Source organism: Salvelinus alpinus, chromosome 8 (assembly GCF_045679555.1).
Source record: "Salvelinus alpinus chromosome 8, SLU_Salpinus.1, whole genome shotgun sequence".
Classification (NCBI taxonomy): domain Eukaryota; kingdom Metazoa; phylum Chordata; class Actinopteri; order Salmoniformes; family Salmonidae; genus Salvelinus; species Salvelinus alpinus.
The window spans coordinates 61993620-62098298 of NC_092093.1; the positions used below are offsets into that span (position 1 = coordinate 61993620).

Below are 104679 nucleotides of genomic sequence, written 5' to 3' on the forward strand. Positions count from 1 at the left end.
TGGGCCAGCCAACGAGAGTGTACAGGTCGCAGTGGTGGGTAGTATATGGGGCTTTGGTGACAAAACGGATGGCACTGTGATAGACTGCATCCAATTTATTGAGTAGGGTTTTGGAGGCTATTTTGTAAATTACATCACCGAAGTCGAGGATTGGTAGGATGGTCAGTTTTACAAGGGTATGTTTGGCAGCATGAGTGAAGGATGCTTTGTTCCGGAATAGGAAGCCAATTCTAGATTTAACTTTGGATTGGAGATGTTTGATGTGAGTCTGGAAGGAGAGTTTACAGTCTAACCAGACACCTAGGTATTTGTAGTTGTCCACATATTCTAAGTCAGAGCCGTCCAGAGTAGTGATGTTGGACAGGCGGGCAGGTGCAGGCAGCGATCGGTTGAAGAGCATGCATTTAGTTTTACTTGTATTTAAGAGCAATTGGAGGCCACGGAAGGAGAGTTGTATGGCATTGAAGCTCGCCTGGAGGGTTGTTAACACAGTGTCAAAAGAAGGGCCAGAAGTATACAGAATAGTGTCGTCTGCGTAGAGGTGGATCAGAGACTCACCAGCAGCAAGAGCGACATCATTGATGTATACAGAGAAGTGAGTCGGTCCAAGAATTGAACCCTGTGCCACCCCCATAGAGACTGCCAGAGGCCCGGACAAACAGCATCATATGAGTCTTCAGCTTCAGTGATTTTTGCAATTCATTCCAGTCATTGGCAGCAGAGAACTGGAAGGAAAGGCGGCCAAATTAGGAATTGGCTTTGGGGGTGACCAGTGAAATATACCTGCTGTAGTGCGTGCTACGGGTTGGTGCTGCTATGGTGACCAGTGAGCTGAGATGAGGCGGGGCTTTATCATGGTATGGGTATGCTTGACATCGGCAAATACTGGGAAGTTTTTTCAGAATAAAAATAAACGGGATGGAGCTAAGCACAGGCAAAATCCTAGAGGAATTCCTTTCTTCAGTCTGCTTTACACCAGACACTGGGAGATTAATTGACCTTTAAGCAGGACAAAAACCTACAACACAAGGCCAAATCTACACTGGAGTTGCTTACCAAGAAGACAGCGAATGTTCCTCAGTGGCCAAGTCACAGTTTTGACTTAAATCTGCTTGAATATCCATGGAAACACTTGAAAATGATCTAGCCATGATCCCCAACACCTTGACAGAGCCTGAAGAATTATGAAAATACATTGAACAAAAATATAAACACAACATGCAAAAATGTCAAAGATTTTACTGAGTTACAGTTCATATAAGGAAATCAGTCAATTGAAATAAATCCATTAGGCCCAAATCTATATATTTCACATGACTGGGAATGCAGATATGCAAAGATACCTTTAAAAAAAAAAAATGGCAAAAAGTGTGGCATGGGCCCTCAAATCCCTTTTGTTTATCCCATGTGTAACTCTGTTGTTTTTGTCGCACTGCTTTGCTTTATCTTGGCCAGGTCACAGTTGTAAATGAGAAGTTGTTCTCAACTGGCCTACCTGGTTAAATAAAGGTGAAATAAAAAATCCTCAAAGTTCTACAACTGTACCATTGAGAGCATTTTGACTGGCTACATCAGTGCCTGGTATGGCCCTCGATCACATGGTGCTACGGAGGGTGGTGAGGACAGCTCAGTACATCACTGGGGCTGAGCTCCCTGCCATCCAGGACATCTACAGTGGGGAGAACAAGTATTTGATACACTGCCGATTTAGCAGGTTTTCCTACTTACAAAGCATGTAGAGGTCTGTAATTTTTTATCATAGGTGCACTTCAACTGTGAGAGACGGAATCTAAAACAAAAATCCAGAAAATCACATTGTATGATTTTTAAGTAATTCATTTGCATTTTATTGCATAAGTATTATAGTATTATTATTATCCTTTTCCGCAGCAACCAGTGATCCGGGTCAACAGCATCAATGTAACAGTTTAACTTTACGTCCGTCCCCTCGCCCATACCCGGGCTCGAACCAGGGACCCTCTGCACACATCAACAACTGACACCCACGAAGCATCGTTACCCATCGCTCCACAAAAGCCGCGGCCCTTGCAGAGCAAAGGGAACCACTACTTTAAGGTCTCAAAGCGAGTGACGTCACCAATTGAAACGCTATTAGCGCGCACCACCGCTAACTAGCTAGCCATTTCACATCAGTTACACTGTGCCTAAAATGACGTTGGAGGCGGTTTATGGTAGATAAATTAACATTCAATTCTCTGGCAACAGCATGCCAATTGCACACTCCCTTAGAACTTGAGATATCTGTGGCATTGTGAGCGACAATTTGTAAGTCGCTCTGGATAAGAGCGTCTGCTAAATGACTTAAATGTAAATGTGTGATAAAACTGCACATTTTAAAATGGCCTTTTATTGTCCCCAGCACACAGTTTCTTGATATGCCACACCTGTCAGGTGGATGGATTATCTTGGCAAAGGTGAAATGCTCACTAACAGGGATGTAAACACATTTGTGCACAACATTTTTGAGAAATAAGATATTTGTGCATATGGAACATTTCTGGGATCTTTTAATTTAGCTCATGAAACATGGGACCAACACTTTACATGCTTCGTTTATATTTCTGTAATGGACTAATGTTGCACAACACAGTTGTATTAAGCTTTTAGGGTGGGTTGCACCGACATGGTTTAAATTAATCTATGATTAGAGCTAATGTAGGTTTTGTAAATCTAGGTTTATAATTAAGCAGAGATTTGTTGTACCACTTAATTTGTATTAATTTAAATTCCTCAGGTAGGTCCTCCTCAGTCTCCTGCCAAAGTTATACAGAACTGCTACTGCAATAATGATTGTCAGTGTAGTGTCCATCTTCGTGTGGAGCCCCTCCTGTAGGCACTGTAATATTTTTTTCCACACTCCAACAACTCTATTATGAGACATCTTGCCAGGATATGAGATGTGTTGTATTCTCTCTCTTCAGATGTCTGGCGGTTTAAAAAGGGAGTGCTAAGTTACCCACGACATATCCATTGTCACGGAATACTTCTCCATTCTCGCCACCAGGGTTGGGAATAGCAATGTGTGTACAGTCTATTGCCCCTAGTACACCTGGGAATCTAGCTGTCTTATAAAATCCGGCTGCTGTTTCCTCTGTAGGATTGAACCTTATGTACTGATTCTTCAGACTGGCAATAGCACTGGCCACTCTGACTACAATCCTCCAGACAGTTGACTTGTGGAATCCAAAAAGGTCCCCATCCACCATCTGGAAACATCCAGTTGCATAGAACTGTAGGGCCACCAAGAGCTGAAGTAGTGGGGGTACAGCTGCGTTCCTATCACTCCCATGCTTAATGGTTGGTCCAACCTTTCTTTACAGTTGCATTACAGAGTCCTTGGAGAAGCAGTATCTCCTTGAAAACTCATCATTATCATAAAATTCAACAGGATTTAACCTGTCTCTAAATATTCTCTGAGGAACTCTATCGTTTTGGTCTCCGCAGTAGATATGCTGCCATTTTAGCAGTTAAACCATATCAGGTGGCAGTTTAGAATTCATCTCCAATCTAAATGTATATTCATTTTTTTTTATTGAGCAACAGGCGTAACATTTATCTAGGTTTAAAGTGAAAACTAAACTTATATTAGAGGAAGGATTTAATTTAACTATGATTAATTTAAAACTAAGTTTAACATTTGGTGCAGCACGATTAATAGATTAACCTTGATTTAACCCAGTTTAATTGTTAATCCATGTTGGTGCAACCCACCCTTAGAGATTTACCTAAGAAGGCTCACAGCTGTAATTGCTGCCAAAGATGTTTCTGACATGTATTGACTCAGGGACCTGATTACTTATTCAACGACTATATTTTAGTTATTTAATTTCTATTAATCTTTAAAAAATATTAAATGTCTTCCACTTTAACGTTAAAGAGTAATTTATGAAAATTGTTGACAATTAAATCAATTTTAATCCCACTTTGTAACAATAAAATATGACGAAATCCAAGGGTTATGAATACATTTACAAGGCACTGTACACGCCTCTGTACACACAGTACGTTGTTTTCATTTGACAATAACTTTTGTCTTGTTATGTATGTATTGTTGATCACTTGTTGTGTTAAATGTAGTGAAACATTGGTTCAACTCATTATATATGGTAATAGAGGGAGATTGGGGGATAAGGACACTTTGGAACGCTAAAATTACCCCTTGTAAAAGATGAGCTACCTGTCCGTCAAATGCATGTTATCTTGTAATAGCGAAGACATCCTTTTTAAATAGTACGCACAGTTGGTGCTGGACAGACCAAAGGACCTGTCCAGCACATAGAAGAAGAGACAAAGAAGGCAAAAGATTGGATAATGCTCCTAGTATCAGTAAATATGCTTTTCACACGCTATTTAATGTGTTTTTATAGTGGTAACGTAACAATAATTATTGCCCAAGCAAAAGGCTAGTCAAGGTCTACAGTGGGAGGGGGCAGAGAAGAATCAAGGATTTCTGTAACTGACTGAACCAATCATGTGTAAATCCCACTGCGTTCGGACCAGCCGGGAGGAAGGTGTCATCGTATGGTATTTATACCGTTCTACAGCGTCCACGCTTTGGTTAATGGTTAGGGATTGTACATTTCGCACATCGTGTGTAGAATTGGATATTTTCACATTTTATTTTTACGCTCTTACGTAATTTATGGTTAACTGTATGTTAGGAATGCGTTTGCAAACACAAGCATACAGCCGCGTTGCACACTGGGAATTAAGTTGAATATTCATGAGCTGAAAAAATACAAGCGTTTGCATTGGCTAGTAAAGTAAATTAGCGAAAAATTGACGGCTTGACCTATACATATGGTTCTGGGTCTAGTTCGTTTTTGTGAGATTTAATGCAGGCAAATATTTGAGTATATACTTTTTTCTGAGGTTACAACTATTAAGTATTACAAGGTGTGTGATAATATACATATCCGTCTATGCAAGTTACGTGAAACCCGTTACTTCTATTTTCCAAAAGACCAAATCAAATTGTGTAGAGAGTGGATTGGGGTCACTATCAAGCACTCCTGACTGACAATTATCAATCGTATGAACCCATGGCCATCTGACCCGTCGAGAGTCCAATGCTTTGCCATGCATATTTATAAATGGACATGTGACGCATATAGTTTTTAGTCATGGTTGGTGAAATTGTAAAAACCATTATGGAAACTACATATTTGTTCCACCATTGCATTTAGTACAATTATTGCTAGCTGAAATTGATACAATATTATTTTGAAATATTTGTGATCTATTATTTGGAGAACTTGGCAGTGCATTAGAAATAGGCCCCTATCATAGACAGCCGAGACATCATAAGGCACACGTTGAATATAATAGCAGAACAGACTTCGTGAACTATCACAATGAATTCCCAACTTTTTTAATACAGTTTTATCGAGATATATAAATAAGAAGTTGCCGTATTTGAGTTGTTGAACGAAACAGATAATGTAACCGACTGACGTATACGATGTATCAGACTCAATTATTTTACCATTATCAGCCACTCTGGTGCGCACCACGGCCGTGTTATTTCTGAGAACACTGGTTTCTAGCGTCTCTGGCATTATCACTATCATGGGCTACAGTGCTGTGTCGTGAGTGATGAGTCAAATTACAAATGAACAGATGGCTTAAAATAATATAGGGATAGACTTTTGCTTTGCCTTGATTTGCAATAGGTTATAATATAACATATTTGTAGGCCCTTGCCATGCTGCATCCTCTTCCATGGCTTGGATCCTGCTGCCTGTTACAATCAATAGGCCTATCTATTCCTCAATAACCTCTATTTACCATAACACTTCATTGATTGACTTCTACTCTTATGTCACTTTAAGACCTGACAGGATTAATCTTGTCCACCAGCCTGCTCTCTCTCTCTGTCAAACCGTCTGGTTTCTCCACTTCTATTAACCATGTTGACCAATCAATCAGCTCTGGTCCCAGAGACCCACAAGGTGTTGAAGGCTTTTTTCCCGGCCCTAAAATAACTGATTTGCCGCAAAAAGGCCTGCATGTCACGTATTTCTGTAGGACCAGGGTTGGGGGAGACTGGATTATACCATCTGATGACAGACAGCAAGCCTTTACTGTACCAGTGAGTTACGGTGACCTCATCTTCTGTGATGCTTTATTGGATGCATCACTATATTATGAGCTGTGATGTGGACATAAATTGGAGTTGTGTGACATTGTATGGTTGGACTAGTGTCATAAGAAAGATCCAATGTAAATTCCATGATTGCAGATCAGTGATGAGCATTTTATTATCCCCACCAGACATTGTCCACAAAAGCATCATTCATTTGATTTTGCTGCACGAAGACGTGTCCCTGCAATGCCTCATTCCAGCGATGGAGTTTGTCATCAGAGAAGGTGGAGTTTGTTCTTCTTCTGGATCCTGCTGGAGAGCTACTGGGTAGGTAAGCTTTTGCTTCAACCCCATCATTACACACCTCGTTAACGCTAATCAAGGTGAGCAGTAGAATCAGGTGTCCTAGCTAAGGGTTGGGGAGAAAGCTTGCAGGAGGGTACCTCTTCAGAAGGAGGGATGGGTAAACCTAGACTACACATTTCATTAATCTGAGAAATTGTGGTGTAGGCCTATTAAGATTATATGAAAAAGTGTTAAAATCTTATAAATCGACACCACTTTCATGCAAGTCCTAACTAATCACTGTGATTTATTTTCTCAGTGGAAGCTAATGAATTTCATGCTTAAAGATAAGGGTGACTTCATCTGCTCGTGGGAAATGGGGAAGTGGGAAGTCCGACATGAATGTGTTCACCTGCCTTTGAAGTCCGAAAAATCAGATTGTAGCTAGATAGCTAACTTTAGTATTAGCTAACTTGCTTAAACTAGCAACATTCTCCATATTGATAAGGTTGCAATTGTCAAAATATGATTTGTTGTCATCTTTTGGTTTAAAGGGTAAAGGTCAGTGGTGAAACGTCACAACTCTGCAACTTGAGTAGGGTAACACCAGTTTCTCAGAGTTTCTCACTTGGAGGGTCGTTCAAGTGAAATTTTCCGCTGGGAACAGTCCTTGCTATCTGGGATCCTTGGGACATCCCTACCCCATTGAAGTAGAAATTGAAAATGGTTAAATAAGGGTTATGATTAAGGTTAGGTTTAGGGTTGGAGTTGGGACATCCCAGTGAACTACGAGCTTCCGACAACGCGGAATTAGACCTGGAACAAAGTTGGTATATTCTTTATAGTTTACTCTTTTATTTAATATGGTTATAAACCTCTATGCCTTAAATGTATTGTGTCTATGTATGTTGCTACTCTATTTGCTGTTTTGCTGTAGGATATATAGTTTAATAATTCCACTCAAGATGTAGCTAGCTTCATGCCCTGACTTTGTACACACAGTACATTGTTTTCATTTTACAATACATTTTCTCCAGATACAGGCTATAAAAATATATATATTCTCCTTGTAGATATCTTGTGTGATTTCTAGTGAAAAATTGGTTAAACAAGTCAATGTATATGGCAATAGAGGAGGGAGATTGAAGGATAAGGACACTTTAGACAAGCTTAAATAACACCTACCTATCTGTCTAGTGCGTTATGATAAGGGATAATCAACGAGGGGCTATTCGTTCTATGGAAAATAATGAACAACGTGGAAGGTGTGCCCCACGACTTGCTAGCGGAATGGAACTGACCTTCCACGGAGTTGCATTATTTTCCAAATAACGCACAGGGCCCGAGAAATAGACTTGCTAGTTTAGCTAACAAACCCATTATGAAAATAAAATTCAACAATGCCAATAATGTTTTCAACTGCCAAACTATACCTTTACTATTACAATAATTTTTATACATCTATATATTTTTATTTTATTTATATACATATACAGTACCTGTCAAAAGTGTGGACGCACCTACTTATTCAATGGATTTTCTTTATTTTTACTATTTTCTACATTGTATAATAATAGTGAAGACATCAAAACTATGGGAAAAAAAGCTAATCAAAATAGATTTGAGATTTGAGATTTTTCAAAGTAGCCACCCTTTGCCTTGATGACAGCTTTGCACACTCTTGGTATTCTTTCAACCAGCTTCATGAGGTAGTCACCTGGAATGCTTTGCCAACAGTCTTGAAGGAGTTCCCACATATGCTGAGCACTTGTTGGCTGCTTTTCCTTCACTCTGCGGTCCAAGTCATCCCAAACCATCTCAATTGGGTTGAGGTTGGGTGATTGTGGAGGCCAGGTCATCTCATGCAGCACTCCATCACTCTCCTTCTTGGTCAAATAGTCCTTGCACAGCCCGGAGGTATGTTTTGGGTAATTGTCCTGTTGAAAAACAAGTGATAGTCCCACTTATCGCAAATCAGATCGGATGGCGTATTGCTGCAGAATACTGTGGTAGCCATGCTGGTTAAGTGTGCCTTGAATTCTAAATAAATCACTGACAGTGTCACCAGCAAAGCACCCCCACACCATCACACCACCTCCTCCATGCTTCACGGTGGGAACCACACATGCGGAGATCATCCGTCACCTACTCTACATCTCAGAAAGACACGGCTGTCTCAAATTTGGACTCATCAGACCAAAAGACAGATTTCCACCGGTCTAATGTCCATTGCTCCTGTTTCTTGGCCCAAGCAAGTCTCTTCTTCTAATTGGTGTCCTTTTTGTAACAATTCGACCATGAAGGCCTGATTTCACACGGTCTCCTCAGACACATCGCAACATCAACTGTTCAGTTACTCTGTGAAGCATTTATTTGGGCTGCAATCTGAGTTGCAGTTAATTGGCGATGTCTGAGGCTGGTAACTCTAATGAACTTCTCCTCTGCTGCAGAGGTAACTCTGGGTCTTCCTTTCCTGTGGCGGTCCTCATGAGAGCCAGTTTCATCATAGCGCCTTTTGGTTTTGTGACTGCACTTAAAGAAACTTTCAAAGTTCATAACATTTTATGGATTGACTGACCTTCATGTCTTAAAGTAATAATGAACTGTCATTTCTCTTTGCTTATTTGAGCTGTTCTTACCATAATATGGAATTGGTCTTTTACCAAATACTGATATACACTGCTCAAAAAAATAAAGGGAACACTAAAATAACACATCCTAGATCTGAATGAATGAAATATTCTTATTAAATACTTTTTTCTTTACATAGTTGAATGTGCTGACAACAAAATCACACAAATTATCAATGGAAATCAAATTTATCAACCCATGGAGGTCTGGATTTGGAGTCACACTCAAAATTAAAGTGGGAAACCACACTACAGGCTGATCCAACTTTGATGTAATGTCCTTAAAACAAGTCAAAATGAGGCTCAGTAGTGTGTGTGGCCTCCATGTGCCTGTATGACCTCCCTACAACGCCTGGGCATGCTCCTGATGAGGTGGCGCCAACTCCTGGACAGTCTGTGGTGCAACGTGGCGTTGGTGGATGGAGCGAGACATGATGTCCCAGATGTGCTTAATTGGATTCAGGTCTGGGGAACGGGCGGGCCAGTCCATAGCATCAATGCCTTCCTCTTGCAGGAACTGCTGACACACTCCAGCCACATGAGGTCTAGCATTGTCTTGCATTTGGAGGAACCCAGGGCCAACCGCACCAGCATATGGTCTCACAAGGGGTCTGAGGATCTCATCTCGGTACCTAATGGCAGTCAGGCTACCTCTGGCGAGCACATGGAGGGCTGTGCGGCCCCCAAAGAAATGCCACCCCACACCATGACTGACCCACCGCCAAACCGGTCATGCTGGAGGATGTTGCAGGCAGCAGAACGTTCTCCACGGCGTCTCCAGACTCTGTCACGTCTGTCTCATGTGCTCAGTGTGAACCTGCTTTCATCTGTGAAGAGCACAGGGCGCCAGTGGCGAATTTGCCAATCTTGGTGTTCTCTGGCAAATGCCAAACGTCCTGCACGGTGTTGGGCTGTAAGCACAACCCCCACCTGTGGACGTCGGGCCCTCATACCACCCTCATGGAGTCTGTTTCTGACCGTTTGAGCAGACACATGCACATTTGTGGCCTGCTGGAGGTCATTTGGCAGGGCTCTGGCAGTGCTCCTCCTGCTCCTCCTTGCACAAAGGCGGAGGTAGCGGTCCTGCTGCTGGGTTGTTGCCCTCCTACGGCCTCCTCCACGTCTCCTGATGTACTGGCCTGTCTCCTGGTAGCGCCTCCATGCTCTGGACACTACGCTGACAGACACAGCAAACCTTCTTGCCACAGCTCGCATTGATGTGCCATCCTGGATGAGCTGCACTACCTGAGCCACTTGTGTGGGTTGTAGACTCCGTCTCATGCTAACACTAGAGTGAAAGCACCGCCAGCATTCAAAAGTGACCAAAACATCAGCCAGGAAGCATAGGAACTGAGAAGTGGTCTGTGGTCACCACCTGCAGAACCACTCCTTTATTGGGGGTGTCTTGCTAATTGCCTATAATTTCCACCTGTTGTCTATTCCATTTGCACAACAGCATGTGAAATGTATTGTCAATCAGTGTTGCTTCCTAAGTGGACAGTTTGATTTCACATAAGTGTGATTGACTTGGAGTTACATTGTGTTGTTTAAGTGTTCCCTTTATTTTTTTGAGCAGTGTATATAAATATATATATAAAAAGTCAGTAAAAAAAGAAACGTCCCATTTTCAGGACCCTGTCTTTCAAAGTTAATTCGTAAAAATCCAAATAACTTCACATATCTTCATTGTAAAGGGTATAAACACTGTTTCCCATGCTTGTTCAATGAACCATAAACAATTCATGAACATGCACCTGTGGAACGGTCATTAAGACACTAACAGCTTACAGACGGTAGGCAATTAAGGTCACAGTTATGAAAACTTAGGACACTAAAGAGGCCTTTCTACTGACTCTGAAAAACACCAAAAGAAAGATGCCCACGGTCCCTGCTCATCTGCGTGAACATGCCTTGGGTATGCTGCAAGGAGGCATGAGGATGTGCAGATGTGGCCAGGGCAATTAATTGCAATGTCCATACTGTGAGACGCCTAAGACAGCGCTACAGGGAGACAGGGCGAACAGCTGATCGTCCTCGCAGTGGCAGACCACGTTTAACAACACCTGCACAGGATCGGTACATCTGAACGTCACACCTGCGGGACAGGTACAGGATGGTAACAACAACTGCCCGAGTTACATCAGGAACGCACAATCCCTCTCTTAGTGCTCAGACTGTCCACAATAGGCTGAGAGAGGCTGAACTGAGGGCTTGTAGGCCTGTTGTAAGGCAGGTCCTCACCAGACATCACTGGCAAACAACGGGCACAAACCCACCGTCGCTGGACCAGACAGGACTGGCAAAAAGTGGACAGGTGTCTTATACAGGTAACAAACTGAGATTAGGAGAACTTTAAGAGTGTGCTCCTAATCTCAGTTTATTACCTGTATAAAAGACACCTGGGAGACAGAAATCTTTCTGATTGAGAGGGGGTCAAATACTTATTTCCCTCATTAAAATGCAAATCAATTTATAACATTTTTGACATGCGTTTTTCTGGATTTTTTTGTTGTCATTCTGTCTCTCACTGTTCAAATAAACCTACCATTAAAATTATAAACGGATAATTTCTTTGTCAGTGGGCAAACGTACAAAATCAGCAGGGAATCAAATACTTTTTTCCCTCACTGTATCTATTCCTCAAGAACCTCTATTTCCCATAACACTTCATTGATTGACTGCTGCTGTTATGTCACTTCAGGACACAGACCTGTGGGGTGGAAATGGTTTGCAGTCAACCATAATGAGAGAGTGAGTCATTTGGTGTGGGTATTGTACTGCAAATGCTTTTAAGATGGGAAATTATTGCAAATTCCAAATGCACATGGGGATGCACACCCACTTTTTCAGGTGGTTTGTTGTGATTGGGATTTCTAGATCTGTTGTGTATGTGGTCGTGCCTATATTTCGTGACTAACTTGCACTCATACAAACAAAAACCTCAGTATGGGATCCTTTGATCTTCTTCCCACTGAATTTGTTATGTAATGCTGCCAGTCTCTTTGTCTTCACACAAATTACCATGGGACATTTTCTGCCTGTGCTCATCTTTCAGTTGTGCTGCTGGTCCACAGATTTAGGATTGTCATGGATGATGGAAACAAAACAGGATGGTTCTACAGAGAATTATGAGTCTTTTTTAAATGAAAAGATTGCAAAGTAAAAGATTGTGAAATTAAATGACAGATTGTAAAGATAACCGTTCATGTGAAGTAAAAATTGCTTATATTTTGTTGCCTACGACAACAATTTTAGCCTACCCATCAGCTTTCAGCAGTACATTAAATTGAATAGGCTTATGTTGAATTTCATTTGCTGCCTAGTTTGGTCTCTCTCTCTCTCTCTCTCTCTCTCTCTCTCTCTCTCTCTCTCTCTCTCTCTCTCTCTCTCATTTTTATATATATATATATATATAAAGAACGCAGGAACATCATGTGGTCCTCGCTTGGCGCTGTCGCTGAATCAAACAGCTTGGATCGTGGTAGGTGCTGTGTCACACAAGCAGCCACAGTTTACGTCTGTTCAATTGTAATGCGGCATCCACTCAGGACAGGATAGTGACTGTGCGAACTCTGAGAGACGCGCTACTTTGTTTATTTCTACCGACTTGACCTCGGGATGTGAAGTAAAGCTGTTACCAGATTTCAAAGAACTATTTGCACACTAATACATTTGATTTATTGTCGTGGGGAATAAGACGCATATTTGAAAATGAACCCTCTGTGTGCGCGCTGTGGGAAAATTGTCTATCCGACGGAGAAAGTCAACTGCCTTGATAAGGTGAGATGATCACAATTTCAATGCACTCATATGATTATGTCTATATCAGAATTGACTACAGTGTATTTCAGCAGCCTGTTAGTGGGTTTAAAAAAAACTTTGATTCAAACTTCTCTTTGGCCACATAGTCTAATTTTACAGAACAGCGAGTGCACTGCTAAGCACAAAACCAGAATAGCCTACATTTGACTATACCAAAAGTTTTGTAGTGTGGTTTTGCTTAGCTTGTGTTACACTCATGATATGTGTATTATAATAGAATATCTATTGTAGTATACACTCTCAGAAAAAGGGTTCCGTCTCCTATGGGGAAAGCTGAAAAACCCTTTTAGGTTCTAGATAGCACCTTTTCCCCCCCTAAGAGTGTAGGAGGATATTGAGCATCATATTGACATGGCAAGGGGATGGGATAGCCTACAAGTTTACCCTTTATCCCCTGAAGGACATATTCTCAGATTTGCTCAATAGGGAATGACTGGCATTTTCTTGCGTGTGATCCTTTATTTATTTTTTACCTGCTCTTCCTTTTTGTGCACTTGGATCAAAATATGAATTCTGGTTTATGGTTGAATATGGCCTACAACTAGTTAATGATCGATTTAATAGCCACTTTGCATTATTTTTGTCTATGTCAGACCTAGGATCTATGCTACCACTACTACTACTATTACAGTTTAATAATAGAAAGGTCCTTTAGGAGTGAGCGTCTTATGTCGAAGTTGTCAAACCCAACCCCTTTATCTTGACCCCTTTTGTAAACCATCAACCCTTGGCTCTACTTTTTCCACAGGCCTGCCCATTACCTAAACCCCAAACCCTTGTCCTGGCCATATGGCCCTATGGAACCCATGTGGCCCACTTTCTGAGGACGTCACACACACGTTACATCATGCACATGAAATCCACGTGAACACATCATGGGCACTGAATACTGTATGGCACCCATCCAAACAAATCCATGGCGGAAACGCCAGTGGACAGTCGTAGCACCTGTATATCTGCAACCAAATGCATGGCCTATTGTAGGCCGACAGCTCAGAACCCTATACATCAGAGACATATATTCTTAGTAAAATGATTTACTGTCACGTTCCTGACCTGTTTTCCGTTGTTTTTGTGTGTGTTTAGTATGGTCAGGGCGTGAGCTGGGTGGGTAGTCTATGTTATGTGTTTCTATGTTGGGTTCAATGTGTTGCCTGATATGGTTCTCAATTAGGGGCAGGTGTTTGATGTTTCCTCTGATTGAGAACCATATTAAGGTAGGCTGTTCACACCGTTTGTGGGTGGGTGATTGTCTTCCGTGTTTGTGTTTGTTACCACACGGGACTGTATCGTTTGTGCTAGTCTGTACCTGTTCGTGCGTTCTTCGTGTTTATGTAAGTTCTTATGTTCAGGTCGGTCTACGTCGTTTGTTGTTTTGTAATTTCTCAAGTGTTTTTCGTGTTTCGTCTTGCTTTAATAAATCTTCATGTATTCATCAACCGCTGCGTTTTGGTCCGATCCCTACTCCTCCTCTTCAGACGAAGAGGAGGAGAACAGCCGTTACATTTACTCAATTTAGAATCAGTAATTTCCTCAGAATGAGTTGAAATAGATAACCTTTGTTTAATTAATAAACCTTTCTTCTTGAGGACCTTACTAATTCACAAACTGGTCGTTTTTGTTTAGAACCACTTGGTTGTGATAATAGAAATCTGGAATATCGGTCATCTCTGCGCCTCCCAACTAATTGAGGGGCGGCAGGTTGCCAAGTGGTTAGAGCGTTGGGCCGGTAACCAAAAGGTTTCTAGATCGAATCCCTAGCTGACAAAGTAAAAATCTGTCGTTCTGCACTTGAACAAGGCAGTTAACCCACTGTTCCTAGGCTGTCTTTGTAAATAAGAATTTGTTCTCAACTGACTTGCCTAGTAAAATAAAGGCCATTATTCATTCACTATGATTTGACTTGAAATATAATTTGTGTTTTCTTTTCCAGAATTGGCATAAAGGATGCTTCCACTGCGAGGTGTGTAAGATGACTCTGAACATGAAGAACTACAAAGGCTACGATAAGAAGCCCTACTGCAATGCGTGAGTGTCGTTGCTATAGCTAATTATTTGCTTTGGTTTTAGGGCTTGTCAGGGGTCTTAAAGAGTTTTGTTGATTAAGTGGTAGATGTAGAGTATGGACACATGGGAATTAATGGGCAATGCATGTATAGTGTAGGTGATTTGAGAATTTCCTAAAAAGTCAGTGTTACAGTACAGGGGAGATAGTTCATGCATGTGAGAGAAAAGGCCCTGTCCTCGTCTCCAAAGCCTGGATGATCTACCAGTAATCTCAGGCTTGTTACATCTGAAACACACACATGATGTGTCTGGTTTTCCCTGGCTCTTCTTTAGGGCAAAGCTCTCAGATGAGAAATAAAAGAGTAGGCTGGAGACTGGCCTGTTGCATAGAACAACATGGCAACTAGGGCCTTCTATCAGAGAGCACAACAAGTCTATTTCAGTCCCCCAGCATGAAAGGAGATGGAGAGCCAATGCTTCTGCCTAGTTTTCTGCTTTGTGTTTCTCTTAACCATTCAGAAAAACAGCCCTTGGCTTTAAACAGGCTCTTGTAGCACACGATTCATACACAGGGAGGGAGAGAGGGATGGATGGATGGATGGAGGGATGGAGGCTAGAAAGAGAGGGATAGATGGAGGGAGGGATAGATGGAGGGAAAGAGGGATGGATAGAGGGATGGATGGATGGATATACACACACAATTACAGTAGTGCAATTACTGTTTCTTCTTTCTATATAAAGCACAGCCCATGTGCTTGGTTAACTTTACCAAGCTCTTGATCCGAACTGCAGGGTTACCTCTACCAAGCTCTTGATCCGAACTGCAGGGTTACCTCTATCAAGCTCTTGTTCTGAACTGCAGGGTTACCTCTACCAAGCTCTTGATCCGAACTGCAGGGTTACCTCTATCAAGCTCTTGTTCTGAACTGCAGGGTTACCTCTATCAAGCTCTTGTTCTGAACTGCAGGGTTACCTCTACCAAGCTCTGGTTCCGAACTGCAGGGAAGGGGAGTATGCACGCCCACTTAGCTGAACAAGTGTGGGTGAGATTAAGGGTCAGATTCTGGTGCTAGTGTGGATGTATAGTGCAGTTTGTTCAAGAAGAACACCTCCAGCATTTCAATAATAACATTTTAAAGTGAATTGAATCTGCTGTCCTTGTATTGTTATTGATAGGGTTGTGTGTAAAGGTGGTCCATACCACTCTTGCCAATGAGCAGATTCATTGTAGCCTTCATCTGAACAATATATAAGGCATAGACAATATATATTTGCTGTATTATCAGTGCATACACAGTAGAAATGCCCAAACTGTTTTTCATCAAAGTCTTGTTTTGTGTCATTTCAACATATTTGTTTAGAGAAGTCCCGAAGAAAATACTGTGTTATAGAGCCATAGAGGTGAGTGTACCGAAACACAGCCTCTAAATCTGCAAACAGAATACACTTAGTCCTAACCTCCTCACACACCCTATAGCATTTACTTTATGGCTGCTTTGGGTGAAAATGACTCTGACTTTTAGGGCCATAAAGCTGTTTCTTCTCCCAGTGGGGGAGACTAATACTTTGTTTCACCCAAGCCCACCTATTTAATTATGATACTATACCTCTCCATAGCCTCTAGAAGCCTTTAGTGTTCTGACTATATTCCCTACGTGACGGGGCCAATAGAAAGATCATAGCAACGGATGTTGAACTGTGCCTGAAAACAAACAAATGTTGTATATGTCTGTGCATGTTTGAAAAATGGCACACACTTTGTCATGGTGATTAGTGTCAGTGAAATGAAGCTGTTCCTCAATATGTTGGAGTGGTTCACTCTTTTAAGCACCACCCCCACGGTTTCCAAACCTTGGGTCAGTACCTTTTAAAGGTTCTTATAATAGCCAAGGTTCTTGGGACTCTCTTTCTCTCTTTCTCTCTCTTTCTCTTTCTCTTTCTCTTTCTCTCTTTCTCTCTCTTTTACTCACTCTTTCACTCTCTCTCAAACTTTTGGGAAAAAGTAATGCTACTTAGCCTTTGACGTCCAGGGTAAAGCTTCTCTTCCAGAGTCTCGGGACAGAATCTACTAAGTTGCAAGAATGGATGCTTTTCCCACTGGCTTCCTCTGTGTCTCGGTATTATAAGCCCTTGGTTTCTCCAGTATCTCCCTGTATGCATGCATATGTTTGTGGCGTTTTAGGTCATGATGGGTTGTAATAAACTCCCAAATCTTACAGGTTGTGCATTGCATTTACATTTTCGGCATATTTTAGTCTTATACCGAGTGACTAACAGTCAGTCCTGGGTTGGTATGAGACCCAGGAGTCACTCACTCCAGCGTTCACCTCTGCTTAAGCGTAGGTCAAGGAATACTGCGAGGTTAATTACATGTCAGGGGATGAGAAAATATATCATCTGCCATTCCTGGCTCTTTTAAATGAAGCTGTGTGACACTGAGTTCCCAGTTCATCATTCATATTTAAGCATCCACTCCTGCATAGCATTATTGCAGTGTAGAGGAAGGCTTATGTTCAGTCATGCCAATTCGATCTTTTAAATGCAAATTTCTCTAAAATATTTATATTTAATTAACATCTCTTTTTAAGTTAGAATAATTAGATCGTGTTATGCAATCTGACTTCTCAATAGAAAGTGGTGATGCAAAGATGAATCCCATTTCCAAGTCTGTCTGGTGTACTGTGCCTTATAGTTTTAAACCAAACCAAATATTGTATTTCCATAATATAGTTTTATTTAATGTCTACAGTATACCATAATTCTACCATATGAGCCAGTGATAGTTGTGAATATCAATTGTATGAGAATGGTGATGATGACATGAGTGATTTTCAACTACTGCCATTGAGGGATATGACAAATGCCCCAAAAGTAGCATTTCAAATTTCATTGTTCACCACACATACAGGGGTTGACAATGTCATTTGTCATGCAGACAAGAGATATGAGGGAAAGTTATGTAACTCTCTGACTAATCTTTTATGAGAGAACCCAGAACTGAAAAGGCAGAGATCTGAAGCAGAGTAACTTTTCGAGAAGATACGCTCCAGAATGTTATGCATGAATAGTTGAACAAATGAAAGCAAAACCATTAGTTATGTGTTGCATCAAAGCATGTGATTTTGACCCAATTAGGTATTTGATCAAATACAGCCAAGTTGCTCTTTATTTATTGGATATTATCCCCCCAACCTCTGTCACAAAGCGGTCCTGCTGCACAAGGGGTGAAGCAAAGATGAAGGAAAGGAGACGAGGAGAGAAAGCCACTTAAGACAATTGAGAAACACCTGGGGACTAAAAGAAGTACCAGTGAAGTGGCTCACTTGATGGCTGAGCTCAATGATCAGAGCGTCTATATAATAGAGTGCTGTATCGTGTTCACTTGGATTACTGAGGCCTGAGCTCATTAAAGCGACACCTAACGCAAAACCATCCAACAGCCCAGAAAACATCAGAGACGCAGCCTCAGCGCTCTACTATCTGTGTGAAATTCGAGGAAACAGGTGACTAGCAAGCCATTGAAAAGGAAGGCATAGGGGCTTTGCCGCAAGGGTTTGAAAATGAGTTTTTTTGATCTACATGTGTAGAATCTTAATTTGACCAGTTTCTCACAGCATGAAAATAATCCTGCAGTGTCAGGAAATGTGAATTATTTTGTGGATAATAATGGACATTTTTGTAGGAGTTGATTATATTTTTTGTTTGGACAAATCAAGTTTGACATTTTAAAGTGGAAATTACAAACGGCAGGTAGCCAAGTGGTTAGAGTGTTGGACTAGTAACCGAAAGGTTGCAAGATCGAATCCCTGAGCTGACAAGGTAAAAAGATCTGTCGTTCTGCCCCTGAACAAGGCAGTTAACCCACTGTTCCTAGGCTGTCATTGAAAATAAGAATTTGTTCTTAACTGACTTGCCTAGTAAAATAAATAAATAAAAAACTTTAGAAGCCGTTTTGAACCTTGGCGGGCCGGGCACAGTGCACGCTGACACGGTGGCCAGGTGTACAGAGTTTCCTCCGTCACAAGGTGGTTGCATTTCTTGCTGTACGATACTACGATACTATGATGGGATTTAACATTGCAGCTTGTTTCTGATGGAAAAGGTTAGTTAATTTAATGTTGTGTTAATTTATTCTGTACAAGGTTGCATTTCTTGCTGTGCAGGAAATTTCCTTCAACAACAGGGTGATCAAATTAAGATACTACAACTGTATGATGGGATTTAACATTGCAGCTTGTTTCTGATGGGAAAGGTTAGTTAATTTAATGTTGTGTTAATTTATTCTGCTGACCGCAGGTCTAAATGTCTAAGCTAATGTCTTAAAAAGGGAGAAGGAACCGAATGTCAAACTTGCAGGTAAATCTTGCATTAATGGCAGTGAGAGTTGTTTTTATTTATGATATTTCTTTTTTTACCCTTTTTCTCACCAATTGGTAGTTACAGTCTTGTCTCATCGCTGCAACTCCCGTACGGACTCGGGAGAGATGAAGGTCGAGAGCTGTGCGTCCTCCAAAACACAACCCAACCAAGCCGCACTGCTTCTTGACACAATGCCCACTTAACCCGGAAGCCAGCCGCTCCAATGTGACGGAGGACACTCTGTACACCTGGCCACCGTGTCAGCGTGCACTGTGCCCGGCCCACCACAATGGGACAAGGACATCCCTGCCGGCCAAACCCTCCCCTAACCCGGGCAACGCTAGGCCAATTGTGCGCCGCCCCATGGGTCTCCCGGTCGCGGCCGGCTGCAACAGAGCCTGGACTCAAACCCAGAATCTCTAGTGGCACAGCTAGCACTGCGATGCAGTGCCTTAGACCACTGCGCCACCCGGGAGGCCCCGGCAGTAAGAGTTGTGTGTCAATGAATTGAGTAAGTGCAGATCTCACCCTCGCAAGGCTGCCGGCCCAGATGGCATCCCTAGCCGCGTCCTCAGAGCATGCCCAGACCAGCTGGCTGGTGTGTTCACGGACATATTCAATCAATCCTTATCCCAGTCTGCTGTGCATGTTTCAAGATGGCCACCATTGTTCCTGTTCCCAAGATAGCTTAGGTAACTGAACTAAATGACTATCGCCCTGTAGAACTCACTTCTGTCATCATGAAGTGCTTTGAGAGACTAGTCAAGGATCATATCTCCTCCACCCTACCTGACATGCTAGACCCACTCCAATTTTCTTACCGCCCCAATAGGTCCACAGACGACGCAATCGCCATCACACTGCACACTGCCCTATCCCATCTGGACAAGAGGAATAACTATGTAAGAATGCTGTTCATTGACTACAGCTCAGCATTTAACACCATAGTACCCTCCAAACTCGTCATTAACCTCGAGACCCTGGGTCTCGATCCCGCCCTGTGCAACTGGGTCCTGGACTTTCTGCCGGTCCGCCCCCAGGTGGTGAGGGTAGGAAACAACATCTCCACCCCGCTGATCCTCAACACTGGGGCCCCACAAGGGTGTGTTCTTACCCCTCCTGTACTCCCTGTTCACCCATGACTGCGTGGCCATGCACGCCTCCAACTCAATCATCAAGTTTGCAGACGACACTACAGTGGTAGGCTTGATTATCAACAACGACGAGAAGGCCTACAGGGAGGAGGTGAGGGCCCTCAGAGGGTGGTGTCAGGAAAATAACATCTCACTCAAAATCAACAAAACAAAGGAGGTGATCGTGGACTTCAGGAAACAGCAGAGGGAGCATCCCCCCATCCACATTGAGGAGACCGCAGTGAAGAAGGTGGAAAGTTTTAAGTTCCTCGGCATACACATCACAGACAAACTGAAATGGTCCACCCACACAGACAGCGTGGTGAAAAAGGACAACCTCAGGAGGCTGAATAAATTTGGCTTGTCACCTAAAACACTCACAAACTTTTAAAGATGCACAATTGAGCGCATCCTGTTGGGCTGTATCACCGCCTGGTACGGCAACTGCTCCGCCCACAACCTCAATTCGCTACAGAGGGTAGTGCAGTCTGCACAACGCATCACCGGGGGCAAACTACCTGCCCTCCAGCACACCTACAGCACCCGATGTCACAGGAAGGCCCAAAAAGATCATCAAGGACAACAACGACTCGAGCCACTGCCTGTTCACCCCAGAAGGCGTGGTCAGTACAGGTGCATCAAAGCTGAGATCGAGAGACTGAAAAACAACTTCTATCTCAAGGCCATCAGACTGTTAAACAGCCATCACTAACATTGAGTGGCTGCTGCTAACATACAGACTCAAATCTCTGGCCACTTAAATACCTTTTTTAAATCCATTTATTACATTTATCACTAGTCATTTTAAATAACGCCACAATAATGTCTACATATCCTACATTACTTATGTCAACAGTATATATTGTATTCTATAACATCTACTGCATCTTGCCTATGCCGCACTGGCCATCGCTCATCCATGTGTTTATATGTACATATTCTTATTCATCCCTTTACATTTGTGTGTATAAGGTGGTGTAATGAACACGATGGGAGACAGAGAGCTGGTTTCAAGCACAGGGCGCAGCAGGTTTTTATTGTAAAGGTCCACAGGAGGAGGCAGGTAGCTGGGTCCAGGGGCAGGCAGAAGGTCATACACAGGGGGTCCAAAAAGGCAACAGTACAGGCAGGGAAAAGGCTAGTAACGTCATCCGGGAGATCAGGCAATAGGTTGATAACAGGAAATCCAATAGGCTAAAGTACAGGCAGGAAATAGGCATCGTTAGTGTGGCAGGCAAAAACTATCATACACAGGAAGAATAAATTACGGGAAACCAGAGCTCCAAATAGAAGTGTGTCACAAAGCAAACAATTCCTTACAATGATGGGGTGTAAAGAACTGAACTAAATAGTGTGTGATAATGACATACAGGTGTGTGAACAGGTGATCAGAATTCAGATGATTGGGATCTGGAGAGTGAGCTGCGTTCAGGGGATCTATGTGTTTGAGAGTGTGAGCTGGAAAGTGAGCTGTGTTCAGGGGATCTATGTGTTTGAGAGCGTGAGTTGGAAGCAGACGTTACAGGTAGTCGTTCTGAATGTGTTAGATTACTTGTTAGATATTACTGCACTGTCGGAACTAGAAGCACAAGCATTTCGCTACACTCGCATTAACATCTGCTAACCATGTGTATGTGACCAATAAAATTTGATTTGATTTGAAGATTTGGCCCAGAATGTCCAAGATAATGTCATGTCACCACCCTTACTGGCTGCTCCAGTAGACCTAGTAGTGTCATTTAGAATAAGCCTCTCAGCTAGGCCTATATGAATAGCGAACGTCCTTCTCTGTGGCTTTCAAAGGGGAACACTGGCAAATATGTACAGAATCTGGAATGTTAAATCCCATCATATAGAAAGTATATATCATATTATTTTTTCGTTTAATTATATAATATTAATTTATTCAAATCAACAAAGTCTCAGTTAACAGTATTAGCTAAGGTGCCTTTAATGATGATGATGATGATGCAGTCTTAACAACGAATAGCCAACCCAGTATCACAGATTATTGTGAAATAGACACAAATTGCTTATTGGAAATTTATTTTTATATATATATATATATTTTTTTTTTTTCTTGTGCAGTACACGATTTTGTATACAGTGAATTTCAATCACAGATAAAGACCAACTCAATAAAAGACCAATTTAATTTGACCCTTTTTAAAATAGATTTCTTAAGTCATTTCCATCAGTGTAAGTGATAAGAACCCTATTTAGAACCCCCCCTTTCTTTCTCTCTCTCTCTCTCTCTCTCTCTCTCTCTCTCTCTCTCTCTCTCTCTCTCTCTCTCTCTCTCTCTCTCTCTCTCTCTCTCTCTCTCTCTCTCTCTCTCTCTCTCTCTGTCTCTCTCTCTCTCTCTGCAACTGCTGAGGTTGTGATGTGCTGTAAGGGAAAGGATGTACTCAGCCGGCACCAAGGGCAAGATGGATTATTCAGTGAAAGTCTTCATTTTAACCTCTTATCTCAGAGTAAATCAGCCCAAAACAGCTTTTAATCACCTCGACAGCCGTGTAGATAATAATACGTCTCTCTGGCTCCCCAAAGCTTTTCTGTAAAGTAATTACATTAAACAGTTTTTATCCTTTTGGGTACGTTACTGTACCTGGTTACTCGAGAAGAGAGCCTGTCTACGAAAAAACAGGACATTTTAAAACTTGACATAATGCACCACAGGTTCTCATTTTATCTGTGGGAATACATGGTTTTTGAAATGGCCATAACCCTACTCTATAGATGGAGTAGGGATATTTAATGGGAAGTTCATACCCTGATGAAGGCTCTTTAGCAAACAACTTGGTCAAATAGAAACCCACATCAAGAAGAAATTAGTGTATGCAACTTTCTTATTCATTTGTATAAGTGGAGGTCCTGAGATGTGTCTGTTTTGGGGCTCATCGCCAGGATGAGATGCTGTTGTAGAACATATGGACTAGCACAGAGTAGCTATAGCTCCAGAGTAGACCTGTCCTGTCAGGGGGAATAAAGCCCAGCTTCAACAGCTCCGTTGTGGGGGAAAGGACCCCCGGGGGTGGACACGTGTTGCCCCATTTACACAGACAGTCGGGGGGGGGGGGGGGGCATGGTCTGACACATGGGCCATGGATCCACCCTGATTTGGGGGACACACGTTTGCTGGCTATAAGCCTGATGGGATATAATACATGTTATATGTAATGTACAGTCTACAGAGTGGCTGAGGCAGAAGTAGGGCAGTAGAGGCATTGTCCTCCCTTGGTCCATTCTATCTACAATGGACCCTGTACAGTACAATCCCACCAGACAATGTAGAGTTTTTTCACAATAGTGTTTTTTGAGCATGAGCCTGCATTCCTACTTGGTGAAATACCACTCAGGCAGTATAACATTCAGGAGGATAACTGTCTGTAGTGTCCACGTTTTTGTGTTGAGGTTAGGTACACGGCTGCCAGTTTAAAACCTTTTACAGAGTGGGCTAAATCAGGGTCTTGGTAGTCATAATCAAATCTACTTTGAAGCAAAAGTATACACCTCACACACATGGTTATGGGATCAAAAAAGAAGACCTGTACCATGTCAGATATAGAGTTGAGATGTATTACATGTTGAGTTTGCACCTCAATGTTACTCTTCATATACATCACAGAAGAAAAACTGTTTGACATAGAAACACCGGATTTTCGGCGGGTTAAAAAATCAATAATATTAGAATTATAAATAATATTATTTATGACAAACATGAAAAATATGATTCATATTCCACCCATGAGGCAACTAGGTCATTTGATGGCAGGAAAGGGCTACAAGTCCTTGTCGATAGCTGATGAGAGGAAAGATGATGCTCTGGTGCTTCTATGCTTTTTGCAGCAACCTGCATAACGACACTTGGAGCTGACCCCATGTTTATTCCGCTTGGCTGAGCATCACACAACTGACGAGAGGGGTTCACTTGTAAGAGGAGTAGAAAGAGAGCATCTTGAACGGACGGATTTATCTGGAGTAGACCACACGTCCTTGGGAGGTTTTATTTCAGCCGCTAGAAGCATACAGAGGGTGACTGGTCAGGATGGATGTGAAAGTCATATTCCATACATGCGATAACAGCATTAAGATCATAATAAGCTGTTCCAGCGTGCACAGTCATTTTGCCTGTTAGTGATTCAATGAATTCAGCATTGCTTAACAAGGTATGGATGATGGTTTTGGTGTACATGCATTTATTTGTGTGTGTGTGTGTTCAAAAATGAACATTAAGAGGGATGGCTGTCTGTCGCTTCCTCTGTTATCTCCCAGCAGGCCAAGGGAACAGGAAGTTGGAACCCCCACCCCCGGACATCAAAGCAACCATTGTTTCTCTTTCACACAGGAAAAGAAAAGAAAACATCCAAGAATAAGACCAACCTAGTGCTACTGCAGACTGGGAGGGTCACCCACAGACAGCATGATAATGCCACAGTAACATTTAAACAATGCCTTCCACATCAGTCATTACAATCCGGCAGCCTCAGAGCATTGTAAATCTCTGCAGTTTCACCCGAAGGATAAAGAAACTTTCAATGTGAACAGGATGTCTCCGAGTGTGTTATTGGAAACATTGTTTGGAAGGACATGGGGGTTATATTTAGGCCTGACGCGCATGTGAGAACCAAATGTTTTAGTCACGTGTTTCTACACCTGCATTGCTTGCTGTTTGGGGGTTTTAGGCTGGGTTTCTGTATAGCACTTTGAGATATCAGCTGATGTTAGAAGGGCTATATAAATTGATTTGATGTAAACCAAGCGGTTTTGGATCGGTTTCTGTCTTACCAGGGGGGATGCAAAGACCCATTTAGCCTTTTCTCATTTACTCAGTGTTGATTTGATTTATTTACCAGGGATTATGAGCGCAAGCATTGAAGTCTAAATGTATAACATTATCCAATTGAAGCGGTGCGTTTTGTGCAATTAGCTGAAACACCCCTCCAGTGCCAATTATCTACGAGAGTAATGAACTTGTAGATTATGACGCACAGTTTTTACATGTTGGAGTATACAAAACATTAAGAACACCCGTATGTATCAAGAATGATCCACCACCCAAAGGACATCCAGCCAACTTGACACAACTGTGGGAAGCATTGGAGTCAATGTGAGCCAGCATCCCTGTGGAAACTTTTGGACACCTTGTAGAGTCCATGCCCTGATGAATTGAGGCTGTTCTAAGGGGAAGGGGGGGAGACGCAAACCCAAGGTGTTGGGTTCTGGGCAGAGGTAGACGGGTTGCCCGATTGGTTTATATCGAGTAGCAGGCTTATTCATGGCTGCAGCTTGGCACTGCTGCCCTCACACACAAAGAGTTGAGTAATGAGTCAGCCCTGATAGATGGATGACCTCGAGACCGAGGAAAAGACAGACACTAGGAGAGAGTGACTCTGGAGTGAGCAGCACCCAGTCAACAACAGCAGCCCACATTGATCCAAACTCCTCTAATTAGACTACACACACACACACACACCTGCGTCTAGGTTTCATTTTTGACAACCCTATCCAGCTTTTGTGCAGGTTAAGAATAGGAGGCACATTTGGACAGTAAAATAAAATTGACTATTTTGAATGTGAAGGGAATGGCTTTCTGATACTCTCCTGGCTGGCAGCCATGTTTCTCTGCCCTGCTGAGAGGAGCAAATATTGCATTGTGTGTGGAGAGGTACAAGAGAGACTTAGAACCCCCCACCTAATCCACTCCACCCCTAACCTGCCCAATAAACTTGCTTCTAAAATAGTCCCTTTCAGGATACACTCTAATTCTCAGGGTTGAAAGAGACGTGTGTGTGTGTGTGTGTGTGTGTGTGTGTGTGTGTGTGTGTGTGTGTGTGTGTGTGTGGGCCGTTGCTACGGGAGACCATTTTCATCCCGATCATTCTTCACTTGGAGTGATCATTTGAGAAGTATACTTTAGTTCTGAACTATCTACAACGGCAATCAACAATCTATTGTACTGTATGTCACTTGATACAAATTCACATCTGGACCATTGATTGGGTCTCTTTGAGGACATTCTTACTTCCATTGTCAGGATTATCAATCGATCATTATTTGTGACTGTTCTCCTGCAGGTCTGATGATCCATTTTCAATGTCCAGCTCTGGTTTGCAGATGTATCGCAGAGTCCAACATTGAAGCATCATACAACATGGCTTCTAACACCATAAATAAGACCCTAGGCATAATTACATTTTAATGCCTTGTTGGCTGCCACATCTGCCCTTGTGGATAAGCAATATAATGCAGGCTGCAGCACTCAGAATAATACTGTGTGTGGGTGTGTGTGTCAATTTCTGATAGAGGACATGCTAGTTAGTGCATATTTGTATGGTTATATAGTAAGCAATATGTCTGTGCTTAAGCCAGCATGAAATGTGTGTGTGTGTGTGTGTGTGTGTGTGTGTGTGTGTGTGTGTGTGTGTGTGTGCCCTTGTGCTTCAATTGAACTGACTAGCTCTGTTTCCTGGGGTGGTTAAGAAACCCTCCCACAATAAAGGGCAGCAAGCCAAGTCATCGTATCTTTTCATACTCTGTAACCATCCCATTTCTCTGAATCTGTCCTGAGCCAACACATTATGCATTACACATTATTTGACAAGGTCAGTTGATAGAGAACAGTTATTTTCTCTTTTTAAAGAACAACCTGGGCAACAGTCACAGTGGAGAGGAGAGGGGTGGAAGGAGACAATTGGAAGCTTGCGTTAGAATTGTGATTTTGTTATTGAAAGACCTCTATTAGATACTGTAGCGTTTCCCAAACTTCCCCAGTAACCCCTGTTGTTACACTTGTTTGATCTAGGACTAGGTCATCAAGCCCTGAATGATTTGAATCAGGTGTCCTACGACTGAAATATATCAAATACGTGAAATTACGGAGGAGCTTTGGTTTGGTGTTCTTTCCCCTATTGGACAAGCTTGGTAAACCTGTTGCGGTGACGACATTACATTACCGCCACACCGGCGGTCACGAGTCATGAAGGCAGTCAAATTCCATGTGACCATTTAGTCACGGTAATTAGGCTTCTCCAAGCTCTGATTCTGCTGATAGTCATTAGTAGCCTACAAAGCCTTATAATTGCCTGGTACTCAGCACTCTATTGTCCCTCTAATCACTCTGATATCAATGCAAATGTAATCAAAAATCTATTCAAACACTTCATGAGAACCCATGAGCTCATGTTGCTCAACATTTCTATAGGCTATGCAAATGTGTGAGAGAACTGACTGATGGCCTCTATTAAAAAGAAGAGGATCCCATCAGCTTTCTATAGGCTAGGCCTACTATATTTATTTCTCAACTTTCCTAATATTAAGCATATTGCTTATATTTACAATAGCCTACCTGGCTGGCATGAAAATGAACCACGGGGAAAGCATCCTCCATTCGCTATTTAAGTGCATAGATGGTATGTATTTTTTCCCCGCTGGCCCTGTTTTGATACAGGTGCATGATAATGGTCTATTCAGAATCAAAACAAATATCACACACATATACAGTGGGGAGAACAAGTATTTGATACACTGCCGATTTTGCAGGTTTTCCTACTTACAAAGCATGTAGAGGTCTGTAATTTTTATCATAGGTACACTTCAACTGTGAGAGACGGAATCCAGAAAATCACATTGTATGATTTTTAAATAATTAATTTGCATTTTATTGCATGACATAAGTATTTGATCACCTACCAACCAGTAAGAATTCCGGCTCTCACAGACCTGTTAGTTTTTCTTTAAGAAGCCCTCCTGTTCTCCACTCATTACCTGTATTAACTGCACCTGTTTGAACTCGTTACCTGTATAAAAGACACCTGTCCACACACTCAATCAAACAGATTCCAACCTCTCCACAATGGCCAAGACCAGAGAGCTGTGTAAGGACATCAGGGATGAAATTGTAGACCTGCACAAGGCTGGGATGGGCTACAGGACAATAGGCAAGCAGCTTGGTGAGAAGGAAACAACTGTTGGCGCAATTATTAGAAAATGGAAGAAGTTCAAGATGACGGTCAATCACCCTCGGTCTGGGGCTCCATGCAAGATTTCACCTCGTGGGGCATCAATGATCATGAGGAAGGTGAGGGATCAGCCCAGAACTACACGGCAGGACTTGGTCAATGACCTGAAGAGAGCTGGGACCACAGTCTCAAAGAAAACCATTAGTAACACACTACGCCGTCATGGATTAAAATCCTGCAGCGCACGCAAGGTCCCCCTGCTTAAGCCAGTGCATGTCCAGGCCTGTCTGAAGTTTGCCAATGACCATCTGGATGATCCAGAGGAGGAATGGGAGAAGGTCATGTGGTCTGATGAGACAAAAATAGAGCTTTTTGGTCTAACTCCACTCGCCGTGTTTGGAGGAAGAAGAAGTATGAGTACAACCCCAAGAACACCATCCCAACCGTGAAGCATGGAGGTGGAAACATCATTCTTTGGGGATGCTTTTCTGCAAAGGGGACAGGACGACTGCACCGTATTGAGGGGAGGATGGATGGGGCCATGTATCACGAGATCTTGGCCAACAACCTCCTTCCCTCAGTAAGAGCATTGAAGATGGGTCGTGGCTGGGTCTTCCAGCATGACAACGACACAAAGCACACAGCCATGGCAACTAAGGAGTGGCTCCGTAAGAAGCATCTCAAGGTCCTGGAGTGGCCTAGCCAGTCTCCAGACCTGAACCCAATAGAAAATCTTTGGAGGGAGCTGAAACTCCGTATTGCCCAGCGACAGCCCCGAAACCTGAAGGATCTGGAGAAGATCTGTAGGGAGGAGTGGGCCAAAATCCCTGCTGCAGTGTGTGCAAACCTAGTCAAGAACTACAGGAAACGTATGATCTCTGTAATTGCAAACAAAGGTTTCTGTACCAAATATTAAGTTCTGCTTTTCTGATGTATCAAATACTTATGTCATGCAATAAAATGCAAATTAATTACTTAAAAATCATACAATGTGATTTTCTGGATTTTTGTTTTAGATTCCGTCTCTCATAGTTGAAGTGTACCTATGATAAAAATTACAGACCTCTACATGCTTTGTAAGTAGGAAAACCTGCAAAATCGGCAGTGTATCAAATACTTGTTCTCCCCACTGTATATATATATATATATTATTTAGTATATATATTATTTAGTATATGTAAAGACAAGATTAAATCAAGAATAGTCTGATGAGTAAAAATATTAGCCTATCACTTGTGAATTATATATTATCACTTGTGAATGACGCCCAGCATAAGAAACAATGCCTTTTTTTGCGACTTGTTCTAATCATAGTCACACACCTCATTAAGAACAAAATCTTATTTTCAATGACGGCCTAGGAACAGTGGGTTAACTGCCTTGTTCAGGGGCAGAACAACCGATTTTTACAATGTCAGCTCGGGGATTCGATCTAGCAACCTTTCGGTTACTGGCCCAACGCTCAAACCATTAGGCTACCTGCCGTTATTGTTATGCTATTGTGTTACTTCTTATTATATTGTACTTTAGTTTACTTCAATATTTTCTTAACTCTTCTTGAACTGCACTGTTGGTTAAGGGCTTGTAAGTAAGCGTTTCACAGTAAGGTCTACACTTGCTGTATTCGCCGCATGTGACAAATAAAGTTTAATTTGTTGTCCTTGGGGTGCATTATGGCCACAAAGGGAATGGCGCCATGAAATTCGAGGCATTATCAAGTGCTTGTCAAATTGTGAATGAGAGACTATTGGACAGCCTGCGCAAAAAACAAAGCAGAGCTCATGCCTTTCAAATGACTTTTTTCAAATCATCATTAGAGTCGTATCATGCAGCCTTACAATGTATTAAACATCAAAACATATAGCCCAACGTTTGTAGAACAACTAAAGTTACATTAATAACTCTAAATTAAGCATTTACTGTTTCCTTGTTAACCACACTACACAGAATATTTGCATGTGCGCACTCCCTCAAATCATTTGGAGAAAATATCCTTTCTATTTTATTCAGCTTTGTTCAATTTTATTCTTCATACTATAAAATAATACAAATTAATGCCACAGAATTATAAGCAAATCTTTTCTGCTATTGAACTAGTGTAGCCCACAGCCATTTGGCATAGCCACATCAGAACCTAACATAAGGACAACTCAGAGTATCAGAGTATGCTATTCTTTTCTTCTGAAATAGATTACATTTTCTTCATATCATGCTTCTTTAGAACTGTCTAAAGTAAATAATGGATTTATTGTGAAGGTGTAGGTTATATTACATGGATTTATTAGACTTTTAAAATGGCTTGTAGGCTATGTCTGGAAGCCAGGAGTTGCTAAATGTGGTTATGTTAATTAACGGTCAATTACGGTGAGACCGACAGTTATTTGCTTGACAATCACCAGCTGATGAAATTTCGTGACCACCACAGCCCTAGTTGAAGCATCCCAAAACAAGGAGCAAATGTTTGATTCCTACTATGATATTTTGTATAGTGAGTATGCAGTTGATGTTGAAATCCACACCTTGCTCCCGAGACAGCGGCTATGCTGGGAGGTTTAACTACAAGTCTGGTTGGAACGTGTGGTTGGAACTGGGCACACACTGGTTGAATCAACGTTGTTTCCACGTCATTTAAATGAAATGGCGTGGAATAGACGTTGAATTGACGTCTGTGCCCAGTGGGTGCTGAAGTAAAAACAGTGTTACCATTATGAGTGGATGTGCTTTGTGCTTGTATGTTGCTGTCCGTATATCCAGTTTGTTCCTTAAACAGAGGTGATTTGTGCTCAGCTGCAATCCAGACTATTTTGCTGTGCCAACACGTATTTCTTTGTCTCCATTCTGCTCCAATAAAGCAATATTACCACCAGATGGGGAGAAAACAGACATTGTCAGAACCTCAAAGTAAATGAAAACGAGGGACTTCACATTTCAGGAGGCTTTTTAGTGTTTTTTAATGGTGTAGTCCAGGGATAAACAGCTTATTGTAGGCCTACCTCTCATTTTTATTCTGGCTGAGGAAGAGGTACCTTGGCTGCTGAATGAGTGTATGACATCCCACAGAGTGGGCCTTTGTTTCAGGGGATTGGGTTGCACCGCCCGAACAAAGTGTCCAGGGTTGCCAATGGAGACTGGGGCCACTGAAGTGTAACTCTAGGCCTGGAGAGGGGGGAGGTAGGGACAGAGCCCACTCACACACACACACACACTGCCCCTCTCTCCTCTCCCCAGGGCTTTTAGCTGAACTATCCCAAGAGACGGTAACCAAAGCCCCACATGAAACCTTTCTCTGAGCCTCTGCTCCTGTGACAGAGAGAGAATGCTTGTTTTGAAGGTACTCTAGCTACAAGTTCGGTTTTCCGGAATAGTTCCACTTGGGCCAAGTTGTTTACTGTGGTTTACCTGTCTTTCTTGCCGTCTTCTAGATGCCCCGTGGCAGGGCTATTCAACTCCAGGCCTGAGGGGCCAAACCTTTCTTGTCAGGGACTGATTCAGACCTGAGACACCAACTGGTGGTAGAAAAGAGAGCCAGTAGAATGTTGACCCTCTAGGCCTGAAGTTGAATAGCCAGGCCCTATGGGGTTTACATCCCAGTATCTATAGACATGCTACAGGCACCAAGGGATGGAACAATACTGAATTCTCATGTGCAAATGGGATGGGAATAGAGGATGAGTCAGAGATACACTTCCTGGTCCTCTTGTTCCTGCTCCTCCCCCCTGTATTGTTTAGCATTGTTTACAGGAAGTAATTGCTGTGGGGATAGTGAGGCTACATACCGACAGACTATTGGCGTCACCCCCCAAAAAAGTGACAAAGCCTGGGGTGTTTCATTACAACACAAGTTAGCTCTTGCTGAGTGAGTGTTCTGTGCGGTCGTTAAGGTCATATTTAGGTCATTTGATCGTGTGATCAGAGGGGTCTAGTATTTTAGACAGGTAGCCGGACAACACATCCATGTTGAGGAAGGCACTTCCATCAAATTCTATATTGTGTAAGATGGAAAAACACAAAAAAGGATTGTTACGTGGCTACTTTGAAGAATCTCAAATAATATAATAATAATATACACTTTTTTGATTCCATATGTATTATTTCATAGTTTTGATGTCTTCACTATTATTCTACAATGTAGAAAATAGTAAAAATAAAGAAAAACGCTTGAATGAGTAGGTGTGTCCAAACTTTTGACTGGTACTGTATATCGGCAGCCTCACCCTTTGAGAGAGATGGCAGGGAATGAGACTGAAAGAGAGTGGGAAGGAGCACCCCTCAAAACGCCTAGAGCTCCGGTTGAAAAGAGTGGTCAAACTGAGCAGCTGAATATCCTCCGATCTTGCTAAAAACCTTGCCATCTGTCCAACACTCCACACTGTAGCGTCCAGAGTCTGAATGAGTGAGATTCTGGATCCAGGGAGATAAAGTAGTCCGTTTTAGTCGGTCCCGTAGTCCTGCAGCCAGGGGGGAATCCTCAGGTGAACTGTTAGAAGTGTTCCACAGCAGCAAGCTCTCTTCAGCTGTCGAACTGAATAACAAACTGTAGTCTTTTTTATGATGAATAATGTCAAAGGTATATTGTTTCCCTGGTGCTTCAAAATGATATGTATCGGTATGTAAGGTTCTGACTAGAACAGCCAGTAGAATGCTGAGCTTTATGACCGACCCATTCTAGATACTGTATCTGTCGGCTGCTGTCTCTGCTTCTGTTTAAGTCGGCACACAATCAAGCCAGTGATCTTATATCAGTGGTTTCTGTTAAATACTGAAAAAATATATAAACGCAACATGTAAAGTGTTGGTCCCATATTTCATGAGCTGAGATCCCAGAAATGTTCCTTATGCACAAAAAGCTTATTTCTCAAAAATGTTGTGCACAAATGTATTTACATCCCTGTTAGTGGGTATTTCTCATTTGCCAAGATAATCCATCCACCTGACAGGTGTGGCATATCAAGAAGCTGATTAAACAGCATGATCATTACACAAGTTCACCTTGTGCTGGGGATAATAAAAGGCCACTCTAAAATGTGCAATTTTGTCACACAACACAATGCCACTGTCACGCCCTGATCTGTTTCACCTGTCTTTGTGCTTGTCTCCACCCCCCTCCAGGTGTCGCATATCTTCCCCATTATCCCTTATGTATTTATTCCTGGGTTCTCTGTTTGTATGTTGCCAGTTCGTCTTGTTTGTCAAGCTTACCAGCGTTCATCCTGTCAGCTCCTGTCTTTTCCCAGCCTCTCTCTGTCTTGTCCTCCTGGTTTTTGACCCTTGTCTCTCCTGACCTTGTACCCACCCGTCTGACCAATCTGCCAGTCCCTGACCCTGAGCCTGCTGTCTTGTACCTTTGCTCCCCCTCTGGGTTACTGAACACTCCCTGACCCTGAGTCTGCCTGCCGCCGGTACCTTTGCTCCCCCTCTGGGTTACTGAACTCTGCCTGTCCCTGAGCCTGCCTGCCGTCCTCTACCTTTGTTTCCCCTCTGGGTTATTGAACTCTGCCTGTCCTTGTCCCTGACCCTGAGTCTGCCTGCCGTCCGGTACCTTTGCTCCCCCTCTGGGTTACTGAACTCTCCCTGACTCTGAGTCTGCCTGCCGTCTGGTAACTTTGCTCCCCCTCTGGGTTACTGAACTCTCGCTGATCCTGAGCCTGCCTGCCTGCCTTCCTTGACCTGTCATTTGCCTGCCCCTGGTGTTACATTAAACATTGTTACTTCGCACGGTCTGCACTTGGGTCTTACCTTGATTCCTGATAGCCACAGGTGTCTCAAGTTTTGAGGGAGTGTGCAATTGGCATGCTGACTGCAGGAATGTCCAACAGAGCTGTTGCCAGATAATGTCTCTACCATAAGCCGCCTCCAACATTGTTTTAGAGAACTTGGCAGTACGTCCAACCGGCCTCACCGGCTTCTTCACCTGCGCATTGTTTGTGACCAGCCACCCGGACAGATGATGAAACTGAGGAGTATATTATTCTGTAATAAAGCCCTTTTGTTGGGAAAAACTAATTCTGATTGGCTGGGCCTGGCTCCCCAGTGGGTGGGCCTGGCTCCCTTCCAGGCCCACCCATAGCTGCTCCCCTGCCCATTCATGTGAAATCCTAATGAATTTATTTAAATGTACTAATTTCCTAATATGAACTGCAACTCAGTAAAATCATTGAAATTGTTGCATGTTGTGTTTATATTTTTGTCCAGTATATTTGACTCTGTTGTCACAAGACTTTTAGTTGATCATATCTATTTATCTCTTGAGTTTCTGAGATCAGGGCGTGTCAGAGTAGAGTTTGTAGTCATGGTAAATGCCAGAAATGAAAACATGCTGATGATCATGATGCAGGTGGGTTTTGTTTTTTAACTTTGTGGTCTGAAGATTCTGCATCTTTTTCATTTCCCTCCTGAGATAATCTTGCCTTGCCTACGTACAATATGCACACACAACAGTGTTGCTTGGTATGTCCTTGAATCAGAGTTCATCTGTGTTTCTCTGAAACTTCACAAAGAAACATTTGGCATTTGGCAGGGTAGGGAGGCCTGTGACAAACATTTGCACCGGGTTCCATGTTATTAGCTCCGCCCCTGTGTTCTATACACATTTTATCATTTCCTGCATCCCTCTCTCTCGCTCACTCTCTCTCTCTCTCTCTGTCGCTCTGTCTCTCTCTTTTTCTCTCTCGGTTGCTCTGTCTCTCCCTCTCTCTCTCTCTCTGCCTACTAATCTCCCTCAGTCATCTACAACAATCAACTAATCGCTCTCACTATCTGTCCCTCTCTTCCCGTTCTACCTCTACCACCCCATCCCCAACCAGCTCCCCCTGGCATCCTCATTCACAGCACGACCAGGTGCTCAACCAGCTCCCCCTGGCATCCTCATTCACAGCACGACCAGGTGCTCAACCAGCTCCCCCTGGCATCCTCATTCACAGCACGACCAGGTGCTCAACCAGCTCCCCCTGGCATCCTCATTCACAGCACGACCAGATGCTCAACCAGCTCCCCCTGGCATCCTCATTCACAGCACGACCAGGTGCTCAACCAGCTCCCCCTGGCATCCTCATTCACAGCACGACCAGGTGCTCAACCAGCTCCCCCTGGCATCCTCATTCACAGCACGACCAGGTGCTCAACCAGCTCACCCTGGCATCCTCATTCACAGCACGACCAGATGCTCAACCAGCTCCCCCTGGCATCCTCATTCACAGCACGACCAGGTGCTCAACCAGCTCCCCCTGGCATCCTCATTCACAGCACGACCAGGTGCTCAACCAGCTCCCCCTGGCATCCTCATTCACAGCATGACCAGGTGCTCAACCAGCTCCCCCTGGCATCCTCATTCACAGCACGACCAGGTGCTCAACCAGCTCCCCCTGGCATCCTCATTCACAGCACGACCAGGTGCTCAACCAGCTCCCCCTGGCATCCTCATTCACAGCACGACCAGGTGCTCAACCAGCTCCCCCTGGCATCCTCATTCACAGCACGACCAGGTGCTCAACCAGCTCCCCCTGGCATCCTCATTCACAGCACGACCAGGTGCTCAACCAGCTCCCCCTGGCATCCTCTTTACATTTGCATTATACATTTGTTTTAAAATAATCTTTATTCAACCAATTTGCACTTTACATAGACCAACTAAAACATTTTAATGAACCAAACTTGCAATCTTGAAGTGCAAGAAGACTGATATTTTGTGTGTGTGCGTGTGTGTAGTTTGCTTATTTGAGTTGTGTCTTTCCATCATTCATATCAAAAGGCTGTGGGAAGAACCTATAGTGTTTCCCAGGAAACAGGGATATGTTTGTCACTGTTGTTCAGTTCATTCAATGGCTCCTTTGTCAATGTTGTCTGTTTTATGAGATAAACGTCATTGGGTCATAGCTGAACTTTCCTGAGGTTTTGTTTAGTCCTTTTCAATAGGCCATTGTTTTAGGAAGTTTCATCGGCACCTATTACGTTCCATTCCCATTCTGTTCTCAAAACAGCGCTTGTTTTTTTGGGGGGGGGCGGGGTTGTTCCATGGGAGCATTTTTGATAATTGTTTCTAAAAGTTGGCCATATGCCAACAGGACTCGGTTGTTGTCATTTCTTGGTCTGACAAGCTATAGATTATTGTGAATAACCAAAATGTAAGAGACACCCTTGCACTCAATAGACATGGTACCTTAACTCTTGGAAATCAATTAGGTGACTTCCTACTTGAATATCAGGACAGTAATCATTAAATTGTCTCCATTCTTTGCCATTAGATTATAAGAGTGAATAATGTATGCAGAGGTGAGGAAAAGTCTTATCTTAGCAGTCATTTGTTTTCATTTAGCTGCTTTTGGTGTTGCACTTACTTTTCAGGGCTATATGATCCACTTCTGTAAAAAACTAATGATGACGATGATACAATGACTCTCTCTCTCACTCCAGGCATTACCCGAAGCAGTCCTTCACAATTGTGACTGACACCCCAGAGAACCTGAGGCTGAGACATCAGAGTGAGTTACAGAGCCAGGTGAGACGCCCTGCATTTTGGTACATGTCGTCAAATGCACATCACTTTTGAGGGGCTGGAAACATTGTGTAATAATGAAGGAACTAGGATCCAGACTTTGTCATCACAGAAGTGTAATATGTACAGGTGTAGGATCTTAATTTGATCACTCTTTTGTTCCTGAGAATGTTCTTGTAGATGAGCTTGGTGATTTACATAAATTCACTGAAAACCCACACTAACACACAGTTATACTAACAGTATTTCACTTTTCATGTAGCCTACTTTTAACCACCGATTAAGAAACATTATGCACTAAACATTCATATCCTGTTGTGCTATGACAACATAGGTCAAAATAAGATCCTACATCTGGAGCCACACCAGTGAAAAGCCACACCTATGTTTTGTTCCTTTGTTATCCCTCCCTTCCTCTTTGTATTTGGCTGTCAGAGACCACATTGCCTGTACAGGGACATGCAGCCAGTGCCCATCTGTCAGAGACACACACACACACACACTGGGTGTCCACATGCTGGCCCTTTGGGCAGCACACAGCCTAGTGCAGGAGACGAGAACGTCAAAGAGAGTGAGGAGGAGGAGGAGTGCTGCATAGAGGAGGAGAGCTCACTCACAGAATCTGTTTGGTTTGCTTTACCCTGAATCTCTGGTGTACAGAGAGCTGTATTTCTTTCATTCTACAGTCATAGACACTGTGCCTGGATCCACGGATAGCTAGCTTTACATTTATTCATTCACCTTTAAGTTTCATCACTGATCATAAGCAAGGCTCTCAGCAATTCCTCTGTAATGATTAGTCTTCTGACTGTCAGAATCATCAAGGCATTCTCATCATCCTCTTCACACAGACTATGGGATTGCATCACTTTGATTAATCATCAGCAGCTTTCATTTCCCCCACTCTCATATGGGCTCATGTATTCATAGCCGCTGATCAAATTATGTAATCTATAGCTGCAGATGATGATTGTTAGTTACTAATATGTACAAAAGCTGAAGAAAACACACACATCCAGGTAATATTTTGCAGGTACTGGAGTTATAGGTGAACTCGTGAAAAATACAAATGAAAACGCTGCACACTGCTGTTCATGCTCCCATATGACTTTATTGATACAACGTTTCGGCCCTTAGGTTTTCATAATTGATTTATACAATGGGTGGGTCTCATGCTGATTGGTTAAAACCACATTCCAGCCGGTGTCTATTCCACAAGTTACCACCAGCTAAATCTATGATGTTAAAATGCCTATTTACTCTGTTCCATCTGACTGAGCAATCCACTGTCTCATCAGCCCAGCTAGGCAAGTTATAAACTTGATCTCCACTATAAAAAGCATCTAGACATTATCTCACATTTCTTTTAGACTAACATTTCGTTTTCAACAGCAGAGATTTGTATAAACCTTGCCGTCTGTCTCTTCGACATTTGCAACATTGTTTCAATATTCAAATTCGATCTCCAGCTGTCCCATAGTAATGAACATATCGGGACGAGACAGACAGGCAATCAGCGTTTCTAAGCCAGTCGAAATCATGAACCAGCATAATTGTTATGGATATATACAAAGAAAGGTCAATTGAAGAAATATAGAACAAAACGTGGAGCTAGTTTGCAGTCTTTCCAGCTTCAGTTTGAAGTGATTGTGTTAGCTGGGTTGTTAGCTGGGTTGTTGGCTGGGTTGTTAGCTGGGTTGTTAGCTGGGTTGTTGGCTGGGTTGTTGGCTGGGTTGTTGGCTGGGTTGTTGGCTGTGTTGTTGGCTGTGTTGTTGGCTGTGTTGTTGGCTGTGTTGTTAGCTGTGTTGTTAGCTGTGTTGTTGGCTAGCTCTCGACCAACAGTGTCCTGACGAGAGAGCACATTTTCAATGCCAGGTGAAATCGCGCATCATTAGATCATTGTTATGGATGTGTCTAAATAAATGTCACTAGAAAACACCAAATGCAGCTACTGTTGTTATTCTGGCTGCACTGTTTGACATGACTGTAAGTTAGCCGTAGTTGGCTAGCTAGCAAGCAAGGGATAAGAGCGATGCCAGCCAGTATGGCAATGGAACATTTAGAACGAACGACTGGGTCACGTCCATAGATACAGAACAAAAAGACTGAACAACTGGGTCGCGACTCTGGCAACCAAACCGATAGAACGAACGACCACCCGGCTTGGGTAGCAACCCTAGATTTGTGTCGGGACTATATTTTGTGGAAGGACGAAATAGTTTGAATAAATTAATCAAAAAAACTTTTTTAATGAAAATATGTAAATCATTGGTAACCCGTTGTATAAAAGTGATAATGCCCTCGAAGCCGGTGTTTGGAGAATATATTGGATATATTGGCACAACACCGTGCCAATATATCCTCCAAACACCAGCTTATCGGCATTATCACTTAAATGGATGCCGATGAAGACCAACGGGTCGAAACAATGTGTCAATGAAATAACCTGGGAGCATAAGTTTTACTGTTTTACTAATATGTGTCATTTAGCAGAGGCTTTTATCCTAAGTGTCTTATAGTGCGTGCATACATTTTCGTATAGGTGGCCCAGAGGGAATCTAACCGACAATCCTGACGTTGCAATTACCATGCATCTGAGCCATACACAGCCCCTTCACTGTATGTCAACATTCACTGTATGTCAACATTCATCCAACTTTATCAGTGGATCAGGGTTTACAATGTGGTGTGCACACACACATACACACACTGTGTGGATGGGAGAATAACACCTTGTCTCTGCTTCGCACACAAGTAATTCATTCTTTGAGCTGTTTTTTGGAGCGTATTCTCAATGGCAGCGGCACGTCAGTAATGAGGTCATTTAAGCTTGAGGTAACTCATCTGAGGGGCCATTAGGGTCTCTGGCTCCGCTGGAGATTTCCCTGAGTAACGTATGGTTCTATTTACATGGCCCCAAAGTGTAAAGAGAGATGATCATGTTGAAAATCAAGTTGTTGAAGAAAGGAGTATCTCTTTTTACCCTTCTGCTTCTAGCTATAGATGGGCATACTGGGTACACATCTAGTCTTATACATCACATTCTAATCTTTTAATGTAGTTTCTAACTACGCCAACCTTTGTCGCTAGATACACCTGTTTCTTTCGCTGTTTAAAGGATAACGGAATTCCGATATTACGACAGGATAGGAGTAGGAGTAGGGAGACAGAGTAGAGGGAGCACGAAGTGCTCACAGGGGATCGAACCACCACAATATTGTGAGAGACCGTCTACAATCAATCTTCGTCTACCAATAGGTTTTCTCAACCTTCATTTGGAAACAAAATTGTGGTATAATATTTGCTGTAACTTGGGCCTACATTAGAACATCAGACAGCCCATTAAGGGAGGGTGGGGAGATTATGTAGTATAGAGGACATTGTCAGAACAAGTTCTTGTCTTCTGTGTCAGGGGGACAGTCATACAGCACTCACTCCCTCTAAGCTGGGCTCTCTAGGTATGTCCATTAGCTGACTGTTAGCTTTTAGCCTGAAATAAGCTGGGGTCTTTGGGTGTGACCGTTAGCTGACTGTTAGCTTTTAGCCTGAAATAAGCCGGGGTCGCTGGGTGTGACCGTTAGCTGACTGTTAGCTTTTAGCCTGAAATAAGCTGGGCTCTTTGGGTGTGACCGTTAGCTGACTGTTAGCTTTTAGCCTGAAATAAGCCGGGGTCGCTGGGTGTGACCGTTAGCTGACTGTTAGCTTTTAGCCTGAAATAAGCTGGGTTCTCTGGGTGTGACCGTTAGCTGACTGTTAGCTTTTAGCCTGAAATAAGCTGGGCTCTCTGGGTGTGACCGTTAGCTGACTGTTAGCTTTTAGCCTGAAATAAGGTAGGCTCTCTGGGTGTGACCGTTAGCTGAAAAAATTCACCAAAACAGCCTGTCCTGTGGTGTATCACTGAGGCCAAGCTTCCTGCCATCCATGACCTCTATACCAGGTGGTGTCAGAAGAAGGCCCTAAAAATTGCCACAGACTTCAGCCACACTAGTCATAGACTGTTCTCTCTGCTACCACACGGTAAGAGGTGCTGGGGCACAAAGTCTAGGTCCAAAAGGCTCCTTAACAGCTTCTACCCCCCAGTTTATCAAATGGCTGCCTGGACTATTTGCATTGACCCCCCCCCCCCCCCCCCTTTTATTTTACGCTGCTGCTACTTGCTGTTTATTATCTATGCATAGTCACTAACCCTTCCTACTGTACATGTACACTACCGTTCAAAAGTTTGGGGTCATTTAGAAATGTCCTTGTTTTTGAAAGAAAAACACATTTTTGGTCCATTAAAATAACATCAAATTGATCAGAAATACAGTGTAGACATTGTTAATGTTGTAAATGACTATTGTAGCTGGAAACGGCTGATTTTTTAAAATGGAATATCTACATAGGGGTACAGAGGCCCATTATCAGCAACCATCACTCCTGTGTTCCAATGGCACGTTGTGTTAGCTAATCCAAGTTTATAATTTTAAAAGGCTAATTGATCATTAGAAAACCCTTTTGCAATTATGTTAGCACAGCTGAAAACTGTTGTCCCGATTTAAAGAAGCAATAAACTGGCCTTCTTTAGACTAGTTGAGTATCTGGGGCATCAGCATTTGTGGGTTCGATTACAGGCTCAAAATGGCCAGAAGCAAAAAAAAACGTATTCTGAGATCGTCGGTCTATTTTTGTTCTGAGAAATGAAGGCTATTCCATGCGAGAAATTGCAAAGAAACCTGAAGATCTCATACAACGCTGTGTACTACTCCCTTCACAGAACAGCAGAAACTGTCTCTAACCAGAATAGAAAGAGGAGTGGAAGGCCCCGGTGCACAACTGAGCAGGAGGACAAGTACATTAGAGTGTCTAGTTTGAGAAACAGACGCCTCACAAGTCCTCAACTGGCAGCTTCATTAAATAGTACCCGCAAAACACCAGTCTCAACGTCAACAGTGAAGAGGCGACTCCGGGATGCATCCTCAGTGGAGAGCAGCATCCTCTGTGGAGAGCAGCATCCTCTGTGGAGAGCAGCATCCTCTGTGGAGAGCAGCGTCCTCTGTGGAGAGCAGCATCCTCAGCAGCCATGTCTGTGTTTGTTATTGCTGTCTCTATCGGTGCTGTCCACAGTTGCAGTAATAAAAGGGACCGTTATTACCCAACATTGGCATTTACCGGCCAGTGTCAAATCAAATCAAATCAAGTTTATTTTATATAGCCCTTCGTACATCAGCTAATATCTCGAAGTGCTGTACAGAAACCTAGCCTAAAACCCCAAACAGCAAGCAATGCAGGTGTAGAAGCACGGTGGCTAGGAAAAACTCCCTAGAAAGGCCAAAACCTAGGAAGAAACCTAGAGAGGAACCAGGCTATGAGGGGTGACCAGTCCTCTTCTGGCTGTGCCGGGTGGAGATTATAACAGAACTATGCCAAGATGTTCAAAATATTCATAAGTGACAAGCATGGTCAAATAATAATCATGAATAATTTTCAGTTGGCTTTTCATAGCCGATCATTAAGAGTTGAAAATAGCAGGTCTGGGACAGGTGGCGGTTCCATAACCGCAGGCAGAACAGTTGAAACTGGAATAGCAGCAAGGCCAGGTGGACTGGGGACAGCAAGGAGTCATCATGCCCGGTAGTCCTGACGTATGGTCCTAGGGCTCAGGTCCTCCGAGAGAGAGAAAGAAAGAGAGAATTTGAGAGAGCCAATATTTTCAAAATGTTCATAAATGACAAGCATTGTCAAATAATAATCATGAATAATTTTCAGTTGGCTTTTCATAGCCGATCATTAAGAGTTGAAAATAGCAGGTCTGGGACAGGTGGCGGTTCCATAACCGCAGGCAGAACAGTTGAAACTGGAATAGCAGCAAGGCCAGGTGGACTGGGGACAGCAAGGAGTCATCATGCCCGGTAGTCCTGACGTATGGTCCTAGGGCTCAGGTCCTCCGAGAGAGAGAAAGAAAGAGAGAATTTGAGAGAGCCAATATTTTCAAAATGTTCATAAATGACAAGCATGGTCAAATAATAATCAGGAATAAATATCAGTTGGCTTTTCATAGCCGATCATTAAGAGTTGAAAACAGCAGGTCTGGGACAGGTAGGGGTTCCATAACCGCAGGCAGAACAGCTGAAACTGGAATAGCAGCAAGGCCAGGCGGACTGGGGACTGGTGTCGGGTAATAACGGACTCTTTCTCTCTTCCTCCCTCCCTCTCTCTCATTCTCTCTTTCTCTTTTCCTCCCTCCCTCTCTCTCAAATCAATTAAACTCAAAGGGCTTTATTGACATGGGAAACATATTTTATATTGCCAAAGCAAGTGAAATTGATAATAAACAAAAGTGAAATAAACAATATAAAATTAACAGTAAACATTATACTCACAAAAGTTCCATTTCAAATGTCATATTATATATATATGCAGTGTTGTAACAATGTGCAAATAGTTGAAGTACAAAAGGGAAAATAAAAAAACATAAATATGGGTTGTATTTACAATGGGGTTTGTTCTTCACTGGTTGCCCTTTTCTTGTGGCAACAGGTCACAAATCTTGCTACTGTGATGGCACACTGTGGTATTTTCACCCAATAGATAATTATGTATGGGTTTGTGTAATCTTAAGGAAATAAACTCAGCAAAAAAAGAAACGTCCTCTCACTGTCAACTGCGTTTATTTTCATCAAACTTAACATATAAATATTTGTATGAACATAACATTCAACAACTGAGATTCAACAACTGAGACATAAACTGAACAAGTTCCACAGACATGTGACGAACAGAAATTGAATAATGTGTCCCTGAACAAAGGGGGGGGGGGGGTCAAAATCAAAAGTAGCAGTCAGTATCTGCTGTGGCCACCAGCTGCATTAAGTACTGCAGTGCATCTCCTCCTCATGGACTGCACCAGATTTGCCAGTTCTTGCTGTGAGATGTTACCCCACTTTTCCACCAAGGCACCTGCAAGTTCCTGGACATTTCTGGGGGGAATGGCCCTAGCCCTCACCCTCCAATCCAACAGGTCCCACCCAGACGTGCTCAATGGGATTGAGATCCGGGTTCTTTGCTGGCCATGGCAGAACACTGACATTCCTGTCTTGCAGGAAATCACGCACAGAACGAGCAGTATGGCTGGTGGCATTGTCATGCTGGAGGGTCATGTCAGGATGAGCCTGCAGGAAGGGTACTACATGAGGGAGGAGGATGTCTTCCCTGTAACGCACAGCGTTGAGATTGCCTCCAATGACAACAAGCTCAGTCCGATGATGCTGTGACACACCGCCCCAGACCATGATGGACCCTCCACCTCCAAATTGATCCTGCTCCAGAGTACAGGCCTCGGTGTAACGCTCATTCCTTCGACGATTAACGCGAATCCGACCATCACCCCTGGTGAGACAAAACCACGACTCGTCAGTGAAGAGCACTTTTTGCCAGTCCTGTCTGTTCCAGCGACGATTGTGCGATTGTGCCCAGTAATGTCTGGTGAGGACCTGCCTTACAACAGGCCTACAAGCCCTCAGTCCAGCCTCTCTCAGCCTATTGCGGACAGTCTGAGCACTGTTGGAGGGATTGTGTGTTCCTGGTGTAACTCATTTGTTGTTAACATCCTGTACCTGTCCCGCAGGTGTGATGTTCGGGTCTCATAGTACGAACATTGCAATTTATTGCCCTGGCCACATCTGCAGTCCTCATGCCTTCTTGCAGCATGCCCAAGGCATGTTCACGCAGATGAGCAGGAACCCTGGTCTTCTTTCTTTTGGTGTTTTCAGACTCAGTCGAAAGGACTCTTTAGTGTCCTAAGTTTTCATAACTGTGACCTTAATTGCCTACCATCTGTAAGCAGTTAGTGTCTTAATGACCGTTCCACAGGTGCATGTTCATGAATTGTTTATGGTTCATTGAACAAGCATGGGAAACAGTGTTTAAACCTTTTACAATGAAGATCTGTGAAGTTATTTTGACATTTTTACAAATTATCTTTGAAAGACAGGGTCCTGAAAAAGGGACGTTTTTTTGTTGTTGCTGAGTTTGTGTCTCTGATATGGTCATACATTTGGCAGGAGGTTAGGAAGTGCAGCTCAGTTTCCACCTCATTTTGTGGGCAGTTTGCACATAGCCTGTCTTCTCTTGAGATCCAGGTCTGCCTACGGCGTCTGCCGTAGTCTGCCTCACAGAATCTGTGCATAGCTTTCCTTAATTTTGGGTCATTCACAGTGGTCTGTTTAGGGCCAAATAGGTTCATCTCTCTGTAAGTGATGGCTTTGTTATGGAATGTTTGCAGTCCTGTTAAGTACTTAATTAAAAATATTTAAGTCGTTTTTGGGGGTATCTGTACTTTACTAATTATATTTTTGATTACTTTTACTCCACAACTTTTCTCTCTCTCTCTCTGTCTGTCTGTCTGTCACGACTTCTGCCGAAGTTGGTCCCTCTCCTTGTTCGGGCGGCGTTCGGGCGGCGTTCGGCGGTCATCACCGGTTTTCTAGCCGCCACCGATCCGATTTTCATTTTCCATTTGTTTTGTCTTCATTGTACACGCCTGGTTTCCATTCCCATAATTATATGTTCCTTATTTAACCCTCTGGTTCCCAGATGGTTTTGTGCGTGTTTGTTCATTTGTAAGTTAGTCTGTATTTGTGAGCTTGATTATTTTCCTTCTTGGAATTTTGTTGTTTTGAGTAAAGTTACGTGAATTACTCATCTCTGTGTCCTGCGCCTGACTCCGCCTTACCTGCTACACCTAGACGCCTTTCTGTCTGTCTGTCTGTCTGTCTGTCTGTCTGTCTGTCTGTCTATCTGTCTGTCTGTCTGTCTGTCTCTGTCTGTCTCTGTCTGTCTCTGTCTGTCTCTGTCTGTCTCTGTCTGTCTCTGTCTCTGTCTGTCTCTGTCTGTCTCTGTCTCTGTCTGTCTCTGTCTGTCTCTGTCTGTCTCTGTCTCTGTCTGTCTCTGTCTGTCTCTGTCTGTCTCTGTCTGTCTGTCTCTGTCTGTCTGTCTCTGTCTGTCTCTGTCTGTCTGTCTCTGTCTGTCTGTCTCTGTCTGTCTCTGTCTGTCTGTCTCTGTCTGTCTCTGTCTGTCTGTCTCTGTCTGTCTGTCTCTGTCTGTCTCTGTCTGTCTGTCTCTGTCTGTCTCTGTCTGTCTGTCTGTCTCTGCTTAGTCCTTATATGAACCAGCACTTCACTGACCTGAAGGGGCCTTTACTCTTACTAAGCTACATTCCTCTCTCTCTCTCTCTCTCTCTCTCTCTGTCTCTGTCTCTGTCTCTGTCTCTGTCTCTCTGTGCTTACTGACTGTAACAGGGGAGCAAAGCAGAGCATTTCTCATCACTACCCAATAGACACAAGCTTCTTCACACCAACTGAGATGCCCTGTTAGTGTCTATATCTATATATCTGTTTCCATCAAAGCACACTGGTACACTTTGAAACGTCTGCATAATGGATGTATTACGCAATGTACGAGTTCTGTACATGTGACATTTTAATGTGTGTATCAGTGAGTCACCCAGCAGAAGCAAGAGCTGAGAAGACTGGGGGCGGCAGGTAGCCTAGTGATTAGAGAGGCATCAACCGGAGGGATGCCAGTTCAAATCTGGCGGGAAGTGAGCTGGCATCCGGAGGGTTGCTGGTATCAATTCCTAGATGCCATTTTGCCCTTGAGCAAGGCACTTAATCTCCCACAACAACAGCTCCCAGTGCGTGGCAGTTCCCGCACCTCTCCAAAACCTGTATGTGTATGTGAGAGGTTGGGTTAAAAACAGAAGTAAAATTTCGGTTGGACCTTGGGTGCAATTGACCAATAAAGTGATATTAATCTTATGAGAGGACCTGAGAATATATTTCATTCATATGATGTGTAACATAGACTGTATTTATGTGAGCTTCTAGCTCCTGGTAGTTGGTATGCAGTCTTTTGCTCCAGCCCTGCTATGCGTGAAATCTCAGAGGAACGAACTGCCCCTTCGTCCCAGCTGTTTCCTTGTGCTGTCAGTATGACATGACATGAACGCCGGGCATATTTATCAGCCCGTGTTTTTCAAGCTCTAATTTGATAGGCTAATGATATGAGTAATAACTCACTGGTTGAGCCTTACATAATAGTAGCAAAGCCCCAGGATAGTAGACTATTAATACTGAAGGACAGAATATCGCCAATGATAGGCTACTTTGGGATGAAATCCGTGAGAAAGTTACAGATGCACAAATATCGTGCCCCCAAAACATGCTAACCTTTCACCATTACCAATAACAGCGGAGGTTAGCAGTTTTGGGAGGTATGATATTTATTGCTCTATAACCTTCTCACTCATGATTTATTCATGATTAAACGTAACCATGGTAGCATCCACATTAATGTAGAAGTGTTCAGAAACATATTCTATTGTTATATACAATAAAATTACTCCAAAATGACATAATACGTTATTTACCATTAATTTATATTGTGCACAACCTAACCCGAAACACAACTAAAACAAACTACTAATGCAGCCAACAAGTTTGTAGAGTAGTCATTGTGTGCTAGGAATATGGGACCAAATACTAAACTTTTGACTAAATTTAATACACTATAAGTGAATTTGTCCAAATATTCATGACACCTTCAAATGGGAGGACTAGATAGATAAAATGCTTTCATTTCTAAATGGTAAAACAGATATGTATGAAAATACCCTCAAATAAAAGGTGACATTATGTACTGTCACTTCATAGAAATCATTTGATCTCAAATCCAAAATGCTGCAGTATAGAGCCAAATGAAAGTTTTAGCTTCACTGTCAAAATATATACGTAGGGGAGTGTATGTCAAATGTTTTTTATGTGTCCTGCACCGCAACCAAATTGCCCTTCGGGGACTGAATTGAATTGAGGCTATATAATTATATTAAGTTTCTTTACAATCCTATATAGCAGTCTAGTGATGTACAGTATAAATGATTTCTAGTGTGCCCTTGACAAAGTATAATTATTCTGCACATTAAGATAACGATCAGGTGTGAACATTAATACATTGTCAGAGCTTATGTGAGACTTCAAAGTGTTGGAGAATTAAAGCTCTTGAAACTCCAATAGGCTAGTCAAGGATGAAGATTGGTCTAATTTGTGTTTAATATGTTCCCTGCAGAAAACTATTCTATAGCATGTGGGTTTCTACAACATGAAAGGCTTTGAATCAATAATAATCTTGTTGGAATTGTTGTCTTGCTCTTCAGTGATAAAAGGGACTGCAAAACAACTGCCACTTTCAAATCACCCCCCTTTATCTTCTGTTTTTTTCAGATAATAAATGGAACCAAGAACAAACTTAAATTGACCAGTTTATTTCCAAACAAAACATGTATTTTTTTTTTGACTAAGCTCTTTTTACCACGGTATCTTCACTTCAGAACAGTAGGCTCTCCACTTTCCCATCGCAACACTTGCCGGACTATTTTGCTGAAGTTTAGAATCACTGTCGAAAGGCAGCATTTTCAGATGGCAAAGTTTTACAAATAAGTACTGTTTTCAAACCTCATCGCTGTCTCTTGTTTCAGGTGAAATACAAAAAGGACTTTGAGGATAGCAAAGGCAGAGGCTTCAGCATTGTATCGGACACGCCAGAGCTGCAGAGACTGAGGAAGACACAGGAGCAGATCAGTAATGTATGCTTCGTGAGATCACGTTTTCTATACCCCTTGGTCACCATGGTTACCCCTCCTTCCTCTTCCTATCCTTGTGTTACCTCATCAAACCCCTGACCTTATCCGGGTGTGGGTGTCCTGTTTGTATTGTTGTGGGGAGTCTGTTACAATGTTACATAATGTGGAGGAATGGAGGAGAGGTGTGTGTGTGTGTGTGTGTGTGTGTGTGTGTGAGGGGAACGAAAGCCTGCTGGAAAGTGGAGCCTGAAAGCTGGACCAGTGTGTGAATCAGAGGGTGTATTTTGGTCACTGAGAGAAATCACAGGTTTGCACAACATAAACATTCAATATACACTGAGTGTACAAAACTTTAGGAACACCATACAAATATTGAGTTGAACTCCCTTTTGCCCTCAGAACAACCTCAATTTGGGCCTCCCGAGTGGCGAACCGGTCTAAGGCACTGCATCACAGTGTTTGAGGCGTCACTACAGAACCAGGTTCAATCCCAGGCGGTGTCACAGCCGGGAGAACCATCAGGCGATGCACAATTGGCCCAGCGTCGTCCAGGTTAGGGGAGGGTTTGGCCGGCCGGGATTTCCTTGTCCATCCGCGTTCTAGAGACTCCTTGTGGCGGGCCGAGCACCAGCAAGCTGACTTCGGTCGCCTACTGGATTGTGTTTCCTCCGACGCATTGGTGCGGCTGGCTTCCGGGTTAAGCGAGCAGTGTGTCAAGAAGCAGTGATGCTTGGCAGTGTCGTGTTTCGGAGGACGCATGGCTCTCGACCTTCGGCTCTCTCGAGTCCGTAGGGGAGTTGCAGCGATGAGACAAGACTGTAACTACCAATTGGATATCACCACATTAGGGGGTAAAAGTACAAAAAAGAGTTACATAAATAAAAAACAACAGCCTCAATTCATCGGGGCATGGACTCTACAAGGTGTTGAAAGCGTTCCACAGGGATGCTGGCCCATGTTGACCCCAATGCTTCCCACAGTTGTGTCAAGTTGACTGGATGTCCTTTGGGTGGTGGACCATTCTTTATACAAATGGGAAACTGTTGAGCTTGAAAAACCCAGCATGGTTACAGTTCTTGACACACTCAAACCGGTGCGCCTGGCACCTACTACCATAACCTGTCTCCTCCCCTTCATTTATACTGATTGAAGTGGATTTAAAAGGTGACATCAATAAGGATCATAGCTTTCACCTGGAGTCACCTGCCCAGTCTGTTAAAGAGCAGGTGTGCTTAATGTTTTGAACACTCAGTGTTTGCTCCTCTTTCTCCTATAGACTCTTATATTCTCTTAACGACTCCTACCGACTCTTATATTCTCTTAACGACTCCTATAGACTCTTATATTCTCTTAACGACTCCTATAGACTCTTATCTTCTCTTAACGACTCATATAGACTCCTATCTTCTCTTAACGACTCTTATCGTCTACTATCGACTCCTACATTCTCTTAACGACTCCTATCGACTCCTAATCTCTCTTCTGTATTGCAGACTCCATTGAAATAATACACTAACAGAATGTCTGTTTACCTTTTTCATAATGACACACACACACACACACACACACTACAGTATACACACACACACAGTACACGCACACACTACAGTACTGGTAAGTGCACGAGGGGCCTTCATACGGCCTGGATCAGTTTATGTAGATGACACAAAACATGTAAGCGGTGCGAGTGAACATCCTTGTCCGATCCCTCCAATCAAGAGTGTGCTGAGACCAAATGTGTTGCTAAACGAATTCAACACTTCTATCAGGTGAGAAATCTCAAGTGCTTCAGTTACCTCAGGTGCATCTCAATAGTATAATGTGGCTTCCTCTCTTCGTCTCGTCTCCATCAGCTACATAAGATAGAGTGGGTGAATGCACATGGTGGATTCCTACCAGGGAGTTACTTTCTGCTGTCATGTGTTTTCACATCAGTGCAAAGGAAAGGAGAGGACACTGCTTTAAACTGATGATATGCACCGCTGGTCTTGGGTCACTAGCGTACCTGTAGACGTCCAGTCATTGCACTAATGCTAGTTAGCATTGGCTCACGGAACTACCTCTGACTTCCTTCATACTGCAAGCAGACATAAAAACGCAGAGACACAAAATGAATTGCCAGAATCTTGTAGTATCCCTTTAAATACAACACACTCTTAACCTTCCACATACTGTATGTACTCTCACTTATCCTGTGTGATTTGATTTAAGTCTACACAGGTCCTTCTGGGGGAAGAGAGGGTTACGGTCGCCGTCGTCCCAGAGGCACATTGACCCACTGCTGAACCAGGTAAGCGAGCCCCACTCACTGCCCAGGGCCACCGTATTATTTACATTGACACCCCCCCCCCATTAGATTTTTACACTGCTGCTACTCACTGTTTATTATATATGCATAGTCACTTCACCCCTACCTACATGTACAAATTACCTTGGCTAACCTGTACCCCCGCACATTGACTCGGTACTGGTACCCCCTGTATATTTCCTCGTTATTGTTATTTTATTGTGTTACTTTCTTAACTCTTCTTGAACTGCACTGTTGGTTAAGGGCTTGTAAATAAGCATTTCACGGTAAGGTGAAAGGTGACATGTTGTATTCGGCACATGTGACAAATAAAGTTTGATTTGATTTGAACTCGCCTGACTGCGTGATCGCGTTATTCCACTGTGTAAACCCACCCGGAGGGTATTACCATAGCTACATCTACCTCCTTCATTAGCTAACACATCAGAGAGCGAGGAGGGAAATCTGAAACCTACGCGTGGTTCTGTTATTAGCCAGCCCTCTCACAAGGCTCACCTGACAGGGAGGTAATGAACTAAAGGAAACTAGGATAGAGAGGAGGGAGGAAGATAGGAGGGAGTGGGGAGATGTTTTTATCAGGCCCCTTTAGGTCAGTGAAGTGCTGGTTCATATAAGGACCATATCATAGACTCTGGTATGACGTCTGTGTTGCCTTCGGCTGCTTAGAGGAGAAATCAGTGAAGGGTGAGTCTTAAGGCCCTGCAGCACTACAGGCATCGGGCGTCCAGCATTGAAATCAATGAAAGCTGCTGTTTTGCTCTCATTGCGTCGACAGCGTCCAAGCTCAAGAATCGCAGAGGTTCATTTTATCTTGTGAATTGAAATAATGAGAAATACAGTTGATTTTGTTTGGTTTCTGTGTAGCGGGAGCGTCACATTGAATGATGGCACATCAATGGTGTCTTTTGTAGTGTAGCTGAAATGTTAGTCTGCAGAGAGGTTTTGTGTGCCATTTTATTTTATTTTACTTTTCAAGGCAGTTTGATTTTAATTAACTTTTTTTAAATTTAATATTACCTCTGGAGGCTTGAGAAAATTCTGTCAGTTGTTGTCAAGTTCGTCGTAGTGAGGAGATCAAGGCGCAGCGTGATTTGAAGACATTCTTCTTTAATAAATGAAGAACACTAAACAAAATGAACGTGCAGCTAATTACAACGAGTGCTGACATGCAACTACACATAGACAACCACCCACAAAACCAAACTGGAAAATGGCAACCTAAATAGGATCCCCAATCAGAGACAACGATAAACAGCTGCCTCTGATTGGGAACCAATTCAGGCCACCATAAACCTACATTACCTAGACATACAAAAATCCCCATAGATAAACAAAAACCCTAGACAAGACAAAAACACACATACCCACCCTCGTCACACCCTGACCTGACCAAAATAATACAGAAAATATAGAAAACTAAGGTCAGGGCGTGACAGTTGTTCACTGATGAGGTATCCTGAAAAGTGGTTTCAAATATGAGTATGTTAATGCTGCTGAACTTAAAAGCAGGCAATTTCATAATCTAATCCAAATACAAGCCTAATAAATCTTTCTCATTCAACATCCATTGAATACCTTTATGTGTCATCTAGCACTTGGCAGGTTTTCAGGGCCTGAAGAAGTAAATCTTTGTTTCTGCTAATGCTAGTTAGTGGATAATGCTACATTAGCTTCAGGTTTAGTTGCTAATGCTAGTTAGCGGTTAATGCTACATTAGCTTCAGGTTTAGTTGCTAATGCTAGTTTATTTACCTACCCTTCACACAAGGACAACAACTACATGGTTGACTTGTATATGAATGCTGTGGTGGTACTGAGACAGGATTGAATGGCTTCTGTTTCTTCATCATGGCTAATATGAAGCTAAGAATACAGAGCGGTGGCCACCCAAAATACACATCCACCCCTCAGAATCGGTCCAGAATCCTCTGGTGTGATTTGAACCACGTCTTGGTTGTTACAGTCTGTATTTAGAAGCACCACGCCTACCAGTCTTACCCTGTTATCAAATCCCAAACATCATGGAAAAACATGAATGTGGCTATTTATAAACCCCCCCACACCCACACATGCAACAACAACTTCATCATACATACAGTAGCTGTTTCAAGTTATCCCTAATATGAACATAACTGGATAGAAAGTTAGCAACTAAATCCTTCTCATGTTGCATTGAGTTTATGGGACTCCTTTTCCTTCAATGTAACCAGGATACAAAAACAGCTTTGGGATTGGTTGTTTATTGTGCCACTGTCCATAGGATGGGTGCTAGTCTTACTAGTTGTCCCATCCATGTTTCCCCCCTCAGTGATCTCTATGGCTACTCTAAATGCATTCCTTTGCCATAACTCTCCTCTTACCCCCAGCAACTAGTTTGCAGTGTGGCATTTAGGACAGGTTCCCCTTCTAAAATATATTTTCAATCTCAATAGGATCACCTGTGTGAATACAGGATGAATAAATTATGAATAAATACATTTGCGCTGTTGTCCAAGTCCTATCAAGAAACAAACACAAGGTTAACTTTGGTTGCTGTAAATCCTTGCTTCTCATATGCAGGGCCATATTAACCCAGGGGCTTACAGAGGCTGAGAACTTGAAAAACATAACGGTCCTTTAATGACAGTAGATAGCCTACTGTCGCTCTGCTGATCATCAGACAGGGAGAGGAGGCAGGGGGCCCAAGTGGGTTCCACGAGCCTGCTGCCTTGGTTGGGTGTCTGATTTATTAGAGAAAAAATCGGAAAAGAAACATCATAGCTGTTAATCAATTAGGGCACAAATGTAAGTGTAACAGGGGTGATACGGAGTCCCAGCAAAATAAATAGTGGGGGTACCCCGTAGGCCTACCTGTGAAACATGAGCCTATCACAATCATTAAACATTTAAAAAACATATAATGGTGTTGTTCATGCCACATTAAAAGGTAATGCATTTTTACATTTAATTGACATGTTTTTACGATAAGACTAGGCTCTAAACAAATCCAAGCCCCGGGCCTATGATTTCTTAATCCAGGTCTTCTCATACGCCATCCCGAATGTACTGCTAACGGACCAAGGCAGTGAATTTACCATCAGTACTTAGTAAGTAGTACTGACGTGATGGATCGAAAGCACAGACTTTTATGGTTCTGATGTTAAATGGGACTAAATGCAATGTGCAGCACTGACCACATGATCATCCCTAAGGGATTTTGTTTTGTTTTTCTCAAAATGATGTTGACAGAGCTTCAAATGAGACATAATGATGGGTCGAAACTTTTACATTTGATCTCTCGATTTTGGCTGTTGGTTGCCCCTATGAAACGGTTGAGTGAACGTTGCGACCAGATGGCTGCCCTGTTTAGCCAACATCTGATGCCCTCCTAAAAAGCTAATACAAAATCCTTTTGGCTCATTCCACCCTGTTCATGCTCCTGTATTGACAGGCACAATTCCTAAGGCCCAAACCTCCCTCCACAATGTACAATCTAGACCTGCGGGTTCAAATAGTATTTGTTTTCTTCCAAATACTTTGAGCCTGTCTGGAGTGCCAGATGGGTGGGGTTTGTAGTGCACATTTGGGACTATTCCATTGGTTCCATTGTGCCGGGCAAGCTCAATCAGGTGCAGCTAAAGTATTGGTAAGAAAACAAATACTGATTGAACCCAGTTCTCGTGCAATCTCATTGTCTTCATAAATCACCCTGTAAAGAGCAGTGCATACTGTGAGCCACATTACTGAAACATCATTAACTCCACCATATAATCTGCCGAAGCGACCTGCAGTGCTATGTAGGAGAGAAGCCAGATAAATGATTGTCACTGTGGGGCTCATCTATCTCTGGAATGTTGTGTGTCGCAGAAGAACCCAAACAGCAAAGGAGAACCAAAACTCAGATCTATAAGGTTCCTCCTCTGCTAAGATGTTCTTTGCTCCATAGGACTACAGCCAATTAACTACAGTGGTTGATGGTTGTATTGCCACTCAATTGGCTTCTCTGGGCCGTATGAATAACGGTCAATGACAGAGGGAGGTTTAGCCCACTCAACTGTAAATGAATATTGATGAACTAGCAATATCATCCCAGTTTACCTTTGTTGGAAGTTGTGGCAGACTTGTAAAAGTCTGTGATTGGCAGCAATGACACTTGGCTGTCAGTGATGATGGTTTTCCACAGTAACGGCTTTGTCTGTGTTGAGTTGCCCAAAGCTTTTCCTGCTGTTTAGTACAATCTAGACTGTGCTGATTGCAGAGTAGCAGTTGTGGTTAGGTGGGTGGACATGAGGTACTGATGGTGATGACGGATTTCAGTCAGAAAAACTTAACCCTTCACAGTATCCTATAAAATTGACAGTGAAAGCATGTGGTTGTATTAGATGTGTTAGATGTGGTATTTTTCTTAAAACTGCATTGTTGGTTAAGGGCTCGTAAGTAAGCATTTCACTGTAAGGTCTACACCTGTTGTATTCGGCGCATGTGACAAATAACATTTGATTTGAATTGACCCCACTAATAGCCAATATAATGCTCTACAAACAGTGTTGCTTTGTTTTGAGCCTGTTTGTGTCTTCTAAATCAGCTACCATAGCTCTGCTCAGTGCCTTTGAGATAAGAGCCGAGGCACATGGCCGCACGCAGCAAGAATAGAGCCTCCTCTGACTGCCCATTGACTTTCACTTTGCCAATAGGGAGTGCAGACATTGTGCTAGAGCTATTGACTGGCTAAATGCTATGCCCACGGCATCTAGTTTTGAAACACTGGCATTTTTTCAGATTAGAATGTCCATGCGTTGTATTCGTTTGCCATCTCTTTGACTTTTCGGTGTAATTTAAATGGATGAAAGCAAGGGCACTGAGAACAATGCAGAACAACTTGATTTGTTTGTCTTTTTGAGAAATGTCATTGCTGACGACTTTACACCTACAAGTGGATTTCCTCGTATTTCATCTTGGCAGGATACATAATAACGACAAGTGCTGCTTGTTGCAACATGAGTCACTGGGCCGAATTGTATTTCATCAATAGACTCACTGTGATGTCAGGACTCCAAATAAGTCTGTCATCCAGTTAAATCTAGCTTTCTTTCTGCCATACAAACCCAATGCAACCCTATTCCACTAGATATAACAAGAGGAGGAAAACTCCCACAGGATTGGTGCCCAAAGCCCTATATTTAAAGGTAAATGATGGTGATAGTCAAGTCTAAATGAGGGATATTGAATTTTAATATCCATTATTCGTGTCCTGCTGCATCCAAACAGCTTATTTGGACACTGAGTGGGAGGATGGGAGTCTGGTCATGTTCTTTTCATGCCAACTCCTCCAAATCTGCTTAATTGGTTTCAACAGCTCACTCCCCTCCCCTGGTCTCTTCATGCTGTCATTGTTACCCAGCTAAGGCTACTGAAGGTTAATGAGGGTGTTGCCTTTTTGGACTTGCACTTGTTATCTCAAATAAAAATAAACTAGTGTGACAATAGACATTTTAGAGGGGTTGTCTGGATTGAGATATTCCTTCCAGTGTTCAACACCTTTCCTGAACTTCCTACCTTTAAGACTGGCCCTCTGATACACATGTACAGTATCACCAACAATAATGCCCCAAGTGGGGTCTAAATCGGAAAAGCAGGGATGATAAAGGAGTACCCAACATCGAGTCGAAAGGGAGAGTTGAGCAGGGGTGATAAGGAGTACCCAACATCGAGTCGAGAGGGAGAGTTGAGCAGGGGTGATAAGGAGTACCCAACATCGAGTCGAGAGGGAGAGTTGAGCAGGGGTGATAAGGAGTACCCAACATCGAGTCGAGAGGGAGAGTTGAGCAGGGGTGATAAGGAGTACCCAACATCGAGTCGAGAGGGAGAGTTGAGCAGGGGTGATAAGGAGTACCCAACATCGAGTCGAAAGGGAGAGTTGAGCAGGGGTGATAAGGAGTACCCAACATCGAGTCGAGAGGGAGAGTTGAGCAGGGGTGATAAGGAGTACCCAACATCGAGTCGAAAGGGAGAGTTGAGCAGGGGTGATAAGGAGTACCCAACATCGAGTCGAAAGGGAGAGTTGAGCAGGGGTGATAAGGAGTACCCAACATCGAGTCGAGAGGGAGAGTTGAGCAGGGGTGATAAGGAGTACCCAACATCGAGTCGAGAGGGAGAGTTGAGCAGGGGTGATAAGGAGTACCCAACATCGAGTCGAGAGGGAGAGTTGAGCCAGAAAAGAAAAGCGTTCTGACACTTTTTTTTTCTTATTATTTAAAAAAATATATATTTCACCTTTATTTAACCAGGTAGGCCAGTTGAGAACAAGTTCTCATTTACAACTGCGACCTGGCCAAGACAAAGCAAAGCAGTGCGACAAAAACAACAACACAGAGTTACACATGGGATAAACAAACGTACAGTCAATAGAAATTGAAAAGAAAATATGTACAGTGTGTGTAAATGTAGTAAGATTAGGGAGGGAAGGCAATAAATAGGCCATAGTGGCGAAATAATTACAATTTAGCAGTAACACTGGAGTGATAGATGTGCAGATAATGATGTGCAAGTAGAGATACTGGGGTGCAAAAGAGCAATTTTTTTTAAATAACAATATGGGGATGAGGTAGTTGGGTGGGCTATTTACAGATGGGCTGTGTACAGGTGCAGTGATCGGTAAGCTGCTCTGACAGCTGATGCTTAAATTTAGTGAGGGAGATATAAGTCTCCAGCTTTTTTGCAATTCGTTCCAGTCATTGGCAGCAGAGAAGGAAGGAAAGGCGGCCAAAGTAGGTGTTGGCTTTGGGGATGACCAGTGAAATATACCTGCTGGAGCGCGTGCTACGGGTGGGTGTTGCTTTGGTGACCAGTGAGCTGAGATAATGCAGGGCTTTACCTAGCAAAGACTTATAGATGACCTGGAGCCAGTGGGTTTGGCGATGAATATGTAGCGAGGGCCAGCCAACGAGAGCATACAGGTCGCAGTGGTGGGTGGTATATGGGGCTTTGGTGACAAAACGGATGGCACTGTGATAGACTACATCCAATTTGCTGAGTAGAGTGTTGGAGGCTATTTTGTAAATGACATCACCGAAGTCAAGGATCGGTAGGATAGTCAGTTTTACGAGGGTATGTTTGGCAGCATGAGTGAAGGAGGCTTTGAAGGAGGCTCTTAGGCTGGTCACGTCCATCACCTGCCTCAAAACCACCGCTTTTGTGTGTTTTACTTTGTTTTCAGTCACCTGGATGGAAGGTACGTCGGAGGAAACGGTCACCTTGATGGAAGGAATGTGAGAGGAACGATCACCTTGATGGAAGGAATGTGAGAGGATCGATCACCTTGATGGAAGGAATGTGAGAGGAACGATCACCTTGATGGAAGGAACGTCGGAGGAAACGACCACCTTGATGGAAGGAATGTGAGAGGATCGATCACCGTGATGGAAGGAACGTCGGAGGAAACGATCACCTTGATGGAAGGAATGTGAGAGGATCGATCACCGTGATGGAAGGAACGTCGGAGGAAACGACCACCTTGATGGAAGGAATGTGAGAGGATCGATCACCGTGATGGAAGGAACGTCGGAGGAAACGACCACCTTGATGGAAGGAATGTGAGAGGAACGATCACCTTGATGGAAGAAACGTCTGAGGAAACGACCACCTTGATGGAAGGAACGTCTGAGGAAACGGTCACCTTGATGGAAGGAATGTGAGAGGAACGATCACCTTGATGGAAGGAACGTCAGAGGAAACGACCACCTTGATGGAAGGAACGTCTGAGGAAATGGTCACCTTGATGGAAGGAATGTTGAAGGAAATGGTCACTTTGATGGAAGGAACGTCTGAGTAAACGGTCACCTGGATGGAAGGAACGTCTGAGGAAACATTCACCTGGATGGAAGGAACGTTGGAGGAAACATTGTCGGGAGATGCAGCGGTGAGTGAATGTGGCGCAGGTGGTGAAGCTGAGGTGAGAATGCCGGCTGGCATTGCCCTGGCCTGTGTGTCTTTCTGATGAAGCTGCGGGGGGAATTATACCTTCTGTAGCTAAGTGCTTTGTTTTCCTGTCAGGCCTCGGTTGCTAAGCACGTCTTGCGCAGACCCAGTGTGTACGTCTCCAGGAGGTGCAGTGTTCTGACAAGCGACATAACTAGGATTCCTCCTCTGTGTTCTCTGATGTATCCTGTTGTTGTTGTAGGATTCCTCCTCTGTGTTCTCTGATGTATCCTGTTGTTGTTGTGGGAGGCTGTGGCAGGATTCACTGCAGTGTCCAGTAATGAGATGTAGCCACCTGTAAAGGGTTTGGAGGAAAGCCCTTGAGGGATTTAGTCATGCCTACACCTCAGCACCACAGATGAAGAGGCGTGTGGCCTAATCTGGGGATAATTCATCTGGACTGAAATGAGAGTGTGAGCCCTATTTTGTGCTCAACACCACTAGGAGAGAGAGTTTATATTGGAAGGTAAACTCAAAGAGAGGTGGGTTTGGAGGCTGAAGGGGTCCTAAAATGTACACTGTAGGCAATACAGCCCACTGGACACAGACGTAATTTCAACATCTAGTTTAGATTAGCATTTGGTTCAGTTGTCAACTAATGTGAACCAAAAATTATGGAGACGGCTACTTTGGTGCGCTCATACAGGAGTAGTAAAGGCCCAGTGCACTACTTTTGTGAAGAATAAAAAAATGTAACATTCTGATTTATCAGGGGGTGCTCCAGTACCCTCAGCACCCCTACGTGGAAACGACGTTGATTCAACCAGTGTTTGCTCAGTGGTAGAGGACTGTCTCTTCTATAACTAGAGAGCAAATGGGAACCAAACGAGCATAGAAATGTGTAGATTAGATCATAATTCCGTCCCTCTACTCCAACTCAGAAGGTAATTTTAGAGTAACCATGGTGATACGATGCTTTAAATGATTTATGTTCTTTATGGCTGTCAAAGTGAAGGAGTGTGTGCTTCCCTCCCATTTAAATAAGAAGAACGAGATGTAGAGAAGTATAACGTAGGCAGTTATTTGGGATTTCAGTTGCTTATCATTTAGAAGTCCCCACCCCCTCATTTTGCCTCTTACCTTATTGAGAAAAAAAGTGAGGGGTGGGGGGGGGTGGGCAGGATGGTTAGAAAGGTTTTCAAATGGCCATTTGAATATTTCCTCGTTGTCTCTCAACATAATAAACCAATTAGTTTGCAACATGAATCTGCATAATTACAAAGTATCCATCTGTGATGCAGAACAATTCCGACATGTCTCAACGTGCTCCCTAATTAAGACACACACAACTAAGTGGAGATAAAACTTTTAGCACCTGCTGGCCATAAAATGTAACACCAGAGTGGAGAGGCACTCTGGCTTTTTGAATACTTTTGGCAGGAAGAAAGACATTGTTGCAGGACATAAAGGATTAACACTATATTACTTCAGCGTAGCTTTCTTCTGCTGCATGTTCAAGAGGGGTCTCTTTTCCTCTCTTCAGCTTCTGAGTTCCCTAGTTGAATAAATGGAAAGGCCATCTCTATTCCCCCTGTTCTGGAGACTTTTACTGTGCCAACTAATGATGCTGACAAAATGCCACGGGTCAAATACTGTATATGCCCCCATTGTAATGCAATGCCAGTGGTTGGCATTAGTGTCCATATGGAAAAGCACTGATAAGCAGTATCAGCCCAAGGAACAATTGGCTAGCTGAGCTTTTGTCCCCTTTATGCTATAGCTACAATATACACTGTAACACAACCAGTACAGTCTGACAATGTGCCAAGCAGACCCATACGCTTAAATGACTGTATTCATTAATAATTAGCTCTTAGTGTGCGGTCACCTATAGAAATTGCCTTATTAGTAATTTGTCATTACCTAATTAGCTTGCGATAAGCTTATCTGGAACCATTATGAAGCCAGACATATCAGCTGACACAGTCCAGGTGTTTAACTGTTTGCAGACTGTAGCTACACTATATGCTTTGTTCTTCTGTCAGGCCTCGGCTGCTTAAGCCCGCCTTGCCCAAACCTGTCTTTGCCAGTAGGTGCAGTGTTCTGGTAAGTGGCGTAAGTAAGATTTATCCTCTGTGTTCTCTGATGCATACATCCTGTTGTTATTGTGGGAGGTTGTGGCAGGTTTCACTGCAGTGTCCAGTAATGGCTTGTACCTGTAATGGCCAGTAATGGCTTCCACCTGTAAAGGGTTAGGAGAAAAGCAGCCTTTCTTCAGGCCTGATATAGATATCTCTTATGTTGAAAACAATATGTTTGTATCAACCAGCATTTTACTGTTTGTCATGACACCATGTTATTAAAATAACGTTGTCCATCGAATTAGGTGGGTGGTGGTGGGCCCAAGAAAGACAAAATAACAAAACATAACACCTCTCTCCTGCTATCCTGTAGGTACAAGGAGGTTTATGAGAAATCCAAAGGCCCAGAACCTTGCAGCATTCCAAGAACATCCGCACGTTCATCTCTGAGGTGAGTTGGCATAATTCTCTGCTGTCTCTCTCTCTGTCTCTCTCTGTCTCTCTCGCTCTCCCTCTCCCCTCTTCCTGGCACATTGTTACCTTGGCAAGCAACAACGACGCAATACATTTCTCAGCATAACAAAGGTACAGTCGTCCTTCTGAGCTGCAGTACAGGAATGAAACTGCTCAGGGATGTCACTATGAGGCCGATGGTGATTTTGAAACAGCTACAGAGTTCAATGGCTGTGATGGGAGAAAAACTGAGGATGGAGCAACAACATTGTAGTTACTCCACATTACTAACCTAAATGACAATGAAAAGAACAGTGGAATAAAAAGATTCCAAAACATGCATCCTGTATGCAAAAAGGCACTAAAGTTACACTACAAGGAAACACGGCAAAGGAATAAACATTTTGGCCTAAATGCAAAGCCTTATTTGGGTCAAATCCAACACAACACATCACTGAGTAACTGCCTCCTTATTTTCAAGCATGGTGGTGACTGCATCATGGAATGGGTATGCTTGTTATCGGCAAAGACTGTGGAGTTTTCAGGATCAAAAGAAACGGGATGAAGCTAAGCACAGGAAAAAAAAATCCTAGAGGAAAACCTGGTTCAGTCTGCTTTACACCAGACACTGGTTGGGGAATTCACCTTTCAGCAGGACAATAACCTACAACACAAGGCCAAATCTACACTGGAGTTGCTTACCAAGAACACAGTGAATGATCCTAAGTGGCCAAGTCACAGTTTTGACTTAAATCTGCTTGAATATCCATGGAAACACTTGAAAATTGCTGTCTAGCCATGATCCCCAACACCTTGACAGAGCTTGAAGCATTCTGAAAAGAATAATGGCAAATATTGCATAATCCAGGTGTGCGAGGCTCTTAGAGACTTACCCAAGTAGACTCACAGCTGTAATTTCTAACATGTATTGATTCAGGGGGGTGAATACTTATCTAATCAATGTATATCAAGGTATATCAAGGTATAATTAATTCGTAAGAAATGTTAGGAAGTTTTTGACATTTTGACATTACAGATTATTTTGTGTAGATCGTTGACAAAAAATGACAGAATCGCAATTTTGTAACAAAATACTTATGATATCCACTGTAATTCAGAGGAAACACTTCCAGTTACTGACAAATACATTCATTACATCAGTATTAAACGTCAGTGTACCTGTCCATCTAATGGAATAAAGCCTGAGCTTTCTAAGATGAAGCAAATCTCTGCCTGTGTTATCTGACTGATCCAAAGCTTTTTTACTATGAATTAGTCCACTATTAGAAGTTTATTTGGGTATGCCTTATTTTTGGATTCCTCTCTCTGTTGTTGAGCAGCACCCCTCCTATTCTCCTTTGTTTGCTGAAGCACGGAGGCCGACCTCAACTCACATCCATTTCTTTGCTTTACAGTTCAAGTACAAAGGTGAGAAAGTCTCCTCTGGTTCGGCTTACTCTCAACTCCCTGAGACGATGGAGACGGAGACAGAGACAGAGAGAGCTCGAGCGCTCACAGAGACGCAGAGCAAGGTGAGCGCTAATTTTCCTCAGGGACATGAATATTAATGCTAATGGGAACATTGCAAGTTTTATATGACTAGTTATAAAATCTTTATGAATATATGACAGTATCCCCAAACACGCTAGACACGACTTCATGGTGTCATTTTTGATAGTATAATTAAGCAATAAGGCCCAAGGAGGTGTGGTATATGGCCAATATAGCACAGCTAAGGCCTGTTCTTATGCACGACGCGATGCGGAGTGCCTGGACACAGCCCTTAGCCGTGGTATTTTGGCCATATATCACAAACCCCCAAGGAGCCTTATTGCTATTATAAACGTTTTGTCATACACGTGGTACACGGTCTGATATACCATGATCTTTCAGCCATTCAGAATTCAGGGCTTGAACCACCCAGTTTATAATATTAAGTGTCCAAATCCATAATGTATTCATTGTCTTTTCTTCTACCCTCCAAGTACAAAGAGAGCGGGAAGAAAAATATCTCCCAAATCATCTATCTGGTCTAGCTGATACCATGGATACCCAATCTGTCAGAAATGTGTCTGAACTGCAAAGTCAGGTGAAAAGAGCAGCAGGTATGCCATTCTCTTTTGGGGGATAGTTCACCCACAGTTCACATAGATTTTCTTACTTTAATGACAATGTTAGCGAGACAAGCAGCTTAAAGATTTTACACTGTTAAGATGTTTACACCTTTGATACGGACTGAAGTCAATCGTAGTTTATGTAACTTATCTGTGTTGGTTTGAATCCCTACATTGGTTTCAATAATTGTCTTTCAGACGAAGTACAAGAAGGCAGTGGAGAAGAAGGCAAGGTCTCTCTACTCTGTGATGCGAGAGACTCTGGAGACCCAACATGCCAAGCGGTCTCCCAGCTCCAGAGCCAGGTACAATACAGTAGCCCTACAGCGTTGACCACCACTCATCACACTTAAAGGACATCTCTGTTTCATCAGTAGCACCGCTAATGAAATAAGAGCTTAGGCGTGAACCCTAACTTCTACTTATTTTCTGTAGTCATGCATTGATGTCAACAGCTACTGTAAAGGTTTTGAGAATGACACAAATATAAATTTCCACAAAATGTTCTGCTTCAGTGTCTTTAGATATTTTTGTCAGATGTTACTATGGAATACTGAAGTATAATTACAAGCATTTCATAAGCGTCAAAGGCTTTTATTGACATGAAGTTGATGCAAAGAGTCAATATTTGCAGTGTTGACCCTTCTTTTTCAAGACCTCTGCAATCCGCCCTGGCATGCTGTCAATTAACTTCTAGGCCACATCCTGACTGATGGCAGACCATTCTTGCATAATCAATGCTTGGAGTTTGTCAGAATTTGTGGGTTTTTGTTTGTCCACCCGCCTCTTGAGGATTGACCACAAGTTCTCAATGGGATTAAGGTCTGGGGAGTTTCCTGGCCATGGACCCAAAATACCGATGTTTTGTTCCCCGAGCCACTTAGTTATCACTTTTGCCTTATGGGAAGGTGCTCCATCATGCTGGAAAAGGCATTGTTCGTCACCAAACTTCCTGGATGGCTGGGAGGAGTTGCTCTCGGAGGATGTGTTGGTACCATTCTTTATTCATGGCTGTGTTCTTAGGCAAAAGTGTGAGTGAGCCCACTCCCTTGGCTGAGAAGCAATCCCACACATGAATGGTCTCAGGATGCTTTACTGTTGGCATGACACAGGACTGATGGTAGTGCTCACCTTGTCTTCTCCGGACAAGCTTTTTTCTGGATGCCCCAAACAATCGGAAAGGGGATTCATCAGAGAAAATGACTTTACCCCAGTCCTCAGCAGTCCAATCCCTGTACCTTTTGCAGAATATCAGTCTGTCCCTGATGTTTTTCCTGGAGAGAAGTGGCTTCTTTGCTGCCCTTCTTGACACCAGGCCATCCTCCAAAAGTATTTGTCTCACTGTGCATGCAGATGCACTCACACATGCATGCTGCCATTCCTGAGCAAGCTCTGTACTGGTGGTGCCCCGATCCCGCAGCTGAATCAACTTTAGGAGACAGTCCTGGCGCTTGCTGGACTTTCTTGGGCACCCTGAAGCCTTCTTCACAACAATTGAACCGCTCTCCTTGAAGTTCTTGATGGTCTGATAATTGGTTGATTTAGGTGCAATCTTACTGGCAGAAATATCCTTGCCTGTGAAGCCCTTTTTGTGCAAAGCAATGATGAGGGTAACCATGGCTGACAGGTAACCATGGCTGACAGAGGAAGAACAATGATTCCAAGCACCACCCTCCACCACCCTCCTTTTGAAGCTTCCAGTCTGTTATTCGAACTCAATCAGCATGACAGAGTGATCTCCAGCCTTGTCCTCGTCAACACTCACACCTGTGTTAACGAGAGAATCACTGACATGATGTCAGCTGGTCCTTTTGTGGCAGGGCTGAAATGCAGTGGAAATGTTTTTTGGGGATTCAGTTCATTTGCATGGCAAAGAGGGACTTTTCTATTAATTGCAATTCATCTGATCACTCTTCATAACATTCTGGAGTAAATGCAAATTGCCATCATACAAACTGAGGCAGCAGACTTTGTGAAAATTAATATTTGTGTCATTCTCAAAACTTTGGGCCACGACTGTCGGTTTCCATCCAATTGGTGACAGATTTTCATGCGAATATTCAAAAATCTGCATAAAACAATATGCACATTTTCCCACCATTTCCAGCAAACGGATTTGTTGCGGCTAAAAGGCTGTGCGTGATGACGTAGTGCACATAAAAATTACTTTTGTGGTTAAATTCTATCGAATAAAAAATGCAAGTTAAATGGATTTCCATCACATTTTCAACTCTACTAGTTTTGTGTGTGTGTGTGTGTGTGTGTGTGTGTGTGTGTGTGTGTGTGTGTGTGTGTGTGTGTGTGTGTGTGTGTGTGTGTGTGTGTGTGTGTGTGTGTGTGTGTGTGTGTGTGTGTGTGTGTGTGTGTGTGTGTGTGTGTGTGTGTGTGTGTGTGTGTGTGTGTGTGTGTGTGTGCGGCAGGCCAAGTACAAGGAGGCAGGGAAGCAGCAGTTCTCCACTTCTCTCTACGCAAAGCTTCCAGAGACTTTGGAGACTCAGCACGCCAAAGGTGCCTCCCAGCTACAGAGCGTGGTGAGTCTCACACACACACAGTCAGGATTAACGGGATCTGTTTTCTTATAATGTGTATTTGTAAGGTGTTCAGACCCCTTTTTGTCACGCCCTGACCTTAGAGATCCTTTTTATGTCTCTATTTTGGTTGGTTAGGGTGGGCATTCTATGTTTTGTTCTATGTTGTCCGTTTCTATGTGTTTGGCGTGGTATGGTTCCCAATCAGAGGCAGCTGTCAATCGTTGTCTCTGATTGAGAACCATACTTAGGTAGCCTGTTCCCACTTGTGTTGGTGGGTAGTTGTTTTCTGTTTTGTGTATTGCACCTTGCAGAACTGTTCGTTTGTCGTTTTGTTGTTTTTGTTCAAGTGTTTTGTATTTATTAAAAGTAATATGGACACTTACCACGCTGCACCTTGGTCCTCTTCTCCTTCTCCCGACGACATTCGTTACACTTTTCCACATTTTATTACGTTACAGCCTTATTCTAAAATGTATTACAAAAATAATAGATGCATCCTGTTTCCAGAGATCATCCTTGAGATGTTTCTACAATTTGATTGGAGTCCATCTGTGGTAAATTCAATTGATTGGACATGATTTGGAAAGGCACACACCTGTCTATATAAGGTCCCACAGTTGACAGTGCATGTCAGAGCAAGAACCAAGCCATGAAGTCGAAGGAATTTTCCCTAGCGCTCCGAGACATGATTGTGTCGAGGCACAGATCTGAGGAAGGGTACCAAAACATTTCTGCAGCATTAAAGGTCCCCAAGAACACAGTGACCTCCATCAGGTTTGGAACCACAAAGACTCTTCCTAGAGCTGGCCGCCCGGCCAAACTGAGCAATCGGGGGAGAAGGCCTTAGTCAGGGAACCCGATGGTCACTCTGACAGAGCTCTAGAGTTCATCTGTGGTGATGGGAAAACCTTCCAGAAGGACAACCATCTCTGCAGCACTCCACCAATCTGGCCTTTATGGTAGAGTGTGCAGACATAAGCCACGCCTCAGTAAAAGGTACATGACAGCCCGCTTAGAGTTTGCCAAAAGGCATCTAAAGACTCTCAGACCATGAGAAACAATATTCTCTGGACTGATGAAACCAAGATTGAACTCTTTGGCCTGAATGCCAAGCGTCACGTCTGGAGGAAACCTGGCACCATCCCTATGGTGAAGCATGGTGGTGGCAGCATCATGCTTTGGGGATGTTTTTCAGCGTCAGGGACTCGGAGACTAGTCAGGATCGAGGGAAAGATGAACGGAGCAAAGTAAAGAGAGATCCTTGATGAAAACCTGCTCCAGAGCGCTCAGGACCTGGGGCGAAGGTTCACCTTCCAATAGGACAGCGACCCTAAGCATACAGCCAAGACAATGCAGGAGTGGCTTCAGGACAAGTCTCTGAATGTCCTTGAGTGGCCCAGTCAGATCCCGGACTTGAATCCGATCTCTGGTGAGACCTGAAAATAGCTGTACAGCAACGCTCCCCATCCAACCTGACAGAGCTTGAGAGGATCTGCAAAGAAGAATGTGAGAAACTCCCCAAAAACAGGTGTGCCAAGCTTGTAGTATCATACCCAAGAAGACTCGAGTCTGTAATCGCTGCCAGAGGTGCTTCAGCAAAGTACTGAGTTAAGGGTCTGAATACTTACGTAAATGGGATATTTCAGTTTTTATTTTTTTATAAATTAGCAAACATTTCTAAAAAACTGTTTTTGCTTTGTCATTATGGAGTTTTGTGTGTAAATTGATGAGGGGGGAAAACAATTTAATCCATTTTAGAATAAGGCTGTAACCTAACAAAATGTGGAAAAAGTCAAGGGGTCTGAATACTTTCTGAAGGCACTGTACTTTACATGCTACCAGGGCTTTTTTGCATCATGTCTTATTTTGGCTGATGATATGATTTTACAACATTCAGTACTGCTTAACATTTTTGGACACACTAGTTTTCTTTTGTTCTGTTTTCAGAATAAGTATAAAGAGGGATGCAAAAATAAGATTTAAACCTCGCTGTATTCTCAACTTCCTGACACAATAGGCTTATTTTCACCAATGCAATCCATATCATCATGTGATTACATCACCTAAAGGTATAAGTGTAATGCCTTTTTTTTACGTCCATCAGAACAACTATTAAGAAGACGGGAAAAATACTCTTTCCACAAGTGTTTATTCTCAACTAGCATTAGCAAACTAATGTAGGTCAGTGTAAGGTCAGTGTAATGTCAGTTTTCATAAGCTGACATCAACTGTCATGACTGTTAATAACATCTATTATGTCATGCTTGTGACAATGTTATGTAGCTCATGACGGATGGTCTACGTAAAATGTAACCAACTTTTTCAAGATTTGAATGGGATATTTTCAGGGAAAATGTCACGATGTAGCAGACCTGGGAAACAAAACAAACTTAACTTTGTGTTTTAGAAAAAGTATAAGGAGGCAGTAGAGAAGCGAGACTCTCTCTACAAGTGGAGGCTGCTGAGGGGAGGACGGCTCATAATAATGGCAGGAACGGAGCATTGGAATGGTATCAAACAGCTGGAAACCATGTTATTGATGTATTTGATACCATTCCACTGATTGCTGTCCAGTCTTTACCACGAGCCCACCCTCCCCAATTAAGGTGCCACCAACCTGTGCTCTCTACGCCACCTTACCCAGCACGCCAAAGAGGCTTCTCTCAATGAGTTTATTTTTACACATTTACCGTAACATATACAGTTGAAGTCGGAAGTTTACATACACTTAGGTTGGAGTCATTAAAACTTGTTTTTCAACCACTCCACAAATTTCTTGTTAACTAACTATAGTTTTGGCAAGTCGGTTACGACATCTACTTTGTGCATGACACAAGTCATTTTTCCAACAATTGTTTACAGACAGATTATTTCACTTATAATTCACTGTATCACAATTCCAGTGGGTCAGAAGTTGACTGTGCTTTTAAACAGCTTGGAAAATGATGTCATGGCTTTAGAAGCTTCTGATAGGCTAATTGACATCATTTGTGTCAATTGGATGTGTACATGTGGATGTATTTCAAGGCCTACCTTCAAACTCAGTGCCTCTTTGCTTGACATCATGGGAAAATCAATTGTAGACTCCCACAAGTCTGGTTCATCGTTGGGAGCAATTTCCAAACGCCTGAAGGTACCACGTCCATCTGTACAAACAATAGTACGCAAGTATAAACACCATGGGACCACGCAGCCGTCATACCGCTCAGGAAGGAGACACGTTCTGTCTCCTAGAGATGAACGTACTTTGGTGCGAAAAGTGCAAATCAATCCCAGAACAACAGCAAAGGACCTTGAGAAGATGCTGGAGGAAACAGGTACAAAAGTATCTATATCCACAGTAAAATGAGTCCTATATCGACATAACCTGAAAGGCTGCTCAGCAAGGAAGAAGCCACTGCTCCAAAACCGCCATAAAAAGACAGACTACGGTTTGCAACTGCACATGGGGACAAAGATCGTACTTTTTGGAGAAATGTCCTCTGGTCTGATGAAACAAAAACAGAACTGTTTGGCCATAATGACCATCGTTATGTTTGGAGGAAAAAGGGGGACGCTTGCAAGCCGAAGAACACCATCCCGACCTTGAAGCACAGGGGTGGCAGCATCATGTTGTGGAGGTGCTTTGCTGCAGGAGGGACTGGTGCACTTCACAAAATAGATGGCATCATGAGGATAGAAAATTATGTGGATATATTGAAGCTGACATGAGTCAGGAAGTTAAAACTTGGTCGCAAATGGGTCTTCCAAATGGACAATGACCCCAAGCATACTTCCAAAGTTGTGGCAAAATGGCTTAAGGACATCAAAGTCAAGGTATTGGAGTGGGCATCACAAAGCCCTGACCTCAATCCTATAGAACATTTGTGGGCAGAACTGAAAAGGCAAATGCAAGCAAGGAGGCCTACAAGCCTGATTCGGTTACACCAGCTCTGTCAGGAGGAGTGGGCCAAAATTCACCCAACTTATTGTGGGAAGCTTGTGGAAACGTTTGACCCAAGTTAAGCAATTTAAAGGCAATGTTACACTCAATTAGTATTTGCTATGTAAACTTCTGACCCACTGGGAATGTGATGACAGAAATAAAAGCTGAAATAAATCATTCTCTCTACTATTATTCGGACATTTCACATTCTTAAAATAAAGTGGTGATCCTAACTGACCTAAGACAGGGAATTTTTACTTGGATTAAATGTCAGGAATTGTGAAAAACTGAGTTTAAATGTATTTGGCTAAGGTGTATGTAAACTTACGACTTCAACTGTGATTCATATACAGTATACTGTGATATGGAGTGTACAAATATGGTTTAAGTATAGTTTATTACACTGATACAGTATTCCATACATTAATACGTTATGCCTCATATAGATCTATTCAGCTTATGAGGTAACCTTTAGTATCTTTTAGAATAAATGGATTCCTTTTCCCACTAAGGTGTTGTGCCAACGCCTGTGTTTGATGAATGTAATCACCATAGATGTTGTTGTTCCTTCTCTAGCTGAAATACAAGCAAGGTGGCTAAAAGGATACCTCCAGTTCTCTGTACTCCCTGCTTCCAGAAACGACAGAGATCCAGCTAGCCAAAGAGCAACAGGATATTTACAGTGAGGTAAGGCATCATGCCAAATTTATGCCACCAAACCTTTTGCAAAAAATGACCATTTAAAAGACACATTACCTGGATCCACAGAAATCAAAGAGATGTCCTTTTCAGGTGAAATACACAGAGGACGGTAAAAAAAAGCTTTCCAGTAACCTTTATTCCTTGCTGCCAGAAACAGCGAACACACAATTTGCCAAGCAAGCAGCAATCAGAATTATGAAGTGAGGTGTTCTGCTCAGATTAATTTAGTTTGACTTTGACCGGTCTACAGTATACCTGTTCCACGCTTTGTCTGTGTCATAAAGTACTCCATCTACTGTATAGCTCCAACAATATCTCATTATGTTGACATCTGTGTGTGTGCATGTGCGCGTGTGTCAGGAGGTTGGTGGCACCTTAATTAGGGAGGAAGGGCTTGAGGTAATGACTGGAGCAGACTGGTGGAATGGTATCAAATACATTAAACATGGTTTCCATGTGTATGATGCCATTCCATTTGCTCCGTTCCAACCATTATTATGAGCCGTACTCCCCTGAGCAGCCTCCACTGGTGTGTGTAGTTATTCATTTTGAATATGTTACTATTGGAATAATTTGTCTCTGTTTCAGTTCACTCATCTTGATTTTCATATTGAAAAAATACTTAATTTTGTGGGAATTTTTGCTAGATTTTAGCAAAATGACAACAGTGACACGCAGGAACTGTCCATCTGCTTGTACACACAACTCCCTGAAACCATGGAGACCAAGTTTGCTGAAGAAATGTCTCAAGAAATGTCTCAGGTGGGGCTCACATGTTTTTTCTACTAACTGTGTGATGACAAACCAGCAGCTTCACTCACTACTCCTACATGGTATCACAGCAGATTACTTTGAAATGCATGACTTTCAAATGCATTCAGCAAGTTGTTGACTAACTTTGGAGGACAATTTTAGTAAGCGTATTGTATTTCAGAAGTTGCATGTAAATGTTGAAATAAGAAATGATCTGTTGCCTAATATATGAGATAATATCATGTTGTGTTTTGTCTTTTAGTCTAAATACAAGGAGGCAGGGAAGAAACAGGCTTCAGGTTCTCTGGACTCCACCTTATCAAAACTATGGAGACCCAGCACACCGAAGAGGCTTCCCAGCTACAGAGTGAGACAACAGGGGCGGACTGAGACCAGAAATTGTCCCTGGCATTTCTAACCCACCGGACCCTTTTTTTCCTTAAGGCCCCAATTATTAACCAAATTATTATCATTTTGCGCAAAGAAACAACAACTTAGACAGGCCCACTGGGCTAGAAAAGAACCGGCCAGTGCACCCCTGTGAGGTAAAGTAAAGACCAAATGTGCCCTATGCTATATTCCACCAATTCTAAGATACACATAAAGGCAGTGTTTTTAACCATACACATTTAGAAATAAATGCTGTGATAAGTATTTTAAGTGAAAATATCATCCTAGGGCTTATTGAGTTTTCCAATTTGTCTTCTTTCCATAGCAAGTACAAGGAGAATGTGAAACTGGCTCAATACTGTTGTCTGTACGCTCAACTCCCCCACACTACAGAGACCCAGTTTGCTGACTTAGTCTCTGACCTACAGAGCGAGGTAAATAACTTTCAGTGGTGGAAAAAGTACCCAATTGTCATAGATGAGTAAAAATAAAGATACCTTCATAGAAAATGACTAATGTAAAAGTGAAAGTCACCCAGTAAAATACTACTTGAGTAAAAGTATTTGGTTTAAAATATACTTAAGTACAAAAGTATAAGTAGAAATGATTTCAGATTCCTTATATTAAACAAACAAGATGGCACCATGTTCTTGTTTTTTTTATTTACGTATAGCCAGGTGCACACTCCCAACACTCAGACATCATTTACAAATGAATCATGTGTGTTTAGTGAGACCGCCAGATCTGTGGTCAGTAGGGATGACCAGGGATGTTCTCTTGATAAGTGCGTGAATTGGACCATTTCCTGTCCTGCTAAGCATCAAAAGTAATTTTGGGGGTCAGGGAAAAAGTACATTTATTTTCTTTAAGATCATAGTGAAGTAAAAGTTGTCAAAAATATAAATAGTTAAGTAAAGTACAGATACCCCTCAAAACTGCTTAATGTGGTACTTTAAAGTATTTTTACCTAAGTACTTTATACCTCTGATAACTTTCACCCAAAGTTTCTGGTAACACTAGATAGAGAGAAAGTTATTATTATTGATTGTATTATTAATTATTTCTAAGGCACCCCCAATACTACCTGACTAATAACACTCTCTATAGCTCCCCAGTGTCTAAATCCAAAAGTCAATCTGAGTCCAATATTTCTACATGTACCTAAATATCATAAAGTCTGAGGCACCTGCTAAATGAGGATAGCACAGCTATGTGATGGATCAGTGCTCTTACAGCAGTCCAGGTGGAATTCCCTGTAATATGAGTGGAACACGAACACACACAAACAGATTGGACAGGGGAGTGGGTATCAGGGTGCCCAGCCAGGCGTGAGGCTGAGGGCAACAGCTGTGATGTCTACTGCCCTGTAGGCACAGCCACTGACCCAGTCCCAGAAACACCCCCTGACTGGCTGTCTGCTCTCTGTCTATCTGCTCTAGGTCTCAGTCTGCTCTCAATCACTCTGTCTGCTCTCTGTCTGCTCTAAGTCTCAGTCTGCTCTCAGTCTGCTCTCAGTCGGTCTCTCTCTGCTCTAAGTCTCAGTCTGCTCTCAATCACTCTGTCTGCTCTCTGTCTGCTCTCTCTCAGTCTGCTCTCCTACTCTGTCTGCTCTAAGTCTCAGTCTGCTCTAAGTCTCAGTCTGCTCTCTGTCTCTGTCTGCTCTAAGTCTCAGTCTGCTCTCAGTTTGCTCTCAGTCGGTCTCTGTCTGCTCTAAGTCTCAGTCTGCTCTCAGTCTGCTCTCAGTCTGCTCTCAGTCTGCTCTCAGTCTGCTCTCAGTCTGCTCTCAGTCTGCTCTCAGTCGGTCTCTGTCTGCTCTAAGTCTCTGTCTGCTCAGTCTCTTAGTCGCCTCTCTGTCTGCCCTCTGTCTGCCCTCTGTCTGCCCACTGTCTCTCGTGTGCGTGTGCGTGTGTGTGTGTATTTAGTGCGAAGCATGCATGCCCCCCCAGTGTCCGCTGTGGAATTCCTCTCTCCAGAGGGGTCTGGAGCAATTTGGTGTCTGGAGCATCATGTGTCCCTAACACCGATAAGAGGTTTGAGGTGATGAGTCTATAGTTAGTGTTTTATTCACCAAGTTCACATTTTCATCTCTCCACATCCCACTTGATCTATTCTTCCATCGCTCCATTTTCCAAATGTCTGTAACACTGTCCCATCACCTCTGTGCCCTGGTTTTAATCAAATGTTTTGTATCTGGATAGTGAGCGGAATAATCTTTAGCCGCATATTGTTAACATCGAGGGCCGTTCGCCCCCCCGCTAAATGATTCACACTCCGATGGAAATCCCATGTACTGTGGGTGGTGTATCAGTTAAAGAACCTCGTGCAGTCAGCACGTTGAATATGAAATCTGTCTGTCCTGTCGTCCTCTCCAGAATCTGTACTAGGACAAGTACAACGCAGAGAAGGGCCAAGTCCAGTTACATCACCATGGAGATCTTACCAGAGGTCTCCCACGCTATGGAAGTCAACAAACAGAAAAGCAAAGTAATTACCCACAATGCATTTCCCCCTGATACAAACAACATTATTTTTTCTATTTATTTTTTAAAACAGGGATAGTGAATAAGAGAGACAGGAGGAGAGTTTGTTAGAAGGGCGTCGGCCAGATTTGAACCTGCCATGCTTGTGTTTAAAGGAGCAGCGGAAACAGCTATACCACCGTGGGCCACTCAAGCTACAGTAATGGGAAATATTCTGGGTTAGGCTAGCTAGATGTTGTCGCCTGTGCTGTATGGAATACATTTGTCTGAAGTTTTTGTCAATATGGGTATGAATCAATGGACAAATCAAGTGCATCCAAACACAGATTTTATCCACATGCTGCATACACACATGTATGATGCTTGGTTGAGGTTAGAGATGTTTGTGTGCCAATATCTCGCAATGGATTCCAATGGCCCTCTGGCCACTTTGCTCATTTGAGAGATGTCAGTATGCATCGACATCACCCAGGGAAAAGGGGGCCAAATGATGCCACTGATCGTTCCCATTGAAAACCCTCTTGTTCTGGGGGTGTCTATGTTACAGAAAGAGACAGCACATTGACACAGAATGTTACAGTACACAAAAGATGATGATTGAATGAATGCCTCTGAAATGCAAAAAAATAAATAAATAAAAATGAAATCATCCCTCCATGTCCTTCCCTCCTCCTGCCTTCAGGTCAACTACAGGATGGGAAAACAGAACACAATTTCACCACTTTGACAGACAGGCCGGATATCTTGAATCCCAAACAGGCCAATGAACTGGCCTGCAACGTGAGTTCAAATCAGATCAAAGTGCATTTACAGTAAAATATATATATTTTTTTTAAAGAAAAGGTGTTGGACATGGTGTTGATTTACCTCACTCTAGTCTCAAGCCTAGACAAGTGGGTCACACGCTCTAAATTAACTACAACTCATTAAGGATTCTGAAGTCTTCATCAGCACTACATGGATGTTCACCAATCATGTCTAAGCAACGTCATACTATATAAAGGGTGATAACATTTCCTTACATGTTATGTTTCAACCTTTTCAGCACCCTTTATATAGCATAAGGTATTTGCTTGTTAATAATTTCTGAAGCATCTATATAGGCATTATAAAGGGTTTATGAAGGCTTCATTAAGCCTTCAAAGCGGTAGTTAGTTTACAGTGGGACAGACAACTTTGCTGGTGGTGTGTAGGAGAGGGTGTGTGTGTGGGTAGTAACATTCATAAAACATTCAACACCACCACTACAACAACAGTCCCAGTCCCTAGCTGTGCTCTCTCTCACACACACACACACACACACACACACACACACACACACACACACACACACACACACACACACACACAATCTGCATCATTTAGAGGGAGGCCCATGTACATAACAGTATGTAGCAGAGAATAGAGCGAAGTTAGCCTTTTCATAAGTTAGCCTTTTCATCTGTGAGTGCCTACGTGCATGCATGTATGTGCCTGTATGCCTTTGCTTACATTGTTTCTCTGTTTCACAGGTGGCCTGTAGGAGTAAAACAAAGCATTACAGCTACAATGATGTCCTGGGAAGGTCTGATATCGAGCATGCCAATGTGGCCTCCAAACTCACTAGCCAGGTAAGATGTCAACTACTGTTGTCTTTTTAAAACCAGGTATTGTACCATTGACTGGAGAATTAGCTTGTCTCCAACCATGAAGGAAATTAAATTAGGAAAGGAGACAATGGAAGGAGATTATTTACGAATATTGGGGCAAGACAATGCATCTCGATACTGTTCTGGCATTCCCCTTCAGTCACTGTTAATGAAAAGGAGATAAAAAAATATATATATACTATTTAACCAGGTAGGCTAGTTGAGAACAAGTTCTCATTTGCAACTGCGACCTGGCCAAGATAAAGCATAGCAGTTCGACACAAACAACAACACAGAGTTACACATGGAATAAACAAAACATAGAGTAAATAATACAGTAGGGGGGGGGAAAAGAAAAAAAAGTCTATATACTGTGAGTGCAAATGAGGTAAGATAAGTGAGTTAAGGCAATAAATAGGCCATGGTGGCGAAGTAATTACAATATAGTAATTAAACACTGGAATGGTAGATGTGCAGAAGATGAATGCGCAAGTAGAGATATTGGGGTGCAAAGGAGCAAGATAAATAAATAAATACAGTATGTGGATGAGGTAGTTGGATGGGCTGTTTACAGATTGGCTATGTACAGGTGCAGTGATCTGTGAGCTGCTCTGACAGCTGGTGCTTAAAGCTAGTGAGGGAGATATGAGTCTCCAGCTTCAGAGATTTTTGCAGTTCGTTCCAGTCATTGGCAGCAGAGAACTGGAAGGAAAGGCAGCCAAAGGATGAATTGGCTTTGGGGGTGACCAGTGAGATATACCTGCTGGAGCGCGTGCTACGAGTGGGTGTTGCTATGGTGACCAGTGAGCTGAGATAAGGCAGGGCTTTACCTAGCAGAGACTTGTAGATGACCTGGAGCCAGTGGGTTTGTCGACGAGAGTGAAGCGTGGGCCAGCCAACGAGAGTGTACAGGTCGCAGTGGTGGGTAGTATATGGGGCTTTGGTGACAAAACGGATGGCACTGTAATAGACTGCATCCAATTTGTTGAGTAGAGTGTTGGAGGCTATTTTATAAAGGACATCGCCGAAGTTGAGGATCGGTAGGATGGTCAGTTTTACGAGGGTATGTTTGGCAGCATGAGTGAAGGATGCTTTATTGCGAAATAGGAAGCCGTTTCTAGATTTAATTTTGGATTGGAGATGCTTAATGTGAGTCTGGAAGGAGAGTTTACAGTCTAACCAGACACCTAGGTATTTGTAGTTATCCACATATTCTAAGTTAGAGCCGTCCAGAGTAGTGATGCTGGACGGGCTGGCAGGTGCGGGCAGTGATCGTTTGAAGAGCATGCATTTAGTTTTACTAGCATTTAAGAGCAGTTGGAGGCCACGGAAGGAGAGTTGTATGGCATTGAAGCTCGTCTGGAGGTTAGTTAACACAGTGTCCAACGAAGGGCCAGAAGTACACAGAATGGTGTCGTCTGCGTAGAGGTGGATTCAGAGAATCACGAGCAGCAAGAGCGACATCATTGATGTATACAGAGAAGAGAGTCGGCCCTAGAAAACCCTGTGGCACCCACATAGAGACTGCCAGAGGTCCGGACAACAGGCCCTCCGATTTGACACACTGAACTCTATCTGAGAAGTAGTTGGTGAACCAGGCGAGGCAGTCATTAAAGAAACTAAGGCTGTTGAGTCTGCCGATAAGAATACGGTGATTGACAGAGTCGCAAGCCTTGGCCAGGTCGATGAATAAGTCTGCACAGTAATGTCTCTTATCGATGGCGGTTATGATATCATTTAGGACCTTGAGCGTGGCTGAGGTACACCCATGACCAGCTCTGAAACCAGATTGCATAGCGGAGAAGGTACGGTGGGATTAGAAATGGTTGGTAATCTGTTTGTTAACTTGGCTTTCGAAGACCTTAGAAAGGCAGGGTAGGATAGATATAGGTCTGTAGCAGTTTGGGTCTAGAGTGTCTCCCCCTTTGAAGAGGGGGATGACCGCTGCAGCTTTCCAATATTTGGGAATCTCAGACGATACGAAAGAGAGGTTGAACAGGCTAGTAATAGGGGTTGCAACAATGGCGGCGGATAATTTTAGGAAGTGAGGGTCCAGATTGTCTAGCCCAGCTGATTTGTAGGGTCCAGATTCTGCAGCTCTTTCAGAACATCAGCTATCTGGTTTTGGGTGAAGGAGAAATCGGGGAGGCTTGGGCGAGTTGCTGTGGGGAGTGCAGGGCTGTTGACCGGGGTTGGGGTAGCTAGATGGGAAGGCAACGGTGAGAGACTTGTTTCTGGAAAGGTGGATTTTTAAAAGTAGAAGCTCGAATTGTTTGGGTACAGACCTGGATAGTAAGACAGAACTCTGCAGGCTAACTCCGCCCCCTTTGGCAGTTCTATCTTGTTGGAAAATGTTATAGTTAGGGATGGAAATTTCAGGGTTTTTGGTGGTCTTCCTGAGCCAGGATTCGGACACGGCTAGGACATCCGGGTTGGCAGAGTGTGCTAGGGCAGTGAAATAAACAAACTTAGGGAGGAGGCTTCTAATGTTAACATGCATGAAACCAAGGCTTTTACAGTTACAGAAGTCAACAAATGATAGCGCCTGGGGAATGGGAGTGGAGCTAGACACTGCAGGGCCTGGATTAACCTCCACATCACCAGAAGAACAGAGGAGGAGTAGGATAAGGGTACGGCTAAAGGCTAAAAGAACTGGTCGCATAGTATGTTCAGAACAGAGAGTAAAAGGAACAGATTTCTGGGCGCGGTAGAATAGATTTAAGGCATAATGTACAGACAAAGGTATGGTAGGATGTGAATACAGTGGGGGTAAACCTGTGCATAGAGCGACGATGAAATAAATATTGTCTCTAGAAATATCATTTAAACCAGGTGATGTCACCGAATGTGTTGGAGGTGGAATTAAAGTGTTCACTAAGGCGTATTGAGCAGGGCTAGAGGCTCTACAGTGAAATAAGGCAATAAATACTAACCAAAACAGCAATGGACAATGCATATTGACGTTAGGGAGAGGCATGCGTAGCTGAGTAATCATGGGAGTCCAGTGAGTGGCTTTAGGCAGCTAGAGGGCCGGGGCTAGCAGATAGCAGAAGGGCCTTAGAAGGACGTCGCGACGGAAGAAAGTCTGTTGTGGCCCCCTCATGCTGAATATGTCGACAGACGGATCAGCAGGGCTCTGTGTGGTAAACCAGGCCAATTGGCAAAATAGGTATAGTGGCCGAAGAATTTGTCCGATGGGCCTCTTAAGCTAACAGTCCGGTGTGCTCTAGACAGCTAACGTTAGCGGGCCGCGGCTTACAGTTTGAGGATGAGGAAAGGAGACAAGGGAAGAATCACAGACCTGCTGAGTCCCCTGGTTCAGCACCACCGACCTGCTGAGTCCCCTGGTTCAGCACCACCGACCTGCTGAGTCCCCTGGTTCAGCACCACCAACCTGCTGAGTCCCCTGGTTCAGCACCACAGACCTGCTGAGTCCCCTGGTTCAGCACCACAGACTTGCCGAGTCCCCTGGTTCAGCACCACAGACCTGCTGAATCTCCTAGTTCAGCACCACAGACCTGCCGAGTCCCCTGGTTCAGCACCGCAGACCTGCTGAGTCCCCTGGTTCAGCACCACAGACCTGCTGAGTACCCTGGTTCAGCACAACAGACCTGCTGAGTACCCTGGTTCAGCACAACAGAACTGCTGTGTCATGACTGCTGGAGAGAGAGCTGAAGAGGGAGGTGTGGCGGGTGGGGGGGGGGGGGGGGGTGAGGGTTGCTGAGGGGAAAGGTGAGGCAGGGGAAGAAGGAATGGCCTTGACTTTGATTACCTTATGTGGGTGTCTATCTAATCATTTCTGCTGACCCTGTGCGTACTCACATATCTCTATCTATGTCTCTCTTACACACTCTTGCTCTCTCTCTCTCTCACACACGCACACTCATAACACATATCAGCTGCAGTACAAGGAGACATTTGAGAGGGAGTTTAAGGGTCAGAATCCCCAGTACAACCACTAGCGAATGTGTCCTTCTAACACACACAGGCTGACCCCCTCCCCTCTCCAGCCAGGTGGGTCTCCAACGTGTCCCTCCCCACACATACCCCAACGTGCCCTGTCCCTCCCCACCCCAGTCACGTGCACTTATACCCTTTTCACACTATCGCACCGATCCAAACTGTAATGTGCTGGCTCCGATTTGTTCCCCACATTGTCCTTTCTAACACAGTTCCCCATTATGGTGGATGGGTTCAGCAGGTGGCAGGATGTGTTGAGATAGAAGTATGCTATGTAGAACAATCATGTAGAATAAGGAATCACATCATTCTATTTGTGGCCTTTCTATCTGCAGCGTTCAACAACGTTTTGGCCGCTGAAAGTGGCCATAGCCAACGCAGTACAGCTCAGCTCTGCTTGGCTCAGTAGTGGGGTATTACAGTGCACCCTCCTAGAATGTCCCTACAAAACAACCTGTAAATGCTACACCCCCTCAGCTCCTCTCCTGTCTCTGGGGTTTGTTCCATTGAGCTTCCTCTGTTTTATTTCTCTCAACGTGCACTTAGCTAAAATTCAGGCTGCTGTGTTAGCAGTTACCATGGGAACCTTTTAAAGGCAAATTGAGGGTTTGGTGTAAACTAGAAAGAGTGGAAGCGGGGTCCTTTTGGATGAGAAGCACGTCAGACGTCTTAGGACTTGAGAACAAATCGCCAGTGTATTCACCAGTGTTGGGGTCAATTCCAAATTTTTGTTCAGTCAATTCAGGAGGTGGATTGACATTGAACTTATTGAGTTGAAGATATCCACAGTAACAACAATGGACCATTTTTAATTGACATGAATTGAAACGGGAGTCGACCCCAAACGTGTTGTACCACTGTGGGATGAGTGAGGTAAATGCCATATTTTTTGTCTCATAGAATGCTCACCTTGCTTCCTCCTCTTTTTCTTTCACCCACCGCATGTGAAGGACATCACTCATTTATCAGAGGTTTCTTTCTGGGTTTATTTGTTGTCTGTAGGTGAAGTCTAAGACCAATCAGAACCAGGTGATTGAGGGATCCATGGACCTGCCCATCCTTCTGCACCTGGAGTACATGCTACACGCTACCAAGCTGCAGAGCAACGTAATGTTTACCTCTTCTCTGTTTCAAATCAATCAAATTGTATTGGTCACATACACGTATTTAAATGATGTTATTGTGGTTGTTGCGAAATGCTTGTGTTTCTAGCTCCAACAGTGCAGTAATATCTAATTTCACAACAATACACACAAATCCAAAGTAAAGGAATGGAATTAAGAATAATATAAATATTTGGACGAGCAATGTCGGAGCGGCATAAGATACAGTAGAATAGTATAGGATACAGTATATACATATGAGATGAGTAATGCTGTCAGAGTCGTGTGTATAGGTGGCAGGGAAGTCAGGCGCAGGAGAATCAAACTTAAGGTAATGGAGTTCTTTAATAACAATAAACAAAACATAACTCCAAAACTATAATAACAATAAAACAAAGTGGGTACCAGGACCCGTCGCGCACCAATACAACCAACACGAAACTGAACATCAAACAATCTCTGACAAAGACATGAGGGGAAACAGAGGGTTAAATACACAACAGGTAATGAGTGGGATTGAAACCAGGTGTGTAGGAAGACGAGACACAACCAATGGAAAATGGATCAATGATGGCTAGAAGACCGGTGACGTCGACCGCCGAGCACCGCCCGAACAAGGAGAGGCTTCGACTTCAGTAGAAGTCGTGACACATGCAAAATATGTAAACATTATTAAAGTGGCCAGTGATTTAAAGTCTGTGTATATAGGGCAGCAGCCTCTTAGGTGCTACTGATGGCTATTTAACAGTCTGATGGCCTTGAGATAGAAGCTGTTTTTCAGTCTCTCGGTCCCAGCTTTGATGCACCTGTACTGACTTCGCCTTCTGGATGATAGCGGGGTGAACAGGCAGTGGCTCAGCTGGTTGTTGTCCTTGATGATCCTTTTGGCCTTCCTGTGACATCGGATGCTGTAGGTGTCCTTGAAGACAGGTAGTTTGCACCCGGCGATGCGTTGGGCAGACCGCACCACCCTCTCTACCGCACCACCCTCACCACTTTTTTAATGTTATTTATTTCACCTTTAACCAGGTAGGCCAGTTGAGAACAAGTTCTCATTTATAACTGCGACCCGGCCAAGATAAAGCAAAGCAGTGCGACAAAAACAACAACACAGAATTACACATGGGATAGACAAACATACAGTCAATAACACAATAGAGAAATCTGTGTACAGTGTGTGCAAATGAAGTAAGGAGGTAAGGCAATAAATAGGCCATAGTGGTGAATTAATTACAATTTACCAATTAACACTGTAGTGATAGATGTGCAGATGAGGATGTGCAAGTAGAAATACTGATATTTACAGATGGGCTGTGTACAGCTGCAGCGATCGGTAAGCTGCTCTGACAGCTGATGCTTAAAGTTAATGAGGGAGATAGAAGTCTCCAACTTCAGTGATTTTTGCAATTCGTTCCAGTCAATGGCAGCAGAGAACTGGAAGGAAAGGCGACCAAAGGAGGTGTTAGCTTTGGGGATGACCAGTGAAATATACCTGCTGGAGCGCGTGCTACGGGTGGGTGTTGCTATGGTGACCAGTGAGCTGAGATAAGACGGAGCTTTACCTAGCAAAGACTTATAGATGACCTGGAGCCAGTGGGTTTGGCGACTATTATGTAGCGAGGACCAGCCAATGAGAGCATACAGGTCGCAGTGGTGGGTAGTATATGGGGCTTTGGTGACAAAACGGATGGCACTGTGATAGACTGCATCCAGTTTGCTGAGTAGAGTATTGGAAGCTATTTTGTAAATGACATTGCCGAAGTCAAGGATCGGTAGGATAGTCAGTTTTACGAGGGTATGTTTGGCAGCATGAGTGAAGAAGGCTTTGTTTTGCGAAATAGGAAGCCGATTCTAGATTTAATTTTGGATTGGAGATGCTTAATATGAGTCTGGAAGGAGAGTTTACAGTCTAGCCAGACACCTAGGTATTTATAGTTGTCCACATATTCTAAGTCAGAACCGTCCAGAGTAGTGATTCTATTCGGGCGGGCGGGTGCGGGCAGCGATCGGTTGAAGAGCATGCATTTAGTTTTACTAGCATTTAAGAGCAGTTGGAGGCCACGGAAGGAGTGTTGTATGACATTGAAGCTCGTTTGTAGGTTTGTTTAACACAGTGTCCAACGAAGGGCCAGATGTATACAGAATGGTGTCATCTGCGTAGAGGTGGATCAAATAATCACCCATAGCAAGAGTGACATCATACAGAGAAAAGAGTCGGCCCAAGTATTGAACCCTGTGGCACCCCCATAGAGACTGCCAGAGGTACGGACAACAGGCCCTCCGATTTGACACACTGAACTCTATCTGAGAAGTAGTTGGTGAACCAGGCGAGGCAGTCATTAAAGAAACCAAGGCTGTTGAGTCTGCCGATAAGAATACGGTGATTGACAGAGTCTAAATCCTTGGCCAGGTCGAGGAAGATGGTTGCACAGTACTGTCTTTTATCGATGGCGGTTATGATATCGTTTAGGACCTTGAGCGTGGCTGAGGTGCACCCATGACTAGCTCGGAAAACGGATTGAATAGCAGAGAAGGTACGGTGGGATTCGAAATGGTTGGTGATCTGTTTGTTAACTTGGCTTTTGAAGACTTTAGAAAGGCAGTGCAGGATGGATATAGGTCTGTAACAGTTTGGGTCTAGAGTGTCTCCCCCTTTGAAGAGGGGGATGACCGCGGCCGCTTTCCAATCTTTAGGAATCTTAGACGATACGAAAGAGAGGTTGAACAGACTAGTAATAGGGGTTGCAACAATGGCGGCGGATAATTTTAGGAAGTGAGGGTCCAGATTGTCTAGCCCAGTTGATTTGTAGGGATCCTGATCCTTTCAGAACATCAGCTGTCTGGATTTGGTTAAAGGAGAAGTGCTTTGGCCAGTTGCTGCGGGGGGTGCAGTGCTGTTGGCGGGGTTGGGGTAGCTAGATGGGAATCATGGCCAGCCGTAGAGAAATGCTTATTGAAATTCTCGATTCTCGTAGATTTCTCGGTGGTGACAGTGTTTCCTAGCCTCAGTGCAGTGGGCAGCTTGGAGGAGGTGCTCTTATTCTCCATGGACTTTACAGTGTCTCAAAACTTTTTGGAATTAGTGCTGCAGGATGCAAATTTCTGTTTGAAAAAGCTAGCCTTTGCTATCCTAACTGACTGTGTATATTGGTTCCTGACTTCCCTGAAAAGTTGCATATCTCGGGGACTATTCGTTGCTACTGCAGTACACCACAGGATGTTTTTGTGCTGGTCAAGGGCAGTCAAGTCTGGAGTGATCCAAGTGCTATATCTGTTCTTAGTTCTACATTTTTGGAAAAGGGCATGCTTATTTAAGATGGTGAGGAAAGCACTTTTAAAGAACAACCAGGCATCCTCTACTGACGGAATGAGGTCAATATCCTTCCAGAATACCCGGGCCAGGTCGATTAGAAAGGCCTGCTCCAGGAAGTGTTTTAGGGAGCGTTTTACAGTGATGAGGGGTGGTTGTTTGACCGTGGACCCATAACGGACGCAGGCAATGAGGCAGTGATCTCTGAGATCCTGGTTGAAAACAGCAGAGGTGTATTTAGAGGGAAAGTTGGTCAGGATGATATCTATGAGGGTGCTCATGTTTACGGATTTGGGGTTGTACCTGGTAGGTTCCTTGATAATTTGTGTGAGATTAACGGCATCTATCTTAGATTGTAGGACGGCTGGGGTGTTAAGCATATCCCAGTTTAGGTCACCTAACAGTACGAACTCTGACGATAGATGGGGGGCAATCAATTCACATATGGTGTCCAGTGCACAGCTGGGAGCTGAGGGGGGTCTATAACAAGCGGCAACAGTGAGAGACTTATTTCTGGAGAGATGGGCACATGTTTGGGCATAGACCTGGATAGCATGACAGAACTCTGCAGGCTATCTCTACGATAGATTGCAACTCCGCACCCTTTAGAAATTCTATCTTGACGGAAAATGTTGTAGTTGGGGATGGAAATGTCAGAGGTTTTGGTGGCCTTCAGACACAGCTAGGACATCAGGGTTGGCGGAGTGTGTTAAAGCAGTGAATAAAGCAAAGTTAGGGAGGAGGCTTCTGATGTTAACATGCATGATCCCAAGGCTTTTACGGTTACAGAAGTCAACAAATGAGAGCGCCTGGGGACACACAGGGCCTGGGTTAACCTCTACATTACCAGGGGAACAGAGGAGGAGTAGAATGAGGGTACGGCTAAAGGCTATAAGAACTGGTCGTCTAGTGCGTTGGGAACAGAGAATAAAAGGAGCAGATTTCGCGTGGTAGGATAGTGGTAGGATAGATTCAGGACATAATGTACAGGACATAATGTACAGACAAGGGTATGGTAGGGTGTGAGTACAGTGGAGGTAAACCTAGATATTGAGTGACGATGAGAGAGGTTGCATCTCTGGAGGCGCCAGTTAAGCTAGGTGAGGTCTCCGCATGTGTGGGGGATTGGACAAAGGAGCTATCTGAGGCATGTTGAGCGGGACTAGAGGCTCCGCAGTAAAATAAAACAATGAGAGCTACCCTAATCAACAGTATACAAGGCATATTGACATTAGAGAGAGGCATAAAGCAATCACAGGTGTTGATTGGGAGAGCTAAGACAACAATGGGTAAGACAACAACAGGTAAACAGCTAAGACAACAACAACGGGTAAATGGCGATGAATGGGCAGGCAGGCTCAGGGTCGGGTCAGGCAGAGGTCGGTAATCCGGAGGTGGGGCAAAGGTACAGGACGGTGGAGACAATCACAAAGACAGGTGAAACAGATCACAGTGTGACACCTGTGCTCTCTGTCTATTCAGGTAAAGTACAAGAAGAAGTACGAGCGGTGTAACGGACACTACTATATAGCACTGGACACAACAGAACAGCAAGAGAATGCGGTACTGCACAGCTAGGTCAGTATTGTAAAGGAATACTCCAGACACTGTGATCTATGCCCCCATGGAGTTTACGGTCAAAACATCTCAATAAACCACATGGGAGCCGTGCTTTCTTTGATTTCCAGTACCCGCTAAAAAACACTGGATGTTTTTTTAAAGATAATGATCCTATATGTCTCTGTTGGTATAAGCGTGGCTGTAGCAGCAAGGTTGTGGGTTCACCTCCCTGCAGAGATCACATACAGTACATTCGGAAAGTATTCAGACCCCTTGACTTTTTCCACATTTTGTTACGTTACAGCCTTATTCTAAAATTGATTACATTGATGGAAAAAAAATCTACACACAATTCCCCATAGTGACAGAGCAAAATCAGATTTTTAAAAATGTTTGCAAATGTATTCCCCCCAAAAATTCAGAAATATCTACATTTGCATAAGTATTCAGACTCCGTACATTCTTGAAGCACCTTTGGCAGCGATTACAGCCTTGAGTCGTCTTGGGTATGACGCTACAGGTTTGGCACACCTGTATTTTGGGAGTTTCTTCCATTCTTCTCTGCAGATCATCTCAAGCTCTGTCAGGTTGGATGGGGAGCATCGCTGCACAGCTATTTTCATGTCTTTCTTGATGTTAGATCGGATTCCAGGCTCTGGCTGGGCCACTCAAGGCCACTCCTGCATTGTCTTGGCTGTGTGCTTAGGGTCGTTGTTCTGTTGGAAGGTGAACCTTCGCCCCAGTCTGAGGTCCTGAGCGCTCTGTAGCAGGTTTTCATCAAGGATCGTGTTGTACTTTGCTCCTTTCATCTGAATACGTTTGAATACTTTCCGAATGCACAGTGTAGACGTAAAAAAAATGTATGCACTCACTGTACTGTAAGGTACATATATTATACAGTATATTATAACTCACATGTTGTCTATTGTCAATGTTTCTGTCTGGGTTGTGGTTAAATGGTGAAATACAAGGAGTATGAGAGGAACAAAGGCAAGTCCGAGATGGAGTTTGTGGACACAGTGTGTTAGTGTCCAAGGAGGCTCATAAAATACAAAGAAAATAAAAAACACTAAAATGTAACAATATGTCCAATATTTACAGAGATCTGTGCCTATGCTACTTCACAGTGCCATGGCAACTTCAACCCCCATGTTAGGTAGGCAGGGGTCATGGTTAGAGGTCAGGGTTATCTTTACAGTAAAGATGCAACATGCTGAAATCTGCCTGCGTATGTGTGTGCCTGCGTATGTGTGTGCCTGCGTATGTGTGTGCGTGCGTGTGTCACGTTCCTGACCTATTTTCTGTTAGTTTTTGTGTGTTAGTTGGTCAGGACGTGAGGTTGGGTGGGCATTCTATGTTTTCTGTTTCTGTGTTGGTTTTTGGGTTGCCTGGTATGGCTCTTAATTAGAGGCAGGTGTTTGCGTTCCTCTAATTAAGAGTCATATTTAGGTAGGGCATTCTCACTGTTTGTTTGTGGGTGATTGTCTCCTATGTCTGTATGTATGTTCGTACCACATGGGACTGTAGCGTTTGTTTGTTTCGTTTCGTTTCGATGTCGTCTGTTACCTGTACGTAAGTTACTGTCACGTTCCTGACCTATTTTCTGTTAGTTTTTGTGTGTTAGTTGGTCAGGACGTGAGGTTGGGTGGGCATTCTATGTTTTCTGTTTCTGTGTTGGTTTTTGGGTTGCCTGGTATGGCTCTTAATTAGAGGCAGGTGTTTGCGTTCCTCTAATTAAGAGTCATATTTAGGTAGGGCATTCTCACTGTTTGTTTGTGGGTGATTGTCTCCTATGTCTGTATGTATGTTCGTACCACATGGGACTGTAGCGTTTGTTTGTTTCGTTTCGTTTCGATGTCGTCCGTTTCCTGTACGTAAGTTTATGTTTAGTTATGTAAGTTTATGTTCAGGTTTCGTTCAACGTCGTTTTCTTGTTTTGTAGTTTGAAAGTGTTTTGTTTCGTTTCGTGTTGCCATCATCGTTGTTAAATAAAGATGGCTTATTTCCCAAAGCCTGCGTTTTGGTCTGAGGATCCTTCTCTCCTCACCTCATCCGAGGATGAGGAGAGCGACAGCCGTTACAGAATCACCCACCAACACGCTAAGACCAAGCGGCAAGGGAAAACGAAACGGAGTAAGGGACAGGAGAGAAAGGAGCAATGGACATGGGACGATGTTTTGGATGGAAAGGGTTGCTACACTTGGGAGGAGATCCTGGCTGGGAGGGATCGCCTCCCATGGGAACAGGTGGAGGCATTGAGGAGAGCAGAGGCTACCTGGGAGAGGAACCGGAGCTATGAGGGAACGCGTCTGGCACGGAAGCCGAAAAAGCCCGTAAGTAATTCCCAAAAAATTCTTGGGGGGGGGCTAGGAGATAGTGGGCCAAGGGCAGGTAGGAGACCTGCGCCCACTTCCCAGGCTTACCGTGGAGAGCGGGAGTACGGGCAGGCGCCGTGTTACGCAGTAGAGCGCACGGTGTCTCCTGTACGAGTGCATAGCCCAGTGCGGGTTATTCCACCTCCCCGCACTGGTAGGGCTAGATTGAGTATTGAGCCAGGTGTCATGAGGCCGGCTCAACGCGTCTGGTCTCCAGTGCGTCTCCTCGGGCCGGCATACATGGCACCTGCCTTACGCATGGTTTCCCCGGTTCGCCTACATAGCCCGGTGCGGGTTATTCCACCTCCCCGCACTGGTCGGGCAACCGGGAGTATTCAACCAGGTAAGGTTGGGCAAGCTCAATGCTCAAGAGTGCCAGTACGCCTCCACGGTCCGGTATTTCCGGCACCACCTCCCCGCCCCAGCCTAGTACCTACAGTGTCTACACTACGCACTAGGCTACCAGTGCGCATCCTGAGCCCTGTTCCTCCTCCACGCACTCTCCCTGTAGTGCGTGTATCTAGCCCGGTGCCTCCAGTTCCGGGCCCACGCACTAAGCTACCTGTGCGTCTCCAGAGCCCTGAACCCACTGTATCTTCTCCCCCTACTAATCCTGATGTGCTTGTCCTCAGCCCGGTGTCACCAGTGCCGGTACCACGCATCAGGGATAGAGTAGGCTTTGAGAATACAGTGTGCCCTGTCCCTGCTCCCCGCACTAGTAGGAAGGTGCTTGTCATTAGCACGGTGCCTCCAGTTCCGGCACCACGCACCAGGTCTACAGTGTACCGTATCCGGCCAGAGCCATCCGTCTCCCCAGCGCCATCTGAGCCATCCGTCTCCCCAGCGCCATCTGAGCCATCCGTCTCCCCAGCGCCATCTGAGCCATCCGTCTCCCCAGCGCCATCTGAGCCATCCGTCTCCCCAGCGCCGTCTGAGCCATCCGTCTGCCATGAGCCTGCAAAGCCGCCCGTCTGCCATGAGCCTACAGAGCCGTCAGCCAGACAGGAGCCGCTAGAGCCATCAGCCAGACAGGAGCCGCCAGAGCCGCCAACCAGACAGGATCTGCCAGAGCCGCCCAAACAGACAGGATCTGCCAGAGCCGCCAACCAGACAGGATCTGCCAGAGCCGCCAACCAGACAGGATCTGCCAGAGCCGCCAACCAGACAGGATCTGCCAGAGCCGCCAACCAGACAGGATCTGCCAGAGCCGCCAGCGAGCCATGAGCAGCCAGAGCCGTCAGAGCGCCATGAGCAGCCAGAGCCGTCAGAGCGCCATGAGCAGCCAGAGCCGTCAGAGCGCCATGAGCAGCCAGAGCCGTCAGAGAGCCATGAGCAGCCAGAGCCGTCAGAGAGCCATGAGCAGCCAGAGCCGTCAGAGAGCCATGAGCAGCCAGAGCCGTCAGAGAGCCATGAGCGTCGAGAGCCGTCAGAGAGCCATGAGCGTCGAGAGCCGTCAGCCTGCCATGAGCGTCGAGAGCCGTCAGCCTGCCATGAGCGTCGAGAGCCGTCAGCCTGCCATGAGCGTCGAGAGCCGTCAGCCTGCCATGAGCGTCGAGAGCCGTCAGCCTGCCATGAGCGTCGAGAGCCGTCAGCCTGCCATGAGCGTCGAGAGCCGTCAGCCTGCCATGAGCGTCGAGAGCCGTCAGCCAGCCATGAGCGTCGAGAGTCGTCAGTCAGCCATGAGCTGCCTTTCAGCCTGAAAAGGCTAGATACCCAGAACTGCCCATCAGTCCAGAGCTGTCTCTCTGTCCGGAGCTGCCTTTCAGTCCGGAGTTGCCCCTCTATCCTGATCTCCCTCTCTATCTTTATCTACTTCTATATTCTTATCTATCCCTCTGTCTTGATTTATCTCTCTGTCCCGGTGTTGTCCTTATTAGATATGTTGTTAAGGGGATTTTGTGGGGGTCAAAAGAGGGTGGACATTCTTGGAGGGAGGAAGCTAGGATGGATTATGGTGGGGTGGGAACCGCGCCCGGAGCCTGAGCCACCACCGTGGTTAGATGCCCACCCAGACCCTCCCCTAGACTTTGTGCTGGTGCGTCCGGAGTTCGCACCTTGTGGGGGGGGTACTGTCACGTTCCTGACCTATTTTCTGTTAGTTTTTGTGTGTTAGTTGGTCAGGACGTGAGGTTGGGTGGGCATTCTATGTTTTCTGTTTCTGTGTTGGTTTTTGGGTTGCCTGGTATGGCTCTTAATTAGAGGCAGGTGTTTGCGTTCCTCTAATTAAGAGTCATATTTAGGTAGGGCATTCTCACTGTTTGTTTGTGGGTGATTGTCTCCTATGTCTGTATGTATGTTCGTACCACATGGGACTGTAGCGTTTGTTTGTTTCGTTTCGTTTCGATGTCGTCCGTTTCCTGTACGTAAGTTTATGTTTAGTTATGTAAGTTTATGTTCAGGTTTCGTTCAACGTCGTTTTCTTGTTTTGTAGTTTGAAAGTGTTTTGTTTCGTTTCGTGTTGCCATCATCGTTGTTAAATAAAGATGGCTTATTTCCCAAAGCCTGCGTTTTGGTCTGAGGATCCTTCTCTCCTCACCTCATCCGAGGATGAGGAGAGCGACAGCCGTTACAGAGTGTGTGCATATCTGCGTATCTGTGCTTGTATGTCTGTTTGTCTGTGGTTGGTAATGGTAATGACAGAAGAGTGATGGCGGGGCCTCCTCCTTCCCTCTGACCTCAGAGAGAGTACAGGAAGGAGTATGATGACCACATCCGGGGCAAGGCCTTAGTGGACATTGACCTGACCCATTGACCTGACCTGACATTGACCCCAACTGACTGCCCGCCACGCCAGCAACGTGAGATCTGTGCTAACGTAGCCCTAGGGGCACACATAGTGCCAACATAGCCCTTCATGAGGTTTTAAAGGAATCTACGTTTTTCAGATGTTTCTATACATTTACATTACATTTTAGTCATTTAGCAGATGCTCTTATCCAGAGCGACTTACAGTAGAGTGCATACACATTTTTTATTACATTTTTACATACTGAGACAAGGATATCCCTACCGGCCAAGAGCAGACGCTCTTATCCAGAGCGACTTACAGTAGAGTGCATACATTTTATAACATTTTTTTTTTTACATACTGAGACAAGGATATCCCTACCGGCCAAACCCTCCCTACCGGCCAAACCCTCCCTACCCCCGACGACGCTATGCCAATTGTGCGTCGCGCCACGGATCTCCCGGTTGCGGCCGGCTGCGACAGAGCCTGGGCGCGAACCCAGCCCAGCCTGGGCGCGAACCCAGAGACTCTGGTGGCGCAGCTAGCACTGCGATGCAGTGCCCTAGACCACTGCGCCACCCGGGAGACAATACATCAAATGTGGTCTTAAGTCTATGGTCTGAGTCCATATTGCCATCTGATTTGCACCATCTACACATCCATTCATTTAGAAAAGAAAAACATAGACTTGATTGGGAATGTCCATTCTAGTAATGATATTTCTATGTTTGCTGCCTACAGATGGAGTACAGGAGGGATGGACTGGAGGTGAAGGGGAGGGGGCTCTCAGGTCTGTGATTGGAGGACACACCAGGCCTCATACGGGCTAAATACGCCACATCCTCAATGAGGTAGTCTCCTTCTATAGTCTTTCTCAACAACAGCAGCTTTTTGATCCCTTGAAATTTAAACACACACACACACACACACACGCGCACACACATTTGTGATGCACAATATCGCTCCATCATTGCATTATGTGAGAATTAAGCATTGTTGAATCTGTCCCTCTAGAAAGAGTACCGCAAGGACCTGGAGAATGACATCATGGGTAAAGGCATGGAGATCAGTGGTGACGTGCTGGAGAGGCAGAGGGCCAAGAAGGCCACTGAGTTAACCAGCCAGGTAGGGCCCAACCCATACCACTAGTTAACCAGCCAGGTAGGGCCCAACCCATACCACTAGTTAACCAGCCAGGTAGAACCCAACCCATACCGCTAGTTAACCAGCCAGGTAGGACCAAACCCATACCGCTAGTTAACCAGCCAGGTAGGGACCAACCCATACCGCTAGTTAACCAGCCAGGTAGGAACAAACCCATAGCGCTAGTTAACCAGCCAGGTAGGCCCCAATCCATACCGCTAGTTAACCAGCCAGGTAGGAACAAACCCATACCGCTAGTTAACCAGCCAGGTAGGCCCCAATCCATACCGCTAGTTAACCAGCTAGGTAGGGCCCAACCCATACCGCTAGTTAACCAGCCAGGTAGGAACAAACCCATACCGCTAGTTAACCAGCCAGGTAGGCCCCAATCCATACCGCTAGTTAACCAGCTAGGTAGGGCCCAACCCATACCACTAGTTAACCAGCCAGGCAGGTTTCAACCGATACCAGGTAGGCCCAGCTCCCTTTCTCTCCCTTGCCCCAATAACTTGGTTCTGCACAGAGGACTGCACAGGTAAAAGCACTATAGTGGAAGCTCCACTTAGTCTTACTAGAGGCTAGGTAGAGCCATCATCATATTGCTTACTATTCAAAACCTTTAGTAAATGTAGACAGGAGACACCAAAGGGGTAGAGGCTGAAATGGAACCAGACACATTTGTCACATTTTAAGTTCTCAGTACTTTAAATGTGACACACCGCTAAAGAATCACATCTGTTTTGTGAGAAAAACAAAATCATCTGAGAACACCCACTCTGTTTTACACTAATACTAATCAGCCCAGAGTCATTATAATCAGGCAAAATAACAGGCAGCAGATGGGCTGTCAGGACCCGTTCAGCCTCAGGGCTCCATTACACAACAGCAACACTCACAGACTACGTATGGCCCTCCCTCATCACTTATAGATGGGCCCAAGCTTCGCTTGTCTGCATCTCTCTCTCATGAAACCGCCTCATTAAACATTCATTTTAGAGACTATAACGTGCCTGTCTATGTTCTGTCGATGCCTTCATTTGAGACCTTGGTCAAGTTCATTAGGGCACACAGTAACATGCAGTTTTTGTTCATTTTGTACAAGCTACACATTCTATTAGTTCTCTGAGATACATTGAAATAGAAATGGTCAAGATGTCACACAGGGGAGGGGAGGGGACATTGAGAGGAAACTTCTTCAAAGGGAATCTTTTTGGGTCCACAGGCTGAACACACTGTCTCCTCTTGGCCTTAACAAGGAGTTTGACTTGAAACCATTTTTATAGTTTCAAAATGTCCAAATTATTGTTTTTTTTATCCTAATTAAATATGGCATGTGTATGTATATACAGTTGAAGTCGGACGTTTACATACACTTAGGTTGGAGTCATTTAAACTCGTTTTTCAACCACTCCACAAATTTCTTGTCAACAAACTATAGTTTTGGCAAGTCGGTTACGACATCTACTTTGTGCATGACACAAGTAATTTTTCCAACAATTGTTTACAGACAGATTATTTCACTTATTATTCACTGTATCACAATTCCAGTGGGTCAGAAGTTTACTTACACTAAGTTGACTGTGCTTTTAAACAGCTTGGGAAATGATGTCATGGCTTTAGAAGCTTCTGATAGGCTAATTTACATCATTTGTGTCAATTGGATGTGTACATGTGGATGTATTTCAATGCCTACCTTCAAACTCAGTGCCTCCGCTTGACATCATGGGAAAATCAAAAGAAATCAGCCAAGACCTCAGAAAAAAAATTGTAGACCTCCACAAGTCTGGTTCATCCTTGGGAGCAATTTCCAAACGCCTGAAGGTACCACGTTCATCTGCACAAACAATAGTACGCAAGTATAAACACCATGGGACCACGCAGCCGTCATACCGCTCAGGAAGGAGACGCGTTCTGTCTCCTAGAGATGAACGTACTTTGGTGCGAAAAGTGCAAATCAATCCCAGAACAACAGCAAAGGACCTTGTGAAGATGCTGGAGGAAACGGGTACAAAAGTATCTACAGTGGGGAGAACAAGTATTTGATACACTGCCGATTTTGCAGGTATTCCTACTTACAAAGCATGCAATAAAATGCAAATGAATTACTTAAAAATCATACAATGTGATTTTCTGGATTTTTATTTTAGATTCCGTCTCTCACAGTTGAAGTGTACCTATGATAAAAATTACAGACCTCTACATGCTTTGTAAGTAGGAAAACCTGCAAAATCGGCAGTGTGTCAAATACTTGTTCTCCACACTGTATATCCACAGTAAAAAGAGTCCTATATCGACATAACCTGAAAGGCCGCTCAGCAAGGAAGAAGCCACTGCTCCAAACCGCCATAAAAAAGCCAGACTATGGTTTGTAGCTGCACATGGGGACAAAGATCGTACTTTTTGGAGAAATGTCCTCTGGTTTGATGAAACAAAAATAGAACTGTTTGGCCATAATGACCATTGTTATGTTTGAAGGAAAAAGGGGGAGGCTTGCAAGCCGAAGAACGCCATCCCAACCGTGATGCACGGGTGTGGCAGCATCATGTTGTGGGGGTGCTTTGCTGCAGGAGGGACTGGTGCACTTCACAAAATAGATGGCATCACGAGGAAAGAAAATTGTGTGGATATATTGAAGCAACATCTCAAGACATCAGTCAGGAAGTTAAAGCTTGGTTGCAAATGGCTCTTCCAAATGGACAATGACCCCAAGCATACTTCCAAAGTTGTGGCAAAATGGCTTAAGGACAACAAAGTCAAGGTATTGGTGTGGCCATCACAAAGCCCTGACCTCAATCCTATAGAAAATTTGTGGGAGGAACTGAAAAAGCGTGTGCGAGCAAGGAGGCCTACACAGCTGACTCAGTTACACCAGCTCTGTCAGGAGGAATGGGCCAAAATTCACCCAACTTATTGTGGAAGGCTACCCGAAACGTTTGACCCAAGTTAAACAATTTAAAGGCAATGCTACCAAATACTAATTGAGTGTATGTAAACTTCTGACCCACTGGGAATGTGATGACAGAAATAAAAGCTGAAATAAATCATTCTCTCTACTATTATTCTGACATTTCACATTTTTAAAATAAAGTGGTGATCCTAACTGACCTAAGACAGGGAATTTTTACTAGGATTAAATGTCTGGAATTGTGAAACTGAGTTTAAATGTATTTGGCTAAGGTGTATGTAAACTTCCCCGACTTCAACTGTATATTACTGTAAATATTGATCACATTCCTTGTGTATGATCATATATTTTGATACATTGAATGTTAATATTGTGAACCTATGTTATATATTTTTTACCTCCTGTTTCAGGAAGTGATGTCACTGAGTACTGCCCCTATATATAGGACCTTCCACCCCCACCTGGGATATGGATGCCTGATGAAAACCTAGGGGTCGAAACGTTGTTGTAAATAAATATCACCTGGGAGCATGAGCAACAGTGTGCAGAGTTTTCCTTTCTGTTTTCCATGAGTTTGCCTACAACTCCAACACCTGCGGAAAGTACCAGGATGTGAGTATGTTCTTCAGCTTTGGCACACAGTAGCAAAACGTTTTGCAACAGGGAACAAAAACAAGTATTTCTGTCATGATCCTTTTGATGTCCTGTTGTTGCCAAGCTGACCTGAGTCTGTCAGTGTACGTGTTAGTCTGTGTTTAACTGTTCCAGGCCTCCTGCAAGCAGACAGCCCTGCTGAGGGAGAACTCATATTGAACAGTGTCTGAGACACATCAGAACTACTGCACGCCGCCTACCTGAAAGATGTCTACAGTCAGGTAGGGATAACTCTCAGTACAGCATCCCACCACGCATAGCACTTTATTTTACACCACAGAATGGGATATGTGCTTGGATGGTGTGTCAATCTCCCTCAACTTTATGCAGAAGAAGTACAAGGATGAGAAGCCGAAGGGTTCATATGGGTTTGACACCCCTGAGATTGAGAGAGTGAAGAACAACCAGAGAAACATCAGCTCAGTGAGGGACACAGTACACACACTTTTATGCAGTATTATCTGTCAACATAGTTACCCTTTTGCTCCAAACCTCCAGTGTCAGTACACTTGGGACTCAAAGCTGCTGAAAAGCCTGATGTCTTCTGTCACCGACACTCCGGAAATCATCTTCGCAAAGGGAGAACAAAGAAAATCAGTGACGTAAGATGTGATCCTTTGTTCTACACAACCATGTACCTACCGTACATGTAGTCGTTGGGCTGGATGAACTCCAGTATGTTGCTGTGAGGGTATTGTTCAGCCTCTAGCAGAAAAGGCCGAACCTAAATCTATTAATGTACTTCACTTTCTTATCGTAACAAGGTCTTCAACTATCAACAAGATGATGAGGATGAGTGATGGTGTCATTTGTACAATGAGCATGTAAACAGGGCCACTGTAAGATTGTGTTGACGGCTCTGTTCCATGTCCAGGTGAAATACAGAGACGGGGTCGGGAGCGGGACAGTAGTCATGGAAACTGTTGACATGGAGAGGGTCCGCAGAAACCAGGAGAACATCAGCTTGGTGAGAGGTTAAACCTTGTCTGACCTTTGACCTCACAGGAAGAGCTTGTTTTGAAAACAGGCCTCTTTGTTGTGTCTGCCTGTCCCTTTTCATCTGGGTTTGTTTGGATTTTCTACAGCTTCAATGGTGCTAACTAAAAATCACAAACCGCAGACACACTGAACAACCATTCAGTCAAATCCTGGGTTGTTACTTATACAATTCAACATTTTAATTCACTCCATTCCATGTAAACTCCTCAAAGATACAAGCCCACAATGATTTTTGTACACTAATTTGGTCTGAAACTGTCCTGTCCTGCCTGACACAGACAGCCTTTCACACTGGCCCTGGTCCAGTCTAAGTCATTACAGCCATTAGTGGACCCTCCTGAACAATCCCCCATTGAGGGAGTGGAGCAGACTGAAGGGACACGGGGGCCCAGCCTGGCAGCCCAGGCAGGATCTCTGGCGCCATGGTGACTGAACAGGGACACTGTTTCCACCCAGATGCCAATCACTAATGATACCCAGCAAGCTACATTTCGAATGGGACGTCATAATGATGTCAATTTCTGGTTGCAAACTGGTTTTCTGGTTGCAGAGATGGATAAACTCTGAGTTGTGAATGTTGTGTGAATATCGTGTGTCCACAGGTGAAGTATAAAAAGCAGCTGCAGGCCACCAGTGTGGGAGTCACCCCAGAGTTGGAGCGAGTCCGTCAGAACCAGGAGAACATCAGCTCAGCAAGTCACATAGGCTGCATCTGAAATGGCAACCTACAGTATATGTGAGCTCTGACCAAAAGTAGTACACTATGTAGTGGAAATGGCCTAGGTGGGAGTGTGCTAGTCAGTATGACCACCAATTACTTTTAAGCTATTTTAGAATATTGAGATGCAACCCGACCTACTTTTGTGCGTTGCAGGTGAAGTACCAGCGCGGGATGAAGGAGATGAAGGGGCAGTCCTGCGGCGAGTTGGACACGCCCGGACTGAGTAGTGTCAGGGAGTCCCAGAACGACATCTAACACGACTGAAGCGCACCGCATGTGGGACTGCTGCACTTTTAACCCACACAGCTAAAGAGTTAACAAGGAAACAGCCATGCTGTTTTGAGGGAGCCATAATGAATGTACTGTATTGTGTCTGTGAGCGTGTCTGTGAGCGTGTCTGTGTGTGTGTTACTAATAAAGTGATTTTTACATGGTTTCTTGTGATTAATTTTTTTGCATGCTGACCAAAATACACCCTTTGCTCTCTGACCAACATGCACAAAGGTTGTGTGTGTGAGAATCCGTGTGTGTGTGCTTGACAGCCGATTTACCTGGTGTAACACGATTTCACAAATGTGTAAATGTACATCAATAATGTTCCTCTCATTAAGCTGCCACACACAACTCTGAGTTGTTATCGCGATGCTGAAAGTGTACCACCCATATTTGCTTGGGCAGGCAAAGTACCACGAGGACTTTGAGCGGACGAGGGGCCGAGGCTGCACCCCAGTGATGGAGGACCAAAACATGGAGAGAATGCACCACCGGAACAACCTGATGATGAGCGAAGCAGCCTACAAGGGAGTACACCCACAGGTGGTAGAGATGGACAGGAGACCTGGAGGCATCATCGTAGGTGAGTGGCACACAAAATGGCGGGCACCACCCATCCTCAAAAAGGATTTGACCTTAAAGTACAGGAAATGTGATAATCATTCATCTCATCTTTGAAGAATTTGTGATGTCCTTCAAACAAAGTTACAATGAAATTGCTGTCTAGTGTCTATCAATTATGGGTTGTTTAGTGTCAGTCAGGATACAAGCCACAGGAGGTTGGTGGTACCTTAATTGGGGAGGACGAGCTCGTGGTAATGGCTGGAGCAGAATTAATGGAATGGTATTTTTATGCTGATGCCCAGTTAATTCAAATGGACACTTTACAATAACTATTTACCAAAGATTGTATTTGATATAAAATGGAAATGTAGTTACATTTGTGGAAACAGAAAATATCCATTGTGACAGGTTTATCACTGCAGGCAGAAGTTCCAAGTTGGACTCTACTCACCTGGCCCGAAACTGTATGTGTTTTCCGTATGTAATCTACATGACTTCAGCTGTGTATTTCTGTTTTCCTTTCCTTTGTATTCCTGTTTTCCCTGCTGTCTTTTCTCTCTAAATGACATTTCCCCTGTCAAAGACCTTGAGGATCAGTGGACGGACCCAGGCTCCATCTTTGACTTTGACCTTGTGCAGGATAACGTTGAGTTTAAAAGTTTTCAGAGACTGTCTGGTGCTACAAACTTTACGGGATGTTTTCATCTCCCCTCACACCTTATCTAGACAACTGTATGTCACCCTCCTACTAGACCTTTATTTCTCTACCTGAGTGCGCCACTCATCTCTTCTACGTTCAGTTGAATTTCATCCTCATGTTCTCTTTGTTCTTTCCATTGCCTCTCTCATTTTCCTGACTTTTATTTTTCCTGACTTATTTTTCCTACTGTCTCTTTCGCCCTCTTGTGGCAGCGCCCGGCAGCAATCTCAGCAGTCGGTGCTCTCGCAGGCCCAGTCAGTTAGCTCGCTGGTCTCTGCCTCTGACCTGTGGGACAAAAGCCTGCCTGTTTGCAGCAGCAGCTCCTCACTGCAGTCCCAGGATGGAGGTAGTAAGCTCTGTCAGAAAAATAAAAACACACGGCGGAAGAAGACATAATGTATTAATTCATTCATTCATCCATCACTATCAGTACCTTACTCTCTCCCCGTCTCTCTACCACCTGACCTCTCCCCCGTCTCTCTACCACCTGACCAACAGCCCACTAATATGTTGTATACAGAAGTCCCTAACCCAATATTTGAAAGACTCCAAGGGTTTTGGAGATGGTTGTGGTGTTTAACTGTTTAAACCCTAACTCTCTCTGTTCTCTTCTCTACCCACATAAATACCTAAGTCAGTGACCTTTTGATTCATGTCCAGGTCAACTGGGGATGGCATGGTTCCATTCTGATGTTCTATCTATCACCTAATATGCACAGTGAGGAGATGGTATTTCTGCTCAAAAACAGTTTGAGCACTAAATGAAAGGTCTCAAACGTTTGTCATGAATGTCTTTGTATCTTCCTGTCTGTCTTTGACTACCAGCTCCTGTGCTACCTGGGGCGTACCATCAGAGTGCCCAGCCGCAACAGCCGGGGTACGGCTACATGCACCAGACCAGCATGTCGTCTGTGAGGTCTCAGCAGTCCCCCCCATCTGTCACCATGGTGAGTTCCAACGCAAGCAGTCTATTCTTCTACAGTAGGCTTTGTTAATTCATACAGGATCGTATTTGTATGCCATGGCCAATTTTAATTAGGAAACTATCCAAAATGTCACTCATATTTGTTTACAATTGTTTTCGGGAATTCACACAATCAATGACTTGTGTGCCCTGATATTTATGTTGTACAACTAACGTTGTAGACACAAACACACGATTAACATTGTTGCCATACCTCCCATTCAGAGAGTTTACCGGGCGCTCTACGACTACGCAGCGCAGGACCACGACGAGGTGTCCTTCCGCGACGGGGATGTCATCGTCAACGCTCAGCCCATCGATGAGGGCTGGATGTACGGCACCGTTCAGAGGACCGGCAAATCAGGCATGCTCCCTGCCAACTACGTGGAGTGCTTCAACTAAGGGCCGCATCTCAATAGTTTTTAAGTGATTTCCTTTCCTCTCCCCTTGTCTCCTCTCCTCCATCAGCACTGATGTGAAAACAAAAGATTGGATAGGCGGAAGGGATAAGGTGGACTGGATGCCTACTGGGAAATTGACTTCCACCAGTTCTTTTAATTTAATTTCAGTACAGTTGAAGGAGAGGAGATGAGGAAAGGAGGCCATTCTAGATTATTGAAATGCACCCAAGGGGCTAGCCTTACCATGGTTTGGTGGAGTCCTCTCCCCAAGTTTCTGTTTGAAGCCTGGTCCTGGAGGGCTACTGTACATGAGCAGAGATAAAGGAACTGGGTGATGTTGTTCAGTTTGCTCTGTCTAGACTACAGACCCAAACTATCATAGCTACTGTACATTACCCGCTGAAAATGGTCATGGAAAAATGTATCATGTAATAATACGTTTTACTTTTGGTTTAATTTAAAGCATTGGTGGCTTGTCCCACGTGAACAGTTAATGAAAAAAAATATATATAATTCAATCAGAGAATTGTAACCCTCAAATAGACAACATAAAGCAGACAAAAAATGACCTATTCAATGGAATACATTTACCACTTTCTGGGAGTCGAAAACATCATGATTCGTTGTGTTGACTTCATGATTCCAAACGTGCATTCTTGCAGCACAAGAACAATAATGTTTTCGACTTATCCTGGAAAAGCAGTTAGTGGGTTTGCTTGAATAGCGCCCAACCCAGTCCTCCAGCACCGGAATAGGGAGGGACCCGCTTTCTTCTTGTACTCCTTTGTATTTCAATTATTATATTTTGCATTTGGACATCAATACTAACCTTGTTTCATGTACAAATTAGGGGAGAGGGAGTGAAGGAGAAATGAACTTTTCAGGACAATCCTGAGCGATTGCCAGACAGTCAGCTGTTTAGCTTATGTTATATCATTAACACGCTGCTTCATTCTGTTTCGGTCTGATGACATAAAGGTTTAAACCAGCTCCACAAGTAAATATAGTTGATACAAACTATAATCGAGTCATACCATCTCACTTCTTGCTTTGAGTTCAGTGGAGTGTCAAATAGCAGTTTAGCCTCACACAGGCTTTAATTAGATTATGTCCTCTTAGCGCTAACTAGCAACATGGTTGTCATAAATTGCCATGTAAACAGTGTCAAGTCAGAATGGTATATGAAGTTGGATTGTAAATCTTAAGATTTCTAAACTATTGTGAACACTTTTGATTCATAAGCGCCTATAAAAAAAACACTAATGACAGTACACTCTTGGAAAAAAGGTCTCCAAAAGGGTTCTTCGGCTTTCCCAATAGGAGAACCCTTTTTGGTTCCAGGTAGAACCCTTTTTGGTTTCAGGCAGAACTCTTTTGGGTTCTGTGTAGAACCCTCTGTGGAAAGGGTTCTACCTGGAACCAAAAATGGTTCTTCAAAGGGTTCTCCTATGGGGACAGCCAAAGAACCCTTATTGGTTCTAGATAGCACATTTTCTTCTAAGAGTATACATGTATTTGTGCATGTTATAAATGGTTTATAATATCTTAAGGCATGCAAAATCCATGCACACTATTGTGACCATTCAAGGACTTCATTTCTTTGGTACATGGTAGCTGGGGATTCTCTCTTTACTGTGGTTCTGTACATTACATTTTATTACTGAAAGTGGTAACAAATGAAAATGTTGTGAAATTCTAATATTTATTGGCCTTTAAGAGACAATAACGGAACAGCAAGAAACATCAAGCTTGGTGTGTTGCTGATACAATTTATAAAGCCTTTTTTGTCCAAAGGTTTTTGCTTCTAGTAGTTCCGTTTTTTTTTAAATGTCTCTTTAAAAAATGTTTACTCAGTTTGTACGCCAACACCGAGTTTTATTGAGGTGTCACTTTTTCCTCAGTTAACCATTTGTTAAATTTTTTGGGGGTCATTAATTGCAGTGTGTCACGAGAAAAATTAAAACGCTTTGTCGACAATGATTTTGTAATTGGTTCATTTAAACACCTTTGACAAGCTACAGAAGATTATACATGGTCAGTGTATTACATTTAACAATACCACCATTTGTTTAAGGTTATTGTGTATAAATGTTGGTTGTAGCATGACTTATTATATATCTAGTATATTGACAGCTAAGTGCAAAGATCACAGCAGGCACTGATGATGCATCATAATTGACGCATCACAATGACATCCAGCAACATTGCATCATAATTTCTAGGCCATACGTTTATGTACATGGGAGCAACAGGTAGGAAATGCATTACTACTGTAGAAAATAGAGATGACAGTTATGATGATATCATGTCAATGATAGGCCAAGTTGTAAGGATTTATTATCCAAAAAATTCACAACCTGAATTCATTACTTGTTTAGATTATTAAATAGTGCATGTTTATTTTCCATAAATATAGCACAACTCACCTGCCCCATTTGATCATCTCAGCAATAATTTCAATATTGACCTAATGTTTCAATCAATTTTGGTTTTAAAAAATCCATACAAATTTTACATGAAAATATCCAGAACGAATCATGTCTTATGTATCAGGTAATTCTGGGTGGACTCTCATCAGGTCTAAAAGGACAGTGAGTGAGGGACTCAGTGTGTAATTGGACTAACACGTAAAAGACCCTGATACACTTGTAATTGAACAGTATAACGGAATGGACCTAGACCAAACCGATCCTGTGGACTACCTAGGCCAGCACCTATCATCGGCACCTCCAAATGAACCAATCACAGACTCACAATGTGTCCACTGGGGACGGAACATTCCAATAAATGGGAATCACGCTGTTACTACTCAAACACAACCTGAGATGGCTTCATCCTCACCCGTAAGTTTATATGTTATTTAGGAACCATATTGATTGTACCAGTATGTGGACATGGGGCTAGGGTTAGGGTTGTGGTGATTTGATTTGGTTTGGTTTGATTTTGATTTGGTTGTGGTTGAGGCTAGGTTTAGGGTTGAACTGGGATGTGGTCATAGATAGATAGATAGTTTATTAGTCACATGTACAGGGACGCACATGTAATTGTGGGGGGGTAGGAAGTCGGGGCAGGAGGAGGACAGGAAGAGCAGGTAGCTGCCTAGTGACTATTCAGCAGCCTGATGGTCTGGGGTAGAAGCTATGTAGCTAGGGTTGTGGTTGAGGCTAGGGTTAGGGTTGAACCGGGATGTGGACCTGAAGCTAGGGTCAGGGTTGTGGTTGGAGCTAGGGTTAGAGTTGAACCAGGATGTGGACCTGAAGCTAGGGTCAGGGTTGTGGTTGGAGCTAGGGTTAGAGTTGAACCAGTATGTGGACATGAAGCTAGGGTTAGAGTTGTGGATGGAGCTAGGGTTAGAGTTGTAGATGGAGGTAGGGTTAGAGTTGAACCGGGATGTGGGCATGAAGTTAGGGTTAGGGTTGAACCGGGATGTGGACCGGAAGCTAGGGTTAGTGGTATAGGCGTCAAACAGAAGAAAACCTGAAACAGGGAGGAACTAGCTTGACTTGTTCAATAGCAAACGTTCCTTTTCGTTTTCTATATGTTCTCAGTCCTTTTGTTTTCTCATCAGTCTAATCACCTGATTTACTTCATGAGCTAGAAAGTGATCATTCCTCAGTAGCCTAGATAAGTAGGTCTTTATATCTTTCAACCCAATAAACTGTCCACAGATGCAAACGACTGTGACAGATTTGGTTTGCCATGCCCCTGTTCATGACCCTGTCCCTGGCAATGACCAATCCAAACACAGCGTGCAGCATTTCCTGTGGAGTGAGCTTCTGTACGTGTCGGATGAAATCGCCCACCTGCGCCAGGTGAGCCACTGTCTGGCCGAGTACGAACGGGCGCTGAGTCGGCTGGAGTTGGAGAACGCCCAGCTGAGGAACATGGAGTCGGACTTGCTAGAGAGGGCCGAGGTCAGCGAGAGAGGCCTCAGGCTGGCCAGGGAGAGCCGCCGCCACAAGGACCAGGAGATCCACGACCTGAGAGAGTCCAACTGTGTCCTGGCTCTCACCACTGACAGGCTGAGAAAGGCCTGCCGGGAGAAGGATAGGTGTCTGGTGGATTGCCAGAACAAGCGGAGTAGGAAGCCTGGGAGGATGCTACCGTTCGTGGAGGAAGGGGAGAGGAGGTCATTGCTGGGCCATGGAAATAAGGGAGGTGAGGGAAGTGAGGAATGTGCTATGCAGCCTCCAAAATCGGTGGAGGAGAAAGGCTCTCTGCATGAGAAGGGGGTGGGTGAGAAGGTGAAGCTCTACAGCAACTCTATAGCAGACTACAGTCTTTACCTACATCTCAAAGGGAGCGGAGGGGATCCGTGCTTTGAGATGCAGCTTCCATTGAGTTCAGAGGGGCCAGGTGTGGCTCAAGTGTGCCTTCTTCTAAGACAACTGGAGACCGAAGTCTACAGTCCGGGTAAGACTGATGCAAGCAGGAACCAAGCCATCTGGAACTTTGGTGCCAGCCTGGAGAAATTGCATAAAACATTGAAAGGAGGAGAGATAGACGATGAAGTGGAATATGTGATTAAGGATGATCAGAAAGGATCTCCATGCACTAAAGACAGTATGGAGGAAGAAGCAGAAGAACTTGAGGAGGCTGAATTCATTGAAGAGGACTTTGTTGAGGTCTGTAGGCCTATTCATTCATC

At 43.8% G+C, this 104679-nt stretch overlaps 2 protein-coding genes across 13 annotated transcripts; both read left to right on the forward strand.

Annotated features, from left to right (window-relative positions):
• The first annotated feature begins 12440 nt into the window (after positions 1–12440).
• On the forward strand, positions 12441–102008 carry LOC139583394 (LIM zinc-binding domain-containing Nebulette-like). Of its 2 annotated transcripts, XM_071414431.1 has the most exons (8): positions 12441–12801; positions 14777–14871; positions 36713–36797; positions 48307–48414; positions 97808–97985; positions 98550–98642; positions 99492–99613; positions 99856–102008. In XM_071414431.1, the coding sequence occupies exons 1-8, from the start codon at positions 12733–12735 to the stop codon at positions 100030–100032; spliced, it is 927 nt and encodes a 308-aa protein (XP_071270532.1). In that variant the 5' UTR covers positions 12441–12732; the 3' UTR covers positions 100033–102008. The 2 variants fall into 2 exon arrangements, with proteins under 2 accessions (XP_071270532.1, XP_071270531.1); XM_071414430.1 differs by lacking the exon at positions 98550–98642.
• Positions 48423–97565, forward strand: LOC139583395 (nebulette-like). 11 transcript variants are annotated; one of them, XM_071414434.1, is made up of 25 exons: positions 48423–50701; positions 57914–58615; positions 61069–61146; positions 62564–62680; positions 63134–63253; positions 63461–63567; positions 65683–65793; positions 70295–70405; positions 71068–71182; positions 71436–71718; positions 71889–71997; positions 73936–74047; positions 74726–74823; positions 75555–75653; positions 80634–80738; positions 85527–85622; positions 91449–91558; positions 91722–91832; positions 95166–95367; positions 95524–95630; positions 95740–95832; positions 95908–96011; positions 96284–96376; positions 97011–97144; positions 97283–97565. In XM_071414434.1, coding segments are annotated over exons 21-24 (312 nt in total). In that variant the 5' UTR covers positions 48423–50701; positions 57914–58615; positions 61069–61146; positions 62564–62680; positions 63134–63253; positions 63461–63567; positions 65683–65793; positions 70295–70405; positions 71068–71182; positions 71436–71718; positions 71889–71997; positions 73936–74047; positions 74726–74823; positions 75555–75653; positions 80634–80738; positions 85527–85622; positions 91449–91558; positions 91722–91832; positions 95166–95367; positions 95524–95630; positions 95740–95831; the 3' UTR covers positions 97125–97144; positions 97283–97565. The 11 variants fall into 11 exon arrangements, 2 of the variants coding, with proteins under 2 accessions (XP_071270535.1, XP_071270534.1); XR_011676543.1 differs by adding an exon at positions 60660–60720 and having other exon boundaries at positions 95524–96011; XR_011676549.1 differs by lacking the exon at positions 95740–95832.
• Positions 102009–104679: the final 2671 nt, after the last annotated feature.

What these genes read in the sequence shown, in the direction of transcription:
- LOC139583394 (XM_071414431.1), top strand. Translation starts at nt 12,733, where the DNA reads ATGAACCCTCTGTGTGCGCGCTGTGGGAAAATTGTCTATCCGACGGAG. An exon ending in AAGAAGCCCTACTGCAATGC is followed by an intron (nt 14,872 to 36,712) that starts GTGAGTGTCGTT and finishes CTCTCACTCCAG; the next exon opens with GCATTACCCGAAGCAGTCCT. An exon ending in AAGTTTTCAGAGACTGTCTG is followed by an intron (nt 98,643 to 99,491) that starts GTGCTACAAACT and finishes TTTGACTACCAG; the next exon opens with CTCCTGTGCTACCTGGGGCG.
- LOC139583395 (XM_071414433.1), top strand. An exon ending in GAACAAAGAAAATCAGTGAC is followed by an intron (nt 96,012 to 96,283) that starts GTAAGATGTGAT and finishes TTCCATGTCCAG; the next exon opens with GTGAAATACAGAGACGGGGT. An exon ending in ACCAGGAGAACATCAGCTTG is followed by an intron (nt 96,377 to 97,010) that starts GTGAGAGGTTAA and finishes GTGTGTCCACAG; the next exon opens with GTGAAGTATAAAAAGCAGCT.